Source organism: Hyperoodon ampullatus (assembly GCF_949752795.1).
Source record: "Hyperoodon ampullatus genome assembly, chromosome: X".
Classification (NCBI taxonomy): Eukaryota; Metazoa; Chordata; class Mammalia; order Artiodactyla; family Ziphiidae; genus Hyperoodon; species Hyperoodon ampullatus.
In genome coordinates, this window is record NC_136913.1 from 54,781,213 (window position 1) to 54,925,391 (window position 144,179).

Here is a 144,179-nt window from a genome sequence, read left to right on the forward strand (position 1 = left end):
TTAGGTTTCACCCAATTGAATGTGGAAGGCGCTATAACTAGGAGTTTAAAGTACTATGAAGTCAGAGGGGAATGAAGAATTAAATCCCCAAAGCATCATGAAAGCCTTTGAGGTGAAGGTGGAGATATTTGAAATGGACTTTGAAGACTTGATAGATCTTCTATAGGAAGAATTGGGGGCAAATGCAGGGTTTCTTCAAGCTCAAGTTCAGGGTGAAGCAGGACCACTTTTACATGGATGGATGACTTCCTTTTCAGCACTTCTAGCCTTGACTAATATGCTAGATTTTAGCCTCAAGATGTGAGAAGCTGTTTTGCCATAAGACAAGATTTGACCTATGGCACACCAAAAGCTACATAATTGCACACCATGTAATAACATTTCTACTGTATTAAGCATAAGTTTACTTTCCCTAAGCACATATCATCTGGAGGGTTTCAAGATATCTGTACACATATTGGTAAGTAGAAACAAATAAGTTATCATTAAAAGTTCATTAACAAATAGGGAAATTTATAGAGTCAGAAAATAGATTCAGTTGTTGCCTAGGACTGGGAGATGAGGGAGGGGATAAGGAGTGACTGCTAATGGGTACAAGTTTTCTTTGGGGAGTTATGAAAATATTCTAAAATTGATTATGGTCATGATTACACTACTCTAAGAATATACTACAAGAATTAAATTGTATACATTGAATAAGTAAACTTTATAGTCTGCAAATTACATTTCAATAAAGCTGTAAAAATGTTCATTATAGTTTTGGAGGAATTTTTAAAGGTCTAGGAAAAAAATTATAATATAATGTTAAGCAGTGAAACATAATATGAAACTGTACATTAATCATGATCTCAATTAGATTAAAAATATGTTGTACTTGCCTATAGTGCTTAAGATAACTTTTAAGTTTTTGAATTTTCCCAATGATCATATATTTTCTTTAAAATTTTCTTTTTATAATTATATATGTGGAAATTAAGCATCAAATATTAATACTTGTTTTTATTAGTGGGCTTAAAATAAGTTTTCTTTTTTACTTGTTACTTTTCATCATTTTCTACAATTAAAATGCATTATTTTAATAAACAGATGAAACTAAAGCATTTGAAAATATCATACAATATGCATTGTGTAACATCTGCCAATAAATAAAAATGATTTATATGAACCAATGAAAAAATTAGCAACCATTAGAGGACAACTTGCACAAGAAGTAATACATTTGGCTAGTTAACACATGGAAATATGCTAAAGCTCACCAGTAATAGACAAAAGATGAAAACAGTGGATATTGTCCATTGTTGGTGGAGGCATGGGCAAAGACGACTCTCCTATGGGGATGGCTAGAGTGTAGACTTGTGCCACCATTTTGGAAGGCAATTTGACAATATCTATAAGGATTTAAAAAAAAACATATTTACTGAGCTATTGAAGTTTTTAATTAATTTATTTTTTAATTAAAAATATTTAAACTATTTTATATTGGAGTATAACTGATTAACAATGTTGTAATAGTTTCAAGTGCACAACAAAGGGACTCAGCTATACATATACATGTATGAATTCTCCCTTAATCTCCCCTCCTATACAGGCTACTACATAACATTGAGCAGAGTTCCCCGTGCTATATGGTAGGTCCTTGTTGGTTATCCGTTTTAAATATAGTTTTTAAAAATAATTTTTAAGATATTCTACAGAGACACTTAGACACGTGTACAATGAAATACAAACAAGGATGTTTATTGCATCATTGATTATAATAGGGAAAATTAGAAGCAACCTAAATACCCATCGATATGGAAGTGAATATGTCCACTGATATGAACTATAATTTAGAATTATTTAAATAATTTAATATAATTTAAATAAATTATAGTTTATCAATATAATAAAGAATATATGAGGCTATATATATATATATATATAGAGAGAGAGAGAGAGAGAGAAAGATCTGCATAGCAGAGCGTTTAATGTTTAATAATGGACACAATGCTTATTGGCTTGTATTTACACTACAAAAGCAAATATCTGGGGATCTAAATGTCAAATAACAGAAATCCAATAAAGCCCAATAACTAAAAAATAAAAATAAATGTAAAAAGGAAAGGTGTAAATCTATATGTACAGATACAGAAATATGCCTATAATATATTCTGAATTGAATAAAGCAAATTTTAAAAGAGAACATACAAGTCCTTTTAAATATATATATATATGTGTGTGTGTGTGTGTGTGTGTGTGTGTGTGTGTGCGTGTGTGTAGGGCAAATGATAAATTGTAATCTATGGGGTGGATTTACAGGGAACTTTCACTTTGTACTAAGGAGAAGGATTGAACTTTAATCCTAGATCTGCTACTTACGGAGGCCTGGAACCTTATGTAAATTACTCCCCCTCTCTAAGCTCTGTTTTCTCATATGTAACAGAGAGCTAAAATTTGCACATATTTCATAAGGCTGTCTTGAAGATAAAATGGAAAATGCATGCAACTTCTCAATAAATATCAGTTATCCTGCTTTGTATTGTTCTGATTTTTAATAATTTCATGCATTATTTCTGAAATAAGAAAATAATTTAAAGAAAAAATAGAAGATCCACAGTCATATAATGGTTTGATGGCTTTGTCACAGTAGCAAGCAAGGTCAGCAGAAACTGTCAAAAACCTCTCTATGGGGAAGAGAATATCCAGTAACCTACAAAGGTGTTTGCTGGATGGAAAAGCCTTAGATCTCTGGTCTTAAAGATTATTGGAAACTGAAGTATTTTTACAAGCATTATCCCAACTCTGTCTGTTGTTATTATCACTCTGTATATGATACAGAGGCTCTGAAGTTAAGTAACTTGGTCAGGGTCAAACGTAGTGGAACCAGGAATCTAACCGTGTTCTGTGTGCCTCCAAGTGTGTGCTTTTTCATATTGTACGACACTGTCCAGATTATTTCAAGTGGAGAGCGAGTAAACTTTCCCTGGTGCATCCCCTTAGTCTCTTGCACAGCCATCACCTTTCACATACCCAGATTGTTGCTTTGCTTTAGGGATGAAAAAGTGGAAGTAGAACTCCCTATGTTCTGTTCTGGGACATTTCCGGACTGAGCCAAGAGAAGTTATGTGTCCTTCTAGGTCATGGGCTTTCACTGACCACAGAGGTTGAGAACCCTTGGGCAAACCAAATTCTCCTGTCTCACTGGTTTGAAAGCAAAGCAGAAGTGGCAAAAGCTGACAAAGCCCAGCTGGAGAAGGGATGTTGAAATGGACACAAATAACATGCCCTCATGAACATGACTAATAGAAATGTTTTAAATTTAATTCTGTTCCTATGTTTATACTTTCTCCTATCTTATCCCTAATCTTAGAGGTAGTAGGTATTCTTCTTTTTCCTTTCCTCCCCTCTTTCAGGTGCCTCATTGTGCTGCTCTCAACTTTTTATACTTATAGTCAAATTTCTTATTAAGGTTCTGTGTAGCTCACTGCTGGACTCTTAACAGCTTCTCTTCATGGACCTAGCTATCTCAAATTTATCCTTAAATTTATACCAAACACTTTTTTACCATATTTTCTCAGTCCTTAAAGCTCTTCACCAACTCCTCCTCCTCATCTGGCTTTTATTATCCATGTCCTTAAACCTAGACTTAAATATCCCAGGTATTCTAGCAAAAGGCAGGTAGAAGTGGGGAACACAAGTATAACTTTCTTCTAATTTTTATTGTCTGCTAGAATGTGAGCTCCCTGAGCGGAGGATTTTGTGTATTATGTTTACTGACGTCACAAGTTCCTAGAACAGTGCTTGGAAACTACTGGGGGCTCAATATATATTTGTTGAGTGAATAAATGAGTGAGCATTCTAAGATCTTGTTCATTCTCTTCCTTTCTAGTGCTCAAATACAAGTCAAACCTGTCCCTAAACCTTAGAGGTTATATATTCTAAGGAATAAGACTGCATTTTTTTCTCAAACACTACTCACTGCTGGAGTTTGTTCTTTTGTCCATGTACTCATTCATTCAGTTGTTGAGTGCCTACTATGTGCCTGAATCTGAGCTGGTGCCAGAAGCACAAAAGTGATTACAAAATATTCCTGCTTTCAGGACACCCAAAACCCAGAGTGGGACATAAACATAAAACATCTAACTAGTCTTCTAGGCTGTGTATAATTAGTGCCATGTTATATATACACTAACTAGTCCAGGAGAGGAAGGGGGAGCGATCACTTTTAATTCTGTCATTTAATATCACCTTTAAATCCAGTACAGGATATCTTTCCTGTGGCAGCTTAAACCCACTAAAGTATTAGCAGAAAATAGTTAGGTGTCATTTAACATAGGTTTCCCACTTCCCTTAATACTCCTCCCAGCCTTTTATTCTCTATAATATATAATCCCAGTTCTTTTAACCATCCTTCACTGGTCATGGTCTCATGACCCTGAGCACTTTCTGAAGGTCCTTATTAGTTTTTCTTCCTAAGGACTATTCCAGTAAGCTATGATAGTCAACCTCATGACTGAGAAGTTGGGAAATTAAAGCACTCTCATTTGTGTTGATTGAGATGGAGAAATGCCCTTGATGACCTAATAGTGAAATCAGCCCTCCACTCCCATAGATCAGATCATGGAGCAACTAGGATGATGTAGCAATAGGGTGAAGTTGAGGGACAGAGAGAGCAAGTGAAATAAACAAACAAGATGGACTTAGAGTCGCCGGAATGCACAGAGTTGAATAGGTCACTAACGCTTGCACTTCCTTGATTGGCTTCTTCATTATCATCTAGAGGAAAAATGGTGATATTAAATGTATTACTATGCTACTTTGAAAAGCTCTTCCTGGCTGGTACTACTGACGATAAGTTACAAACAGGTAGATCTAAAGACCCAGCTACCTGTGACAAAACTGGATCAATGGAACTATACCAGTGCTGTGTCATGTGAGGGAGTACTGTCCAACAGTAGATGCTGTTTTCTTCAATATACATTGACCACATAACAACTCAAACACAGCTGTTGCCCATCTTGACTTTGCAGTTAATGATACTTCCATTTGCCTGTTTCTCTTTAATTGTCATAATCTCTCAAAGTGAGAGTTATACATAACTAAGAAGTGAAAAAGACATTTTCAATAGCAATTTATTTTTCCAAAGGCTTGATAAATATTTTATATCTTCCAGGTATACATCTTCCAGGTATTAGGAAGAAGTGTGTACTACTTATACTATTTTGGGGCACATAGCCATGCTGTTGCTGGTTGAAGGGACTTCAAGGGTTGAATTTTTTCTAATTACTTCAGGGTAAATTCCCAACTTTATGGATTCAGAAATTTATTATTATCGACGTTGATGAATGATGTCAAATTAATCAGATATATAAAGCAGTGTTTCTCAGTGTTGATTATACTTTGGAATTATCTGGAGGAATTTTAAAAGTCCCAGTGCCCAGATATTACCTCAGACAAATTAAATTGGAATATTTTTGACATGGGTTCCAGACATCAGTATTCTGTAAATCTTCCCAGCTGATTCCATGTGCAACCAAGTTTGAGAACCATTGCATGAAAGTAACCATTGTGTAAATCCAAATGTAATTTGAGTTACTCTGATGACAGTAAGATATGATTAGCAAGAATTCCAGGGATTACCATTTCTTCTTTCTTCCCCCTTTTTGGTATGGATATGCATAGTAAATACTATCCTGGGAAATCAAACTAAGTACTACCCTTTGTGAGCATGTGATCAAAGTGTAGAGTCAGGGTCTCATTAGTCATGGGAGGAATTCTTATAATTTGGGAAAGTGCATAAATAAAATAAAGGGTAAGGAGAGATCCTGGAATTAGATAACAGATACCAAATACCCTTCCATCCCAGCAAGCCTTAGTATTACTATTACATAATACTATCCTGTATGTAAAGGGATACAATCATATCAACTAACCTTTGGTATGTTTCCTACTCTATGACTTCCTACTGTGATTTATTTCTTTAATGGAAACCAATGTTACTTAAAATTTTAAGAAATTCATTTCCTATTCAATTTGTTGGAATACACATGCCATAAAACCAGCAATAATTATACTTATCATGTTAAGATAAAAGTAATTAGAATAGTTACCTTCTTGAAGTGTTTATATTGAGCCCTCACAGCATTGTGGAAGAAATACAAATTTTTTTAATAAATGAGTATTGGATGATAGAAAAAGGAAAGGACATAAAATGGTTAATAACATTTCAATCACAAAACCAAAGGCATAATTTCTTGCTCAGTATGTTGATATCTTCCACAATGAAATAGAATATGTTTGGGATCTCCAAAAGAGGTGAAATGACCTCTTGTCCTACTTCAAGAACTTTCCCTAGGCATATTTCTTGATTCTAAGTAGAATAATACAGACTGAGCATCCAAGTCCATTGGATGTAGAGGCAATTCTTTTCCCAAGACCTTGTAGTTCTGTCCAGGTACTATGAGATGACTCTCTCTGCTCAACAGAGAGCTCTTTCAATGCTTTATACATTTAGGCACCAAAAAACACATATTGAGAGGTTGCTATGTTCTAGGTACTGGGGATAGATGGGAAAACAAGATAAAGTCCCTGCTCTTGGAGTTTACAATCTAGTTAGGAGGAATGAACAAGAAACATGTAAACAAATAAAATGGGTGTCCTTTTAAGTCTCATCAAAGTAAGTATAGAGGGAACATATCTCAAAATAATTAAAGCCATTTATGACAAACCCACAGCTAACATCATACTCAATGGTGAAAAGCTGAAAGTTTTTCCTCTAAAATCAGGAACAAGGTAAGAATGCCCACTCTTGCCACTTCTATGTAACATAGTATTGCTAGTCCAGTCATAGTAATAAGACAAGAAAAGGAAGTAAAATGTATTCAAATTGGAAGGGAAGAAGTTAAACTCTCACTATTTGCAGACGACATGATACTATATATAGAAAACCCTGAAGTCTCCACCAAAAATTTTTGGAAATAATAAATGAATTCAGTAAAGTTGCAGGTTACAACATTAATATACAGAAATCTATTGCTTTTCTATACACTAATAATGAACCATCAGAGAAATCAAAATAAAACCTGTTTAAAATTGCATCAAAAAGAATAAAATATCTAGGAATAAACTAAGTGAAAGAAAACTATAAAAAATAAAATATTGAAGAAGGAAACCAAAGATGATACAAAGAAATGGAAAGATATCATGTGTTCTTGGATTGGAAGATTTAATATTGTTAAAAAGCTCATACTACCCAAAGCAATCTACAGGTAGACCATAATATCTATGTAAATACCCATGATATTTTTCATGGAACTAGAACAAATAATCCTAAAATTAATATGGAATCACACAAAAAATCCAATATGCCAAAGCAATCAAGCAAAAATAAAGAACAAAGCTAAAGGTATCATGCTCCCAGAATTCAGACTACACTATAAACGTACAGTAATCAAAACAGCATGGTACAGGCACAAAAACACATACATAGATCAATGGAACAGATTAGAGAGCCCAGAAATAAACCCACACACCTATGATAGATTAATCTACGACAAAGGAGGCAAGAATATACAATAGAGAAAAAGACAGTCTCTTCAATAAGTGGCACTGGGAAAACTGGACAGCTACATGAAAAGAATGAAATTAGAACTTTCTCTAATGCCATATACAAAAATAAACTAAAAATGGATTAAACACCTAAATGTAAGTCCAGAAACCATAAAAGTCCTAGTAGAGATCATAGGCAGAACAGTCTTTTACATAAGTCAAAGAAATATTATTTTTGGATCTTTCTCCTAAGGCAAAGGAATAAAAGCAAAAACTTTTTTTTTCACATCTTTATTGGAGTATAATCGCTTCACAATGTTGTGTTAGTTTCTGCTGTACAACAAAGTGAATCAGCAATATGTATACATATATCCTCATATCCCCTCTCTCTTGAGCCTGCAACCTACCCCACCATCCCACCCATCTAGGTCTTCACAAAGCTTCGACTGGATCTCCCTGTGCTATGCAGCAGCTTTCCCACTAACCATCCATTTTATATTTGGTAGTGTATATATATCAAAGCTACTCTCTCACTTTGTCCCAGCTATCCCTGTGTCCTCAGGTCCGTTCGCTACATCTGCATCTTTATTCCTACTCTGTCACTGGATTCATCAGTACCGTTTTTGTAGATTCCATATATATGCTTTAGCATACAGTATTTGCTTTTCTCTTTCTGACTTACTTCACTCTGCATGACAGACTCTAGGTCCATCCACCTCACTACAAATGACTTAATTTTGTTCCTTTTTATGCCTGAGTAATATCCTATTGTATATATGTGCCACATCTTCTTTATTCATTCATCTGTTGATGAACATTTAGGTTGCTTCCATGTCCTGGCTATTGTAAATAATGCTGCAATGAACATTGTGGTACATGTCTCTTTTTGAGTTATGGTTTTCTCAGGGTATATGCTGAGTAGTGGGATTGCTGGGTCATGTGGTAGTTCTACTTTTAGTTTTCTAAGGAAATTCCATACTGTTCTCCATAGTGGCTGTATCAATTTACATTCCCACCAACAGAGCAAGAGGGTTCCCTTTACTCCACACCCTCTCCAGCATTTTTTGTTTGTAGGTTTTTTGATGATGGCTTTTCTGACCGGTGTGAGGTGATACCTCATTGTGGTTTTGATTTGCATTTCTCTAATGATTAGTGATGTTGAACATGTTTTCATGCGTTTGTTGGCTATATGTATGTCTCCCTTGGAGAAATGTCTATTTAGGTCTTCCATTCATTTCTCAGTTGGGTTGTTTGATTTTTTCATATAGAGCTGCATGAGCTGCTTGTATATGTTGGAGATTAATCCTTTGCCTGTTGCTTTGTTTACAAATATTTTCTCCCATTCTGAGCATTGTCTTTTCATCTTGTTTATGGTTTCCTTTGCTGTGTAAAAGCTGTTAAGTTTCAATAGGTTCCATTTGTTTATTATTGTTTTTATTTCCATTACTCTAGGAGGTGGGTCAAAAAGTATCTGGCTGTGATTTATGTCAAAGAGTGTTCTGCCTATGTTTTCCTCTAAGAGTTTTATAGTGTCTGGCCTTACATTTAGGTCTTTAATCCATTTTCAGTTTATTTTTGTGTATGGTGTTAGGAAGTGTTCTAATTTCATTCTTTTACATGTAGCTGTCCAGTATTCACAGCACCTCTTATTGAAGAGGCTGTCTTTTCTCCATTGTATGTCCTTGCCTCCTTTGTCATAGATTAGTTGACCATAGATGCGTGGGTTTATCTTTGGGATTTCTAACCTGTTCCATTGATCTGTATTTCTGTTTTTGTGCCAGTACTATACTGTCTTGATTACTGTAGCTTTGTAATATAGTCTGAAGACAGGGAGCCTGATTCCTCCAGCTCCATTTTTCATTCTCCAGATTGCTTTGATTATTTGTGGTCTTTTGTGTTTCCATACAAATTGTAAAATTTCTTGTTTGGTTCTGTGAAAAATGCCATTGGTAATTTGATAGGGATTGCACTGAACCTGTAGATCACTTTGGGTAGTTTAGTCATTTTCAAAATATTGATTCTTCCAATCCAAGAACATGTTATATCTCTCCATCTGTTTATATCCTCTTTGATTTCTTTCATCAGTATTTTATAGTTTTCTGAGTACAGGTTTTTTGCCTCCTAAGGTAGATTTATTCCTAGGTATTTTATTCTGTATTTTGAATGGTAAATTGGATTGTTTCTTTAATCTCTGTGTCTGATCTTTCATTGTTATGTATATGAATGCAAGAGATTTCTGTGCATTAATATTGTATCCTGCTACTTTACCAAATTCATTGACTAGATCTAGTAGTTTTCTGGTGGAATCTTTAGGATTATCTATGTATAACATCACATCATCTACAAACAGTGACAATTTTACGCCTTCTTTTCTGATTTAGATTCCTTTTATTTCTTTTTTTTCTCTGATTTCCGTGGCTAGGACTTCCATAACTATGTTGAATAATAGTGGTAGAGTGTGCACTCTTGCCTTATTCCTGATTTAGAGGAAATGCTTCCAGGTTTTCACCAAAGAGAATGATGCTGGCTGTGAGTTTGTCATATATGGCTTTTATTATGTTGAGGTAGGTTCCATCTTTGCCCACTTTCTGGAGAGTTTTTATCATAAATATGTGTTGACTTTTGTCAAAAGCTTTTTCTGCATCTATTGAGATTATCATGTGGATTTTATCCTTCAGTTTCTTCATATGGTGTATCACATTGACTTATTTGCATATATTGAAGAATCTTTGCATTCCTGGGATAAACCCCACTTGCTCATGGTATATGATCCCTTTAATGTGCTGTTGAATTCTGTTTGCTATTATTTTGTTGAGGAGATTTACATCTATATTCATCAGTGATATTGGCCTCTGTTTTTTGTTGTTGTTGTTGTTGTTGTTACATCTTTGTCTGGTTTTGGTATCAGGGTGATGGTGTCCTCACAGAATAAGTTTGGGAATGTTCCTCCCCCTGCTATATTTTGGAAGAGTTTGAGAAGGATAGGTGTTAACTCTTCTCTAAATGTTTGATAGAATTCGCTTGTGAAGCCATCTGGCCCTGGACTTTTGTTTGTTGGAAGATATTTAAACACAGTTTCAATTTCAATGCTTATGATTGGTCTGTTCATATTTTCTATATCTTCCTTGTTCAGACTTGGAAGGTTGCACTTTTCTAAGAATTCGTCCATTTCTTCCCCGTTGTCCATTTCATTGGCATATAGTTGCTTGTAGTAGTCTCTTATGATTCTTTGTATTTCTGTGGTGTCAGTTGTTTCTTCTCCTTCTTCATTTTTAATTCTGTTGATTTGAGTCTTTTTCCTTTTTTTCCTGATGTGTTTGGCTAATGGTTTGTCAACTGTTTTTATCTTCACAAAGAACCATCTTTTAGTTTTATTGATATTTGCTATTGTTTCCTTCATTTCTTTTTCATTTCTTTCTGATCTGATCTTTATGATTTCTTTCCTTCTGTTAATTTTGTTGTTGTTGTTCATTCTCTAATTGCTTTAGATGTAAGGTTAGGTTGTTTAGTTGAGATTTTTTTTTGTTTCTTGTGGTAGGATATTATTGCTATAAACTTCTCTTAGAACCTATTTTGCTGCATCCCAAGGTTTTCTGTGATCGTTTTTTCATTGGTATTTTTTTCTAGGTATTTTTTGATTTCCTCTTTGATTTCTTCAGTGATCTCTTGGTTGTTTAGTAGCATACTGTGTAGCATCCATGTGTTTGTATTCTTTACTTTTTTTCTTGTAATCGATATCTAAACTCATAGCCTTGTCGTCAGAAACAATGCTTGATATGATTTCAATTTTCTTAAATATATCAAGGCTTGATTTGTGACCCAAGATATGATCTATCCTGCAGACTCTTCCATGTGGACTTGAGAAGAAAGTGTATTCTGTTGATTTTGGATGGAATGTCCTGTAAATATCAGTTAAGTCCATCTGGTCTAATGCATCATTTAAAGGTTGTGCTTCCTTATGTATTTTCTCTTTGGTTGATCTGTCCATTGGTGTAAGTGGGGTGTTAAAGTCCCCTACTATTATTGTGTTACTGTCAATTTCCCCTTTTAGGGCTGTTAGCACTTGCCTTATGTATTGAGGTGCTCATATGTTGGGATCATAGATATTTACAATTCTTATATCTTGTTCTTGGTTTGATCCCTTGATCATTATATAGTGTCCCTCCTTGTCTCTTGTAATAGTCTTTATTTTAAAGTCTATTTTTTCTGATATGACTATTGCTACTCTAGCTTTCTTTTGATTTCCATTTGCATGGAATATCTTTTTCCATCTCCTCACTTTCAGTCTGTGTGCCCCTAGGTCTGAAGTGAGTCTCTTGTAGACAGCGTATGTACGGGTCTTGTTCTTGTATCCATTTAGCCAGTCTATGTCTTTTGGTGCGAGCATTTAATCCATCTACATTTAAGGTAATTATCAATATGTATGTTCCTATTACCATTTTCTTAATTGTTTTAGGGGTTTTTTTTGTAGGTATTTTCCTTCTCTAGTATTTCCTGCCTAGAGAAGTTCCTTTAGCATTTGTTGTAAAACTGGTTTGGTGGTGCAGAATTCTCTTAACTTTTTCTTGTTTGTAAAGTTTTTGATTTTTCCATCGAACCCGAATGAGGTCCTTGCTGGTAGAGGAATCTTGATTGTAGGGTTTTCCTTTTCATCACTTTAAATATATCCTGTCATTCCCTCCAGGCCTGCAGAGCTGCTGCTGAAAGATCAGCTGTTAACCTTATGGGGATTCCCTTGTATGTTATTTGTTGCTTTTCCCTTGCTGCTTTTAGCATTTTTTATTTGTCTTTAACAGTTTTAGTTTGATTAATATGTGTCTGGTGTGTTTCTTCTTGGATTTATCCTGTATGGGTGTCTCTGAACTTTCTGAACTTAGCTGACCATTTCCTTTCCCACATTGGGGAAGTTTTCTACTATGATCTGTTCAAATATTTTGTCAGACCCTTTATTTTTTCTTCTTCTACTGGGATGCCTATACTTTGAATGTTAGCATGCTTAATTTTGTCCCAGAAGTCTCTGAGACTTACTCCATTCTTTTCATTCTTTTTTCTTTATTCTGCTCCATGGAGTTATTTCCACCATTCTATCTTCCAGCTCACTTATCCGTTCTTCTGCATCATTTATTTTGCTATTGATTCCTTCCAGAGTATTTTTAATTTCAGTGATTGTGTTGTTCATTACTGTTTGTTTGCTCTTTAGTTCTTATAGGTCCTTGTTAAACGTTTCTTGTATTTTCTCTATTCTATTTCTGAGATTTTGGATCATCTTTACTATCTTTACTCTGAATTCTCTTCCAGTTAGTTTGCCTATTTACTCTTCATTTATTTGGTCTAGTAGGTTTTTATCTTGCTTCTTTGTCTGCAAGACATTTTTCTGTCTTCTCATTATGTCTACTTTCTAATACCTGGGTCTCTTTTCCCTAGGCTGCAGGGTTGTAGTTCCTCTTGCTTCCATTCTCTGCCCATGGTGGTGAGTTTGGTCCAGTGGCTTGTGTAGGCTTCCTGATCGAAGGACTGGTGCCAGGTTCTGGTGTGTGGATCTGAGTGCTTTCCCTCTGAAGAGCAGGGCCGTGTCAGGTGGTGTGTTTTGGGATGTCTGTGAGCTTAGTATGACGTTCTGTAGTCTGTGTGCTGATGGGTGTGTTTATGTTCCTGTTTTGTTGTTTAGTGTGAGGCATCCAGCACTGGGAGCTGCAGGCAGTTGGGTGGAGCTGGGTCTTGAATTCAGATAGAGACCTCCATGAGAGCTCTCAGTGATTAATCTACCCTGGTGCCGGGAATTCTCTTGTTGTTCAGTGTCCTGGACTCAGTGCTTTAACCCCAGAGCCTCAGGTCTGACTTCCGGTCGAGGAACAAAGACCCTGCAAGTCACTCATCCCAGCAGTAAGGGAAAATTTCAAAATTATAAAAAGAAAAAGCTGAACAAAACCCCAGACAAATGGTAAAAAGTAATATCAAGCAAACAAAAACAGGAACAAGGAAATATGCACACACACAAAAGAAACAAAAACAGAACCAAATAAAACATGAAGCAAGAGAACAACCAGACAAACAAAAGAATCCAAAAATGAAATCAATCAATTAGAATAAAAGCTAACAAAAATAGCGCACTGCAATGAAGAGTAGCTCCCACTCACCATAATTAGAGAAAGCCCATGTGCAGCAAAGAAGACACAACGCAGCCAAAAAAGAAAAATAATAAATAAATAAATACATTTATTAAAAGAAACTAACAAAAATACAAAACCTAAAAACAAAGCAGTGTGCCAACTGAAGAATGAAGCAAAGAAACAAAACAAACTAACAAAAATGATTTAAAAAAAGAAAGAGAGAAAGTAGAAGGAAGACAGAACAATAGAAAAGCAACGTAGAAATAGAAATATATATAAAAAATAAAAACATATATTGAAGAAAGAAGAAAAAAGCAGACAAACAAAACCCCAGAAAAATGGTAAAAACAAAATCAAACAAACAAACAGAGAAACAAGGAAACACACACACACAAGATAATCAACAACAGAACCAAATAAAATAAAAAGCAAGAGAACCACCAGACAAACAGAACACCAAAATGAAATCAAACAATTAGAATCCAAACTAAGAAAAACACAAAACCTAAAAACAAAACCAAAGCAGTGTGCCAGCTGAAGAACAGAGTAAGGAAACAGAACAAACATAAACATGATTTTAAAAAGTAATAGAATAAAACAAAATAAAATGGGAAAAAATGCAGAACAACAGAAAAGCAAAGTAAAAATAGAAATATTTAAAAAATGAAAATAAAAAAATATGATATAAAACTCGAAGATCCCCAAAGCCAAAAAAGCCCCTAAAATAACAACAAATGAAAACAAACAAACAAAAAGCCAGAACCAACAACATAATGGATCAAAACATAATAAAATTAATAGTAATAATTATGTTTCCCTGGGGTCTCAGCTCTAGGTGTCCTTGCACACACTATGAGCCACAGCCCACCTCCACCTCCCCGAGAGGCCCTCCTCTGCCTCTGGGCTGGTCTCTGGACCTACTGAGGGCCCTGTGGGGACCACTCAGACTCTGAGCTGGCCCATTTCCTGTGTGTGCATTCCCCCAAAGTCCTCAGCTCTCAGAGCTAGACCATTTTCTTTTGTGGGAACAGTCATTGTCTACTCAGATATTCTGTAGATGCAGTGTCTACCTAGCTGATCACAGTGATTTTATCTGCAGCTTGTACAGCTGATGGAAGTATTTTTCATCTTCTTTCTTAGTCGACCCATCCCTGGGGTGGTTCAGTTTTGGTTTAATCCCCACCTCTCCCTGTAGTCCACTCACAGGAGTCTGGTCCTTAGGTTGTCTTGGAGTTCTTGGGTCTGCCTCAATGAAGACAGGGCACAGAGGTGGTATGACTGCTTGGATCACGGGAGCCCCAGTGGTGCCAAATGCACAGGGAAGCCAGCAGCCATGGGCCCAAGAGATATGGCCCTAGTGAGGGCTTTTTCTGGTACCCAGCATAAGGCATGTGAAGACCAGCTCTGACTGGGCCTTTTCCGGTGCCCAGAAACAGGCACGTAAGGTCCAGCCCTGAGTGGACTTCTTTTGTTGGTTGTCGGCAGGTGCTGGCATGTGGGGAGAGAGAGGCTACAATAGTGGCTCCTGCCCCTGCATGTGACTCAGCAGTAGCAACCTGCTCCCATGGCAGTCCGGCCTTCCTCTGTAGGCATTCCTTGCTGCAGATTTCCTCCCTCCTATCCCCTCAGTCCTTATCCCCACATCCAACAGCAGTTCTTACTCCAGGCCTGTTCTCCAATGTCCACGCTCGAGCTCCCAGTCCCCTTGCACACCTGTGAACACATGTCCAAGTCCAGGGCACATAAGGCCTCAGTATAGACCATCTGTGTATTTCTCACTCTATCCTGTCTGCCACAGATCAGCTGCTTCACTCTCTTCTGACAGCCTCAAATCCTTCCCTTCTGTCCTGATCAATCTCCCCATTGTAGAGGGTTTTTTTTCTGTCATAGAGGGGGTTTCCCTGAACTTGGGAATCTCTCTTCTGCTTCAGCTCCCCTGCCCCGGGGTGCAGGTCCCGTCCTGCTTCCTCTACTTCTCCTTCTCCCTTCTTTTATTCATCCTATCCAGTTATGCAGTGATCTTTATAGTCTTTTCCGGTGTCCAAGGTCTTCTGCTAGTGTTCAGCTGGTGTTCTTTGAGAACTGTTGCATCTATAGATGTATTCATGATGTGTCCATGGAGAGAGATGAACTCCATGTCCTCCTACTCCTCTGTCATTTTAACTCTCAGTCTAAAAGCAAAGTTAAACAAATGGGACCTAATTAAACTTAAAAGCTTTTGCACAGCAAAGGAAACTATTGACAAAACAAAAAGGCAACCTACTGAATGGGAGAAAACTTTTGCAAAAGATATGACCAATAAGGGGTCAATATCCAAAATATATAAACAGCTTATACAGCACAATTTCAAACAAACAAACAACCCAATTGAAAAATGGGCAAAAGACCTAAATAGACATTTTTCCAAAGAAGATATGCAGTTGACTAACAGGCACATGAAAAGATGCTCAACATCACTAATCATTAGAGAAATGCAAATCAAAACCAGAATAAGATATCACCTTATACCTGTAGGAATGGCTATGATCAAAAAGTCTACAAATAACAAATTTGGCAAGGATGTGGAGCAAAAGAAGTCCTTGTACACTGTTAGTGTCAATGTAAATTGGTGCATCTACTTTGGAAAACAGTATGTAAGTTCTTCAAAAAAAAAGCTGAAAATAGAACTACCATATGACCCAGCAATTCCACTCCTGAGTATATATCAGAAAAAAACCAAAAACACTAATTCAGAAAGATACATATGCCCCAATGTTCATAGCAGCATTATTTACAATAACCAAGATATGGAAGCAATGTAACTGTCCATCAAGAGATGAATGGATAAAGAAGATATATTTAAATATTATCCAGCCATATGTGTGATTAGTGACTCCCCTAATAGACTAGGCTCCAAGAGGGCTGGGGTCCTGTCTTGCTCATCACTATATCTCCAGTTCTTGTCATAGAGTAAGCATTCAATAAAAATTTGTTAAATGAAAGGACTCATAGCAATAGAAAAGAAGGTGGTTGATTATAAGCTTTTTAATTAGTGAGTTTTACTACTTTGGTCATTCTACTCTGTTTTTGTCATATCCCCATCTTTTAATATTAGCAAAAAAAAAATCTTGCTTTACAAAAACAGCTCTAATTGTCCCTAGGAAACACTGGAATGATATAACGCATTTGCTATAAGTAGAATCAAGCCACATGGATTTGCTGATTATTTAGAAAACTGCCATGCTTTGTGGTATTTAACAAACATTTCTGTTCTAGACATTAATAAGATGTTGGAAGAATGCTGGGAACCTAAAAAGTAACCTTTTTATTCTACTCCTCTCCAACTTTGATGTATTCCCTATATTTTCCGTGTGGTCTGAATTTCATCCTAGATATTAAATCTTGCTAAAGTACCAGGAGATATCAATTTTAACTGCATTTTAAAATTACAGAATTTAAGAGATGAAGGGAAATACATTAGGAAGCCAAAGATAATGGGATCCCTGTCTATTTTCCAGCATACTTTCTAAGAAAGAATTTCTTTGGATGTCATGTGAAAAATCCAAACTAATTATAGTGCATCTCTTTGGTAATATTTTTTTCATGATTTTGTTGTAAGATCAGAAATATCATAATATATTTTCTTTTAAGCTTATATAGTAGTTTTCAGTGCTCTTTCATATAGATTTTATCATTTGATATTCACAAGAACTTATGAAGCAAGAAAAGTGGTTATTATCTTTAGTTTACACAAGAGTAAACTCAGATTCAAAGAAGTTAAATAATTTCCCCAGAGTCATCTAAACAATCCTAAGACTAGGACATAAGTCTTCTAATCCCTCTACAAGTATGCTTTCATATTTTTTTTCAACTGGCTCCAAGTGGACTTATCCCTCCTTAATTTTTCATTAAACTTGAACTCTAGATAGAGAACGCACTGGCATCTTAAGCAACCAGTCATTAGAGATGAAGTTAAATACTATGAGTAAAAATCCTATCTCTTAAGAGATTAACAAAACTGAGGGAAGGATATTTTCATTTTCTTTATTTTCTAAAGATTATAGTTTTCTTCACTAACTGTTCTTTAGACAGGAGGGAGAAAATCAACTGATGGTTCAACAAGAGCCAACTGTATGAGGTAGGCCCAGTTGCCATTTAGCTTGAACTAATACTGACCCATATTTTTCTGCCGAGACAGAAATGAATACAGTAAATGTTGAATTTGAACCTGAATGATAAGACTCATCAAACATACCTAGTCTGTCTGGCAGAAAGATGACTTCTTTCAAGTCATCTTGGCTAAATAATATAGCAAGAAATGATGAATATCAAGGTTTAGTTTCATTACTTATTGGCCAATGACTAAAAAATAGTTGCATCTAGAGATATTCCCTAGCTGAAAAAAAAACACAATTATGGGAAAGAAGAAGGGATTTTTTTGCCTAAAAATAGCAACAAAAATAATGAGATCTTATTAAGCTAAGAGAAAGAAACCTGTAAGAACAATATTAAAGACAATTATCTGCCAGGAATTAAGTTTCCTTGTTATTCCCAGGAAGTTGAGGAACAGCTTAATAAAAGCAATTTAAAAAGAAAGATGCCTTACTCTTTTTGATCCTCCTACAATTTCCAGTCATAATTATGGCCATTTATTGCCTAACTCTGCCTGGTTGAAACGTATTTCTTTGTATAGCTTAAATTTGATTACCTATCCAATATTTGTACAGTAATGCATTTAACATTTAGATACTTAACCATGTCACAGTCTAATATGCACAGATTTCCCCTTTATCAAATGTTCTCATTAAAATACCACACACTTATGCTATAAAAGATGAAGTATGTAGCCTAGGATATGAAGTAATGTTAAAAAAATAAAGCAGATTAGTTATGTGTTAATGCTAGTAATTAAGCTGTATATGTATACACATATATACATATATGTGTGTGTGTGTGTGTGTACACACACACACACATATTATCTTTTTCTGACTGAGAAAATACTTTTTAAATTGTTTCCTGAATTATGCTCCACAATCTCCTTAGTTACAAGTGGCAAGTACTCAAGTAAGTTCTGCTATTCGACATGGTCATTAGAATAAAAGCCCACTGAATTAGACTTATGTTCAATCTTTGATCATATAGACAGAGGTAGAATAAAATTACTCTTTGTATAATTCATAAAGAAAGCAACTAAGAAAATTAGCAGTTTACTTAAGAGAAAAAAATTGTCAATTATTTTGATCAGTAGCCATTTGCAAACGTGTGAACAGAGAATTTCTACTTCACTACTTATGTCTCATGTATCTTGCATGTACACCAAAGTATTGAAAAAGTTCACTAATTTAGAATGGGCTTTTTGTAATTAGTCAATTTTAAGGCAGAGGAGAAAAAGCATGTGTAAGGAAGTGGGAGGATATAGATGGCATGCTTTAAGCCATCTTGTTTCATGCACTTTGTTAAAAAGTTTTCTTGCTAATAACCGAATATCATGGTGATCTTCATCAGTATGGGTACAATTCAGGTCCTTACAGCTGGGTGGTATATAAAAATCAATATAAAAGAATAGAGAAAAAGAATATTTTTAAACATCTTTATTGGAGTATAATTGCTTTAAGATGGTGTGTTAGTTTCTTCTGTATAACAGAGTGAATCAGCTATACATATACATATATCCCCATATTTCCTCCCTCTTGCATCTCTCTCTCACCCTCCCTATCTCACCCCTCTAGGTGGACACAAAGCACTGAGCTGATCTCCCTGTGCTATGTGACTGCTTCCTGCTAGCTATCTATTTTACAGTTGGTAGTAGTGTATATATGTCCATGCCACTCTCTCACTTCATCCCAGCTTACACTTCCCCCTCCCCATGTCCTCAAGGCCTACAGCTATTTCTGCCATGACATCCATATTGAAAAGTTTCAGTTTCACTTATCATCAAAGTGGGAAGTTCAGAACTGACTGGCTGAAAAAAAAATAATTATAAACAAGATTTTCTAAATACAGTAACTTAAGTTCTAAACCTTTAGTTATGGTGAAAAACTATTTTACACAATAGTGAAGAATAATGTGACAAGAAGAGGAACTTTGCATACATGAAAAACTATTATTAAAGCATCACAATTCTGCACAATGGTTACCTTCATATTGACTATTTTAAAGTTATTAAAGCAAGTAAAAGCACCACATAATAACAAATTAATTTTGATATTAGTGTGGGGAAGAGAGGCTATAATAGCATCTTCATTTTCCCATTCAGAAAACCAAGACATGAAAACCGTATACAATAAATCATTGAAAAATCCAAGATAAGAATTCAAATATTCTTGTATGTCAGGCCTAATATTATCCTCAGTGTCAATTGTCATAGTTCATTCTCTATTTTTGTTGAATAACCTACATAATGCAATAAAATCTTAAAAACGAATTGATAGGCTTACCTCATTGATATGATTAGGGTCATAATTAATTTCTTCCTGATAACAATGACTTTTGCTTCACCATTTTAGCTTCAATACATTACATGTGTATCTCATCCCTTAAATGACAAATGGAGGAGTGAGGAGTCAATAAGCTCTGCTGCCAAGAAGAATGGAAAAAATAGTAATCTAACTGCAAGGAGACACACAACCCTGAGACTAATACCAGAGTCAATCTTTGAGAAAATACGGCAAATGTAATATATTTTACAGATTGTTTCAAGTCCTCAACCAAGAAACCACAAACCATATAGCATTTTACGGTTACAGATATTTTACTTCCTGACAATAAACCCATAAAATTTCAGTACATAATTCATTGGTTATAATTCAGGCAGAGTAGCCCTCTTTCAAGTAACAAACCAGAGTTTGTAACCTGAAGAGTACCAGAAAAGAAGGATTACAGTAAAAAACCCCACATCAATCTGGATTAGATCCTAGGAATCCCGAATATGACCTACTCTTCAACCCAGGGAAGCTCTCAGCCCAAAGGATGCCTTTTTGCTCATGTGGTGCCAGGTAAGACAATAAATCACTCCACTGTCCCATATCAGAACAAAATGAGGTACAAGATACTGCAACATTGTAGCTGGCTAATCCAAATGACGTCTAGGGTCTTCCTGTCCATGAGGTTATATACACATGCAACTTGGGCTTTAAAATGACTGTATTACTCACAGTGAACAGCATTCAGTCTGAATCTCAGCAGTAGATGAGAGCCTCAGACTTAGGGGGAAGAGGACATATATCAGGTGTCAGTGAGCAAGAAAGTTGCATATTTTGACTTTACCCTATGGCACAGCTACTGACTTTATTTTATGGTTCCATTCATTAGGAAAATCAGGTGCTCTAAAAGCCATATATGGTACTGCTGACAACTACTACTATTGATCCTTATTTCAAGAGGTCCAGATGCCAGTAGATTCTTATAGCCCACTAACAAAGGAAGTCTTTGGTGTTCCCCATGGTATTTTCAATCTAGGAGAACTGGAACTCAGCTTTGGTGGCCAACTCTGGCTTTTAGTGTTAAAGCTATCCAGGATAATCATTAACTGACAGTTGCTATGACCAGTTAAGGTTCTGAGGAGCACCAGTTTCCTGAAGTATAAAGATTGTTTCATTGTCTATATTAGTTCCTTTTGATACAGATCCAAGGGCATGGTCTGCAGTGAAGTTTGGGATCAAGCTTAGAAAGCTCACGGGGCTCCTTTTTGGGTGTGTTTCTCAGGAAGCTGTTTATGTGAAAAGATCTATCAAGACGCAAATCTGACCTTTTCCTCCTTGGGGGTGGGCAGTAAAAGAGGGTCAGTAGCAGGGAATAGTATAAATATAAAATGATAAAGCATGTAAACCGACAAATGTAAGCACTGCTGATGAAGGTGAAAGTTAGGCAAAGTTCCTTCCTCCACATGACACACAGGGTTTTTATGGGTACAGATTTGCTGACGATAGTGCCTTTGTGGCTCCAATTTAGTAGTATTTCTGCTGAAGCACACATAACCTCCTAGGTTCAGGAAATGAAAACATCTTTTAATTTTTTTTCCTGCAGTTCTGTGCCAAGCAGGTTTCACCCTACTTAAAGAGCTAATTTCAGATACAAGATGGATGGTAAACTACACTATTGATTTATTTGACTCTCATTTGCAGAAGACCACAGAGGGAGAAAAAAGCAAAGAGTGCGTCTGTGGTATATGAGAAACAGTGACAATGTTTGGGAGTGAAGATGTAAGAAAAATATTTCCTTAATCATGTTTTTCTCTCCTCACCACAATATTAACCTTTGGGCTAACAGGTAATTTTCTAATCCCAGAGGAATGTGCCTGAAAATCAACATCCAGATCTCCTCAGAAACACAAGCCATACATCAGAGCTAATTCCTGGTTTAAGATGTTAACCAAAATTTAGTATTTTCTCTAAAAAGTCTATTTGGGAAAGGTTTCAAAGTGAGTGTAGATTCAATATTGAACATAGCAACCATAGTATAGCATAAAATTATGCTACCTTTCAGCTAGATTTGGAGGCCACTAGCTATAGACTTGGGTTTCCAAGATCCCATCACTATTCTAAGTAATGTTCCTGTGCTTCTCAGAAACGAAAGGGAAAGAGCAGTAGAGGGACCGCTCAGATACTCTGTAAGCTACTCTTGATATATATATATATATATATATATATATATATACATTTCCTCTATCCAAAGTAATTTCAAAACTATGAAAAAAATTTAAAAATACACATCTTTCCCCAAAACAAGTGAAGAATGCCCTAGGTTAGAGAAAGAAGAGATTATATGCCTGTCCATTACAGTGTTACACTGAGTGTCTGATTTGTCCTCAAGATTGGATCATTATCCTGAGAATGAGATGACACTAACTCCAAAGAAATGTATTTAGTTTCCTGTCTAAGGATTTCTTGGTCATTAGTTCTTAGAAATCTGGTATGACCGAATCCTAACCAACGGCCAGTGAATCTTCTCTCATAAGTACTTCTTGAATTGATATTTCAGGGTCTCTTCTGAGAAATAATTGACACACGAAAATATTAATTCAGCATGTTTCCAAGAGGTCAAATTATATGGGCTGTTGCATAACTACCAGTCACATAAGATCAGAAGATTTACAATATTTAGGTCAAATAACCTATGATATGCCAACAACCTCTTCCTTCATTTTATTTGCATATTGCATAATACAATGTCCAAAGATTCTGTCCATTTCATCACCTTAATCTAATGAAAAATGTAAAGACATTACACCCCAAATGGCTGTAATAAAAAAGACAGATGGACCCTGGGAAGATGGCAGAAGAGTAAGACGCAGAGATCACCTTCCTCCCCACAGATACATCAGAAATTCATCTACACGTGGAACAACTCCTACAGAACACCTACTGAATGCTGACAGAAGACCTCAGACCCCCCAAAAGGCAAGAAACTCCCCACATACCTGGGTAGGGCAAAAGAAAAAAGAATAAACAGAGACAAAAGGATAGGGACGGGACCTGCACCAGTGGGAGGGAGCCGTGAAGGAGGAAAGGTTTCCACACACTACAAGCCCCTTCGCGGGTGGAGACTGCAGGTGGCGGAGGGGGAGAGCTTCGGAGTAGTGGAGGAGAGCACAGCAACAGGGGTGTGGAGGGCAAAGTGGAGAGATTCCGGCACAGAGGATCGGTGCCCTCAGGCACACACCAGCACGAGAGGCTTGTCTGCTCGGCCGCCGGGGTGGGCGGGGCTGGGAGCTGAGGCTCGGATATCGGCTTTCAGTCAGAGCACAGGGAGAGGACTGGGGCTGGCGGCAGGAAGAGAGCCTGAAGGGGTTACTGCACCACGGCTAGCCCGGAGGGAGTCCGGGGAAAGGGTCTGGAGCTGCCGAAGAGGCAAGAGGCTTTTTCTTCCCTTTTGTTTCCTGGTGCGCGAGGAGAGGGCATTAAGAGGGCTGCTTTGGGAAGCGCCAGAGACGGGCGCAGACCCCAGAGACGGGCGCGGGACGCTGGGGCTGCTGCTGCTGTGGCTGCCGCGGGGCCTGTGTGCGAGCGCGGGTCACTGTCTGCCCCGCCTTCCGGGGGGCCTGTGCACCCCGCCACTGCCGGGTTCCCGGAACCCGGGGAGGGCTTTCCCGGGAAAGCGCACGGAGCGCCTCGGTCTGGTGCAACGTCACGTCGACCTCTGCCGCCGCAGGCCCACCCAACACTGCGCGCCCCTCCACCCCGTCTGCCTGAGTGAGCCAGAGCCCCCGCATCAGCGGCTCCTTTAAACCCGTCCTGTCTGAGCGAAGAACGGATGCCCTCCGGCGACCTATGCGCAGAGGCGGGGACAGGTCCAAGGCTGACACCCGGGAGCTGTGAGAGCAGAGAAGAGACAGGGAAATCTCTCTGTGCAGCCTCGGAGGCAGCGGATTAAAGCTCCACGGTCCATTTGATGTGCCCTGCGTCTGTGGAGTGCATGAATGGACAGCGAACCATCCCAAATTGAGGAAGTAGACTTTGAGGACAAGATTTAAGACTTTCCCGACTTTTCCTCTTTTTACAACGAATTATCCCAAATTAAGGAGGTGGACTTAGCAAGATTTCAGACTTCTCGCCCTTTTCCTCTTTTTACAATGAAGTATCCCAAATTGAGGAGGTGGACTTGGAGAGCAAGATTTTTGATTTTTCCCCCTGCTCTCTTTTTGTGAATGTGTATGTGTATTCTTCTGTGTAAGATTCTCTCTGTATAGCTTTGCTTCCACCATATGTCCCAGGGTTCTATCTGTCCGTTTTTTTTTCAATAATTACTTTTTAATTTTAATAACACTACTATATTTCATACTTTATTCTATTTTACTTTACCTGCTCTTTCTTTTTTTCCTACCTTCCCTCCCTCCCTCCCTCCCTCCGCCCCTCCTTTCCTTCTTTCGCTCTTTCTTTCCTTCCTCCCTCCCTCCCTCCCTTCTTCCTTTCACTCTTTCTTTTTCTTTTCTTCCTCCCTCCCTCCCTCCCTCCTGTCTTTTTTTCCTTCCTCCCTCCCTCCCACCCCTCTTCCTTTCACTTTCTTTTTCTTTCCTTCCTCCCTCCCTCCCTCCTGTCTTTCTTTCTTTCTTTCTTTCTTTCTTTCTTTCCTTCCTCCCTCCCTCCCTTCTTCCATTCACTCCTCCTTTTTCTTTCATTCCTCCCTCCCTCCTTTCTTTCTTTCTTTCCATCCTTCATCCCTCCCTCCCTCCTTTCTTTATTTCTTCCTTCCTTCCTTCCTTCCTTTCTTTCCTTCTTCCTTTCTTTCTCTCTCTCTTTCTTTCTTCTACTAATTCTTTCTTTCTACTTTTTCTCCCTTTTATTCTGAGCCGGGTAGATGAAAGGCTCTTGGTGCTGCAGCCAGGAGTCAGTGCTGTGCCTCTGAAGTGGGAGAGCCAACTTCAGGACACGGGTCCACAAGAGACATCCCAGCTACACATAATATCAAGCAGCGAAAATCTCCCAGAGATCTCCATCTCAACACCAGCACCCAGCTTCAGTCAACGACCAGCAAACTGCAGTGCTGGTCACCCTATGCCAAGCAACTAGCAAGGCAGGAACACAACCCCACCCATTAACAGAGAGGTTGCCTAAAAACATAATAAGGCCACAGGCACCCCAAAACACACCACCAGACGTGGACCTGTCCACCAGAAAGACAAGATCGAGCCTCAACCACCAGAACACAGGCTCTAGTCCCCCTCACCAGGAAGCCTACACAACCTACTGAAACAACCTTAGCCACTGGGGACAGACACCAAAAACAACAGGAACTACGAATCTGCAGCCTGCAAAAAGGAGACCCCAAACACAGTAACATAAGCAAAATGAGAAGACAGAAAAACACACAGCAGGTGAAGGAGCAAGATAAAAACCTACCAGACCTAACAAATGAAGAGGTAATACGCAGTCTACCTGAAAAAGAATTCAGAATAATGATAGTAAAGATGATCCAAGATTCTATTTCCAAGATCCAAAATCTTGGAAATAGAATAGACAAAATGCAAGAAACAGTTAACAAGGACCTAGAAGAACTAAAGAGGAATCAAGCATCGATTAAAAACACAATAAATGGGCTTCCCTGGTGGCGCAGTGGTTGAGAGTCCGCCTGCCGATGCAGGGGACACGGGTTCGTGCCCCGGTCTGGGAGGATCCCACATGCCGTGGAATGGCTGGGCCCGTCAGCCATGGCCGCAGAGCCTGCACGTCCGGAGCCTGTGCTCCACAACGGGAGAGGCAACAACAGTGAGAGGCCAACGTACCGCAAAAAAAAAAAAAAAAACAAAAACTCAATAAATGAAATGAAAAATACTCTAGATGGGGTCAATCGCAGAATAACTGAGGCAGAAGAACGGATAAGTGAGGTGGAAGATAAAATAGTGGAAACAACTGATGCAGAGCAAAATAAAGAAAAAAGAATGAAAAGAACAGAGGACAGTCTCAGAGACTTCTGGGACAACATTAAATGCACCAACATTCGAATTATAGGTGTTGCAGAAGAAGAGAAAAAGAAAGGGACTGAGAAAATATTTGAAGAGATTATAGTTGAAAACTTCCCTAATATGGGAAAGGAAATAGTTAATCAAGTCCAGGAGGCACAGAGAGTCCCATACAGAATAAATCCAAGGAGAAATACGTCAAGACACATATTAATCAAACTGTCAAAAATTAAACAAAAAGAAATCATATTAAAAGCAGCAAGGGAAAAAACAACAAATAACACACAAGGGAATCCCCATCAGGTTAACAGCTGATCTCTCAGCAGAAACGCTTCAAGCCAGAAGGGAGTGGCAGGACATAATTCAAGTGATGAAGGAGAGAAACCTGCAACCAAGATTACTCTACCCAGCAAGGATCTCATTCAGATTTGATGGAGAAATTAAAACCTATACAGACAAGCAAAAGCTGAGACAGTTCAGCACCACCAAACCAGCTTTACAACAAATGCTAAAGGAACTTCTCTAGGCAAGAAACACAACACAAGGAATATACCTACAATAACGAACCCAAAGCAATTAAGGAAATGGGAATAGGAACATATATATCAATAATTACCTTAAATGTAAACGGACTAAATGCTCCCACCAAAAGACACAGATTGGCTGAATGCATACAAAAACAAGACCCATGTATATGCTGTCTACAAGAGACCCACTTCAGACCTAGAGACACATACAGATTGAAAGTAAGGGGATGGAAAAAGATATTCCATGCAAATGGAAATCAAAAGAAAGCTGGAGTAGCCATTCTTATATCAGACAAAATAGACTTTAAAATAAAGACGATTAGAAGAGCCAAAGAAGGACACTACATAATGATAAAGGGATCGATCCAAGAAGAAGATATAACAATTGAAAATATTTATGCACCCAACATAGGAGCACCTCAATACATAAGGCAAATACTCACAGCCATAAAAGGGGAAATCGACAGTAACACACTCATAGTAGTGGAGTTTAACACCCCACTTTCACCAATGGATAGATCATCTAAAATGAAAATAAATAAGGAAACACAAGCTTTAAATGGTACATTAAACAAGATGGACTTAATTGATATTTATAGGACATTCCACCCACAAACAACAGAATACACATTTTTCTCAAGTGCTCATGGAACATTCTCCAGGATAGATCATATCTTGGGTCACAAATCAAGCCTTGGTAAATTTAAGAAAATTGAAATTGTATCAAGTATCTTTTCCGACCACAATGCTATGAGACTAAACATCAATTACAGGAAAAGATCTGTAAAAAATACAAACACATGGAGGCTAAACAATACACTACTCAATAACGAAGTGATCACTGAAGAAATCAAAGAGGAAATAAAAAAAATACCTAGCAACAAATGACAATGGAGACACGACGACCCAAAACCTATGGGACGCAGCAAAAGCAGTTCTAAGGGGGAAGTTTATAGCAATACAATCCCACCTTAAGGAACAGGAAACATTTCGAGTAAACAACCTGACCCTGCACCTAAAGCAATTAGAGAAAGAAGAAAAAAAAACCCCAAAGTTAGCAGAAGGAAAGAAATCATAAAGATCAGAACAGAAAGAAATGAAAAAGAAATGAAGGAAACGATAGCAAAGATCAACCAAACTAAAAGCTGGTTCTTTGAGAAGATAAACAAAATTGACAAACCATTAGCCAGACTCATCAAGAAAAGAAGGGAGAAGACTCAAATCAATAGAATTAGAAATGAAAAAGGAGAAGTAACAACTGACACTGCAGAAATACAAAAGATCGTGAGAGATTACTACAAGCAACTCTATGACAATAAAATGGACAACCTGGAAGAAATGGACAAATTCTTAGAAATGCACAACCTGCCAAGACTGAATCAGGAAGAACTAGAAAATATGAATAGACCAATCACAAGCACTGAAATTGAAACTGTGATTAAAAATCTTCCAACAAACAAAAGCCCAGGATCAGATGGCTTCACAGGCGAATTCTATCAAACATTTAGAGAAGAGCTAACACTCATCCTTCTCAAACTCTTCGAAACTATTTCAGAGGAAGGAACACTCCCAAACTCATTCTACGAGGCCACCATCACCTTGATACCAAAACCAGGCAAGGATGTCACAAAGAAAGAAAACTACAGGCCAATATCACTGATGAACATAGATGCAAAAAGCCTCAACAAAATACTAGCAAACAGAATGCAACAGCACATTAAAACGATCATACACCATGATCAAGTGGGGTTTATTCCAGGAATGCAAGGATTCTTCAATATAAGCAAATCAATCAATGTGATACACCATATTAACAAGTTGAAGAAGAAAAACCATATGATCATCTCAATAGATGCAGAGAAAGCTTTCGACAAAATTCAACACCCATTTATGATAAAAACCCTGCAGAAAGTAGGCATAGAGGGAACTTTCCTCAACATAATAAAGGCCATATATGACAAACCCACAGCCAACATTGTCCTCAATGGTGAAAAACTGAAACCATTTCCACTAAGATCAGGAACAAGACAAGGCTGCCCACTCTCACCACTCTTATTCTACCTAGTTTTAGAAGTTTTAGCCACAGCAATCAGAGAAGAAAAGGAAATAAAAAAGGAATCTAAATTGGAAAAGAAGAAGTAAAGCTGTCACTGTTTGCAGATGACATGATACTATACATAGAGAACCCTAAAGATGCTACCAGAAATCTACTAGAGCTAATCAAGGAATTTGGTAAAGTAGCAGGATACAAAATTAATGCACAGAAATCTCTGGCATTCCTGTACACTAATGATGAAAAATCTGAAAATGAAATCAAGAAAACACTCCCATTTACCATTGCAACAAAAAGAATAAAATATCTAGGGATAAACCTACCTAAGGAGACAAAAGACCTGTATGCAGAAAATTATAAGACACTGATGAAAGAAATTAAAGATGATACAAATAGATGGAGAGATATACCATGCTCCTGGATTGGAAGAATCAATATTGTGAAAATGACTCTACTACCCAAAGCAATCTACAGATTCAATGCAATCCCTATCAAACTACCACTGGCATTTTTCACAGAACTAGAACAAAAAATTTCAAAATTTGTTTGGAAAAACAAAAGACCCCGAATAGCCAAAGCAATGTTGAGAATGAAAAACGGAGCTGGAGGAATCAGGCTCCCTGACTTCAGACTATACTACAAAGCTACAGTAATCAAGGCAGTGTGGTACTGGCACAAAAACAGAAAGATAGATCAATGGAACAGGATAGAAAGCCCAGAGATAAACCCACGCACATATGGTCAACTTATCTTTGATAAAGGAGGCAGGAATGTACAGTGGAGAAAGGACAGCCTCTTCAATAACTGGTGCTGGCATAACTGGACAGGGACATGTAAAAGTTTGAGATTAGATCATTCCCTAACACCATACACAAAAATAAGCTCAAAATGGATTAAAGACCTAAATGTAAGGCCAGAAACTGTCAAACTCTTAGAGGAAAACATAGGCAGAACACTCTATGACATAAATCACAGCAAGATCCTTTTGGACCCACCTCCTAGAGAAATGGAAATAAAAACAAAGATAAACAAATGGGACCTAATGAAACTTCAAAGCTTTTGCACAGCAAAGGAAACCATAAACAAGACCTAAAGAGAACCCTCAGAATGGGAGAAAATATTTGCAAATGAAGCAACAGACAAAGGATTAATCTCCAAAATTTATAAACAGCTCATGCAGCTCAATAGCAAAAAAACAAACAACCCAATCCAAAAATGGGCAGAAGACTTAAATAGGCATTTCTCCAAAGAAGATATACAGACTGCCAACAAACACATGAAAGAATGCTCAACATCATTAATCATTAGAGAAATGCAAATCAAAACTACAATGTGATATCATCTCACACCAGTCAGAATGGCCATCATCAAGAAATCTAGAAACAATAAATGCTGGAGAGGGTGTGGAGAAAAGGGAACACTCTTGCACTGCTGGTGGGAATGTGAATTGGTACAGCCACTATGGAGAACAGTATGGAGGTTCCTTAAAAAACTAAAAATAGAACTACCATATGACTCAGCAATCCCACTACTAGGCATATACCCTGAGAAAACCATAATTCGAAAAGAGACATGTACCAAAATGTCCGTTGCAGCTCTATTCACAATAGCCCGGAGATGGAAACAACCTAAGTGTCCATCATCGGATGAATGGATAAAGAAGATATGGCACATATATACAATGGAATATTACTCAGCCATAAAAAGAATGAAACTGAGCTATTTGTAATGAGGTGGATAGACCTAGAGTTGTCATACAGAGTGAAGTAAGTCAGAAAGAGAAAGACAAATACCATATGCTAACACATATATATGGAATTAAAAAAAATGTCATGAAGAACCTAGGGGTAAAACGGGAATAAAGACACAGACCTACTTGAGAATGGACTTGAGGATATGGGGAGGGGTAAGGGTAAGCTGTGACAAAGCGAAAGAGAGGCATGGACATATATACACTACCAAACGTAAGGTAGATAGATAGTGGGAAGCAGCCGCCGAGCTCAGGGGGATCAGCTCGGTGCTTTGTGACCGCCTGGAGGGGTGGGATGGGGAGGGTGGGAGGGAGGGAGATGCATGAGGGAAGGGATGTGGGAACAGATGTATATGTATGACTGATTCACTTTGTTATAAAGCAGAAACTAATAAAAAAAAGAAAAAAAAATAATAATATAATAAAAATATAAATTTATATTAAAAAAAAGACAGACAATAACAAATGTGGACAACAGATGTGGAAAGTGGGAACCTTCACTTATTTCTGGTAGAAATAAATGTGAAATGGTATATATAGCTGCTTTGAAAAACAATTTGGCAGTTTCTAAATGTTAAGTGTAATTTACCATATGACATAGCAATTCCATTCTTAGGTATTTACCCAAGGGGAATGAAAATATATTTCCACACAAAGATTTGAATGTGAATGTTCTTAGAAGCATTATTCATAACAGCAAAAAATTGGAAAACAGCTCCTGTTTATCAACTGATGAATGGGTAAATAAAAAGTGGTATATCCATACAATGCAGTATTATTTGAGAATAAAAATAATAGAAGTACTGATCCATACATGATATAATATGGATGAACTTATTTTGTAATTCCATTTATATGAAATGTCCAGAATAATCAAATCTACAGAGACAGAAAATAGATTAGCTAATGGTCATGGGACATCTTATTGGGGTGATGAAAATGTTCCAATGTGGGATTATGGTGATGGTTGCACAACTCAGGAGATTCACTACAATCATTGAATTATATATTTAAAATGGTTAAATTTTATGCTAAATAAAACTATATCTCAATAAAATTGCTTATATATACTTATGTAAATCTTAGTTGTATATAAATATTATGTGTATATATATTTAGCTATCACATGTATACGTGTATATAAAGAGATATACTTATTATGTATATATAGCTATATATATATATAGATGTATACGTATTTATACAGACATAATTTATAGAGGCTATATTGAATGTAGTAAACAACACAGCAATGTAATGGCACCTCCAGCATCAGCACTCGTGACCTAATTTCCCATTCTGTAGTGTAGGCCCTCAACCCTGTTATTACAATTTTGAGTGGGAAAAATAGAATGGGACAAATATATATATTTTTTTCTTATAAAGGAAGAAGTCTAAAGAGAAGATATGTGATTCCTGGACTGTTCTTTCTTATTGCTTACAAATTCACGTATGCTTATCTCAGGGCTCTACAAAGAAGGATGTAAAAACTAAAGTTTACAGTTTACACTAAGCTAAAATACAGATGCAGCTGAGTTTAGTTTTCCCTTAGAATTAAATATTCAGTTTCAACAGGGTAATTAAGTTCAATAAATAAGTACATATTTACATATTTTTTCTGACTTGATATTTAAGAAGATTGCCAAATATTTGTGAATGTGCAGCTTTCCTGAGAGTTTAATTTAGCTTTTAAAGTTCAGTGTGCATATGTTTTACTTTTAAAATATGATTTATTAGAATTATAACATTCTAGATGCATAAAGTCTAAGATCTATTAATGCCTTTTTCTCTGATATCATTAGGAAAGTTTTTCTTATTTTTCCTTCCAGCTTTGTTAAGGTAAAATTGACATAAAACACTGTATAAGTTGAAGGTGTACAGTAAAATGATTTGACTTATTTACATCATGAAATCATTCTCAAAATAAGTTTAGTGAACATCCATCATCTTATATAGATACAACATTAAAGAAATAGAAAAAAATTTCCTTGTGATGAGAACTGTTAAGATTTACTCTCTTAACAACTTTCATATATAACATACAACAGTGTTATATTTATTATGTTGTACAGTACATCCTTAGTGCTTATTTATTTTATAACTGGAAGTTTGTACCTATTAACTGTCATCATCTGATTCCCCCTCCTCCCACCACTTACATCTGGTAATGACAAATATGATTTACTTTACTATGAGTTTGTTTGTTTTGTTTTTGAAATACAATTGACCTATAACACTATGCTTGTTCCTGTTACACAACATAGTGATTCAATATTTCTGCACATTTCAAAATGATCACTATGATAAGTCATTACAATATGTCACCATACAAAGATATTACATAGATATTGACTATATTCACCACACTGTACATTTCATAACCATGACTCATTTATTTTGCAGCTGGAAGTTTGTGCCTCATAATCTCCCTCACCTATTTCTTTCCTACCCCCACACTTCTGGCAACCATCTCTTTGTTCTCTGTATCTATAACTCTGTTTCTTTTTTATGTTTGTTCATTTGTTTTGATTTTATATTCCAAATATAAGTAAAATCATACAGTATTTTTCTTTCTCTGTCTGATTTATTTCACTTAACATAATGCCCTCTGGGTCCATCCATGTCACAAATGGCAAGTATTCATTATTTTGTGTAGCTGAATAATAATCTCACATCTTCTTTATTCATTCATCTATTGATAAATACTTAGGTTGCTTTTATATCTTGGCTATTGTAAATAATGATGCAATGAACATATATCTTTTCTAATAAGTGTTTTCATTTTCTTCTATAGAATATCCAGGAGTGGAATTGCTGGATGATGTTATAGCTCTATTTTTAATTTTTTGAGGAATCTCCATACTGTTTTCCATAGTGGCTATACCAATTTATTGATATATTCACACGAACAGTGTAGGAGGATTCTCTTTCCTTCACATCCTTTCCAATCCTTGTTATTTGTTGTCTTTTTGATTATAGCCACTCTGACAGGTGTGAGGTGATAGCTCATTATGGTTTTGACCTGCATTTCCCAGATGGTTAGTGACGTTGAGCGTCTTTTCATGTGAACTGTTGGCCATACGTATGTGTTCTTTTGGAAAAATGTCTATTCAGATCTTCTGTGCATTTTTTAACTGAGTTGTTCAATTTTTTGATACTGAGTTGTGTGAGCTATTTGTATATTTGTATATGTTATAGTTTGGGGTATTAACTCCTTATCAGGTATATTGTATGCAAATATTTTCTCCCATTCATTAGGTGGCCTTTTAGTTTTGTTGATAGTTGTTTTGCTGTGCAAAAGCTTTTTAGTTTGAAGTAGTCCCCTTTGTTTATTTTTGCTTTTTTTTCTCTTGCCTTGAAACCAAACAGGACCCATGAGCCTTTCTCAGTGACAGGCACTCTGTGTCCCCTGCCACTTATTTGTAGAAAAGCTTTAGCCTCCTCAGCCTTCCCTGAGTTCCAAACAGCAAATTTAGTCAGAAAAGTGAGAAAATGAAGAAACAAAGGACAGCAGTCAAGCAAGACAAAATAATAATACTTTAGCTATAAAAAAAGTCAAGGACATTTAGTTCCTCCTCAAGGGCTATAGACAATATACTGAGTCATATCCTTGAGTTGTTTTGCACACATTAAAACCCCCACCAGTTGGAAGGAGTTAACTGAATGCTGACCACAAGCCTCTAGAGCCCAGAACAATTGGAACCAGAAGGCTGATGATTGAGATTCCTGATACATCACGGTGTTACCTCACTGCCAACCAATGAGATGAAGTTCCATGAACTGGTCATACACCCTTCAAAACCCACTCCTAATGTTGCTTTAAAAACCCTTCTGTATAAGCCATGGAGAAGTTAGGACCTTTTGAACGTTAGCTACCTATACTCCTTGCTTGGTGCCTTGCAATAAACTGTACTTTTCTTCACCACAACATGGGGTCAGTAGATTGACTTTGAGTGCATCAGGTGAATAGACCCAAGTTTGGTTTGGTAGCAGGCTGAGGAGATATCCCAAAATATACTGATAAATCTGATGTCAAAAAACATATGCCTGTTTTCTTCTAGAGGTTTTATCGATTCAGGTCTTACTATTAAGTCTTTAATCCATTTTTAATATATATTGGTGCATGGTGTGAGTGTATAGGATAGTTTGATTCTTTTGCATATTACTGTCTAGTTTTCCTAACACCACTTATTAAAAAAAGCCATCTTTTTCCCATTGTATATTCTTGCCTCCTTTGATATAGACTAATTTCTCATACAAGTGTGGGCTTATCTGTGAGTTATTTATTCTGTTCTATTTATCTATGTGTTTGTTTTTGTGTCAATACCATATTGTTTTTTGTTTTTTTTTCAGTTATTTCAAGAAAGATTCTATTTTACTTTTTTATTGAGATATAAATGATGCACAATATTATATAAGTTTCAGGTGTATAATATAGTGATGAACAATTTTAAAGGTTATATTCTATTTATAGTTATTATAAAATATTGACTATATTCCCTGTGTTGTACAATATATTCTTGTAGCTTATTTATTTTATACATAATATTATGTACCTCTTAATCCTTTACTCCTGTCTTGCCCCTACTCCCTCCCCTCTCCCCATTGTTAAAAACTAGTTTGTTCTCTATACCTGTAAGTCTGTTTTGTTTTTGTTGTATGCATGCCTTTCCTTAATTGTTTTTGTTTCCACATATAAGTGACATCATAAAGTATTTCTTTTTCTCTGTCTGACTTTTTTACTTAGCATAATAACCTCCAAGTTTATCCATGTTTTTGCAAACGGCAAAATTTCATTCAATTTTATGGCTGTGTATTGTTCCCTTGTGTGTATGTATGTATGTGTGTGTGCATATATAATATATATATATAATATATATATATAATATATATATTTTATATAATCTTTATCCATTCATCTGTTACTGGACACATAGGCTTTTTCCACATGTTGACAGTTGTAAACAGAGCTGCAATGGACATTGAGGTGCTAGTATTTTTTAGAACTAGTATTTTTGTTCCTTTCAAATATATACCTAAGAGTGGAATTACTGGGTCATAAGACAGTTCTGTTTTTAGTTTTATAGGAACCTCCATACTGTTTTCCACAGTGGCTACATGATTTACATTCCCAACAACAATATACAAAGGTTTCCTTTTCTCCACATTCTTGCCAACATTAGTTATTTTTGTTCTTTATATAACAGCCTTTTTGACAGCTGTGAAGTGATATATTGCTGTGGTTTGGATTTGCGTTTCTCTATGACAGTGATCTTGAATATCTTTTCATGTGCCTGTTAGCCATCTATATGTCTTCTTTGGAAAAATATCAATTCAGGTCTTCTGACTATTTTTATAATCTGGCTATTTGGTTTTTTGAAGTTGAGTTGTATGAAATGTTTACATATTTTGGATATTAACCTCTTAACAGTCATATCTTTTGCAAATATTTATCACCATTCAGGAGGTTGTCTTGGTTTTCTTGATGGTTCCTTTTGCTGTGCAAAAGCTTTTAGGTTTAATTAGGTTCCATTTGTTTATTTTTGCTTTTATTTCCTACACTTTAGGAGAGAGATCCAAAAATATATTGTTATGATATATGTTAAAGTGGGTTTTGACCTTGCTTCTCATAGGAGTTTTATGGTTTCTGGTCTTACATTTAGGTCCTTAATCCATTTTGAGTTTACTTTTGTATATGGTGTTAGAGACTGTTGTAATTTCATTCTCTTACATGCAGCTGTCCAGTATTCCCAGAACCACTTATTGAAGAGACTGTCTGTTTTCCATTGTATATTCTTGCATTCTTTCTTGTAGTCTAATTGAACATAAGATCCTGGGTATATTTCTGGGCTCTTTACTCTGTTCCACTGACCTATGTATCTATTTTTGTACGAGTACCACAGTATCTTTTTTGTTTGTTTGTTTGTTTTTGGTTTTTTGTTTGTTTGTTGGATTTATTTCTGCAGACAGATATAGATTCCTACTAAACAGAAGGCATGCATTTTTTTACATCTTTATTGGAGTATAATTGCTTTACAGTGCTGTGTTAGTTTCTGCTTTATAACAAAGTGAATCAGTTATACATACACATACATCACGATATCTCTTCCCTCTTGTGTCTCCCTCCCTCCCACCTTCCCTGTCCCACCCCAAAAGTGGTCACAAAGCACCGAGCTGATCTCCCTGTGCTATGTGGCTGCTTCCCACTAGCTATCCATTTTATGTTTGGTAGAATATATATGTCCATGCCACTCTCTCGCTTTGTCACAGCTTACCCTTCCCCCTCCCCATATCCTCAAGTCCATTCTCTAGTAGGTCTGTGTCTTTATTCCTGTCTTACCCCTAGGTTTTGCATGACATTGTTTTTTACTTAAATTCCATATATATGTGTTAGCATACGGTATTTGTCTTTCTCTTTCTGACTTGCTTCACTCTGTATGACAGACCTTAGGTCTATCCACCTCATTACAAACAGCTCAATTTAGTTTCTTTTTATTGCTGAGTAATATTCCACTGTATATATGTGCCACATCTTCTTTATCCATTCATCCAATGATGGGCACTTAGGATGTTTCCATCTCCTGGCTACTGTAAAAAGAGCTGCAATGAACATTTTGGTACATGACTCTTTTTGAATTATGGTTTTCTCAGGGTATATGCCGAGTAGTGGGATTGCTGGATCATATGGTAGTTCTATTTGTAGTTTTTTTAAGGAACCTCCGTAATGTTCTTCATAGTGGTTGTAACAATTCACATTCCCACCAGCAGTGCAAGAGTGTTCCCTTTTCTGCACACCCTCTCCAGCATTTATTGTTTCTAGATTTTTTGATCATTGCCACTCTGAATGGTGGGAGATGACATCTCATTGTAGTTTTGATTTGCCTTTCTCTAATGATTAATGATGTTGAGCATTATTTCATGTGTTTGTTGGCATCTGCATATCTTCATTGGACAAATATCTATTTAGGTCTTTAGCGCATTTTTGGATTGCGTAGTTTGTTTTTTTGTTATTGAGCTGCATGAGCTGCTTGTAAATTTTGGAAATTAATCCTTTGTCAGTTGCTTAATTTGCAAATATTTTCTCCCATTCTGAGGGTTCTCTTTTGGTCTTGTTTATGGTTTCCTTTGCTGGGCAAAAGCTTTGAAGTTTCATTAGGTCCCATTTGTTTATTTTTGTTTTTATTTCCATTTCTCTAGGAGGTGGGCCAAAAAGGATCTTGCTGTGATTTATGTCATAGGGTGTTCTGCCTATGTCTTCCTCTAAGAGTTTGATAGTTTCTGGCCTAACATTTAGGTCTTTAATCCATTTTGAGCTTATTTTTGTGTATGGTGTTAGGGAATGATCTAATCTCATACTTTTACATGTACCTGTCCAGTTTTCACAGCACCACTTATTGAAGAGGCTGTCCTTTCTCCACTGTACATTCCTGCTTCCTTTATCAAAGATAAGGTGACCATATGTGCGTGGGTTTATCTCCGGGCTTTCTATCCTGTTCCACAGATCTGTATTTTTGTTTTTGTGCCAGTAACATACTGTCTTGATTACTGTAGATTTGTAGTATAATCTAAAGTCAAGGAGCCTGATTCCTCCAGCTGAGTTTTTCGTTCTCAAGATTGCTTTGGCTATTCAGGGTCTTTTTATTTCCATAAAAATTTTGAAATTTTTTGTTCTAGTTCTGTGAAAAATGACAGTGGTAGTTTGACAGGGATTGCATTGAATCTGTAGATTGCTTTGGGTAGTAGAGTCATTTTCACAATGTTGATTCTTCCAATCCAAGAACAAGGTATATCTCTCCATCTATTTGTACCATCTTTAATTTCTGTCATCATTGTCTTATAATTTTCTTCATAAAGGTCTTTTTTCTCCTTAGGTAGGTTTATCCCTAGATATTTTATTCTTTTTGTTGCAATGGTAAATGGGAGTTTTTTCTTGATTTCATTTTCAGATTTTTCATCATTAGTGTGTAGGAATGCCAGAGATTTCTGTGCATTAATTTTGTATCCCGCTACATTACCACATTCATTGATTAGCTCTAGTAGTTTTCTGGTAGCATCTTTAGCATTCTCTATGTATAGTATCATGTCATCTTCAAACAGTGACAGCTTTACTTCTTCTTTTCTGATTTGGATTCCTCTTATTTCCTTTTCTTCTCTGATTGCTGTGGCTAAAACTTCCAAAGCTAAGTTGATTAAAAGTGGTGAGAGTGGGCAAACTTGTGTTGTTCCTGATCTTAGTGGAAATGCTTTCAATTTTTCACCATTGAGGACGATGTTGGCTGTGGGTTTGTCATATGTGGCCTTTATTATGTTGAGAAAAGTCCCCTCTATGCCTACTTTCTGCAGGGTTTTTATCATAAATGGGTGTTCAATTTTTTCAAAAGCTTTCTCTGCATCTATTTAGATGATCATATGGTTTTTCTCCTTTAATTTGTTAATATGGTGTATCACATTGATTGATTTGCGTATATTGAAGAATCCTTGCATTCCTGGAATAAACCCCACTTGATCATGGTGTATTATCCTTCTAATGGGCTGTTGGATTCTGTTTGCTATTATTTTGTTGAGGATTTTTGCATCTATATTCATCACTGATATTGGCCTGTAATTTTCTTTCTTTCTGACATCCTTGTCTGGTTTGGGTATCAAGGTGATGGTGGCCTCGTAGAATGAGTTTGGGCATGTTCCTCCCTCTGCTATATTTTGGAAGAGTTTGAGAAAGATAGGTGTTAGCTCTTCTCTAAATGTTTGATAGAATATGCCGGTGAATTCATCTTGACCTCGGCTTTTGTTAGTTGCAAGATTTTTAATCACAGTTTCAATTTCAGTGCTTGTGATTGGTCTGTTCATATTTTCTATTTCTTCCTGATTCAGTCTTGGTAGGTTGTGCATTTCTAAGAGTTTGTCCATTTCTTCAAGGTTCTACATTTTATTGGCATAGAAGTGCTTGTAGCAATCTCTCATGATCTTTTGTATTTCTGCAGTGTCAGTTGTTACTTCTCCTTTTTAATTTCTAATTTTATTGATTTGAATCTTCTCCATTTTTTTCTTGATGAGCCTGGCTAATGATTTATCAATTTTGTTTATCTTCTCAAAGAAACAGATTTTAGTTTTATTGATCTTTGCTATCGTTTCCTTCATTTCTGTTTAATTTATTTCTGACCTGATTTTTTATGATTTCTTTCCTTCTGCTAATGTTGGGGATTTTTTGTTCTTCTTTATCTAATTTCTTTAGGTGTAAGTTTAGGTTGTTTATTCGACATGTTTACTGTTTCTTATGTAGGATTTTATTGCTGTGAACTTCCCTCTTAAATCTGCTTTTGCTGCATCCCATAGGTTGTGGGTCGTCGTGTCTCCATTTTCTTTTGTTTCTCGGTATTTTCTGATTGCCTCTTTGATTTCTTCAGTGATCACTTCTTATTAAGCAGTGTATTGTTTAGCCTCCATGTGTTTGTATATTTTACAGATCTTTTCCTGTAATTGATATCTAGTCTCATAGCATTGTGGTCGGAAAAGATACCTGTTACAATTTCAATTTTCTTAAAGGGACCAAGGCTTGGTTTGTGACCCAAGATATGATCTATGCTGGAGAATGTTCCAGGAGCACTTGAGAAAACTGTGCATTCTGTTGTTTTTGGATGGAATGTCCTGTATATGTCAATTAAGTCCATCTTGTTTAATGTATCATTTAAAGCTTGTGTTTTCTTATTTATTTTCATTTTGGATGATCTGTCCATCGGTGAAAGTGGGGTGTTAAAATTCCTTATTATTAATGTGTTATTGTCAATTTCCCCTTTTATGGCTGTTAGTATTTGTCTTATGTATTGAGGTGCTCCTATATTGAGTGCATACATATTTAAAATTGTTATATGTTCTTCTTGGATCGATCCCTTGATCATTATGTAGTGTACTTCTTTGTCTCTTCTAATAGTGTTTATTTTAAAGTCTATTTTGTCTGATACGGGATTTGCTACCCCATCTTTATTTTGGTTTCCATTTGCATGGAATATCTTTTCCCATCCCCTTTCTTTCAGTCTCTATGTGTCTCTACGTCTGAAGTGGGTCTCTTGTAGACAGCATATTTATGGGTCTTCTTTTGTATCCATTCAGCCAATCTGTGTCTTTTGGTGGGAGCATTTAGTCCATTTACATTTAAGGTAATTATCAATATGTATATTCTTATTCCCATTTTCTTAATTATTTTGGGTTCGTTATTGTAGGTCTTTTCCGTCTCTTGTGTTTCTTGCCTAGAGAAGTTCCTTTATCATTTGTTGTACAGCTGGTTTGGTGGTGCTGAACTCTCTCAGCTTTTGCTTGTCTGTAAAGATTTTAATTTCTCAATCAAATCTGAATGAATTCCTTGTTGGGAAGAGTAATCTTGGTTTCAGTTTTGTATCCTTCATCTCTTTAAATATGTCCTGCCAGTCCCTTCTAGCTTGTAGAGTGTCTGCTGAAAGATCAGCTGTTAACCTCATGGGGATTCCCTTGTGTGGTATTTGTTACTTTTCCCTTGCTGCTTTTAATATGTTTTCTTTGTATTTAATTTTTGACAGTTTGATTAATATGTGTCTTGTCATATTTCTCCTTGGATTTATCATGTATGAGACTCTCTGTGCTTCCTGGATTTGATTAACTATTTCCTTTCTCATGTTTGGGAAGTTTTCAACTATAATCTCTTCAAATAATTTCTCTTTTGCTTTCTTTTTCTCTTCTTCTTCTGGAACCCCTATAATTTGAATGTTTGCCCATTTAGGTTTTCACTGAAGTCTCTGAAACTGTCCTCAATTCTTTTCATTCTTTTTCTTTTTTTATGCTCTGCAGTAGCTACTTCCACTACTTTATCTTCCAGGTCACTTATCCATTCTTCTACCTCAGTTATTCTACTATTGATTCCTTCTAGAGTATTTTTAATTTCATTTATTGTGTTGCCCATCATTGCTTGTTTCATCTTTAGTTCTTCTAGGTCCTTGTTAAGTGTTTCTTGCATTTTGTCTATACTATTTCCAAGATATTGGATCATCTTTACTATCATTATTCTGAATTCGTTTTCATGTAGACTGCCTCTTTCCTCTTCATTTGTTAGGTCTGATGCGTTTTTATCTTGCTCCTTCATCTGCTGTGTGTTTCTCTGTCTTCTCATTTTGCTTATCTTACTGTGTTTGGCATCTCCTTTTTGCAGGCTGCAGGTTCTTCACTCCCGTCGTTTTTGGTGTCTGTCCCCAGTATCTAAATTTGGTTCAGTGAGTGTGTAGGCTTCCTGATGGAGGGGACTAGTGACTGTGTTCAGGTGGATGAGTCTGGATCTTGTCTTTCTGGTGGGCAAGTCCACGTCTGGTTGTGTGTTTTTGGGTGTCTGTGGACTTATTATGATTTTAGGCAGCCCCTCTGCTAATGGTGGGGTTGTGTTCCTGTCTTGCTAGTTGTTTGGCATAGGGTGTCCAGCACGGTAGCTTACTGGTCGTTGAGTGAAACTGGGTGCTGGTGTTGAGATGGAGATCTCTGGGAGATTTTCGCCATTTGATATTATGTGGAGCTGGGAGATCTCTTGTGGACCAGTGTCCTGAAGTTGGCACTTCCCCCTCAGAGGCACAGTACTGACTCCTGGCTGCATCACCAAGAGCCTTTCATCCACACGACTCAGAATAAAAGGTAGAAAAAGTAGAAAGAAAGAAGAAAGAAATTAAGAAAGAAAGAAAGAAAGAAAGGCATAAGGAGGGAGGGAGGGAGGGAGGAAGGAAAGGGTGAAGGAAGGAGGGAAGGAAGGAAAGAAAGAAAGAAAGAAGATAAAATAAAATAAAGTAAGATAAAATAAAATAAAGTTATTAAAATAAAAAATATTATTAAGAAAACAAACAAACAAACAAACAAAAATGGACAGATAGAACCGTAGGGCAAATGGTGGAAGAAAAGCTATACAGACAAAATCTCACACAGAAGCATACCCATACACACTCACAAAAAGAGGAAAAGAGAAAAGATCTTAACTCTAGCTCTCAAAGTCCACCTCCTCAATTTGGGATGATTCCTTGTGTATTTATGTATTCCACAGATGCAGGGTACATCAAGTTAATTGTGGAGCTCTAATCTGCTGCTTCTGAGGCTGCTGGGAGGGATTTCCCTTTCTCTTATTTGTTCTCACAGCTCCCGGTCTCAGCTTTGGATTTGGCTCCGCTTCTGTGTGTAGGTCTCTGGAGCACGTCTGTTTTTCGCTCAGACAGGATGGGTTTAAAGTTGCAGCGTCTTCGGGGACTCTGGCTCACTCAGGCTGGGGTGATGGAGGGGTATGGAGTGCGAGTCGAGCCTGCAGCAGCAGATTCCAGTGGGAGATTGCACCAGCCTGAGGCACGCCGTGCATTCTCCCAGGGAATATGTCCCTGGATCCTGGGACCCTGGCAGTGGTGGACTGCGCAGCCTCCCCCGAAGGGGTGTGTGGATAGTGAACTGTGTTCGCACACAAGCTTCTTGGTGGTGGGAGTAGCAACCTTAGCGTCTCATGCCCTTCTCTGTGGTCCACACTTTTAGCTGCAGCTCACGCCCATCTCTCGAGCCCCTTTAAGCAGCACTCTTAATCAACTCTCCCCATGAACCAAGAAACAAGGAGGGAAGAAAAAGTCACTTGCCTCTTTGGCAGGTCCAGACTATTCTCCGGACTCCCTCCTGGCTAACTGTGGTGCACTAATCCCCTGCAGGCTGTGTTCATGCCACCAAGAGCAGTCCTATCCCTGCGCTCCAACGGAGGCCGGAGCCTCAGTTCCCAGTCCCGCCCACCCTGGCATGTGAGAGGACAAGCCTCTCGGACTGGTGAGTGCCAGTCGGCACCGTTCCTCTGTGCAGGAATCTCTCTACTTTGCCCTCCACAACCCTGTTGCTGTGCTGTCCTCCACGTCTCCCAAGATTTCCCCCTCCGCCACCTGCAGTCTCCACCTGTAAAGGGGCTTCCTAGTGTGTGGAAACCTTTCATCCTTCACAGCTCCCACCCACTGGTGCAGATCCCGTCTCTATCCTTTTGTTTCTGTTTATTGTTTTTGCTTTTGCCATACTTAGGTACGTGGGGACTTTCTTGACTCTTGGGAGGTCTGAGTTCTTCTGACAGCATTCAGTAGGTGTTCTGTAGGAGTTGTTCCACGTGTAGATGTATTTCTGGTGTATCTGTGGGGAGGAAGGTGATCTCTGCATCTGACTCTTCTGCCATCTTCCCCTCGTCCCCTACCACAGTCTTTTGAATACTTTCTGCTTGTAGTATAGTTTGAAGTCAGGGAGCATAATTCCTCCAGCTCTGTTTTTCTTTCTCTAGACTGTTTTGGATATTCAGGTGTCTCTTTTTTTATATAAATTTATTTATTTTTTATTTTTTTATTTTTGGCTGCATTAGGTCTTCATTGCAGTGTGCAGGCTTCTCATTGCGGTGGCTTCTCTTGTTGTGGAGCACAGGCTCTAGGTGTGTAGGCTTCAGTAGTTGTGGCTCGCAGGCTTCAGTAGTTGTGGCTCATGGGCTATAGAGCGCAGGCTCAGTAGTTGTGGCCCACGGGCTTAGATGCTCCGTGGCATGTGGGATCTTCCCGGACCAGATCTCGAACCCATGTCCCCTGCATTGGCAGGTGGATTCTTAACCACTGCACCACCAGGGAAGCCCCCAGGTGTCTCTTTTTCCCATACATATTTTAAAATTATATTTTCCAATTCTGTAAACAATGCCCTTGTTAATTTCACACGATTACTTTGAATCTGTAGATTACCTTGAGTAATATAGTCATGTTAACAATATTAATTCTTCTGAATAATGAAAATGGTATATCCTTCCATCTGTGTCTTCTTCAATTTCTTTCTGTTCTGTCTTATAGATTTCTGAGTACAGGTTTTACCTCTTATGTATGTTTATTTCTAGGTGTTTTATTCTTTTTGATGCAATTGTAAATGGAATTGTTTTCTTAATTTCTCTTACTGATAGTTTGTTTTTAGTGTATAGAAAACCCAGAGATAAACCCATTCACATATGGTCACCTTATTATTGATAAAGGAGGCAAAAATATACAATGGAGAAAAGACAGCCTCTTTAATAAGTGGTGATGGGAAAACTGGACAGCTACATGTATAATAATGAAATAAGAACACTCCCTAACACCATACACAAAAATAAACTCAAAATGGATTAAAGACCTAAATGTAGAGGACAGAGGAAGATGGCGGAAGAGTAAGATGCAGAGATCACCTTCCTCCCCACAGATACATCAGAAATTCATCTACACGTGGAACAACTCCTACAGAACACCTACTGAATGCTGACAGAAGACCTCAGACCCCCCAAAAGGCAAGAAACTCCCCACTTACCTGGGCAGGGCAAAAGAAAAAAGAATAAACAGAGACAAAAGGATAGGGATGGGACCTGCACCAGTGGGAGGGAGCCGTGAAGGAGGAAAGGTTTCCACACACTACAAGCCCCTTCACGGGCGGAGACTGCGGGTGGCGGAGGGGGAAGCTTCGGAGTAGCGGAGGAGAGCTCAGCAACAAGGGTGTGGAGGGCAAAGTGGAGAGATTCCGGCACAGAGGATCGGTGCCCTCAGGCACACACCAGCCCGAGAGGCTTGTCTGCTTGGCCGCCGGGGCGGGCGGGGCTGGGAGCTGAGGCTCGGGTATCGGCTTTCAGTCGGAGCACAGGGAGAGGACTGGGGCTGGCGGCAGGAAGAGAGCCTGAAGGGGTTAGTGCACCACGGCTAGCCTGGAGGGAGTCCGGGGAAAACGTCTGGACCTGCCGAAGAGGCAAGAGACTTTTTCTTCCCTTTTGTTTCCTGGTGCGCGAGGAGAGGGCATTAAGAGCGCTGCTTAAAGAAGCTCCGGAGATGGGAGCAAGCCGCGGCTAAAGGCACAGACCCCGGAGACGGGCGTGGGATGCTGGGGCTGCTGCTGCAGCCGCCACAAGGCCTGTGTGTGAGCGCAGGTCCCTGTCCACACCCCCTTCCAGGGAGCCTGTGCAGCCCGCCACTGCCGGGGTCCCGGCACCCAGGGAAGGCTCCCCCGGGAAAGTGCACGGAGCGCCTCGGGTTGGTGCAACGTCACCCTGGTCTCTGCGGCCACAGGCCTGCCCCGTACTACGTGCCCCTCCCTCCCCTTGGCCTGAGTGAGCCAGAGCCCCCGCATCAGCGGCTCCTTTAAACCCGTCCTGTCTGAGCAAACAACAGACACCCTCCGGCGACCTACGCACAGAGGTGGGGCCCGGTCCAAGGCTGAGACCCGGGAGCTGTGAGAGCAGAGAAGAGACAGGGAAATCTCTCTGTGCAGCCTCAGAGGCAGCGGATTAAAGCTCCATGGTCCGGTTGATGTGCCCTGGGTCTGTGGAGTGCATGAATGGACAGCGAATCATCTCAAATAGAGGAGGTGGACTCTGAGGACAACATTTAAGATTTTTTCCCCTTTTCCTCTTTTTACAACGAATTATCCCAAATTAAGGAGGTGGACTTTCAGAGCAAGATTTCGGACTTCTTCCCCTTTTCCTCTTTTTTTTTTTTTTTTTTTTTTTTTTTTGCGGTATGCGGGCCTCTCACTGCTGTGGACTCTCCCATTGCGGAGCACAGGCTCCGGACGCGCAGGCTCAGCGGCCATGGCTCACGGGCCCAGCCACTCCGCGGCATGTGGGATCTTCCCAGACCGGGGCACGAACCCGCATCCCCTGCATCGGCAGGCGGACTCTCAACCACTGCGCCACCAGGGAGGCCCCCCCTTTTCCTCTTTTTACAACGAATTATCCCAAATTGAGGAGGTGAACTTTGAGAGCAAGATTTTTGATTTTTTCCCCATGCTCTCTTTTTGTGAATGTGTATGTGTATTCTTTTGTGTGAGATTTTCTCTGTATAGCTTTGCTTGCACCATATATCCCAGGGTTCTATCTGGCTGTTTTTTTTTCAATAATTACATTTATATTTTAATAACATTACTATATTTTATTCTATTTTACTTTATCTGCTCTCCTTCTTTTTTTCCTACTTTCCCTACCTCCCTCCCTCCCTCCGGCCCTCCTGTCTTCCTTGCTCTCTTTCTTTCTCTCCTCCCTCCCTCCCTCCCTCCCTCCTGTCTTTCTTTCTTTCTTTCTTTCCTTTTTTCTTTCTTTCTTTCTTTCTCTCCTTCCTCCCTCTCCCCCTCCCTTCTTCCTTTCACTCTTTCTTTTTCTTTCCTTCCTCACTCCCTCACTCCTTTCTTTCTTTCTTCCTTCCTTCCTTCCTTTCCTTCTTCCTTTCTTTCTCTCTCTCTTTCTTTCTTCTACTAATTCTTTCTGTCTACTTTTTCTCCCTTTTATTCTGAGCCGGGTAGATGAAAGGCTCTTGGTGCTGCAGACAGGTGTCAGTGCTGTGCCTCTGATGTGGGAGAACCAACTTCAGGACACGGGTCCACAAAAGACATCCCAGCTGCACATAATATCAAGTGGCGAAAATCTGCCAGAGATCTCCATCTCAACACCAGCACCCAGCTTCAGTCAACAACCAGCAAGCTACAGTGCTGGTCACCCTATGCCAAGCAACTAGCAAGACAGGAACACAACCCCACCCATTAGCAGAGGGGGTGCCTAAAAATATAATAAGGCCACAGGCACCCCAAAACACACCACCAGACGTGGACCTGTACACCAGAAAGAAAAGATCGAGCCTCAACCACCAGAACAGAGGCACTAGTCCACCCCACCAGGAAGCCTACACAACCTACTGAAACAATCTTAGCCACTGGGGACAGACACCAAAAACAACGGGAACTACAAATCTGCAGCCTGCAAGAAGGAGACCCAAAACACAGTAAGATAAGCAAAATGAGAAGACAGAAAAACATACAGCAGGTGAAAGAGCAAGATAAAAACCTACCAGACCTAACAAATGAAGAGGTAGTCTACCTGAAAAAAAATTCAGAATAATGATAGTAAAGATGATCGAAGATTCTATTTCCAAGATCCAAAATCTTGGAAATAGAATAGACAAAATGCAAGAAACAGTTAACAGGGACCTAGAAGAACTAAAGATGAATCAAACATCGATTAAAAACACAATAAGTGAAATGAAAAATACTCTAGATGGGATCAATAGCAGAATAACTGAGGCAGAAGAACGGATAAGTGAGGTGGAAGATAAAATAGTGGAAATAACTGATGCAGAGCAAAATAAAGAAAAAGGAATAAAAAGAACCGAGGACAGTCTCAGAGACCACAGGGAAAACATAAAATGCACCAACATTCGAATTATAGGGGTTCCAGAAGAAGAAGAGAAAAAGAAAGGGACTGAGAAAATATTTGAAGAGATTATAGTTGAATACTTCCCTAATATGGGAAAGGAAATAGTTAATCAAGTCCAGGAGGCACAGAGAGTCCCATACAGAATAAATCCAAGGAGAAATACGCCAAGACACATATTAATCAAACTGTCAAAAATTAAACACAAAGAAATCATATTAAAAGCAGCAAGGCAAAAACAACAAATAACATACAAGGGAATCCCCATTAGGTTAACAGCTGATCTCTCAGCAGAAACTCTACAAGCCAGAAGGGAGTGGCAGGACATAATTAAAGTGATGAAGGAGAGCAACCTGCAACCAAGATTACTCTACCCAGCAAGGATCTCATTCAGATTTGATGGAGAAATGAAAAGCTTTACAGACAAACAAAAGCTGACAGACTTCAGCATCACCAAACCAGCTTTACAACAAATGCTAAAGGAACTTCTCTAGGCAAGAAACACAACAGAACGAAAAGACCTACAGTAACGAACCCAAAACAATTAAGGAAATGGGTATAGGGACATACATATAAATAATTACCTTAAATGTAAATGGACTAAATGCTCCCACCAAAAGACACAGATTGGCTGAATGCATACAAAAACAAGACCCATATATATGCTGTCTACAAGAGACCAACTTCAGACCTAGAGACACATACAGATTGAAAGTAAGGGGATGGAAAAAGATATTCCATGCAAATGGAAATCAAAAGAAAGCTGGAGTAGCCATTCTTATATCAGACAACATAGACATTAAAATAAAGACTATTAGAAGAGACAAAGAAGGACACTACATAATGATAAAGGGATCGATCCAAGAAGAAGATATAACAATTGTAAATATTTATGCACCCAACATAGAAGCACCTCAATACATAAGGCAAATACTAACAGCCATAAAAGGGTAAATCGACAGTAACACACTCATAGTAGGGGACTTTAACACCCCACTTTCACCAATGGACAGATCATCTAAAATGAAAATAAATAAGGAAACACAAGCTTTAAATGGTACATTAAACAAGATGGACTTAATTGATATTTATAGGACATTCCACCCACAAACAACAGAATACACATTTTTCTCAAGTGCTCATGGAACATTCTCCAGGATAGATCATATCTTGGGTCACAAATCAAGCCTTGGTAAATTTAAGAAAATTGAAATTGTATCAAGTATCTTTTCCGACCACAATGCTATGAGACTAGACATCAATTACAGGAAAAGATCTGTAAAAAATACAAACACATGGAGGCTAAACAATACACTACTCAAAAACGAAGTGATCACTGAAGAAATCAAAGAGGAAATAAAAAAAAATACCTAGAAACAAATGACAATGGAGACACGACGACCCAAAACCTATGGGACGCAGCAAAAGCAGTTCTAAGGGGGAAGTTTATAGCAATACAATCCCTCCTTAAGAAACAGGAAACATCTCGAGTAAACAACCTGACCTTGGACCTAAAGCAATTAGAGAAAGAAGAACAAAAAATCCCCAAAGTTAGCAGAAGGAATGAAATCATAAAGATCAGATCAGAAATAAATGAAAAAGAAATGAAGGAAACGATAGCAAAGATCAATAAAACTAAAAGCTGGTTCTTTGAGAAAATAAACAAAATTGATAAACCATTAGCCAGACTCATCAAGAAAAAAAGGGAGAAAACTCAAATCAATAAAATTAGAAATGAAAAAAGAGAAGTAACAACTGACACTGCACAAATACAAAAGATCGTGAGAGATTACTACAAGAAACTCTATGCCAATAAAATGGACAACATGGAAGAAATGGACAAATTCGTAGAAATGCACAACTTGCCAAGTCTGAATCAGGAAGAACTAGAAAATATGAATAGACCAATCACAAACACTGAAATTGAAACTGTGATTAAAAATCTTACAACAAACAAAAGCCCAGGACCAGATGGCTTCACAGGCGAATTCTATCAAACATTTAGAGAAGAGCTATCACCTCTCCTTCTCAAACTCTTCCAAAATATAGCAGAGGGAGGAGCACTCCCAAACTCCTTCTAAAAGACCAACATCATCTTGATACCAAAACCAGGCAAGGATGTCACAAAGAAAGAAAACTACGGCCAATATCACTGATGACCATAGATGCAAAAAGCCTCAACAAAATACTAGCAAACAGAATCCAACAGAACATTAAAAGGATCATACACCATGATCAAGTGGGGTTTATTCCACGAGTGCAAGGATTTATTCAATATACACAAATCAATCAAAGTGATACACCATATTAACAAATTGAAGAAGAAAAACCATATGATCATCTCAATAGATGCAGAGAAAGCTTTCGACAAAATTCAACACCCATTTATGATAAAAACCCTGCAGAAAGTAGGCATAGAGGGAACTTTCCTCAACTTAATAAAGGCCATATATGACAAACCCACAGCCAACATCGTCCTCAATGGTGAAAAACTGAAACCATTTCCACTAAGATCAGGAACAAGACAAGGCTGCCCACTCTCACCACCCTTATTCAACTTAGTTTTGGAAGTTTTAGCCCCAGCAATCAGAGAAGAAAAGGAAATAAAAGGAATCCAAATAGGAAAAGAAGACGTAAAGCTGTCACTGTTTGCAGATGACATGACACTATACATAGAGAATCCTAAAGATGCTACCAGAAAACTACTAGAGCTAATCAATGAATTTGGTAAAGTAGCAGGATACAAAATTAATGCACAGAAATCTCTGGCATTCCTGTACACTAATGATGAAAAATCTGAAAATGAAATCAAGAAAACACTTCCATTTACCATTGCAACAAAAAGAATAAAATATCTAGGGATAAACCTACCTAAGGAGACAAAAGACCTGTATGTAGAAAATTATAAGACAGTGATGAAAGAAATTAAAGATGATTCAAATAGATGGAGAGATATACCATGCTTCTGGATTGGAAGAATCAATATTGTGAAAATGACTCTACTACCCAAAGCAATCTACAGATTCAATGCAATCCCTATCAAACTACCACTGGCATTTTTCACAGAACTAGAACAAAAAATTTCAAATTTGGTTGGAAAAAAAAAAAGACCTCGAATAGCCAAAGCAATCTTGAGAACGAAAAACGGAGCTGGAGGAATCAGACTCCCTGACTTCAGACTATACTACAAAGCTACAGTAATCAAGACAGTATGGTACTGGCACAAAAACAGAAAGATAGATCAATGGAACAGTATAGAAAGCCCAGAGATAAAGCCACGCACATATCGTCAACTTGTCTTCGATAAAGGAGGCAGGAATGTACAGTGGAGACAGGACAGCCTCTTCAATAAGTGGTGCTGGGGAAACTGGACAGGGACATGTAAAATTATGAGATTAGATCATTCCCTAACACCATACACGAAAATAAGCTCAAAATGGATTAAAGACCTAAACGTAAGGCCAGAAACTATCAAACTCATAGAGGAAAACATAGGCAGAACACTCTATGACATAAATCACAGCAAGATCCTTTTGGACCCACCTCCTAGAGAAATGGAAATAAAAACAAAAATAAACAAATGGGACCTAATGAAACTTCAAAGCTTTTGCACAGCAAAGGAACATAATCAAGACCAAAAGAGAACCCTCAGAATGGGAGAAAATATTTGCAAATGAAGCAACGGACAAAGGATTAATCTCCAAAATTTATAAGCAGCTCATGCAGCTCAATGGCAAAAAAAACAAACAACCCAATCCAAAAATGGGCAGAAGACTTAAATAGGCATTTCTCCAAAGAAGATATACAGACTGCCAACAAACACATGAAAGAATGCTCAACATCATTAATCATTAGAGAAATGCAAATCAAAACTACAATGAGATATCATCTCACACCAGTCAGAATGGCCACCATCAAGAAATCTAGAAACAATAAATGCTGGAGAGGGTGTGGAGAAAAGGGAACACTCTTGCACTGCTGGTGGGAATGTGAATTGGTACAGCCACTATGGAGAACAGTATGGAGGTTCCTTAGAAAACTAAAAATAGAACTACTATATGACCCAGCAATCCCACTACTAGGCACATACCCTGAGAAAACCATAATTCAAAAAGAGACATTACCAAAATGTTCATTGCAGCTCTATTCACAATAGCCCGGAGATGGAAACAACCTAAGTGTCCATCATCGGATGAATGGATAAAGAAGATGTGGCACATATACACAATGGAATATTGCTCAGCCATAAAAGGAAACGAAACTGAGCTATTTGTAATGAGGTGGATAGACCTAGAGTCTGTCATACAGAGTGAAGTAAGTCAGAAATAGAAAGACAAATACCGTATGCTAACACATATATATGGAATTAAAAAAATGTCATGAAGAACCTAGGGGTAAAACGGGAATAAAGACACAGACCTACTTGAGATTGGACTTGAGGATATGGGGAGGGTGAAGGGTAAGCTGTGAGAAAGCGAAAGAGAGGCATGGATATATATACAGTACCAAACGTAAGGTAGACAGATAGTGAAAAGCAGCCGCATAGCACAGGGAGAGCAGCTCGGTGCTTTGTGACCGCCTGGAGGCTTGGGATAGTGAGGGTTGGAGGGAAGGAGACGGAAGATGGAAGGGATGTGGGAACAGATGTATATGTATGTCTGATTCACTTTGTTATAATGCAGAAACTAATTTTAAAAAAAAGACCTAAATGTAAGGCCAGACACTATCAAACTCTTAGAGGAAAACATAGGCAGTACACTCTATGACATAAATCACAGCAAGATCCTTTTTGGCCCACCTCCTAGAGAAATGGAAATTTAAAAAAAAATTTAAAAATGGAACCTAATGAAACTTAAAAACTTTTGCACAGCCAAGGAAACCATAAACAAGATGAAAAGACAACCCTGAGAATGGGACAAAATATGTGCAAATGAAGCAACTGACACAGGATTAATCTCCGAAATTTACAAGCAGCTCATGCAGCTATGTAGTAAAGAACAAACAACCCAATCCAAAAATGGTCAGAAGACATAAATAGACATTTCTGCAAAGAAGATATACAGATTGCCAACAAACACATGAAAGGATGCTCAACATCACTAATCATTAGAGAAATGCAAATCAAAACTACAATGAGGTATTACCTCACACCAGTCAGAATGGCCATCATCAAAAAATCTACAAACCATAAATGATGAAGAGGGTGTGGAGAATAGGGAACACTCTTGCACTGTTGGTGGGACTATAAATTGATACAGCCACTACGGAGAACAGAATGGAGGTTCCTTAGAAAACTAAAAATAGAACTACCATACGAGCCAGCAATCCCACTACTGGTCATATACCCTGAGAAAACCATAATTCAAAAAGTGTCATGTACCAAAATGTTCTTTGCAGCTGTATTTACAATAGCCAGAACATGGAAGCAACCTAAGTGTCCATAGACAGATGAATGGATAAAAACATGTGGCACTTATATACAATGGAATATTACTCCGCCATAAAAAGAAACGGAACTGAGTTATTTGTAGTGAGGTGCATGGACCTAGAGTCTCTCATACAGATTGAAGTAAGTCAGGAAGAGAAAAACAAATACTGTATGCTAACACATATATATGTAGTTGAAAAAAGAAAAAGAAAAAAAATGGTTCTGAAGAACTTAGGGACAGGACAGGAATAAAGACGCCGACATAGAGAATGGACTTGAGGACACGGGGAGTGGGAAGGGTAAGTTGGGATGAAGTGAGAGAGTGGCATAGACATATATACAGTACCAAATGTAAAATAGATAGCTAGTGGGAATCAACTGCATAGCACAGGGAGGTCAACTTGGTGCTTTGTGACCACCTAGAGGGGTGGGATAGGGAGGGTGGGAGGGAGATGCAAGAGGGAGGAGATATGTGGGTATATGTGTATGTATAGCTGATTCAGTTTGTTAAAAAGCAGAAACTATTACACCATTGTAAAACAATTATATTCCAATAAAGATGTTAAAAAGAAAGAAATGCAACATATTTCTGTATATTAATTTTGTATACTGCAACATCACGAAATTCATTGATGAGCTTTAGTAATTTTTTGGTGGTGACTTTAGGATTCTATTTGATCTTTTATTTCTTTCTTTTAATCTGGTTGGTTAGGAGTTCCAATCCTATGTTGAATAAATATGGTGAGAGAGGATATACTTGTCTTTTTACTGATCTTAGAAGAAATACATTCAGCTTTTTATCTTTGAGTATGATGTTTGTTGTGGGCTTGCCATATATTGCCTTTATTGTGCTGAGGTGTATTCCCTAAACATATAAGGGTATATAGGTGTATTTCCTTTATATTCCCTTTGTGGAGAGTTTTTATCATAAATAGATGTTGAATTTTGCCAGAAGATTTTTCTGCATCGATTGAGATTATTATATGATTTTTATTATTCAATTTGTTCATGTGGTATATCAAGTTGATTGATTTGCAGGTATTGAACTATTTTTGAATTCCTGGGATACATCACTCGATCACGGTGTATGATACTTTTAATGTATGATTCAATTCAGTTTGTTGTTATTTTGTTGAGAATTTTTGCATCTATGTTCATCAGTGATATTGGCCTGTTATTTTCTTTTTTTTATTATATCTTTGTCTGTTTTTGGTTTCAGGGTGATAATGGCATCATGGAATCAGTTCTGAATGCTCCTTCCTCAGCAATATTTTGGAATTGTTTAAGAAGTATACATGTTAACTCTTCTCTAAACGTTGGGTAGAATTCATTTTGAATCCATCTGGTCCTGGACTGTTGTTGTTGTGAGATTTTAAAATTACTGTTTCAATTTCAACACTGGTAATTGATCTATTGATATTTTCTACTTCCTAATTTAGTCTTGGGAGATTGTTTATTTCTATGAACTTCTCTATTTCTTCGAGGTAGTCTTTATTGTCATATAGCTGTTCATAATAGTCTCTTCTAATCCTTTTATTTCTATGGTATCTGTTGGAAGATCTGATTTTTCATTTCTGATTATATTAGTTTTGCCTCTCTCTGTTATTTTCTTGATGAATCTGGCTAATGGTCTATCTACTTTATCTTTTCAAAGAACCAGGTTTAATTTCATTGGTGTTTCCTATATTTTTATTTTCTTAATTTTCTAGTTCCTATTTCAATTATATTTTGCTCTGATCTTTGTGATTAGCTGCCTTCCATTAACTTTCCGTTTTATTTGTTCTTCTTTTTTTAGTTCCTTAAGGTGTAAGTTTACTTTGTAAATTTGAGAATGTTTTGTTTGTTTCCCGAGGTAGGTGTGTACTAATATAATTTTCCCTCTTAGAATTGCTTTGCTGTGTACTGTAGACTTTGGAACACTGAGTTTTCATTTTCATTTGTGTTGAGGTATTTTTAAATTTCCTTTTTGATTTCTTCAGTCATCCATTGGTTGATTACAGCATATTGCTTAGCCTCAACATGTTTGTGGCTTTTTTAAAACACCTTCATGGGAGTATAATTGCTTTGCAGTGTTGTGTTAGTTTCTGCTTTATAACAAAGTGAATCAGCTATATGTATACATATATCCCCATATACACTCCCTCTTGCACCTCCCTTCCACCCTCCCTATCCCACCCCTCTAGGTGGTCACAAAGCACCGAGCTGATCTCCCTGTGCTATGTGGCTGCTTCCCACTAGCTATTATTTTACATTTGGTAGTGTATATATGTCAATGCTACTCTCTCAGTTCATCCCAGCTTACACTACACCCTCCCCTTTTCCTCAAGTCCATGCTCTATGTCTTCGTCTCTATTCCTGTCCTGCCACTAGATTCTTCAGAACCTTTTTTTCCCTTAGATTTCATATAAATGATTTAGCATATAGTATTTATTTTTCTCTTTCTGGCTCACTTCACTCTCTCTGAGAGACTCTAGGTCCATTCACCTCACTACAAATAACTCAATTTCATTTCATTTTATGGCCGAGTAATATTCCATTGTATATATGTGCCACATCTTTCTTTTTCCATTCATGTGTCAATGGACACTTACATTGCTTCCATGGCCTGATAACTGTAAATAGTGCTGCAGTGAATATTGTGGTACATGTCTATTTTTGAATTATGGTTTTCTCAGGGTATATGCCCAGTAGAGGGATTGCTGCATCATGTGGTAGTTCTTTTTAGTTTTTTAAGGAAGCTATGTACAGTTCTCTATAGTGGCTGTATCAATTTACATTCCCACCAACAGGGTCCCATTTGCTCCACACCCTCTCCAGCATTTATTGTTTGTAGATTTTTTGATGATGGCCATTCTGAACAGTGTGATGTACTACCTCATTATGGTTTTGATTTGCATTTCTCTAATAATTAGTGATGTTTAGTATCCTTTCATGTGTTTGATGGCTGTCTGTATATCTTCTTTGGAGAAATGTCTATTTAGGTCTTCCACCCATTTTTTTTTCTTTTTTGTGGTATGCAGGCCTCTCACCACTGTGGCCTCTCCCACTGAAGAAAACAGGCTCCGGACACGCAGGCTCAGTGGCCATGGCTCACGGGCCCAGGCATTCCTTGGCACATGGGATCCTCCTGGACCGGGGCATGAACCCACGCACCCTGCATTGGCAGGCAGACTATCAGCCACTGCACCACCAGGGAAGCCCCTTCCACCCATTTTTGAATAGGTTGTTGTTATTGTAATATTGAGCTGCATGAGCTGCTTGTATATTTTGGGGATTAATCCTCTGTCAGTTGCTTCATTTGCAAATATTGTCTCCCTTTCTGAGGGTTGTATTTTTGTCTTGTTTATGGTTTCCTTTGCAGTGTAAAATCCTTTAAGTTTCATGTGGCCTCATTTGTTTATATTTGTTTTATTTCCATTCCTCTAGAAGGTGGGTCAAAAAGGATCTTGCTCTGATTTATATCATAGAGTGTTCCACCTATATTTTCCTATAAGAGATTTATAGTGTCTGGCCTTACATTTAGGTCTTTAGTCCATTTTGAGTTTATTTTTGGGTATGGTGTTAGGGACTGTTCTAATTTCATTCTTTAACACATAGGTGTCCAGTTTTCCCAGCACCACTTATTGAAGAGGCTGTCCTTTCTCCATTGTATATTCTTGCCTCCTTTGTCAAAGATAAGGTGACCATACGTGCATGGGTTTATCTCTGGGCTTTCTATCCTGTTCCATTGAGCTATAATTCTGTTTATTTTACCAGTACCATACTGTCTTGATTACTGTAGCTTTGTAGTATAACCTGAAGTCAGGGAGCCTGATTCCTCCAGCTCCGTTTTTCTTTCTCAAGATTGCTTTGGCTATTTGGGGTATTTTGTGTTTCCATATAAATTGTGAAATTTTTTGTTCTAGTTCTGTGAAAACTGCCAGTGGTAGTTTGATAGTGATTGTATTCAATCTGTGGATACCTTTTATTAGTATAGTCATTTTCACAATGTTCATTCTTCCAATCCTAGGAAATGGTATATCTCTCCATCTTTTTGTATCATCTTTATTTTCTTTCATCAGTGTCTTATAGTTTTCTGCATACAGGTCTTTTGTCTCCTTAGGAAGGTTTATTCCTAGGTATTTTATTCTTTTGTTGCTATGGTAAGTGGGAGTGCTTCCTTAATTCCTCTTTCAGATTTTTCATCATTAATGTATAGAAATACAAGAGATTTCTGCACATTAATTTTGTATCCTGCTACTTTACTAAATTAATTGATTAGCTCTTGTGGTTTTCTGGTGGCATCTTTAGGATATTCTATGTATAGAATCATGTCATCTACAAACAGTGATAGTTTTACTTCTCTTCTAATTTGGATTCATTTTATTTCTTTTTCTTCTCTGAGTGAAGTGGCTAAAACTTCCAAATCTATGTTTGTTAATAGTAGTGAGAGTGGGCAACCTTGTCTTGTTCCTGATCTTAGTGTAAATGATTCCATGTTTTCACCATTGAGAACAATGTTCGCTGTGGATTAGTCATATAGGACCTTTATTGTGTTGAGGTAGATTCCCTCTATGCTCACTTTTTTGAGAGTTTTCATCATAAATGGGTTTTGAATTTTGTCAAATGTTTTTCTTCATATATTGAGATTACCATGTGTTTTATCCTTCAGTTCGTTCATATGGTGTATCACATAGATTGATTTGCGTATATTGAATAATCCTCGCATTCCTGGGATAAACCCCACTAGATCATGGTGTATGATCCTTTTAAGGTGCTGTTGGATTCTGTTCATTAGTATTTTGTTGAGAATGTTTGCTTCCATATTCATCTGTGATACTGGCCTGTAATTTTCTTCTTTTGTTACATCTTTGTCTGGTTTTGATATCAGGGTGATGCTGGCCTCATCAAATGGGTGTGGTAGTGTTTCTCCCTCTGTTTATTTTGGAAGAGTTTGAGAAAAATGGGTCTTACCTCTTCTCTCAATGTTTGATAGAATTCCCCTGTGTAGCCCTCTGTCCCTGAGCTTTTGTTTGTTGGAAGATTTTTAATCACAGTTTCAATTTCAGTGCTTGTCATTGGTCTGACCATATTTTCTATTTCTTCCTGGTTCAGTCTTGGAAGATTGTACTTTTCTAAGGATTTGTTCATTTCTTCCAGGTTGTCCATTTTATTGACATATAGTTGCTTATATTAGTCTCTCATTATCATTTGTATTTCTGCAGTGTCAGTTGTTACTTCTCATTTTACATTTCTAATTCTGTTGATTTGAGTCTTCTCCCATTTTTTTCTTTTTTTATTGATGAGTCTGGCTAATGGTTTATCAATTTTGTTTATCTTCTCAAAGAACCAGCTTTTATTTTATTTATTTATTTATTTATTTAAATTTATTTATTTTTTCCTGTGTTGGGTCTTCGTTGCTGCATGCAGGCTTTCTCTAGTTGTGGCGAGCGGTGGGCTACTCTTTATTGTGGTGCACTGGCTTCTCATTGCAGTGTCTTCTCTTGTTGTGGAGCACAGGCTCTAGGTGCACGGGAGTCAGTAGTTGTGGCACGTGGGCTCAGTAGTTGTGGCTCACAGTCTCTAGAGTTCAGTCTCAGTACTTGTGGTGCACGGGCTTAGTTGCTCTGTGGCATGTGGGATCTTCCCAGACCAGAGCTCAAAACCATGTCCCCTGCATTGGCAGGCAGATTCTTAACCATTGTGCCACCAGGAAAGCCCTGTTTTTATTGATCTTAGCTACTGTTTCCTTCTTTTTCATTTATTTCTGATATGATATTTATGATTTCTTTCCTTCTGCTAACTTTGGTGGTTTTTCTGTTCTTCTTGCTGTAATTTCTTTAGGTGTAAGGGTATGTTGTTTATTTGAGATTTTTCTGGTTCCTTGAGGTAGGATTGTATTTCTGTAAAATTCCCTCTTAGAACTGCTTTTGCTGAATCCCATAGGTTTTTTCATTGTCATTTGTTTCTAGGTATTTTTTGATTTCCTCTTTGATTTACTCAGTTATCTCTTGGTTATTTTGTCGTGTATTGTTTAGCCTCCATATGTTTGTATATTTTACGTTTTTTTCCCGTGATTCATACTTAGTCTCATAGCGTTGTTGTCGGAAATGATACTTGTTATGATTTCCCTTTTCTTAATTTTACCGAGGCTTAATTTTTTGATCCAAGATATGATCTGTCCTGGAGAATGTTCCAGGAACACTTGAGTAGAAAGTGTAGTCTGTTGTTTTTGGATGGAATGTCTTATATATATCAATTAAGTCGATCTGGCCTAATGTGTCTTTTAAAGCTTGTGTTTCGTTATTTATTTTCATTTTGGATGATCTGTCCATTGGTGAAAGTGGGGTGTTAAAGTCCCCTACTATTATTGTGTTACTGTTGATTTCCACTTTATATCTGTTAGCATTTGCCTTATGTATTGTGGTGCTCCTATGTTGTATGCATAAATATTTATAATTGTTATGTCTTCTTCTTGGATTGATCCCTTGATCATTATGTCATTTCCTTCTTTGTCTCTTGTAATATTCTTTATTTTAAAGTCTATTTTGTCTGGTATGAGTATTGCTACATGAGCTTTCTTTTGATTTCCATTTGCTTGGAATATCTTTTTTCCATCCCCTCACTTTCAGCCTGTATGTGTCCATAGGTCTGACGTGGGTCTCTTGTAGACAGCATATAAATGTGTCCTTTTTTTTTTTTTTTTGTACCCATTCAGCCAGTCTGTGTCTTTTGGTCAGAGTATTTATTCCATTTTTATTTAAGGTAATTATCAATATGTATCTTCCTATTACCATTGTCTTAATTGTTTTGGGTTTGTTATGGTAGGTCTTTTCCTTCTCTTGTGTTTCCTGCCTAGAGAAGTTCCTTTAGCATTTGTTATAAAGCTCGTTTTGTGGTGCTGAATTCTCTTATCCTTTGCTTGTCTGTAAGGGTTTTAATTTCTCTGTCGAATCTGAATGAGATCCTTGCTGGGTATAGTAATCTTGGTTGTAGTTTTTTCTCTTTCAACACTTTAAATATTTCCAGCTACTGCCTTCTGGCTTGCAGAGTTTCGCTGAAAGATCAGCTGTAAACCTTATGGGGATTCACTTGTATATTGCTTGTTGTTTTCTCTTGCTTGTTTTAATATTTTTTCTTTGTTTTTAATTTTTGATAGCTTGATTAATATATGTTGGCTTGTTTGTCCTTGTATTTATCTTATATGGGACTCTCTGTGCTTCCTTGACTTGATTGACTATTCCCTTTACCATGATAAGGAATTTTTCAACTATAATCTCTTCAAATATTTTCTCAGACCCTTCCTTTTTCTCTTCTTCTTCTGGGATACCTATACTTAGAAATTTTTTGCATTTAATGTTGTCCCAGTCTCTGAAACTGTCCTCAATTCTTTTCATTCTTTTTTCTTTATTCTGCTCTGTGGTAGTTGTTTCCACTCTTTTATCTTCCAGGTCACTTATCCGTTTATCTTCCTTAGTTATTCTGCTCTTGATTCCTTCTAGAGTACTTTTAATTTCATTTATTGTGTTCTACAGTTTTTTTATTTTTTTCTATTTAATTCCTCTAGGTTTTTGTTAAACGTTTGTTATAGTTTCTCCATTTTATTTCCGAGATTTTATATCATCTTTACTATCATTACTCTGAATTCTTTTTCGGGTAATTTATGTATTTCCTCTTCAAATTTTTGGTCTAGTATGTTTTTACCTTGCTTCTTCATTGGCTGCATATATCTCTGTCTTCTCATTTTGTTTAACTTACTGTTTGGGGTTTCCTTTTTGCAGGCTGCCAATTTGTAGCTCCCATTATTTTTATGTCTGTCCCTCGTGAGCGAGGTTGTTTCGTTGGTTGTTTAGGCTTCCTTTTAGAGGGGACTGATGCCTGTTCTCTGGTAGGGGGATGGATCTTGTACTTCTGGTGGGCAGGGCCATGTCCGCTCGTGTGTTTTGGGGTGTCTGTGAATGTAGTATGATTGTAGGCAGAGTCTCTGCTAATGGGTAAGGTTTTATTCCTGTCTTGCTAGTTGTTTGGCATTGGGCGTCCAGCACTGGATCTTCCTGGCCGTTAGGTGGAGTTGGGTCTTAGTGTTCAGATGAAGATCTCTGGGAAACCTCTCACCAAGTGATATTATGTAGGACTGGGAGGTCTCTGGTGGTCCAGTGTTTTGGACCTGCTCTTCTACCTCGGATGCTCAGGTCCAACACCCGGCTGGAGCACAACAACCCTGCCAGCCACATGATTCAGAAGAAACGAAGGGAAAAAAAACAAGAAGAAGAAGAAGAAGAAAAAGAATAGATATAACCCCAAACCAAATGGTAAAAGCAAAAGTAAACAGACAAAATCACACAAAGAAACACACACACTCATAAAAAGAAAAACAAAGAAAACAAACAAACAAACAAAATGAACAGACAGAACAAGAGGACAAATGGTAAAAGCAAACCAAAACAGACAAAATCACACAAAGTAACATAAACATACAAACTCATAAAAAGAGAAAAAAGGAAAATAATAAAAATATAAAAATTTTAAAACTAAAAAAACAATTAAAAGGATGTGGGCAACCAAACCAATAAACAAATCCAACAATGATAACAAGCACTAAAATCTAAACTAAGATAAACTTAAAAGCAGAAATATATCAGATGCAGAAAGAATATCCCAAGTCTACTGTTGCTCCCAAAGTCCACTTCCTCAATTTTTGGAACATTCGTTGTGTATTCAGGAATTCCACTGATGCAGGGCACATCAAGTTGATTGTGGGGATTTAATCTGCTGCTTCTGATGCTTCACAGAGAAATTTCCCTTTCCTTTCTTTGTTTGCACTGTTCCTGGGGCTCAGCTTTGGTTTTAGCACTGCCTCTGCGTGTAGGCCCCCCTCAGGTGTCTGTTCACTGCTCACACAGGAGGGAGTTAAAGCAGTGGATGACTAAGGCCCTCTTGCTCACTGAGGCTGGGGAAAGGGAGTGGTTCGGTAGTCATAATTGGAATGCAGGGTGATCCTGTGGTGGCAGCGGCCAGCGTGATATTGCAACAGCCTGAGGCCCACAATGTGTTTTCCTGGGGAAGTTGTTCCCGGATCACTGGACCCTGGCAGTGGTGTGTTGCACAGGCTCCTAGGTGTGTGTGTGTAGTGACCTGCGCTTGCAGACAGGATCCCTGGTGGCAGCAGTGGCAGTGTTAATGGTTCATGTCCGTCCCTGGGGACCAAGCCAATAGCCATGGCTCACGCCCATCTCTGGAGCTCACTTAGGTGGTTCTCTGCCTTTTGTGGCACACGTACAGGAATCCCTTCTCCTTGCATAACCTGAAACAATGGTCTCTTGCCTCTCTGGCAGGTACAGACATTTTCTCAGACTCCCTCCTGGATAGCTGTGGTGCCCTAGCCCCCTTCAGGCTGTCTTCATGCAGCCATCCCCAGTCCTCTCACTGGGGTCTGACCTCTGAAGCCTGAGCCTCAGCTCCCAGCCCACATCCACGCTGGTGGATGAGCAGACAAGCGTCTCAGGTTGGTGAGTGCTGGTCGACTATGATCCTTTGTGTGGGAATCTCTGCATTTTGCCCTCTGTACCCATGCTACTGCTCTCTTCTCCATGGTGCCGGAGCTTCCCCCCTGCTAGTGTGTGGAAACATTTTCTTCTTAACAACTCCCTCTCCAAGGTGCAAGTCCTCCCTATCCTTTTTTTTTTCTTTTGCCCTACACAGGTATGTGCGGAGTTTCTTGCCTTTTGGGAAGTCTGAGGTCTTCTTCCAGACTTCAGTAGTTGTTCTGTAGAAGTTGTTCTACATGTAGATGTATTTTTGACATATTTGTGAGGAGGAAGATAATCTCCACATCTTGTTTCTTTGCCATCTTGAAGGTCTCTCCCATGTTTGTGTTTTTTACAGTTTTTTCTTGTAGTTGATTTTAGTCTCATAGCTTTGTGGTTGGTAAAGATGCTTGATATAATTTCAATTTTCATAAATTTTTTGAGACTTGTTTTGTTGCCTAGCATGTGATATATACTGAAGAATCTTCTCTTTGCACATGGAAGAAATATGTATTCTGCTGCTTTGGATGGAATGTTCTATTTATAGCTCTCAAGTACATTTGCTCTCATGTGACGTTTAATTCCAGGGTTTTCTTATTTATTTTCTGTCTGGATGGTCTGTCCATTGAAGTAAGTGAGCTGTTAAAGTCCCCTACTATTACTGTGTCACTCTCAATATATACATTTATGTTTCTTAATATTTGGTTTATTTATTTAGGTACTCCTATATTGGGTGCATATATATTTACTGTTGTTATGTCTTCTTCTTGGATTGATGCCTTGGTCATTATGAAATGTCCTTCTTTGTTTCTTCTTACAGCCTTTGTTTTAAAATATATTTTTTTCTGATATAAGAATTTCTACCCTTTATTTTCCTTTTCATGTAGATGAAGTACCTTTTTTCATCTCTTAACTACAATCTGTGTGAATGGAGTCTCTTGTAGGTAGTATATTTATGTGTCTTGTTTTTATATCCATTTACACACTCTGTATCTTTGATTGGAGAATGTACTGTATTTACATTTTAAGTAATTATTGAGAGCTATGTACTTGGTACCATTCATTTTTCTGTTGCTTTTGTAGTTCTCTTTGGTTCCTTTGTTTTCTTTTGCTCTCTTCCCTTGTGGTTTGATGACTCTTTAGTGTTATGTTTGAATTCCTTTTCCTTTTTTGCATATGTATCTACTCTATATTTTTGGTCTGCAGTTACAATGAGTCTTTTATATAGCAAACTATGTATCCTATCTATCCATCTATCTATCTATCTATCATCTATCAATTTATCTATCATCTATCTATAGCTTCATTTATATATATATATACATATATAATGTAGTTAAGTTGTTGATTTCATTTTTTTATTTTTTTTTAATTTTTTTATTAGTTTCTGCTTTATAACAAAGTGAATCAGTCATACATATACATCTGTTCCCACATCCCTTCCCTCATGCATCTCCCTCCCTCCCACCCTCCCCATCCCACCCCTCCAGGCGGTCACAAAGCACCGAGCTGATCTCCCCGTGCTCTGCAGCTGCTTCCCACTATCTATCTACCTCACGTTTGGTAGTGTATACATGTCCATGGCTCTCTTTCGCTTTGTCACAGCTTACACTTCCCCCTCCCCATATCCTCAAGTCCATTCTCAAGTAGGTCTGTGTCTTTATTCCCGTTTTACCCCTAGGTTCTTCATGACATTTTTTTTTTAATTCCATATATATGGGTTAGCATACGGTATTTGTCTTTCTCTTTCTGACTTATTTCACTCTGTATGACAGACTCTAGGACAATCCACCTCATTACAAATAGCTCAGTTTCATTTCTTTTTATGGCTGAGTAATATTCCATTGTATATATGTGCCACATCTTCTTTATCCATTCATCCGATGATGGACATTTAGGTTGTTTCCAGCTCCGGGCTATTGTGAAAAGAGTTGCAATGAACATTTTGGTACATGTCTCTTTTTGAAATATGGTTTTCTCAGGGTATATGCCTAGTAGTGGGATTGCTGGGTCATATGGTAGTTCTAATTTTAGTTTTTTAAGGAACCTCCATACTGTTCTCCATAGTGGCTGTACCAATTCACATTCCCATCAGCAGTGCAAGAGTGTTCCCTTTTCTCCACACCCACTGAGCACTTATTGTTTCTAGATTTCTTGATGATGGCCATTCTGACTGGTGTGAGATGATATCTCATTGTAGTTTTGATTTGCATTTCTCTAATGATTAATGATGTTGAGCATTCTTTCATGTGTTTGTTGGCAGTCTGTATATCTTCTTTGGAGAAATGCCTATTTAAGTCTTCTGCCCATTTTTGGATTGGGTTGTTTGTTTTTTTGCTATTGAGCTGCATGAGCTGCTTATAAATTTTGGAGATTAATCCTTTGCCAGTTGCTTCATTTGCAAATATTTTCTCCCATTCTGAGGGTTGTCTTTTGGTCCTGTTTATGGTTTCCTTTGCTGTGCAAAAGCTTTGAAGTTTCATTAGGTCCCATTTGTTTATCTTTGTTTTTATTTCCATTTCTCTAGGAGGTGGGTCCAAAAGGATCTTGCTGTGATTTATGTCATAGAGTATTCTGCCTATGTTTTCCTAGAACAGTTTGATAGTTTCTGGCCTTACATTTAGGTCTTTAATCCATTTTGAGCTTATTTTTGTGTATGGTGTTAGGGAATGGTCTAATCTCATATTTTACATGTCCCTGTCCAGTTTTCCCAGCACCACTTACTGAAGAGGCTATCCTTTCTCCACTGTACATTCCTGCCTCCTTTATCAAAGATAAGTTGACCATATGTGCGTGGGTTTATCTCTGGGCTTTCTATCCTGTTCCATTGATCTATCTTTCTGTTTTTTTGCAAGTACCATACTGTCTTGATTACTGTAGCTTTGTAGTATAATCTGAAGCCAGAGAGTCTGATTCCTCCAGCTCCATTTTTCGTTCTCAAGATTGCTTTGGCTGTTCGGGGTCTTTTGTTTTTCCAAACAAATTTTGAAATTTTTTGTTCTAGTTCTGTGAAAAATGCCAGTGGTAGTTTGATAGGGATTGCATTGAATCTGTAGATTGCTTTGGGTAGTAGAGTCATTTTCAAAATATTGATTCTTCCAATCCAGGAGCATGGTATATCTCTCCATCTATTTGTATCATCTTTAATTTCTTTCATCAGTGTCTTATAATTTTCTGCATACAGGTCTTTTGTCTCCTTAGGTAGGTTTATTCCTAGATATTTTATTCTTTTTGTTGCCATGGTAAATGGGAGTGTTTTCTTGATTTCATTTTCAGATTTTTCATCATTAGTGTACAGGAATGCCAGAGATTTCTGTGCATTAATTTTGTATCCTGCAACTTGACCAAATTCATTGATTAGCTCTAGTAGTTTTCTGGTAGCATCTTTAGGATTCTCTATGTATCGTATCATGTCATCTGCAAACAGTGACAGCTATACTTCTTCTTTTCCAATTTGGATTCCTTTTATTTCCTTTTATTCTCTGATTGCTGGGGCTAAAACTTCCAAAACTAGGTTGAATAAGAGTGGTGAGAGTGGGCAACCTTGTCTTGTTCCTGATCTTAGTGGAAATGGTTTCCGTTTTTCACCATTGAGCACAATATTGGCTGTGGGTTTGTCATATATGGCTTTTATTATGTTGAGGAAAGTTCCCTCTATGCCTACTTTCTGCAGGCTTTCTATCATAAATGGGTGTTGAATTTTGTCGAAAGCTTTCTCTGCATCTATTGAGATGATCATATGGTTTTTCTCCTTCAACTTGTTAATATGGTGTATCACATTGATTGATTTGCGTATATTGAAGAATCCTTGCATTCCTGGAATAAACCCCACGTGATCATGGTGTATGATCTTTTTAATGTGCTGTTGGATTCTGTTTGCTAGTATTTTGCTGAGGATTTTTGCATCTATGTTCATCAGTGATATTGGCCTGTAGTTTTCTTTCTTTGTGACATCCTTGCCTGGTTTTGGTATCAAGGTGATGGTGGCCTCATAGAATTAGTTCGGGAGTATTCCTTCCTCTGATATTGTTTGGAAGAGTTTGAGAAGGATGGGTGTTAGCTCTTCTCTAAATGTTTGATAGAATTCGCCTGTGAAGCCATCTGGTCCTGGGCTTTTGTTTGTTGGAAGATTTTTAATCACAGTTTCAATTTCAGTGCTTGTGATTGGTCTATTCATATTTTCTATTTCTTCCTGATTCAGTCTTGGCAGGTTGTGCATTTCTAAGAATTTGTCCATTTCTTCCAGGTTGTTCATTTTATTGGCAGAGAGTTTCTTGTAGTAATCTCTCATGACCTTTTGTATTTCTTCAGTGTCAGTTTTTACTTCTCCTTTTTCATTTCTAATTCTATTGATTTGAGTCTTCTCCCTTCTTTTCTTGATGAGTCTGGCTAATGGTTTGTCAATTTTGCTTATCTTCTCAAAGAACCAGCTGTTAGATTTATTGATCTTTGCTATTGTTTCCTTCATTTCTTTTTCATTTATTTCTGTTCTGATCTTTATGATTTCTTTCCTTCTGCTAACTTTGGGGGTTTTTTGTTCTTCTTTCTCTAATTGCTTTAGGTGCAGGGTCAGGTTGTTTACTCGAGATGTTTCCTGTTTCTTAAGGAGGGATTGTATTGCTATAAACTTCCCCCTTAGAACTGCTTTTGCTGCGTCCCATAGGTTTTGGGTCGTCGTGTCTCCATTGTCATTTGTTTCTAGGTATTTTTTTTTATTTCCTCTTTGATTTCTTCAGTGATCACTTCGTTATTGAGTAGTGTATTGTTTAGCCTCCATGTGTTTGTATTTTTTACAGATCTTTTCCTGTAATTGATGTCTAGTCTCATAGCATTGTAGTCGGAAAAGATACTTGATACAATTTCAATTTTCTTAAATTTACCAAGGCTTGATTTGTGACCCAAGATATGATCTATCCTGGAGAATGTTCCATGAGCACTTGAGAAAAATGTGTATTCTGTTGTTTGTGGATGGAATGTCCTATAAATATCAACTAAGTCCATCTTGTTTATTGTATCATTTAAAGCTTGTGTTTCCTTATTTATTTTCATTTTTGATGATCTGTCCATTGGTGAAAGTGGGGTGTTAAAGTCCCCTACTATGATTGTGTTACTGTCGATTTCCCCTTTTATGGCTGTTAGTATTTGCCTTATGTATTGAGGTGCTCCTATGTTGGGTGCATAAATATTTACAATTGTTATATCTTCTTCTTGGATCGATCCCTTTATCATTATGTAGTGTCCTTCTTTGTCTCTTCTAATAGTCTTTATTTTAAAGTCTATTTGTCTGATATAAGAATGGCTACTCCAGCTTTCTTTTGATTTCCATTTGCATGGAATATCTTTTTCCATCCCCTTACTTTCAATCTGTATGTGTCTCTAGGTCTGAAGTGGGTCTCTTGTAGACAGCATATATATGGGTCTTGTTTTTGTATCCATTCAGCCACTCTGTGTCTTTTGGTGGGAGCATTTAGTCCGTTTACATTTAAGGTAATTATTGATATATATGTTCCTATTCCCATTTCCTTAACTGCTTTGGGTTCGTTATTGTAGGTATATTCCTTCTGCTGTGTTTCTTGCCTAGAGAAGTTCCTTTAGCATTTGTTGTAAAGCTGGTTTGGTGGTGCTGAACTCTCTCAGCTTTTGCTTGTCTGTATAGGTTTCAATTTCTCCATCAAATCTGAATGAGATCCTTGCTGGGTAGAGTAATCTTGGTTGCAGATTTCTCTCCTTCATCACTTTAATTATGTCCTGCCACTCCCTTCTGGCTTGTAGAGTTTCTGCTGAGAGATCAGCTGTTAACCTGATGGGGATTCCCTTGTGTGTTATTTGTTGTTTTTCCCTTGCTGCTTTTAATATGATTTCTTTGTGTTTAATTTTTGACAGTTTGATTAATATGTGTCTTGGCGTATTTCTCCTTGGATTTATTCTGTATGGGACTCTCTGTGCCTCCTGGACTTGATTAACTATTTTCTTTCCCATATTAAGGAAGTTTTCATCTATAATCTCTTCAAATATTTTCTCACTCCCTTTCTTTTTCTCTTCTTCTTCTGGAACCCCTATAATTCGAATGTTGGTGCATTTAATGTTGTCCCAGAGGTGTCTGAGACTGTCCTCTGTTCTTTTCATTCTTTTTTCTTTATTTTGCTCTGCATCATTTATTTCCACTATTTTATCTTCCACCTCACTTATCCGTTCTTCTGCCTCTGTTATCCTGCTATTGATCCTATCTAGAGTATTTTTCATTTCATTTATTGTGTTTTTAATCGATGCTGGATTCATCTTTAGTTCTTCTAGGTCCTTGTTAACTGTTTCTTGCTTATTGTCTATTCTATTTCCAAGATTTTGGATCTTGGAAATAGAATCTTGGATCAGCTTTACTATCATTATTCTGAATTGTTTTTCAGGTAGACTGCCTATTACCTCTTCATTTGTTAGGTCTGGTAGGTTTTTATCTTGCTCCTTCACCTGCTGTGTGTTTTTCTGCCTTCTCATTTTGCTTATGTTACTGTGTTTGGGGTCTCCTTTTTGCAGCCTGCAGATTCATAGTTCCCGTTGTTTTGGGTGTCTGTCCCCCGTGGCTAAGGTTGTTTCAGTAGGTTGTGTAGGCTTCCTGGTGGGGGGGACTAATGCCTGTGTTTTTGTGGTTGAGGCTCGATCTTGTCTTTCTGGTGTACAGGTCCACGTCTGGTGGTGTGTTTTGGGGTGCCTGTGGCCTTATTATGTTTTTAGGTAGCCTCTCTGCTAATGGGTGGGGTTGTGTTCCTGCCTTGCTAGTTGCTTGGCATAGGGTGACCTGCACTGTAGCATGCTGGTCGTTGACTGAAGCTGGGTGCTGGTGTTGAGATGGAGATCTCTGGGAGATTTTCGCTGCTTGATATTATGTGGAGCTGGGAGGTCTCTTGTGGACCCGTGTCCTCAAGTTGGCTCTCCCACTTCAGAGGCACAGCACTGACTCCTGGCTGCAGCACCAAGAGCCTTTCATCCACGTGGCTCCGAATAACAGGGAGAAAAAGTAGAAAGAAAGAATTAGTAGAAGAAATAAAGAGAGAGGGAAAGAAAGGAAGAAGGGAAGAAAGGAAGGAAGGAAGGAAGAAAGAAAGAAAGCAGGGAGGGAGGAAGAATGGAAAGATAGAAAGAAAGAAAGGAGGGAGGGAGGGAGGAATGAAAGCAAAAGGAAGAGTGAATGGAAGAAGGGAGGTAGGGAGGAAGGAAAGAAAGAAAGAAAGACAGGAGGGTGGGACGGAGGAAGGAAAGAAAAAGAAAGTGGAAAGAAGAAGGGTGGGAGGGGGGGAGGGAGGAAAGAAAAAGAAAGAAGGAAAGGAGGAGTGGAGGGAGCGAGGGAGGAAGGGAAGGTAGGAAAAAAAGAAAGAGCAGGTAAAGTAAAATAGAATAAAGTATGAAATATAGTAGCATTATTAAAATTAAAAGTAGTTATTGAAAAAAAACGGACAGATAGAACCCTGGGACATATGGTGGAAACAAAGCTATACAGAGAGAATCTTACACAGAAGATTACACATACACATTCAGAAAAAGAGAGCAGGGGGAAAAATCAAAAATCTTGCTCTCCAAGTCCACCTCCTTAATTTGGGATAATTCATTGTAAAAAGAGGAAAAGGGGGGAAAGTCTTAAATCTTGTCCTCAAAGTCCACTTCCTCAATTTGGGACGATTCGCTGTCCATTTATGCACTCCACAGACGCAGGGCACATCAAATGGGCCGTGGAGCTTTAATCCGCTGCCTCCGAGGCTGCACAGAGAGATTTCCCTGTCTCTTCTCTGCTCTCACAGCTCCCGGGTCTCAGCCTTGGACCTGGACCCGCCTCTGCACGTAGGTCGCTGGAGGGCGTCAGTTCTTCGCTCAGACAGGACGGATTTAAAGGAGCCGCTCCACAGACGGGCGCGAGTCGCGACTGAAAGCGTGGAGCCCAGTGACGGGCGTGGGACGCTGGGGCTGCTGCTGCCGCCGCCAAGAAGCCCGTGTGCGAGCGCAGGTCACTGTCCACACAGCCCTTCCGGGAGCCTGAGCAGCCCGCCACTGCCGGGGTCCCGGGATCCAGGGGCGGCTTCCCTGGGAGAACGCACGGCGCGCCTCGGGCTGGTGCAACGTCACGCCGACCTCTGCCGCTGCAGGCTCGCCCCGCACTCCGTGCCCCTCCCTCCCGCCCGGCCTGAGTGAGCCAGAGTTCCCGAAGAGGCTGCTCCTTTAACCCTTTCCTGTCTGAGCGAAGAACAGACGCCCTCCGGCGACCTACACGCAGAGGCGGGGCCAAATCCAAAGCTGAGACCCGGGAGCTGTGAGAACAAAGAAGAGAAAGGGAAACCTCTCCCAGCAGCCTCAGAAGCAGCGGATTAAAGCTCCACAATCAACTTGATGTACCCTGCATCTGTGGAATACATGAATAGACAACAAATCATCCCAAATTGAGGAGCCAGGAGTCAGTACTGTGCCTCTGAGGTGGGAGAGCCAACTTCAGGACACTGGTCCACAAGAGACCTCCCAGCTCCACATAATATCAAACGGCGAAAATCTTCCAGAGATCTCCATCTCAACACCAGCACCCAGCTTCACTCAACGACCAGCAAGCTACAGTGCTGGACACCCTATGCCAAACAACTAGCAAGACAGGAACACAACGCCACCCATTAGCAGAGAGGTGGCCTAAAATCATAAAAAGTCTGCAGACACCCCAAAACACACCACCAGACGTGGACCTGCCCACCAGAAAGACAAGATCCAGCCTCATCCACCAGAACACAGGCACTAGTCCCCTCGACCAGGAAACCTACACAACCCACTAAACCAACCTTAGCCACTGGGGACAGACACCAAAAACAACAGGAACTACGAACCTGCAGCCGGCAAAAAGGAGAACCCAAACACAGTAACATAAGCAAAATGAGAAGACAGAAAAACACACAGCAGGAGAAGGAGCAAGATAAAAACCCACCAGACCTAACAAATGAAGAGGTAATAGGCAGTCTATCTGAAAAAGAATTCAGAATAATGATAGTAAAGATGATCCAAAATCTTGGAAATAGAATAGACAAAATGCAAGAAACAGTTAACAAGGACCTAGTAGAACTAAAGATGAATCAAGCATCGATTAAAAACACAATAAATGAAATGAAAAATACTCTAGATGGGATCAATAGCAGAATAACTGAGGCAGAAGAACGGATAAGTGAGGTGGAAGATAAAATAGTGGAAATAACTAATGCAGAGCAAAATAAAGAGAAAAGAATGAAAAGAACAGAGGACAGTCTCAGAGACCTCTGGGACAACATTAAACGCACCAACATTCGAATTATAGGGGTTCCAGAAGAAGAAGAGAAAAAGAAAGGGACTGAGAAAATATTTGAAGAGATTATAGTTGAAAACTTCCCTAATATGGGAAAGGAAATAGTTAATCAAGTCCAAGAAGCACAGAGAGTCCCATACAGAATAAATCCAAGGAGAAATACGCCAAGACACATATTAATCAAACTGTCAAAAATTAAACACAAAGAAATCATATTAAAAGCAGCAAGGCAAAAACAACAAATAACACACAAGGGAATCCCCATCAGGATAACAGCTGATCTCTCAGCAGAAACTCTACAAGCCAGAAGGGAGTGGCAGGACATAATTAAAGTGATGAAGGAGAGAAACCTGCAACCAAGATTACTCTACCCAGCAAGGATCTCATTCAGATTTGATGGAGAAATTAAAACGTTTACAGACAAGCAAAAGCTGAGAGAGTTCAGCACCACCAAACCAGCTTTACAACAAATGCTAAAGGAACTTCTCTAGGCAAGAAACACAACAGAAGGAAAAGACCTACAATAACGAACCCAAAACAATTAAGAAAATGGGAATAGGAACATACATATCGATAATTACCTTAAATGTAAATGGACTAAACGCTCCCACCAAAAGACACAGATTGGCTGAATGGATACAAAAACAAGACCCATATATATGCTGTCTACAAGAGACCCACTTCAGACCTAGAGACACATACAGACTGAAAGTAAGGGGATGGAAAAAGATATTCCATGCAAATGGAAACCAAAAGAAAGCTGGAGTAGCAATTCTCATATCAGACAAAATAGACTTTAAAATAAAGACTACTAGAAGAGACAAAGAAGGACACTACATAATGATCAAGGGATCGATCCAAGAAGAAGATATAACAATTGTAAATATTTATGCACCCAACATAGGAGCACCTCAATACATAAGGCAAACACTAACAGCCATAAAAGGAGAAATCGACAGTAACACAATCATAGTAGGGGACTTTAACACCCCACTTTCACCAATGGACAGATCATCCAAAATGAAAATAAATAAGGAAACACAAGCTTTAAATGATACATTAAACAAGATGGACTTAATTGATATTTATAGGACATTCCATCCAAAAACAACAGAATACACATTTTTCTCAAGTGCTCATGGAACATTCTCCAGGATAGATCATATCTTGGGTCACAAATCAAGCCTTGGTAAATTTAAGAAAATTGAAATTGTATCAAGTATCTTTTCCGACCACAATGCTATGAGACTAGATATCAATTACAGGAAAAGAGCTATAAAAAATACAAACACATGGAGGCTAAACAATACATTACTTAATAACGAAGTGATCACTGAAGAAATCAAAGAGGAAATAAAAAAATACCTAGAAACAAATGACAATGGAGACACGACGACCCAAAACCTATGGGATGCAGCAAAAGCAGTTCTAAGAGGGAAGTTTATAGCAATACAATCCCACCTTAAGAAACAGGAAATATCTCGACTAAACAACCTAACCTTGCACCTAAAGCAATTAGAGAAAGAAGAACAAAAACATCCCAAAGTTAGCAGAAGGAAAGAAATCATAAAAATCAGATCAGAAATAAATGAAAAAGAAATGAAGGAAACAATAGCAAAGATCAATAAAACTAAAAGCTGGTTCTTTGAGAAGATAAACAAAATTGATAAACCATTAGCCAGACTCATCAAGAAAAAAAGGGAGAAGACTCAAATCAATAGAATTAGAAATGAAAAAGGAGAAGTAACAACTGACACTGCAGAAATACAAAAGATCGTGAGAGATTACTATAAGCAACTCTATGCCAATAAAATGGACAACCTGGAAGAAATGGACAAATTCTTAGAAATGCACAACCTGCCAAGACTGAATCAGGAAGAAATAGAACATATGAACAGACCAATCACAAGCACTGAAATTGAAACTGTGATAAAAAATCTTCCAACAAACAAAAGCCCAGGACCAGATGGCTTCACAGGCGAATTCTATCAAGCATTTAGAGAAGAGCTAACGCCTATCCTTCTCAAACTCTTCCAAAATATAGCAGAGGGAGGAACACTCCCAAACTCATTCTACGAGGCCACCATCACCTTGATACCAAAACCAGACAAGGATGTCACAAAGAAAGAAAACTACAGGCCAATATCACTGATGAACATAGATGCAAAAATCCTCAACAAAATACTAGCAAACAGAATCCAACAGCACATTAAAAGGATCATACACCATGATCAAGTGGGGTTTATCCCAGGAATGCAAGGATTCTTCAATATACGCAAATCAATCAACGTGATACACCATATTAACAAATTGAAGGAGAAAAACCATATGATCATCTCAATAGATGCAGAGAAAGCTTTCGACAAAATTCAACACCCATTCATGATAAAAACCCTGCAGAAAGTAGGCATAGAGGGAACTTTCCTCAACATAATAAAGGCCATATATGACAAACCCACAGCCAGCATCGTCCTCAATGGTGAAAAACTGAAACCATTTCCACTAAGATCAGGAACAAGACAAGGTTGCCCACTCTCACCACTCTTATTCAACATAGTTTTGGAAGTTTTAACCACAGCAATCAGAGAAGAAAAGCAAATAAAAGGAATCCAAATTGGAAAAGAAGAAGTAAAGCTGTCACTGTTTGCAGATGACATGATACTATACATAGAGAATCCTAAAGATGCTACCAGAAAACTACTAGAGCTAATCAATGAATTTGGTCAAGTTGCAGGATACAAAATTAATGCACAGAAATCTCTGGCATTCCTATATACTAATGATGAAAAATCTGAAAGTGAAATCAAGGAAACACTCCCATTTACCATTGCAACAAAAAGAATAAAATATCTAGGAATAAACCTACCTAAGGAGACAAAAGACCTGTATGCAGAAAATTATAAGACACTGATGAAAGAAATTAAAGATGATACAAATAGATGGAGAGATGTACCATGTTCTTGGATTGGAAGAATCAACATTGTGAAAATGACTCTACTACCCAAAGCAATCTACAGATTCAATGCAATCCCTATCAAAATACCACTGGCATTTTTCACAGAACTAGAACAAAAAATTTCACAATTTGTATGGAAACACAAAAGACCCCGAATAGCCAAAGCAATCTTGAGAACGAAAAATGGAGCTGGAGGAATCAGGCTCCCTGACTTCAGACTATACTACAAAGCTGCAGTAATCAAGACAGTATGGTACTGGCACAGAAACAGAAAGATAGATCAATGGAACAGGATAGAAAGCCCAGAGATAAACCCACGGACATATGGTCACCTTATCTTTGATAAAGGAGGCAGGAATGTACAGTGGAGAAAGGACAGTCTCTTCAATAAGTGGTGTTGGGAAAACTGGACAGGGACATGTAAAAGTATGAGATTCGATCACTCCCTAACACCATACACAAAAATAAGCTCAAAATGGATTAAAGACCTAAATGTAAGGCCAGACACTATCAAACTCTTAGAGGAAAACATAGGCAGAACACTCTATGACATAAATCACAGCAAGATCCTTTTTGACCCACCTCCTAGAGAAATGGAAATAAAGACAAAAATAAACACATGGGACCTAATGAAACTTAAAAGCTTTTGCACAGCAAAGGAAACCATAAACAAGACCAAAAGACAACCCTCAGAATGGGAGAAAATATTTGCAAATGAAGCAACTGACAAAGGATTAATCTCCAAAATTTATAAGCAGCTCATGCAGCTCAATAACAAAAAAACAAACAACCCAATCCAAAAATGGGCAGAAGACCTAAATAGACATTTCTCCACAGAAGATATACAGACTGCCAACAAACACATGAAAGGATGCTCAACATCTTTACTAATTAGAGAAATGCAAATCAAAACTACAATGAGATATCATCTCACACCAGTCAGAATGGCCATCATCAAAAAATCTAGAAACAATAAATGCTGGAGAGGGTGTGGAAAAAAGGGAACACTCTTGCACTGCTGGTGGGAATGTGAATTGGTACAGCCACTATGGAGAACGGTATGGAGGTTCCTTAAAAAACTACAAATAGAACTACCATATGACCCTGCAATCCCACTACTGGGCATATACCCTGAGAAAACCATAATTCAAAAAGAGACATGTACCAAAATGTTCATAGCAGCCCTATTTACAATAGCCCGGAGATGGAAACAACCTAAGTGTCCATCATCGGATGAATGGGTAAAGAAGATGTGGCACATACATACAATGGAATATTACTCAGCCATAAAAAGAAATGAAATTGAACTATTTGTAATGAGGTGGATGGACCTAGAGTCTGTCATACAGAGTGAAGTAAGTCAGAAAGAGAAAGACAAATACTGTATGCTGACACATATATATGGAATTTAAGAAAAAAAAAGGTCATGAAGAACATAGGGGTAAGACAGGAATAAAGACACAGACCTACTAGAGAATGGACTTGAGGATATGGGGAGGGGGAAGGGTAAGCTGTGACAAAGTGAAAGAGCGGCATGGACATATATACACTACCAAACGTAAGGTAGATAGCTAGTGGGAAGCAGCCGCATAGCACAGGGAGATCAGCTCGGTGCTTTGTGACCGCCTGGAGGGGTGGGATAGGGAGGGTGGGAGGGAGATGCAAAAGGGAGGGGATATGGGAACATATGTATACATATAACTGATTAAATTTGTGATAAAGCAAAAAATAAAAATAAAAAAAAGATTAAAAAAAATAAATAAATAAAGGAGCCGCTGATTCGGGGGCTCTGGCTCACTCAGGCAGAGGGGAGGGAGGAGCGCGCAGTGTGGGGCGGGCTTGCGGCGGCAGAGGCCAGCGTGACGTTGCAGCAGCCCGAGGCGCTCCTTGCGCTTTCCCGGGAAAGCCGTCCCCGGGTCCCGGGACCCCGGCAGTGGCGGGGTGCACAGGCCTCCCGGAAGGCGGGGCGGACAGTGACCCGCGCTCGCACACAGGCCCCGCGGCGGCGGCGGCAGCAGCAGCCCCAGCGTCCCACGCCCGTCTCCGAGGTCCGCGCCTGTCTCCGGTGCTTCCACAAGCAGCCCTCTTAATGCCCTCTCCTCGCGCACCAGGAAACAAAAGGGAAAAAAGTCTCTTGCCTCTTCGGCAGCTCCAGACCCTTTCCCCGGACTCCCTCCGGGCTAGCCGTGGTGCACTAACCCCTTCAGGCTCTCTTCCCGCCGCCAGCCCCAGTCCTCTCCCTGCGCTCCGACTGAAAGCCGATACCCGAGCCTCAGCTCCCAGCCCCGCCCGCCCCGGCGTCCAAGCAGACAAGCCTCTCGGGCTGGTGTGTGCCTGAGGGCACCGATCCTCTGTGCCGGAATCTTTCCGCTTTGCCCTCCACACCCCTGTTGCTGTGCTCTCCTCCGCTACTCTGAAGCTTTCCCCCTCCGCCACCTGCAGTCTCCACCCGCGAAGGGGCTTGTAGTGTGTGGAAACCTTTCCTCCTTCACGGCTCCCTCCCACTGGTGCAGGTCCCGTCCCTATCCTATTGTCTCTGTTTATTCTTTTTTTCTTTTGCCCTATCCAGGTATGCTGGGAGTTTCTTGCCTTTTGGGGTGTCTGAGGTCTTCTGTCAGCGTTCAGTAGGTGTTCTGTAGGAGTTGTTCCACGTGTAGATGAATTTCTGTTGTATCTGTGGGGAGGAAGGTGATCTCCGCGTCTTACTCTTCCGCCATCTTCCTCTGGGGCCTGATTTCTTAATTTGAAATGAATTTAATAAACTTGCGTTTTTACTGCTGCCATCCATGTTTAATGTTTTTGAAACAAATTGTGCATTTTTTTGTCTTTTGCATAGCTTAACACCTTATTTTGGATGTAGATGATTTTATTCCTTTTGTCTTTTAACTTGCATACTACTTTTATGCATGGTTGTTTTAGTAACTTTATTGTATATTTGTCCTTGTGAATGAGATTTTTCTTTTTGTAATTTTCATATTTCTAGTTGTGGCCTTTTCTTTTCTGATAAGAGAAGTCCATTTAGCATTTCTTGTAAAGCTGGTTTGGTAGTGCTGAACTCTTCTAGCTTTTGCTTGTTTGTAAAACTTTGACCTCTCCATCAAATCTGAGTAAAAGTTTTGCTGCATAGAGTATTCCTCTTTGTAGGATTTTTTTTACTTTTGTTGCTTTAAATATACCATGCCACTCCTTTCTGGCTTGGAGAGTATCTGCAGAGAAGTCGGTTTATAGCCTTATGGGAGTTCCCTTGAAAATAAATTGTTTATTTATTTATGATTTCTTTGTAGAAATTTCTATTTAAATCTTCCACTCATTTTTTGATTGGGTTGTTTGTTTTTTTTTTCATATTGAGCTTCATGAGCTGTTTGTATATTTTAGAGATTAATCACAGGTCAGTCTCTTCGTTTTCAAATATTTCCCCCATTCTGTAGGATGTCCTTTCATTTTATTTGTGGTTTCCTTTGTTATGCTGAAGCTTTTAAGTTTAATTAGATCCCCTTTGTTTACTTTTGTTTTTACTGCCATTGCTCTAGGAGGTGGATCAAAAAAGGCATTGCTGCCATTTATGTCAGAGAGAGTTCTGCCTATATTTCCTTCTAAGAGTTTTATAGTGTCTGGCCTTACATTTAAGTTTTGAATTCATTTTGAGTTTATTTTTGTGTATGGTGTTTGGAGTATTCTAATTTTATTCTTTTACATGTAGCTGCCCAGTTGTCCCAGCACCACTTATTGAAGAAACTATCTTTTCTCCATTACATCTTCTTGCCTCCTTTGTCATAGATTTGGTAACAATAAGTGCAGGTGTTTATCTCTGGGCTTTCTATTCTGTTCCATTGATCAATATTTGTGTTTTTCTGCCAGTACCATACTCTCTTGATTACTGTAGCTTTGTAGTATAGTCTAAAGCCAGAGAGCCTGACTCCTTCAACTCGGTTTTTCTTTCTCAAGATTGCTTTGGTTATTCGGGATAACCATGTTATCATACAAATTGTAATTTTTTGTTCTAATTCTGTGAAAAATTCCATTGTTACTTGGATATGGATTGCATTGAATCTGTAGATTGCTTTGTGTAGTAGTTATGTTGACAATATTGATACTTCCAATCCAAAAACGTGGTATATCTCTCCATCTCTTTGTGTGTTTTTTTTTATTTCTTTCATCAGTATCTTACATTTTTCTGAGTATAAGGCTTATGCCTCCTTAGGTAGGTTTATTTTTAGTATTTTATTCTTTTTGATGCATTAGTAAATGGGATTGTTTCCTTAATTTCTCTTTTTGATATTTTTTGTTAGTGTATAGGAAAGCAAGAGATTTATATGTATTAATTTTGTATCCTGCAACTTTACTAAATTCATTGATGAGCTCTAGTAGTTTTCTGGTAGAATCTTTAGAATTTTCTGTGTATAATATCATGTCATCTGAAAAGGGTCACCATTTTACCTCTTCTTTTCCAATTTGGATTCCTTTTATTTCTTTTTCTTATCTGATTGCCATGGCTAAGACTTCCAAAACTATTTTGAATAAAAGTGGTGAGAGTGGATATCCTTGTCTTGGTCCTGAAGCTAGAGGAAATGCTTTAAGTTTTTCACAATTGAAGATGATGCTTGTGGAGCCTGAACCAGGATGGCGGAGTAGAAGGACGTGCTCTCACTCACTCTTGCGAGAACACCACAATCACAACTAACTGCTGAACAATCATCAACAGGAAGACACTGGAACTCACCAAAAAAGACAACCCACATCCAAAGACAAAGGAGAAGCCACAATGAGATGGTAGGAGGGGAGCAATCACAATAAAATCAAATCCCATAACTGCTGGGTCGGTGACTCACAAACTGGAGAACACTCATACCACAGAAGTCCACCCACTGGAGTAAAGGTTCTGAGCCCCCCGTCAGGCTTCTGAACCTGGGAGTCTGGCAATGGAAGGAAGAATTCCTAGAGAATCAGACTTTGAAGGTTACTGGGATTTGATTGCAGGACTCTGACAAGACTTGGGGAAACAGAGACTCCACACTTGGCAGGCACAAAGTAGCATGCACATCGGTCCCAGGGGAAGGAGCAGCGACCTCAAGGCTGACTGAACCAGACTTACCTGCTAGTGTGGGAGGGTCTCCTGCAGAGGCACAGGGTGGCTGTGTCTCACCATGAGGACAAGGACCCTGGCAGGAGAAGCTCTGGGAAGTAGTCCTTGGTGTGAACCCTACCAGAGTCTGCCAATAGCCCCATCAAAGAGCCTGGGTACACTCCAGTGTTGGGTTTCCTAATGCCAAACAACCAACAGAGAGGGAACCAAGGGCCACCCATCAGCAATCAAGCGGAGTAAACTTTTACTGAGCTCGGCTCAGCAGAGCAACACCTGGCTCTATCCACCAACAGTCCCTCCCATCAGGAAACTTACACAAGACTCTTAGATAGCCTCATCCACCAGAGGGCAGACAGAAGAAGCAAGAAGAAGTACAGTCCTGCAGCCTGTAGAACAAAAACCACATTCACAGAAAGATAGGATGAAAAGAAAGAGGGTTACATACCAGACAAAGGAAGTAGATAAAACCCCAGATAAACAACTAAATGAAGTGGAGATAGGTAACATTCCAGAAAAAGAATTCAGAATAATGATAGTGAAGATGACCCAGGACCTCAAAAAAATAATGGAGGCAAAGATCGAGAAGATGCAAGAACTGTTTAACAAAGACCTAGAAGAATTAAAGAACAAACAAAAAGAGATGAACAATAAAATAACTGAAATGAAAACTACATTAAATGGAGTCAATAGCAGAATAACTGAGGCAGAAGAATGGATAAGTGACCTGGAAGATGGAATGTTGGAATTCACTGCTGTGGAACAGAGTAAAGAAAATGAATGCAAAGAAATGAAGAGAGCCTAAGACACGTCTGGGACAATATTAAATGCAACAACATTTGCATTATACGGGTCCCAGAAGGAGAAGAGAGAGAGAAAGGACCCAAGATAATATTTGAAGGGATTATAGTCAAAAACATCCTTAACATGGGAAAGGAAATAGCCACTCAAGTCCAGGAAGCACAGAGAATCCAATACAGGATACACCCAAGGAGATACATGCTGAGACATATAATAATCAAATTGCCAAAAATGAAAGACAAACAAAAATTATTGAAAGCAGCAAGGGAAAAACAACAAATAACATACAAGGGAACTCCCATAAGGTTAAAAGCTTATTTCTCAGCAGAAACTCAACAAGCCAGAAGGGAGAGGCATGATACACTTAAAGTGATGAAAGGGAAGAACCTACAACCAAGATTACTCTACTTGGCAAGGATCTCATTCGTATTCGATGAAGAAATCAAAAGCGTTACAGACAAACTAAAGTTAGGAGAATGCAGCACCACCAAACCAGCTCTACAACAAATGCTAAAGGAAAAGTAGGAAACAAAAGAGAAGAAAAAGACCTACAATAACAAACACAAAGCAATTAAGAAAATGGTTATGGAATATGCATATCAATAATTACCTTAAACGTGTATGGATTAAATGCTCCAACCAAAAGACACAGGCTTGTGAAATGGGTACAAAAACAAGACCCATATATATGCTGTCAACAAGAGGCCAACTTCAGACCTATGGAAACATACAGACTGAAAATGAGGGGGTGGAAAAAGGTATTCCATGAAAATGGAAATCAAAATAAAGCTGGAGTAGCAATACTCATATAAGACATAATAGATTGTAAAACAAAGACCCTAAAAGAAACAAAGAAGGACACTACATAATGTTCAAGGGATCAATCCAAGAAGAAGTTATAGTAATTATAAATATATATGCACCCAACATAGGAGCACCTCAATACATAAGGCAACTGTTAACAGCTATGAAAGAGGAAATCGACAGTAACACAAAAATAGTGGGGGACTTTAACACCCCACTTTCACCAATGGAAAGGTCATCCAAAATGAAAGTAAATAAGGAAACAGAAGCTTTAAATAACACAAAAGACCAGATAGATGTAATTGTTATTTATGGGATATTCCATCCAAAAACAGTAGATTACACTTTCTTCTCAAGTGCACATGGAACATTCTCCAGGATAGATCAAATCTTGGGTCACAAATCAAGCCTCAGTAAATTTAAGAAAATTGAAATCATATCAAGCGTCTTTTCTGACCACAACGCTATGGGACTACAAATTAATTACAGGGAAAAAATTGTAAAAAACCGAAACACATGGAGGCCAAAAAATACGTTACTAAATAAGCAAGAGATCACTCAAGAAATCAAAGAGGAAATCAAAAAATACTTAGAGACAAATGACAATGAAAACACGATGATCCAAAACCTTTGGGATGCAGCAAAAGCAATTCTATGAGGGAAGTTTATAGCTATACAAACCTAACTCAAGAAACAAGAAAAATCTCAAATAAACAATGTAACCTTACACCTAAAGGAACTAGAGAAAGAAGAACAAACAAAATCCAGAGTTAGCAGTAGGAAAGAAATCATAAATATCAGAGCAGAAATAAATGAAATAGAAACAAAGAAAACAATAGCAAAGATCAATAAAACTAAAACCTGGTTCTTTGAGAAGATAAACAAAATTGATAAAACGTTAGCCAGACCCATCAAGAAAAAGAGGGAGAGGACTCAAATCCATATAATTAAAAATGAAAAAGGAGAAGTTACAACAGGCACGGCAGAAATACAAAACAGCCTAAAAGACTACTACAAGCAACTCTATGCCAATAAAATGGACAAACTGTGAGTAATGGACCAATCCTTAGAAAAGTATAACCTTACAAGACTGACCCAGGAAGAAATAGAAAATATAAACAGATGAATCACAAGTAATGAAATTGAAACTATAATTAAAAATTTTCCAAAAAACAAAACTCTGGGACCAGATGGCTTCACAGCTGAATTCTACTAAACATTTAAAGAAGAGCTAACACCCATTGTTCTTAACATCTTCCAAAAAACTGTGGAGGAAGGAACACTCCCAAACACATACCATGAGGCCATCATCACCCTGATACCAAAACCAGAAAAAGATATTACAGAAAAGAAAATCACAGACCAATATCACTGATGAATATATATGCGAAAATCCTCAACAAAATACTAGCTAACAAAATCCAACAACACATTAAAAGGATCATAGACCATGATCAAGTGGGATTTATGCAAGGGGTGCAAGGATTCTTCAATATATGCAAATCAATCAATTTGATACACCATATTAACAAATTGAAAAATAAAAACCATATGATCATCACAATAGATGCAGAAAAAAGCTTTTGACAAAATTCAACACCAATTTATGACAAAAACTCTCCAGAAAGTGGCCATAGAGGGAACCTACCTCAATATAATAAAGGCCATATACAACAAAGCCACAGCCAACACCCTTCTCAATGGTGAAAAACTGAAAGCATTTCCTCTAAGATCAGGAACAAGATAACGATATGCACTCTCGCCACTATTAATCAACGTAGTTTTGGAAGTCCTAGCCATGGCAATCAGAGAAGAAAAAGAAATAAAAGGAGTACAAATTGGAAAAGAAGAAGTAAACCTGTCACTGTTTTCAGATGACATGATACTATACATAGAGAATCCTAAAGATGCTACCAGGAAACTACTAGAGCTAATCAATGAATTTGGTAAAGTAGCAGGATATATAATTAATGCACAGAAATCTCTGGCATTCCTATACACTAATGATGAAAAATCTGAAAATGAAATCAAGAAAACACTCACATTTACCTTTGCAACAAAAAGAATAAAATATCTAGGAATAAACCTACCTAAGGAGACAAAAGACCTGTATGCAGAAATTATATAACACTGATAAAATAAATTAAAAATGATACATATAGATGGAGAGATATACCATGTTCTTGGATTGGAAGAATCAACATTGTGAAAATGACTCTAATACCGAAAGCAATCTACAGATTCAATGCAATCCCTATCAAACTTCGACTGGCATTTTTCACAGAACTAGGACAAAAAATTTCACAATTTGTATGGAAACACAAAAGACCCCGAATAGCCAAGGCAATGTTGAGAACGAAAAACGGAGCTGGAGGAATCAGGCTCCCTAACTTCAGACTATACTACAAAGCTACAGTAATCAATACGGTATGGTACTGGCACAAAAACAGAAATATAGGTCAATGGAACCGGATACAAAGGCCAGAGATAAACCCACGCACATACGGTCACCTTATCTTTGATAAAGGAGGCAGGAATGTACAGTGGAGAAAGGGCAGTCTCTTCAATAGGTCGTGCTGGGAAAACTGGATAGGTACATGTAAAAGTATGAGATTAGATCACTCCCTAGCACCATACACAAAAATAGTCTCAAAATGGATTAAAGACCCATATGTAAGGCCAGACAGTATCAAACTCTTAGAGAAATACATAGGCAGAGCACTCTATGACATAAGTCACAGCAAGATCCTTTTTGACTCACCTCCTAGAGAAATGGAAATAAAAACAAAAATAAACAAATGGGATCTAATGAAACTTCAAAGCTTTTGCTCAGCAAAGGAAGCCATAAACAAGACCAAAAGACAACCCTCAGAATGGGAGAAAATATTTGCAAATGAAGCAACTGACAAAGGATTAATCTCCAAAATTTATAAGTAGCTCATGCAGCTCAATAACCAAAAAAAAAAAAAAAAAAAAACCAATCCAAAAATGGGCACAAGACCTAAATAGACATTTCTCCAAAGAAGATATACAGAGTGCGAACAAACACATGAAAGAATGCTCAACATCATTAATCATTAGAGAAATGCAAATCAAAACTACAATGACATATCATCTCACACCAGTCAGATTGGCCATCATCAAAAAATCTAGAAACAATAAATGCTGGAGAGGGTGTGGAGAAAAGGGAACACTCTTGCACTGCTGGTGGGAATGTGAATTGGTACAGCCACTATGGTGAACAGTATGGAGGTTCCTTAAAAAAACTACAAATAGGACTACCATATGACCCAGCAATCCCACTACTGGGCATATACCCTGAGAAAACCATAATTCAAAAAGAGTCATGTACCAAAATGTTCATTGCAGCTCTATTTAAAATAGCCTGGAGATGGAAACAACCTAAGTGTCCATCATCGGATGAATGGATAAAGAAGATGTGGCACATATATACAATGGAATATTACTCAGCCATAAAAGAATCTAAATTGAAGCTATTTGTAATGAGGTGGGTGGACCTAGAGTCTGTCATACAGAGTGAAGTAAGTCAGAAAGAGAAATACAAATACTGTATGCTAACACATATATATGGAATTTAAGGAAAAAAATGTCATGAAGAACCTAGGGTTATGACAGGAATAAAGACACAGCCCTACTAGAGAATGGACTTGAGGATATGGGGAGGGGGAATGGTAAGCTGGGACAAAGTGAGAGAGTGGCATGGACATATATACACTACCAAACATAAGGTAGATAGATAGTGGGAAGCAGCCGCATAGCACAGGGAGATCAGCTCGGTGCTTTGTGACCGCCTGGAGGGGTGGGATGGGGAGGGTGGGAGGGAGGGAGATGCATGAGGGAAGGGATGTGGGAACAGATATATATGTATGACTGATTCACTTTGTTATAAAGCAGAAACTAATAAAAAAAAAGATGGAAGAAAAAAAAAAGAACTCCATTAGAAAAAAATTGGACAAAGGTTTGAATAGGTAATTTTTAAAATTAGACAATTAATGTTTGAAAAAACAGTACAAAATGCAAATTAAAATAGCAATGAAATACAATGCTTTGACTGTGAAATTGGCACAGATTTATTTAAAAATGTTAATATCTAGTATTGACAAGTTGGCAAGAGTTCAATTAAACAGGCAACCATATATCATTAGTGGAAATTAAAATTGTCTTAACATTTGTAATGATATGTATTTAAAGACCTAAAATATTCAGTCTTTGACTTAGAAATTTCAATTATAGGATGTACAGAAAATAATTATGGATATGTGTAAAGATTTAGTTACAATCTATTACTTAAATAGTTGAACATAATATTCAAAAATTGGAAACAACATAAATGCACATGAATGCAAATGAATGTTTTACATTCGTCAAAAATGAAGCTGTAGAAGAATATTTAATTAAATTGAAAGATCCATGATATTTATCTAAGTGAAAAAAGCAAATTTCTGAACAGTAGAAAATAAAATACATTATTTTATAAAAAGTATACCCACATACACAAAGTAATATACTGTAAATTTTATCAGTAGTTAACACTGGTTGGTGGTATAAGAGTTTTAATTTTTTGTGCTTATTTTTTATCTTTTAAAATTTCTACAAATATATATTACTTGGATTTTTTAAAGCTTTTTAAAAAGGTGATAAAATATATATACATACACATATATATTGCTTTTTTCTTAAATTATAAATTTAATAGTTTTAATGAAATTATAACAAAATAAAGTCAGTACTATTTTTCTTAAATTTCATCATCCACTTGGATTAAAATTTAGAAAAAAAAACTGCTATCAGTTATTTTCTCAGAATACCTAACACTATTAATGAAGTACTGTGTGTATGTGTGTGTGTGTGTGTGTGCGCTTGGAGGAGGAGTTGCCTTTAATTGACTTTGCCTTTCAAGAGCCCTTGGGACTATTTATGAAACAAATTAAATTATTGTGGGACCTGAATCCCCAGAATCCAGCTCAGTTCATGCTTTTTCAAAAATTGACTAGCTTTCATAAATAATAAAGAATACCAGGAAAAATATGCATAATGTCAGATTAATCTATCATTTCCCATGAGTAACCTTCCATGAAGATACAAATTATGACTTAATTAAAAGTAATCAGGAAGTGAGAAAGGCCCTAGAGACAATTATCTGTTAACTGGATTCATGGTATCTGATTAATTAATGGTTTGAAATAATGTATAAAAAAGTAAAAGAAAAATATGACAATATACAGTTCCAGCTTAATCACTTTATCTATTTTGGTCATCCTTCATTTTGTAAAATTAAACAGTGCATATTGAAAAAGAAATTAATCAAACACACGAATTAGAAATAAAGTGATTATACATATCACAAAAAGCATGACAGCATAGTGTAACTTTAAGAGTACATTTTTCTTCATTTGTTTATAACATTATTTGACAAAACCCAGATGTTCAAACCTAAGTGTCCATCATCGGATGAATGGATAAAGAAGATGTGGCACATATATACAATGGAATATTACTCAGCCATAAAAAGAAACGAAACTGAGCTATTTGTAATGAGGTGGATAGACCTGGAGTCTGTCATACAGAGTGAAGTAAGTCAGAAAGAGAAAGACAAATACCGTATGCTAACACATATATATGGAATTAAAAAAAAATGTCATGAAGAACCTAGGGGTAAAACGGGAATAAAGACACAGACCTACTTGAGAATGGACTTGAGGATATGGGGAGGGGGAAGGGTAAGCTGTGACAAAGCAAAAGAGAGGCATGGACATATATACACTACCAAACGTAGGGTAGATAGATAGTGGGAAGCAGCTGCATAGCACAGGGAGATCAGCTCGGTGCTTTGTGACCGCCTGGAGGGGTGGGATGGGGAGGGTGGGAGGGAGGGAGATGCATGAGGGAAGGGATGTGGGAACAGATGTATATGTATGACTGATTCACTTTGTTATAAAGCAGAAACTAATAAAAAAAAAACCCCAGATGTTCAAAAAGTTTGTCACCTATGTTCTATCCACATAATAGAATATTATATAAACATTAAAAATGCCCTTAAAAAATAATGTCATGGGAAAATGCTTACAAAACAATACTGTCTCAAAAGATGCAAAATTTTATGCATTATATAATCCCTTAAGTGTTTTCTTCTCTAAAAGAAAATTGGATTTATTATGATTGGAAAAATGACACATTTTCAGTGTACACTAATTAAATAATATAAAAATATATATACTGAAATATATAAGTAAAAACAAACAGAAAAAATATTTTACTTAAATAAGATCAAGCTAATTATATTGTTCTGCAAGTCTTATTTCTATGCAAAAGTATGAAAAGTATAAAAAGAACAAAAATATCACCCGCAATGCCATCTCCCAGAATAACCATTAACATTTTGTATATTTACTTAAAGTTTGAACTTTATAAATTTCAATAATAAGCATACATTTAGAATTTTAAAACATTTAAAAATATTTCTTAATATTACACACACACAAACAAACACACACACACACACATGCTCCTTTTCAGAAACTCAACGACAGCAAAAAAAATTGTTACCTGTATGATTATATCTGTTTCCAGCAAAAAAAAAAAAACTTAAAAAAGGCCTTATTACCTTACGTTATTTCTTTTTAACATTTTTATTGGAGTATAATTGTTTTACAATGTTGTGTTAGTTACTGCTGTATAACAAAGTGAATCAGTTCTATATATACATATATCCCCATATCTCCTCCCTCTTGCATCTGCCTCCCACCCTCCTTATCCCACCCACCTAGGGGGACACAAAGCACCGAGCTGATCTCCCTGTGCTTTGTGGTTGCATCTCACTACCTACCTATTTTGCATTTGATAGTGTATATAGGTCCCTGCCACTCTCTCACTTTCTCGCAGCTTACACTTCCTCCTCCCTGTGTCCTCAAATCCATTCTCTACATCTGTGTCTTTACTCCTGTCCTGCCCATATGTTCTTCAGAAACATTTTTTTAGATTCCATATATATGTGTTAGCATATGGTATTTGTTTTCCTCTTTTCGATTTATTTCACTCAGAATGACAGACTCTAGATCCATACCCCTCACTACAAATAACAATTTCATTTCATTTTACACCTGAGTAATATTCCATTGTATATATGTGCCACATCTTCTTTATCCATTCATCTGTCAATGGACACTTAGGTTGCTTCCATGTCCTGGCTATTGTAAATATAGTCACAATGAACATTATGGTACATGGTATTTTTGAATTATGGTTGTATCAGGGAATATGCCCAGTAGTGGGATTGCTGGGACGTATGATACTTCTATTTTTAGTTTTTTAAGGAACATCCAAACTGTTCTCCATAGTGGCTGCATCAATTTATATTCCCACCAACAGTTCAAGAGGGTTCCCTTTTCTCCACAGCCTCTCCAGCATTTATTGTTTGTAGATTTTTTGATGATGGTCATGCTGACTGGTGTGAGGTGATACCTCATTGTAGTTTTCATTTCCATTTCTCTAATGATTAGTGATGTTGAGCATTCTTTCATTTGTTTGTTGTCTATCAGCATACCCTTGGAGAAATGTCTACTTAGGTGTTCTGCCTATTTTTGGATTGGGTTGTTTTTTTGCTCTTGAGCTGCATGAGCTCCTTGTAAATTTTGGACATTAATCCTTTGTCAGTTGCTTCATTTGAAAATATTTTCTCCCATTCTGAGGGTTGTTTTTTCATCTTGTTTATGGTCTCCTTTGCTGTGCAAAAGCTTTTAAGTTTCATTAGGTCCCATTTATTTATTTTTGTTTTTATTTCCATTTCTCCATGAGGTGAGTCAAAAAGGATCTTGCTGTGATTTATGTCATAGACTGTTCTGCCTATGATTTCCTCTAAGAGTTTGATAGTTTCTGGCCTTACATTTAGGTCTTTAATCCATTTTGAGCTTATTTTCGTGTATGGTTTTAGGAAGTGTTCTAATTTCATTCCTTAACATGTAGCTGTCCAGTTTTCCTAGCACCTCTTATTGAAGAGGCTATTTTTCTCCATTGTGTATTCTTGCCAGATTTATCAAAAGTAAGATGACCATATGTGTGTGGGTTTATCTCTGGGCTTTCTATCTTGTTCCATTGCTGTATATTTCTGTTTTTGTGCCAGTACCATACTGTCTTGATTACTGTAGATTTGTAGTATACTCTGAAATCCAGGAGCCTGATTCCCCCAGCTCAGTTTTTCTCTTGCATTATTGCTTTGGCTATTCAGGGCCTTTTGTGTTTCCATACAAATTGTGAAATTTTTTGCTCTAGTTCTGTGAAAAATGCCAGTCGTAGTTTGATAGGTATTGCATTGAATCTGTAGATTGCTTTGGGTAGTATAGTCACTTTCACAATGTTGATTCTTTGAGTCCAAGAACATGGTATATCTCTCCATCTGTTTGTATGATCTTTCATTTCTTTCATCAGTGTCTTACAGTTTTGTGCATACAGGTCTTTTGCCATCTAAGGTAGGTTTATTCCTAGGCATTTTTTTTCTTTTTGTTGGAATAGTAAATGAGAGTGTTTCCTTACTTTTATTTTATATGTTTTGTCTTTGGTGTATAGTAATGCAAGAGATTTCTGTGTATTAATTGTGTATCCTGCTACTTTACCAAAATCATTGATTAGCTCTAGTAGATTTCTGGTAGCCTCATGAGGATTCTCTTTGTATAGCATCATATATTCCACAAACAGTGACAGTTTTACTTCTTCTTTTCGGATTTGGGTTCCTTTTATTTCTTTTTCGTCTCTGATTGCTATGGCTAAAACTTCCAAAACTATGTTCAAAAATAGTGGTGAGAGTGGGTAAGCTTGTCTTGTTCCTGATATTAGTGGAAATGGTTTCTGTTTTTCACCATTGAGAACGATATTGGTTGTGTGTTTGTTATATATGGCCTTTATTATGTTGAGGAAATTTCCCTCTATGCCTACTTTCTGGAGGGTTTTTATCATAAATGGGTGTTGAATTTTGTCAAAAGCTTTTTCTGCATCAATTGTGATTATCATATGGTTTTTATCCTTCAGTTTGTTAATATGGTGTATCACATTGATTGATTCGTCTACATTGAAGAATCCTTGCATTCCTGTGATAAACCCCACTTGATCATGGTGTATGATCCCTTTAATATGCTATAGATTCTCTTTGTTAGTATTTTGTTGAGGATTTTTGCATCTATGTTTATCAGTGATATTGGCCTATGGTTTTCTTTTTTTGTGACATCTTTGTCTTGTTTTGGTATCAGGGTGATGTTGGCAGCATAGAATGTTTTTAGCAGTATTCCTCCCTCTGCTGTATTTTGGAAGTGTTTGAGATAGGTTTTACCTCTTCTCTAAGTGTTTGATAGAATTCGCCTGGGAAGCCATCTGGTCCTGGGCTTTTCTTTGTTGCAAGATTTTTAATCACACTCTCAATTTCAGTGCTGTGATTGGTCTGTTTATATTTTCTATTTCTTTCTGGTTCAGTTTGACAAGGTTGTGCTTTTCTAAGAATTTGTCTGCTTCTTCCAGGTTGTCCAGTTTATTGGCATATATTTGCTTGCAGTGATCTCTCATGATCCTTTGTATTTCTGCAGTGTCAGTTGTTACTCCTTATTTTTCATTTCTAATTCTATTTTATTTTCTTCTGCCTTTTTTTGTTGATGAGTCTGGCTAATGGTTTATCAATTTTGTTTATCTTCTCAAGGATCCAGCTTTTAGTTTTATTGATCTTAGCTACTGTTTCCTTCTTTTTCATTTATTTGTGATTGGATCTTTATGATTTCTTTCCTTCTGCTAACTTTGGGGGGCGGTTTGTTCTTCTTTCTCTAATTGCTTTAGGTGTAAGCTTAGGTTGTTCATTTGAGATGTTTGTTGTTTCTTGAGGTAGGATTGTATTGCTATAAACTTACATCTTAAAACTGCTTTTGCTGCATTCCATAGGTTTTGGGTCATCGTGTTTTCATTGTCCTTTTTTTCTGGGAATTTTTAAATTTCCTCTTTGATTTCTTCAGTTGTCTCTTGGTTATTTAGTAGTGTATTGTTTGGACTCCGTGTATTTTTTACATGTTTGTATTTTTTACAGATTTTTTCTTGTATTTGATAACAAGTCTCATAGCATTGTGGTCAGAAAACATACTTAATATGATTTTGATTTTCTTAAATTTATCAAGGCTTGATTTGTGACCCAAGATATGATCTATCCTGGAGAATGTTCCATGAGTGCTTGAGAAGAATGTGTATTCTGTTGTTTTTGCATGGAATGTCCTATAAATATCAAGTAAGTCCATATTGTTTAATGTATCATTTAAAGGTTGTGTTTCCTTATTTATTTTCATTTTGGATGATCTGTCCACTGGTGAAAGTGGGGTGTTAAAGTTCCCTACCATTATTAGGTTACTGTTGATTTCCCCTTTTATTGCTGTTAGCATTTGCGTTATATATTGATGTGCTCCTATTTTGGGTGCATAAATATTTACAGTAGTTACATTTTCTTCTTGGATTTATCTCTTGATCATTATGTAGTGTCCTTATTGGTTACTTGTAACAGTGTTTGTTTTAAAGTCTGTATTGTGTGATATGAGATCTGATACTCCAGCTTTCTTTTGACTTCCATTTGCATGGAGTATCTTTTTCCATCCCCTCACTTTCAGTCTGTATGTGTCCCTAGGTCTGAAGTGGGTCTCTTTTAGACAGCATATATATGGGTGTTGTTGTGTTATCCATTAAGCCAGTCTATGTCTTAAGTTGGAGCATTTAATACATTTACCTTTAAGGTAATTATCGATAAGTATGTTCTTATTACCATTTTCTTAATTGTTTTTAGTTTGTTATTGTAGGTCTTTTCTTTCTCTTGTGTTTTTTGCTTAGAGAAATTCCTTTAGCCTTTGTTGTAAATCTGTTTTTTTGATGCTGAATTCTCTTAGCTTTTGCTTGTCTGTAACAGTTTTAACTTCTCTGTCGAATCTGAATGAGATCCTTGCAGGGTAGAATAATCTTGGTTGTAGGTTTCTCCCTTTCATCACTTTAAATGTGTCCTGCCACTCCCTTCTGGCTTGCAGAGTTTCTGCTGAAAGATCAGTTGTTAACATTATGGTGATTCCCTTGTATGTAATATGTTCTTTTTCCTTAGCTGCTTTTAATATTTTTTCTTTGTACTTAATTTTTGTTAGTTCCATTAATATGTGTCTTGGTGTGTTTCTCCTTCGAGTTATCCTGTATGGGACTCTCTGCGTTTCTTGGATTTGATTGACTATTTCCTTTCCCATATTAGGGAAGTTTTCAACTATAATCTCTTCAAATATTTTCTCAGTCCTTTTCTTTTTCTCTTCTTCTTCTGAGATCCCTATAATTCAAATGTTGGTGATTTTAATGTTGTCCCAGAGGTCCCTGAGACTGTCCTCCATTCTTTTATTTATTTTTCCTCTATTCTGCCCTACGGTGGTTATTTCCACTATTTTATCTCCCAGGTCACTTATCCTTTCTTCTATCTCGTTTATTCTGCTGTTGATTCCTTCTAGAGCATTTTAAATTTCATTTATTGTGTTGTTCATCATTGTTTGTTAGCTCTTTACTTCTTCTACGTCCTTGTTAAACATTTCTTGTATTTTCTCAATTTTATTTCCAAGATTTTTGATCATCTTTACTATCATTACTCTGAATTCTTTTTCAGGTAGAGTGCCTATTTACTCTTCATTTGTTTGGTCTGGCTGGTTTTTACCTTGTGCCTTCATCTGCTGTGTGTTTCTTTGTCTTCTCATTTTCCTTAAGTTACTGTGTTTAGGGTCTCCTTTTTGAAGCCTTCATGTTTGTAGTTCTCGTTGTTTTTGGTGTCTTCTCCCAGTGGGTAAACTTGGTTTAATGAGCTTTGTAGGCTTCCTGGTGAAGGGGAGTGGTGTCTGTGTTCTGGTGAATGAGGCTGGATCTTGCCTTTCTGGTCAGCAGGACCACCTCTGGTTGTGTGTTTTGGGGTGTCATTGAATTTATTATTATTTTATACAGCCTCTATACTAATGGGTGGGTTTGTGTTCCTATCTTGCTAGTTGTTGGCATAGGGTGTCCAGCACTGTAGCTTGCTGGTCATTGAGTGGAGCTGGGTCTTAGCGTTGAGATGGAGATCTCTGGGATAGATTTCACTGTTTGTTTGATATTACATGGGGCTGGGAGGTCCCTGGTGGACCAATGTCCTGAACTCGGCTCTCCCACCTCAGAGTCTCAGGCCTGATACCTGGCCTGAGCACCAATACCCTGTCAGCCACACGGCTCAGAAGGAAAGGTATAAAAGAAAGAAAGAAAGAAAAGGAAGAAAGGAAGGAAAGAAAGAAACAAACTGAAATAAAATATTATAAACAAAGTTATTAAATTTAAAAAATTAATAAAAATTAAAAAATAATTTAAAAGAGAGAGAAAGGAAGTTGAGAGCAATGCAGAAAACAAATCCACCAATGATAACAAATGCTAAAGTCTATACAAAGAAACCAAAAAATCTAGACAAACTGTATCCTAAGATAAATGGTAAAAGCAAAGCATACAGGCAAATTCACATGAAAAAGCATACAGGTAGACACTAACAAAACGAGAAAAAGGAAAAACAAATTAAAAAAGGAAGAGCACAACCAAATCAGTAAACAAATCTACCAATGATAATAAGTTCTAAATACTAAGCTAAGGTAAATCTAAAACCAAAAAAAAAAAAGACGCAGAAAAGCAACCCCAAGTCTACAGTTGCTCCCAAAGTCCACCACCTACATTTTGGGATGATTCATTGTCTATTCAGGTATTCCACAGAGGCAGGGTTAATCAACTTGATTGTGGAGGTTTAATCTGCTGCTCCTGAGGCTGCTGGGAGTAATTTCCCTTTCTCTTCTTTGTTCTGCTTTGGATTTGGCCTTGCCTCTGTGTGTAGGTCACCTGAGGGCATCTCTTCCCTGCCCAGACTGGGTGGGGTTAATGAAGCAGCTGATTAGGGAGCTCTGGCTTACTCAGGTTCTGGCGAGGGAGGGGTATGGAATGCGGCATGAGCCTGTGGCAGCAGAGGTAAATTTGGCATTGCAGCAGCCTGAGGCATGCCATGTGTTCACCTGCAGAAGCTGTCCCTTGATCATGGGACCCTGGCAATGGCAGGCTGCAGAGGCTCCCAGGAGGGCAGGTGTGGACAGTGACCTGTGTTTTCACACAGAGTTCTTGGTGACTCCAGCAGCAGCATTAGCGTTTCATGCCTGTCTCTCATGTCCGCGCTGATAGCCATGGCTCACACCCATCTCTGGAGCTCCTTTAGGCGGTTCTCTGAATCCCCTCTCCCCATGCACCCCAAAACAATGGTCTCTTGCCTCTTTGGCTGGTCCATACATTTTCCTGGAATCCCTCCAGGCTAGCTGTGGCACACTAGCCCCCTTCAGGCTGTGTTCATGAAGCCCACCCCAGTCCTCTCCCTGAGATCTGACCTCCAAAGCCAGAGCCTCAGCTCTCATCCCCCACCCACCCCGGCGGGTGAATAGACAAGCCTCTCAGGCTGGTGAGTACTGGTCAGCACTGATCCTCTGTGTGGGAATCTCTCTGCTTTGCCCTCTGCACCCCTGTTATTGTGCTCTCCTCCTTGTCTCCGCAGCTTCCCCCTACCACCCCCATCTCCACCAGTAAAGAGGCTTCCTATTGTGTGGAAACTTTTCCTTCTTCACATCTCCCTCCCAGAGGTGAGGGTCCCATCCTATTCTTTAGTGTCTTGTTTTCCTTTTGCCGTACCCAGGTATGTGGGGGAGTTTCTTGCCTTTTGGGAAATCTGAGGTCTTCTGACAGCCTTCAGTAGGTGTTCTTAGGAATAGTTCCACATGTAGATGTAGTTTTGATGTAATTTTGGGAAGGAAGGTGATCTCCATGCCTTACTCCTCTGTCATCTTGAAGGTCCCCTACATTACTTTTTGTAAACTACATCTTCCCATTTCAGCCCCAGTTAATAGTCAAAATACTGCTGACAGTGTCGCAAACAGAAAGTTGCCTTCTAATTGGTCCTAACTTAGCTTGGGAAGAATGCATTTTAGCAGGGTAGGCAGATATATTGTCCTAAGAGAAACTCGTTTTTTTAGTAAAAGAGTGCCATTTCTATATCACTACTGGTCATTATGTAAATCAGTAAAATTCTTCTGGAAAGTAAGTTTGTAATAGTAATTGTTTTTAAAATGCTTAAATCCTTTGACTTAGTAAATCACATTTTAGGAATTTATTACATAGAAGAAGAAACTATAATACATATTTCTATACAAATGGATCCATCATGCTATCATGGAATTATTATTAATAGCAGAAAATATAAAACCATCTAAATCCTTAAAATAGACTGGTTAAGTAAATTATGGTATATCCAAATGGATTGTTATAAGGCCATTAAAGTAATATATTTGAACTTTTAATACCATGGGGAAATGCTTACAGTACTCATGAAATAAGTCACAATATTTCATAGTGTGATCTCAATTTACTAAATAAATATATATTCATAAATATATAATTGTACCCATATATCCATAATGCACAGACAAAATATAAATATATGTATAGATAAGTATGTGTATGTATAAATACATAGATCAACATGGAGGAAATTATACAAAATTTGGGTTATCTTTGAACAGTATTATTAAAGGTGTTATTTATTTTCTCTTTCTGTATTTTTATTTTCCAAATTTGTGAATACAGACACACGTGTAGTTGTTCAAACTTCAGTACTCTCAATCATGGTATCTGAAAAATAAATAAGTTTTAAGGTGATATGGGTTTTGTGAACACACTCGAAGAGTAACAGTTTTAAACTATCATAATAACTTGCTTACTAGGAAAATCCAGATTCAAAAGCAATAGTTAGTATCTGAGAAATGCAATAAATGGCACTTTCTCATCCCACACTAGCAACACCACCTTCTAAAAATGTTTCCACTTCAAGTGTAGCAAGAGAACTAACCATATATATCCAAATTCAATTATTCAGATGCAGAGACTGCTTATAACACACTGGAATAACAATAGATTTTAGTTTTTCATGGGGCTAAGACTAGGTTCAAAGTACCTTGAATGGTAATAAAAATAGAGAGTATTATGACATCCACAAGCATTATGCCAGAAATCAATAGTCCCTCCTCACCCATGGGATATCCAAGTCCAAAAAAGAAAAAAAAAGAAAAAAAAAGAAAAAAAAAGAACTAAAAGCATGAAGTAATATGTAAAGAAAAAATCTAGTAAACTCACCTAATAGCTTGATTTAGAGGCACAATAAAACTTGTCTGGGTTTACCTTATAGATAAACTAAAAAAAAAAAAAAAAAAAAAAAGGTTGAAGTCCCAAGCTAAGGGTATGTGTGTGATGGAGTAAAGTGGGTTCAAAAGTTAATTTATTCCTTCCAACATCTTTTAGTGTTATAGGAGATGTAAGAACAATTCACAGTACATGGGTGGATAAAATTAGTGAGGTACAGAAAAAAAAAAGAATTTATTAAGGAAAGAAGAAATCTATTATATAATTTGGGAAATCACACTTTCCCTACTGAGGTGGTGGGCTTTGAGGAAGTTTGAAGTTGGTTAATATTTCAACAAGGAAAGTCTAGATATATTCAGAGAACAGAAAGTAATCTGACTTGTCTAGAATATAAAACACATGTAGGAAAGTGAAGAAAATAAGATGACACAATAATGCAGAAGACTTTGAGTGTTAGGGTGAGAAATTTCAAGTAGATAAAAACAGAAGAGAAATTACAGAATGTTACAACTGGTAGTTAAAGAGATAATCAAATCAAACACCTTTTTTACATATGGGAAAACTGAGGTTCAGACGAGGGCAGTGACTTGCCCAAGGTCACATAACTCAGTGTAAGAACTAGGTCTTCTACTCCTGATTCAATGTTCTCTCTGCTACAATGTTGATGATCAAAATAAGACTAAAGGAAAGAGATTCATTTATATAGTTGAATCCCAATAGAATTAAGCTAAACAATGCCATCAAAGGTGATCAGGGCAACTAGGACCCAGTTCTCATTTAAAAAAAATAAAAAAGAAATACATAAGAAGTTACATGCATAAACATGTGGATGAAATTCAAGTGTTTGCTTCTCAAGGAGCTTACAAGTCTGATAAAGGAAAATGGGCAACAATCAAAAAATGATACAAGATGATGTCAAGGAAGTACATAATCTGCTTCTACTCTCTCTCTCTCTCTCTCTCTCTCTCTCTCTCTCTCTATATATATATATATATATATATATATATATGCTGAGAGCAATGTCTGGTACAAAGCAAATGCCCAATAAATGATAACTATTAATAGCATTAGTCAGGAAGTGAAGCAACTAGTGTTGGTTTAAAATCCTGTATATGATCGCTATACTGGGGCCTATCAAATTCATGGGTCTGACATTTGTAACCTAGACAAATTCCTATTGGATTCCTTTTAATGAAATATAGAACTTATCATTTGGTTTTAAAACCAGCTTTTACACAACAGGATTTCAAGAATGGAAACTAGGTATTAGATTGGAATTCTTTCCTTTTTCCACCACCAAATTTGCCAACTTACTTGCATCTGTACTCATACTTTTTCTTACCTCTTTACTAAAAATATGGTTACTCCAGCTCCTATTTAAAACCAAACTTTCCACCTATTATCAGAACTTCATTCATTTTCTTCTCAATAACTTCCCCCTTGCAATATATTTATTTTTTCCTTCCAATACATCTCTTTCTGTCTCTGTCTCTCTCCCCTGGATCACTATCATCATCACACATGCATACTCTAGTTTCTACCATCTCAAAAATCATCTCCCTCTCACCGTGTGTGTGTGTGTGTGTGTGTATAAAATATCTCTGGAAGGACTCACAAAGAAATGATAACATGCTATCACTTTAATCTAAGCCACTTTCATATGTTCCCAGACTATGGCAACAGCTTACTAATTAAAGTTATTTGCTTCCACTCATGTCTGTCCCTCACCTTTCTCTACAAATCATTCAGAGTGATCTTTTAGAAACATAAAACATCTTTAGTTGACACCCTTTAATGGCTTCTGTTTCATATAGAATATTCCTCTTTGACAAAACACAATGTAAACCTTTTCTCAAATAGTTCTCAGGAAAATGAGCACTTCAAAATAATTTTAAGAATCACAAAACTTACAAAGAAACATCAGAAGCAGAAAACAAAGACTTCAAATATTAGAATTATCAAGGGATATAAATGAAATTTGTTAAAATGTTTAAAGACATTAAAGAAAATCCTCAAATCATGAACCAGAAATAAAACTCTTAAAAGATCCATGCATGTTGAAAAGAACAAAATTAGAACATCTAGAATTGAAAACTTAACATTAATTCTAGTAATTAGACTGAATGCATAAAACATAAGATTAGACATAGCTGAAGAAAGAATATATGAACTTAAAATAAATCTGAAGAAATTATTCAGAATGAAGTGCAGAAACAAAGTGATGGAAAATTGAAGAGATAGGTCAAGAGATATGGAAGACAGAGGAAGGGTTTAATACACATAACCATACTTCCAAGAGGCAATAATAGACAGGATGAAGAAGAGTTAACTAAAGAGATAATAACACTTCAAATCTGACATAGTATATGTTTTACTTATTTATTTTTCTCTCTCCATATCCCTCCAGTAGAAAGTAACCACCACAAGAGACAGGAAGATTTATTGGAGAAAGAACTGGCAAAGAAAACTACAAGCACAAAAGTGATCAGGCAGAAACATGCCTGATATTTTCAAGGGATATCAATATGGTCAACGTAGCTGAAGTGAAAGATGCAAGGGGACAATGATTAAAAGTGATATTATAGAGGAAATTGTGTGTGTGTGTGTGTGTGTGTGTGTGTGTGTGTGTGTGTGTGTGTTGGAGGGGAAAGATTACATAGATTATAAGATTGTAAGACATGGATTTTAAGTATTTAAACTTTTACTTTTTTAAGGTTTTCTCTTGTTCATATATGCATATATTTAATTTTATTTAGTTATTTTTTTGTCCACATATGCATGGAATGCGGTATCCTACTTCCCTGACCAGGGACCAAACCCGTGCCCCGGAAGTGGAAGCATGGAGTCCTAACCACTGGACAGCCAGGGAAATCCCTAACCTTTTACTCTTATTGATATGAAAAGCCCTGGAACTTTGGGGCAAAAGGGTGACATGAACTGGTTAATATTTTAACAGGATCACTTTGGATATTAGCTGTAATAGACTGTGATGGAACATGAACAGAAGCCCAGAGAAGAGATAAGAGGTTATTGCAGTGATTCATATGAGAGATTATTTTGGCTTAGTTCATATATTTTGAAAATATAACTGAACAGAGTTTCCTGAACTTCCTGAGAATGGAGGCAGGTTGTTAAAAAAAAAAAAAAAAAAAGAAAGAGTAACTCCAAGGATTGGGTCTAAGGTATTGGAAATATGGAGTTAATCTTACATAATCTTAACTAAACTGAAGATGACTGTGGGATAAGCAAGTTTGGGGGGAAAGATCAGGATTAGTTTTGAGGACTTTTACTCTAAAGAGAAGGAAAATGTGTTGGTAGATGAAGGGAAAGGAGTAGTCAACAGAAAAAATTAAGGTGAGAAATAACAGCATGTTAGTATATTGATGGGGGAATATATAATAGAGAAGGAAAAATTAATGATATAGGAGAAGAGAGAAAACTTTCTGGAAATGTGTCCTTGAGAAGGAGAAACAGTGAGATTGAGTGTACATGTGGATGGGTTGTGCTTATCTAGAGAATAGCAAGTCATCAATAGTAATAGGAGGTAAGGCCTAGTAAATGGGTACTGATAATAAATGGGTAGATAAAATGTGGGAGATTATAAAAGTTCTCTTTGTGCATTTATTTTCTCAGTAAAATAGCAGCCAAAGAAATCAGATAAGACTAAAGGCTGGGGGTGAAGGTGCTGGAGACTACAGAAAGAAAAGCTATGCAAGCACAGTTTATGAAATTTAGCAAATGAACTAATGGAAAATGTATTATGATTGCCAAGCAGAATTAACAGCCCACGTGTTGATGTAAGTCATCATAATTTTGAAGTGAAATCAGTTCCCATGACTGTATATTTTAATTCAGTCACATTCAGCAGTGTAGGGAAAGGCATAGAGTATACAAAAAGCTGGAATTGGCTAGGGTTAAGACTATATAGTGAATATGAAAAGAAAAAGAACCAAGTGAGGTTAGCCACAGCAATCAGACAATAAAAAGAAATAAAAGGCATCCAAATTTGAAGTGAACAATAAAACTATCACTATTTGCAGATGACATGATATTTTATATAGAAAACACTAAAGTATCAAAATAAACTCTTAGAACTAATAATTCAGTAAAGTTGTAGAATACAAGATTAATATACAGAAATCTCTTGCTTGTCTATACATTAATAATAAATTATCAGAAAGAGAAAGCTAAAAAAATCCAGTTTAAAATCATATCAAAAAGAATAAAATATCTAGGAATAAACTTAACCAAGGAGGTGAAAGACCTATACTCTGAAAACTATAAATCACTGATGGAGGAAACTGAAGATGATACAAAAAAAAAATGGAAATATACCCCACATTCTTGTATAGGAAGAATTAATATTGTTAAAATATCCATACTTCTCAAAGCAATCTACAGATTTAATGCAAACTTTACCAAAATACCCAGGGCATTTTCCCCAGAATTAGAACAAATAATCCTAAATGTATATGCAAGCACCAAAGACCCTGAATTACAAAAGCAGTCTTGAGAAAAATAAACAAAGTTAGAGGTATCAGACTCCCTGACTTCAGACTATACTACAAAGCTACAGTATTCAAAACACCATGGTACTGGCACAAAACAGAAACATATGGAACAGAATAGAGAGCCCAGAAGTAAACAAATGTACTTACAGTCAATTAATCTAAGACAAAAGAGGCAAGACTATACAGTGGAGAATAGACAGCCTCTTCAATAACTGGGAAAACTGGACATCTACATGTAAAAGAATGAAATTAGAACATTTTTTCACACTCACATACAAAAAGAAACTCGAAGTTAATCAAATACCTAAATGTAAGACCAGAAACCATAAAACTCATTGAAGAAAACATAGGCAGAATACTCCTTGACATAATCATAGCACTATTTTTTTGGATCTGTCTCCAAAAGCAAAGGAAACAAAAGCAAAAAGAAACAAACAGGACCTGTTTTGTAAATAAGTTCCTTTGTATGATTTTTTAAGATTCCACATATAAGATATATCATATAATAGTTATCTTTCTTTGTCTGACTAACTTCACTTATTATGATAATCTTTAGGTCCATCCATGTTGCTGCAAATGGCATTATTTCATTCTTTTTAATGACTGAGTAATATTCCATTGTATATATATGTACCACATCTTCTTTATCCATTATTTGTTGATGGACATTTAGGTTACTTCCATGTCTTCGTTACTGTATACAGTGCTGCAATGAGCACTGAGGTGCATGTACCACTTCAAACCATGTTTTTTCCAGATACACGCTCAGGAGTGGGATTGCTGGATCATATGGTAGCTCTTTTTTTTAAGTTTCTTAAGGAACATCCATATTGTTGTCCATCGTGGCTGTACCAATTTACATTCCCATCAACATTGTAGGATGGTTCCCTTTATTCCACAGCCTCTCCAGCATTTATTGTTTGTAGATTTTTGATGTCAGCCATTCTGACAGGTGTGAGTTAATATCTCAAAATAGTTTTGGTTTACATTCCTCTAATAATTAACAATGTTGAGCATCTTTTCATATGCCTCTTGGTTACCTGTATGTCTTCTTTGGAGAAATGTCTATTTAGGTCATCTGCCCATTTTTTGATTGACTTGTTTGTATTTTTGATATTGAGCTGCATGTGTTGTTTGTAAATTTTGGAGATTAACCCTTTATCGGTAGCATTATTTGCAAATATTTCCTCCCATTCTGTTGGTTGTCTTTTTGTTTCATTTATGGCTTCCGTTGCTGTGCAAAATCTTTTGAGTTTTGTTAGGTTCCATTAGTTTATTTATTTATTTATTTAAAATTTCCATTACTCTAGGAGATGGATCAAAAAAGATATTTCTGTGATTTATGTCAAAGAGTATTCTGCCTGTGTTTTTTCTCCAAGAGTATTAGAGTAGCCTGTCTTACATTTAGATTGTTATTCCATTTTGAGTTTATTTTTGTGTATGGTGTTAACTAATGTTATAATTTCATTCTTTTTCATGTTGCTGTCCAGTTTTCCTAGCACTATTCATTGAAAAGACTGCATTTCTTCCATTGTATAATCTTGACTCCTTTCTTATGGAATAATGGACATAGGTGCATGGGTTTATTTCTGGGCTTTTTATCCTGTTCAACTGATGTATATTTCTGTTTTAGAAATAGACTCACAGACATAGAGAATGAACTCATGGTTACCAGGGAGGAAGAGTGGGGGTGAGGGATGGATTGGGAGTTTGGGATTGACATGTACACACTGCTATACTTAAAAGAGATAACCATTCTCAAGATTGCTTTGGCTATTCGGGGTCATTAGTGTTTCCATACAAATTATAATTGTTTTTGTTCTAATTCTGTGAAAAATGCCATTGGTAATTTGATAGGGATTGCATTGAATCTGTAGATTGCTTTGTGTAATATAGTCATTTTAACAATATTGATTCTTCCAATCCAAAAACATAGTATATCTCTCCAGCTGTTTCTGTCATTTATGATTTCTTTCATCAGTACCTTATTGTTTTCTGAGTACATGTCTTTTGACTCCTTAGGTAGATTTATTCCTAGATATATAATTATTTTTGATGTGATGGCAAAGAGGATAGTTTCCTTAATTTAGCTTTCTGATATTTTGTTGTTAGTGTATAAGAATGTAAGAGATTTCTGTGTATTAATTTTGTATCCTGAAATTTTATGAAATTCATTGAGGAGCTCTAGTAGTTGTCTGGTAGCACCTTTAGGATTTTCTGTGTATAGTATCATGGCATCTGCAAACAGTGTTGGTTTTACTACTTGTTTACCAATTTGGTTTATTTTATTTCTTTTTCTTCTCTGATTGCCATGGCTTGGACTTCCAAAGCTATGTTGAATAAAAGTTGTAAGAGTGGATATCCTTGCCTTGTTCCTGATCATAGAGGAAATGCCTTCAGTTTTTCACCATTGAGAATAATGTTTGCTGTAGGCTTGTCATATATGGCCTTTATTATGTTGAGGTAGGTTCTTTCTATGCCCAATTTCAGGAGGAATCAGGCTCCCTGACTTCAAACTATAGTACAAAGCTACAGTGATCAAAACAGTATGGTACTGGCACAGAATCAGAAATATAGCTCAATGGAACAGATAGAAAGTCCAGAGATAAACCCATGCAAATCCAGTTGCGTAATCTATGACAAAGGTGGCAAGGATATACTATGGGGAAAAGAAAGCCTCTTCAATAAGTGATGCTAGGAAAACTGGGCAGGTACATGTAGAAGAATGAAATTAGAACACTCCCTAACACCATATACAAAGAAATAAACTAAAAATGTATTAAAGACCTAAATGTAAGGCCAGATACTATAAAACTCTCAGAGAAAAACATAAGGAGAACACTCTCTGACATCAATTGCAGGAAGATCTTTTTTGATACACCTCTGAGAATAATGAAAATAAAAACAAAAATAAACAAATGCAACCTGATTAAACTTAAAAGTTTTTGCACAGTAAAGGAAACCATGAACAAAACAAAAAGACAATCCTCAGAATGGGAGAAAATATTTGCTAATGAAACAACTGACAAGGGATTAATCTCCAAACTATACAAACAGCACATGCAGCTCAATATCAAAACCACAAAAAACCCAGTCAAAAAATCGGTGGAAGATCTAAATAGACATTTCTCCAGAGAAGACATACAGATGACCAAAAAGCAAATGAAAAGATGCACAACATCACTAATTATTAGAGAAATGCAAATCAAAACCACAATAAGGTATCCATGGCATTCCACTTGTTAGGAATCTGTGCTTTCACTGCCAAGAGCCCAGGTTCAATCTTTGGTTGGGGAAGTAGGATCCCACAAGCCATGCAGTGTGGCCAAAAAATTGTTTTTTTAAACAAATAACAAAACGATCATAAGAATCTCTGTCAAACACCTTCCTGAAATCTAGATATACCATGTCTGCACCACATGCACACACATGCAAGGGGAAATGACATGATTTGCTCTGTGAGAGCCTACAGTGGCTACTAATAACCATCACAGTGGCTTCTGAAAGCTCATGCTCTTCAAGATTCTAGTCTAGTATTTTGTAAAGATGTGATACCAGGCTCCCTGATTTGTGGTTTTGACAATCCAATTTCCACTCCTTATTAAAAGTGAGAGTAAAAATTTTTGAAAAAAAGAAAAAGAAGCAAATGGGACCTAATTAAACTTAAAAGCTTTTGCACAGCAAAGGAAACCATAAGGGAAACAAAAAGACTACTAAATGGGGGAAAATATTTGCAAGTAATGTGACCAATAAGGGTTAATGTCAAATATATATAAACAGCTCAATAACAAAAATACAAACAACTCAATTAAAAATTGGTCAGAAGTCATATATATATATATATATATATATATATATATATATATATATGTCTAGAGGGTATTATATTTAGTAAAATAAATCAGACAGAGAAAGAGACAGAGGGACAGCAAGACAGCAGAGTAGAAAAATGTGAGCTCATTCCTTTTCACAAAAACGCCAGAATCACAACCAACTACCGAACAACCATCTGCAAAAACTTGGAAATTACCAAAAATGGTACCCTACATCCAAAGACAAAGAAGAAGCCACAGTGAGATGGTTGGAGGAGCACAATCACAATAAAATCAAATCCTATACCCACTAGATGGGCAACCCATAAACTGGAAGATAATTATACCACAGAAATTCTCTCATAGGAATGAAAGTCCTGAGCCCCACATCAGGTTTCCCACCCTGGGGGTCTGGAAAATGGAGGAAGAGCTCCCAGAGATTCTGGCTTTGAAGGCCAGTGAGGTTTGAACACAGGAATACCACAGGACTGGACGAAACAAAAACTCCACTCTTGGAGGGTGCACACAAGATCTGTGTTCACCAGGACCCAGTGAAAATAGCAGTGACCTCATAAAAGACTGGGCCAGACCTGCCTGCTAATATTGGAGGGTCTCTTGCAGAGGCAGAGGGTGGCTGTGCCTCACTGTGGGGACAAACACAGGCAGTGGCATTTCTGGTGAGTAATCATTTGCATGAGTTACTCTGGAGGCTGCCATTTTCTACCCAAGACCTAGCGCCACCCAACAGCCTGTAGGCTCCACTGCTGGGATATCTCAGGCCAAACAACCAACAAGGCAGGAACACAGCCCCACCCATTAGCAGAAAGTTGCTTAAAATCTTCATGTGCATGGCCCTGCCCACCAGAGGGACAGGACTCAGCTCCACCCACCAGTGGGCAGAAGCCAGACCCTCCCACTGGGAAGCCTGCACAAGCCTCTTAGACAGCCTCATCCACTAGAGAGCAGACAGCAGAAGCGAGAAGAACTACAGTCCTGTAGCCTGTGAAACAGAAAGCACAATCACAGAAAGTTAGAAAAAATGAGACAGCAGAATAATATATCCTAGTTGAAGGAACAAGATAAAAATCCCAGAGGAACAACTTAGTGAAGTGGAGATAGGCAATATACAGGAAAAAAGAATTCAGAGTAATGATAGTGAAGATGGTCCAAGATCTCAGAAAAAAATAATGGAGGCACAGATCAAGAAGATGCAGAAATGCTTAACAAAGACCTAGAAGAATTAAAGAAAAACCAAACTGAGCTGAACAATACAATAACTGAAATGAAAAAACACTAGAAGGAATCAATAGCACAGCAACTGAGACAGAAGAATGAATAAGTGAGCTGGAAAACAGAATGGTGGAAATCATTGCTGTGAAACAGAATAAAGAAACAAGAAAGAAAAGAAATGAGCACAGTCTCAGAGACCTCTGGGACAACATTAAACACACCAACCTTTGCATTATGGGGTCCCAGAAGGAGAAAAGGGAGAGAAGGGACCTGAGAAAATATTTGAAGTGATAATAGCTGAAAACTTCCCTAACATGGGAAAGGAATCTCTCACTCAAGTCCAGGAAGGGCAGAGAGTCACAAGCAGGACAAACCCAAGAAGGAACTCGCCGAGACACATAGTAATCAAATTGACAACATTAAAGACAAAGAAAAAATATTAAAAGCAACAAGGGAAAAGAAGTATAATGTACAAGGGAATTCCCATAATGTTATCAGCTGATTTCTCAGCAGAAACTCTGCAAGCCAGAAGGGGGTGGCATGATATATTTAAAGTGATGAAAGGGAAGAACCTACAGCCAAGAATACTCTACTCTCTTTCATATTCAATGGAGAATCAAAAGATTTACAGACAAGCAAAAGCTATGAGAATTAAGTACCAGCAGATCAGCTTTGCAACAAATGTTAAAGGAATTTCAGTAAGTGGAAAAGTCCACAACTAGAAACAAAAAAATTGCTAATGGAAAAACTCACCATTAAAGGCAAACATACAGTAAATGTAGGAAGTCATCTGCACACAAATATGATATCAAAACCAGCAATTATGAGAAGAGGAGAGCACAAATACAGGATATTGGAAACACATTTGAAATGAAAAGAACAGCAACTTAAAACAATCTCATTTATATATAGACTGCTACATTGAAACCTCATGGTAACCACAAACTGATGATGTACAATAGATACACACACAAAAAAGAAAAAGGAATCCAAACAGAACACTAAAGTTAATCATCAAATCACAAAAGAAGAGAACAAAATAGGAAGGGAAGAAAAAAGGCCTACACAAACAAACCCAAAACAATTAAGAACATGACAATAGGAACATATATCGATAATTACCTTAAACGTAAATGGAATATAGGATCCAATCAAGCGACATTGACTGAATGGATACAAAAACAAGACCCATATACATGCTCCTACTAGAGACCCAATTCAGATCTAGGGACACATACAGACTGAAAGTGTAGGGAATGGAAAAAGTATTCCATGCAAATGGAAATCAAAAGAAAGCTGCAGTATCGATATTCATACCAGACAAAATTGACTTTAAAATAAAGACTGTTACAAGAGACAAAGAAGGACACTACATAATGATCAAGGGATCAATGCAAGAAGAAGATATAACAATTATAAATATATACACACCAAACATGAGAGCACTCCAGTTTGTAAGGCAAATACTAACAGGCATAAATGGAGAAATCAACAGTAACATAATAATAGTGGGAGACTTTACATCCCACTTTCACCAATGGACAGATCATCCAGACAGAAGATCAATAAGGAAACACAGAGTTTAAATGGCACATTAGACCAGATGGACTTAATTGATATTTATATAGCATTCCATCCAAAAGCAGCAGAATACACAATCTTTTCAAGTGCACATGGAACATTCTCCAGGACTGATCACATGCTGGGCCAAAAAGTGAGCCACAGTAAATTTAAGAAAACTGAAATCATACCAAGCATCTTTTCTGACCAAAACGCTATGAGATTAGAAATCAACTACAAGAAAAAAAGAACTAACAAGTTGAGGATAAACGATACCCTACTAAACAACCAATGGATGACTGAAGAAATCAAAGAGGAAATCAAAAAATCTCTAGAGACAAATGAAAATGAAAGCATGGTGATCCAAAACATATGGGCCATTTAAAAAAAATTAACCTTTTAATCTAAGATCATAGAATCACGTGAAGTTATAAGAAATAATACAGAGAGATCTTTTTTTTTAAACTCAGTTCCCCCAATGGTAACATCTTTCAGACTTACAGTATAATATCAGAACCAGGTTATTGACATTGATTAGTCAAGAAAAAGTTTCATTATCTCAAGGATCCCTTTTGTTTTTTCTTGTATAGTCACATCCACCTTTACTGCCTTCTTCCTTGCATATTCACTGTTACGGTATAATTTTTGGGTTAAACTTCCTCTCCAAATTTTATTGAGATATTATTGACATGCAGAACTGTATAAGTTTAAGGTGTCTAACATAATGCCTTACATATATTAAAATAATTACCACAAAATGTTAGTTAACATCCATCATGTTATACAGCTACAAAAATATTTTTTTCTTATGATGAGAACTCCTGAGGTTTACTCTCTCAACAACTTTCAAATATAGCATACAGCAGTGTTAACCATAGTTATCATGTTGTCATTATGTCCCGAGAACTTATTTGTCTTATAACTGGAAGTTTTTACTTTGTGACCACATTCATCCAACTGCCAACCCCCTATACCCTGCGTCTGGTAACCACAAAATTTGATCTCTTTTTCTATGAGAATTTTATTAATGTTGTTGTTGTTTAAATTCTACATATAAGTGAGATCATACAGTATACGCTTTCTCTGGCTGACATTTCACTTAGCATAATGTTCCCAAGGTCCATCCATGTTATTGAAAATGACAGATTTCCTCATTTTTATGGCTGAATAATGTTCCATTGTCTCTATATACCACAACTTCATTATCCATTCATCTATTGGTGAACACTTAGGTTATTTCCATATTTTGGCTGTTATATATAATGCTGGACAAACATTGGGATACAGATATCTCTTCAACATACTGTTTTCATTTCCTTCTTATGTATACCCAGAAGAATTGTTGGATCACATGATAGTTCTATTCTTAAGTTTTTGAGGAATGTTCATACTATTTTACATAGTGACTGTATTAATTTACTATCCCAGAAACTGTGTACAGGGGTTCCCTTTCCTCTAAATCCTTGTCAGCATTTGTTATTTCTTGTCTTTTCATTATAACCATTTTAACAGGTGATATCTCATTATGGTTTGAGTATGCATTTCCTTAATGACTAGAGATGTTGAGTACCTTTTCATATCCTTGTTGGCCTTTTATATATCTTTTGGGAAAGATGTCTACTCAGGTCATTGGACCATTTTTCAATTGGATTATTACTTGACTTTGCTATTCAGTTGTATGTATTCTTTATATAATTTGGATATTATTCTCTGATCAGACAGATTGTTTGCAAATGTTTTCTCTCATTTCGTAGGTTTTCTTTTCATTTTGTTCATGGTTTCCTTTGTTGTTCAGAAGCTTTCAACTTTGGTATAGTCCCACTTGTTTATTTTTGATTTTTCTGCCTGTGTTTTAGGTGTAATGTGCAAAATATCATTGTCAAGACCAATGTCAAGGAGGTATTTTCCTGTGTTTTCTTCCAGGAGATTTATAATATTGGGTCTTATATTAATTTGGGTTTTTAATCCATTTTGAGTTTATTTTTGTATATGGTGTGAGGAAATGTTCTATTTTTATTCTTTTATATGTAGATGTTCAGTTTTCCCAGCACCACTTATTGAAGAGACTCTCTTTTCTCTTTTGTATATTCTTGCCTCTTTTGCCTTAGGTTAGTTGCCCATAAGTGCTTGGGTTTATTTCTGAACTCTCTATTCTGTTCCATTGTTCTATGTGTCTGTTTCTGTGTCAATACCATGCTGTTTTCATTTTTGTAGCTTTGTAGTATATTCTGAAGTTAGGGAGTGTGATAACTCCAGTTCTATTCCTCTTTCACAAGATTGCTTTGGCTATTCAGGATCATTTGTGTTTCCATACATATTTTAAAATTATTTCTTCTGGTTCTGTGAAAAATGCCCTGTGTATTTTGATATGGATTCCATTGGCTCTGTAGATTGCATTGGATAGTACAGTCATTTTAGCAATATTAATTATTTCAATCAATGAACACAGCATATCTTTTCATCTGTCTGTGTCTTCTTCAACTTTATTCATCCGTGTCCTATAGTTTCCAAGTACAGGTGTTTTACCTCCTTAGGTTAGTTTATTCCTAGGTATTTTATTCTTGTTGAGGTGATTGTAAGTGGGATTGATTTTTTAATTTTTAATTCTGATAGTTTGTTGTTAGTGTATAGAAATACAACAGATTTATGTATATTAATTTTGTATCCTGAAATATAACCAAATTCATGATGAGTTCTAGGAGGTTTTTGGTGGGATCTTTAGGACTTTCTTTCTATAGTATCCTATCATTTGCAAAGAGTGACAGCTTTAATTCTTCCTTTCCAATTTGAATTATTTTTATTTCTTTTTTTATTGTCTGATTGTTTGGCTAGGATTTCCAATACTATGTTGAATAAAAGTGGAGAGAGAGTAGGCATCCTTGTCTTGCTTCTGATCTTAGAGGAAATGCTTTCAGCTTTTCACAATTGAATATGACGTTAGATTTGTGCTTATAACATATGGCTTTTATTATGTTGACGTTTGTTCCCTCTATACCCACTTTCCAGATAATTTTTATTATAAAAGTGTGTTGAATTTTGTCAAAGGCATTTTATGAATCTATTGAGAATATTATATGATTTTTATTCTTCATCTTGTAAATTTGGTGTATCACATTGATTGATTGGTGGATATTGAACCATCATTGCATGCCTGGAATAAATCAGATTTGATCATGATACATCAACTTTACTGCATTGTTTATTTCTATTTTGCTAATAATGTTTGCATATATGTTCATTGGTGATATTGGCCTTTTACAAAATGATGTAAAATATGATGTCAAAAACAATAACAGTGGGGGATGAGGAGAAAAATGCAGGGTTCTTAAATGCATTTAAAATTAAGAGATCAGGAACTTAAAATAATCATACATATATATTGAGTATATATAAACTACATATATATAGAGAGACATATATATATATATATAATCTTTATCACCAATAAAAAGTCTATAATAGATACACACACAAAACCAGAAAGAAATCCAAACAAAACAGTAAACATAGTCATCAAATCACAAGGGAAAAGAGAGAAAAAGAAGAAAGGAACAAAAAGAAACTGCAAAAACAACCCCCAAACAATTTTTTAAAATATCAGAATTACATACCTATCTATAATTACTTTAAAAAATTAAATAAGCATTCCAATTAAAAGACACAAAGTGGCTAAAAGGATATAAAAACAAGATCCATATATATGCTGCCTACAAAAGATACACTTCAGATTTAAAGACACACATAGACTGAAAGTGAGAGAATGGAGAATGGTATTCCATGCGAATGGAAATCAAAGATATCCAGGGTTGAAATACTTATATCAGACAAAATATACTTTAAAACGGGAGTGTAACAAGTGCCAAAAAGACAAGGATCATTCCAAAAAGATATAAAAGTTATAAATATACATGCACCAACATGGGAGAACCTAAATACACAAAGTAAACACTAACAGACATAAAGGGAGAAATTAACAGTAACAAAATAATAGTAGGGGAGTTTAACACCCCACTTCCATCAATAGATAGATTATCCAGAATGAAAATCAATAAGGAAACCGTGTCCATAAATGACATATTAGACCAAATGAACTTAATATATGAATATAGAACATTCCATCAAAAAGCAGCAGAATATACATTTGTTTCAAGTGCACTTGGAACATTCTCCAGGGTAGATCATGTACAAGGCCACAAACAAGTCTCAGTAACTTTAAGAAAACTGAAATTAAATCAAGGATTTTCTTCTGATCACAATGCTATGAGACTAGCAATCAACCAGAAGAAAAAAACTGCAAAATCCACAAACACATGGAGGCTAAACAATATGCTACTAAATAACCAATGAATCACTGAAGAAATCAAAGAGGAAATCAAATACCTGGAAACAGATGAAACAAAACAATGATCCAAAATTCATGGGATGCAGCAAAAGCAGTTCTATGAGTGAAGTTTAGTGATACAAGCCTATGATAGGAAACAAGAAAAATTTCAAACAGTCAGTGTATCCTTACACCTAAAGGAACAAAAAGCAAGAACAATCAAAATCCAACATTAGTAGAAGGAAAGAAATCATAAAGATCAGAGCACAACTACATAAAATAGAGATTAAAGTAATACTAGAAAAGATCAATGAAACTAAGAGCTCATTCTTGAAAAGATAAAAATATTGGTTATATAGCCAGTATTTTATAATAATTATAAATGGATTATAAGCTATAAAAATTTTGAATCACTGAGTTTTGCACCTGTATATAATATAATATTGTAAATCAACCTCAATACAAAAATAAAAATAAACCATAATGTGATGTCAACCTCACACCTGTCAAAATGGCTATCATAAAAAAGGCAACAAATAAAAATGGTTGGTGAAGATGTGGAGAAAAATGTACCCTCGTGCACTGTTGGTGGGAATGTAAATTAGTGCAGCCACTATGGAAAACACTATGGAGATTCCTCAAAAAATTAAAAATAGGAGTACCATATGACCCAGCAATTCCATCTGGGTGTTTATCCAAAGAACATGAAAACACTAATTAGAAAAGATACATGCTCACTATGTTCATTACAACATTATTTTCAATAGCCAATATATGGAATCAACTTAAGTGACCATCAACAGATGAATGGATAAAGAAGATGTGATATATATGGAACATTACTGAGCCCTAAAAAGAATGAAATATTGTCTTTTGCAACAACATGGATGATCCTAGAGTGTATTATGTTAAGTGAAATAAGTTAAAGATAAATACTGTTTGATTTCACTTATATTTGGAGTCAAACAAAACAAAACAAATGAACAAACATAACAAACATAAATAGATTTATAGATATAGAGAAGAAACAAATGGTTGCCAGAGGGGAGGAGTGTGTGAGAGAAAATAAATAGGTAAGGGAGATTAAGAGGTAACAACTTTCAGTTACAAAATAAATGATTTAAGGGGATGAAATGTACAGTGTGTGTAATATAGTCAATAACTATGTAACATTTTTGTATGGTGACATATAATGACTATATTTATTGTGGTGATAATTTTGAAATCTAGAGAAATATTAAATCAATATATTGTGTCACAGGAACTAACAGTGTTGTAGGTCAATTATACTTCAAAAATTATAAAACAAACTTAGAGAAAAGAGATCAGATATGTGGTTATCAGAGGTGGGGGGGTTGTGGGAGGTGGAACTGGATGAAGGTAGTGAAAAGGTACAAACTTACAGTTATAAAATGAACAAGTACTCTGGATATAATGTTCCACATTATAGATATAATTAACACTGCTGTATGTTATATATGAAAGTTGTTAAGGATTAAATCCCAAGAGTTCTCATCACAAGGAAAGTTTTTTCTATTTCTTTGATGTTGTATGTATATGAGATGATTGATGTTCATTAAACTTTTGTGATATTCTTTTAATGATGTATGTAAGTCAAATCATTATGCTGTATACCTTAAACTTATACAGTGCTGTATGTCAGTTATATCTCAATAAAACTGGAAGAACAAAAAAGAAAAGAGGAAATGTCTCTAGTTAATAATCTAAGTTCCTACCTCATAACACTAGAAGAAGTGCAAAATAAACCCAACAGAAGTAGAAGGAAGGAAACCATAAAGGTAAGGGCCAAATAAATGCAATTTAAATAAAAATAATAGAGAAAAACAGTTAAGCAAAGAGCTGGTTGTTCAAAATATTAATGAAATTTTATACCTTTAGCAAGACTGACAAAAATTTAAAAAGAGAAGAAATAAGCAGCCTAAAGCATGAAACGGGATATTCTACAGACCCTACAGACGTAAATATGATAATAAGGGAATATTAAAAACAACTCTACATGTGTAAATTTGACCACTTAGATTAAATGGACGAATTTATTGATAAATACAAACTACTAAAACTCAAGATGAAATAGAGCCACTGAATAGTCTTGTAATCATTAAGAAAGCTGAATTTCTAATAAAAGTCTCCTGGAATCAAAGCTCCCCATCCAGATTATTTCACTGGAGAATTCTTACAAATACTTAAAAAATAATTAGCACAAATGATGCAAAATCTATTCCAGAAAATTGAAAATAGGGACATTTCCCAACTCGTTTTATGATCCTAGTATTACCTTGATACTTAGCCAGAAGAAAACAGTACAGAAAGAGAGAACGAAAGAATAGAAGAATGGAAGGAAGGGAGGGAGGAAAGAAGGAAGGAAGAAAGGAAGGAAAAAAAGAAAACTACAGAGCAATTTCTCATGTTCTTATACTCAAAATATTAGCAAATTGAGTCCAGCAATATATAAGAAAAAAATTACAGCATGATCACGTGGGATCCATTTCAGGTATTCAAAGCTGATTTAACATTAGAAAATCAATCAGTGTAATCCACCATAACAATAGATTAAATATAAAAATTATATGATCAACTCAATTGACATTGTAAAGTCATTCAAGAAAATCGAATCTCCATTTCTGATAAAACCTCTGAGCAAATTAGGAATAGTTTCAGAGCATGTTCTCAACTTGATAAAGTGTATCTACAAAAAGGCTACAGCTAGCATCATATTTAACAGTGAAAGACTGATTGTGAGAGTGATGTGATCAAGATGACAACATAATTCCTTATTTCATGCACCCTCACAAGAAGAACAACTGACAACTATTCATGGGCAAGAAACTATTGAGAAAATCCTAGAACACAGGGATGAAGCTGAAACATCCCTGTTTCACAACAGAGACTGAGACAGATCACATTAGAAGGGTAAGAGGAAGAACTACATGCTAACTGCATTGCCCCTCCCTCAGACCACTGCAGCATCACACTAAAAGGTCTCCTCTGAGACTACTCTTCCTCCAGTGGAAAAAGAGAACCTAGTGGAACAACCAGCACCCTCCAGCATTTTGGTCACTTTGTGAGAGTGATCTTGCCACATCAGGATTTCAGGGGAATCTGAGAAATCTGTGTTGGATAAAGGAATAGAGGCTTGAAACAACCAAAAACATGGATCTTGGCAGACTGCGTCATACCTGAAGTGCCCAAGTAGTAATCCTAATCAGTGGCTTTACTTATTTGCTGAACACAGTTTGTGGTACAATATGACCAGATAACTTAGCAGGGTGCAGATTGCCTTGATTCAGAACCTCAAATGAGGAAGTTTTGACTGCCCTAGAGTCTAGTTTCCCCATGTCCAGGCAGGAGCTGAGTCACAGCGCCAATCACCGTGGAGAGTGTCTCCCAGCCACCTCTGACCAGAGAGGCTAGCAAGAATAGCTGGAAGTTGTGTAGTCCAGCAACATTTGAGCCAAGAGTTGGGTGGGCACAGCAGATTGCCCCCAGAGCAAAACCAATGCCAGATGTGAAGAGTTCTCCTGCTGCAAATAGACAGGGGAATTAAATTATAGTCAAGACTGAGGTTAGCTCCCACCCAACCAGGAAGATTTTTTTGGGAAATGGAGAGTACCCTGGAGTGACCTCTTCCATTCCTGCCCAGGAAAGGGTGCTGAGACATAGCCCCACTGGCTATGTTTCCCACCCCCGTCTGATCAGGAGTGCTTGGGAAAAACACCTAGAAGCTGTATGTCCTAGCAGTGCTCCAGCCAGAGCAAAGCCAATACTAGGCATAGTGGGTCCCTGTGCTACAGACAGGCAAAGGGATTAATTCATACCAAAGGCTGAAGATGTTTTCCAGCACCTCCCAACCAGAGAGACAGTTTGGAAAATTAAGAGACACCTGGAATGGTCCCACCCCTCCCTGCTCATGTTAAAGGGTTGAAACATAGCCCCCACCCACTTGTGGCTCCAACCTCATCTGACCAGAAGGGCTGATGACACATGGAAGCTGTGCCATCAAATGGTGCTTGAGGCAAGAGAAGGGTAGAGAGAGCTAATAGTTTGCAGAGCAAAACCAGTGGATCTCTTTAGCCAGGGAACTTGGGGCACAGGTTGGCTTGAGTTGAGACAACAAATAGTTGGTGTTAGAGCTGCTTTTTCCATTGCACCCAGGCAGGAAAACTAATCTGAGCCTGTTCATTGCTGAATATAACCTTCAGCTTGCCTGACTAGGGAACCTAAACAGAGCACACTGGATGCAGCTTAGTTCATCCAACAGCACAACCTATAATGATGCTTGAACAGAGAGAGCAGTGCTTGGCTATCCCCATCTGGAGAGTAAAATGTGTGGCCTCACGTGACCAGAAATTTCAGTGCACATTCTTACCTTATTCAGCTCCCCAAACAATTAGTCTTTCAAGGCCTGGGTCCCACCCTGCTGCCCTGCCAAGGCAGAGAATCTAATTCAGCTCCATCTACTACTAAATATAGTACCAAGTCCCAACCATTTAGTAAGCTTGACCAGGTAATCTAGCCATAAAAAAATAAAAAAATAAAATTAAATTAAAATTTTAAATAAAAAAATAAAAGAATGATATTCTCCTCTTTGCAGCAATGTGGGTGGACCTAGAAAATATTATGCTTAGTGAAATAAGTCAGACAAAGACAAATACTGTATATCACTTGCGGAATCTAAAAAAAAAATAATACCAATGAGTGTATATGCAAAACAGAAAGAGACTGACAGATATAGAAAAAAAAATAGTGGTACCAGAGAGGAAAGGGAAGGGGGAGGGGCAAATTAGGGGTATGGGATTAAGAGATGCAAACTATTATCTATAAAATGATAAGCAACAAGGATTAATTGTATAGAACAGGGAATTGTAGCCATTATCTTGTAATAGCTTTTAATGGAGTATAATCTGTAAAAATACTGAATCATTATTTTGTTCATCTGAACATCTGAAACTAATATGATATTATAAGCCAGCTATATTTCAATTTAAAAAAGAAGAAAACCTGAGGGAATTCTTACCACTAGACCTGCTTTTTGAGAAATGCTAAAAGGAGTTGTTTGAATAGAAGTAAATCGACACTAATTAACATAACAAAACCGTTAAAAAGGTATTATAAATGATTTTCTTTTTTGTGTGTGATATCTTTGTCTGGTTTGGGTATCAAGGTGATGTTAGCCTCATAGAATGACTTCATAAATGTTCCTTCCTAGGCAAGTTTTTGGAATAGTTTGAGAATGAAAGGTGTTTACTCTAAAAATTTGGTAGAATTCACCTCTAAAGCCAGATGGTCCTGGACTTTTGTTTGTTGGGAATAATTTTTTATTATTACGGATTCAATTTTATTACTGATAGTTGGCCTGTCCATGTTTTCTATTTCTTCTGGTTCACTTTTGGGAGATTAGACATTTGCTAGGAATTTGTCCATTTCTTCTACATTATCCACCTTATTGGTTTATAGTCATTTGTAGGGATCTCTTCTGACCCATCATATTTCTGTGGTTTCTGTTACAAATTCTCCGTTTTCTTTTTTCTTTCTTTCTTTTTTTTTTTTTTTGTGGTACACGGGCCTCTCACTGTTGTGGCCTCTCCTGTTGCGGAGCACAGGCTCCGGATGCACAGGCTCAGCTGCCATGGCTCAAGGTCCCAGCCACTCCGCGGCATGTGGGATCTTCGCGGACCGGAGCACTAACCCGTGTCCCCTGCATCAGTAGGCAGACTCTCAACCACTGCGCCACCAGGGAAGCCCTCCATTTTCATTTTTGATTTTATTTATTTGGCCCCTCTCTCTTTTTTTTTTTTTTCTTGAGGAGTCTAGCTAAAGGTTTATCAGTAGGATATGATTGCCTTGGGTAGTATGGTAATTTTAACAATATTAATCCTTCCAATCTAAGAACATGGTATATCTTTCCATCTGTTTGTGTCCCCTTCAGTTTCTTTCATCAATGTCTTACATTTTTCTGAGTAGAGGTCTTTTAGCTTCTTAGGTAGATCTATTACTAGATATTTTATTCTTTTGGATGTGATAGTAAATGAGATTGTTTCATTAATTTCTCTTTCCGATAGTTTGTTGTTAGTGTATAGAAATGCAGCAGATTTCTGTATATTAATTTTGTATACTGCAGCTTTACCAAATTTACGATGAGTGGGTATAGCTCAGTGGAAGAGCAGGTGCTCTGATGTTTATGATTACATTCTTTCTACTAAGTTTGAGTTTTGTCTGTCCTTCTTCTCATTCTGTTAGGTGTAAGGTTAGCTTGTTTATTTGTGATTTTTCTTGTTGCCTGAGGTGAGCTTATATCTCTTTTTTTTAAAATAATTAATTTATTTATTTTTGGCTGTGTTGGGTCGCTGTGCACGGGCTTTCTCTAGTTGTGGTGAGTGGGAGCTACTCTTTGTTGTGGTGTGCAGGTTTCTCATCGTTGTGGCTTCTCTTGTTGCAGAGCACGGGCTCTAGGCACGCAGGCTTCAGTAGTTGTGGCACATGGGCTTAGTTGCTCCACCGCATGTGAGATCTTCCTGGGCCTGGGCTAGAACGCTTGTCCCTTGCATTGGCAGGCAGATTCTTAACTACTGTGCCACCAGGGAAGCCCAGTGAGCTTATATCTTGATAAACTTCCCTCTTAGAACTGCTTTGGCTGCATCCCATAGGTTTTGGATTGTCATGTTTTTGTTTTCATTTATCTATAGGTTTTTTTGATTCCCTCTTTGATTTCTTCAGTGATTCATTGTTTGGTCAGTATTATATTGTTTAGTGTCCCTGTGTTTGTGGCATTTGCAGTTTTATTTTCTTGTGATTGATTTCTAGTGTCACAGCTTTGTGGTTGGAAAAGGTGCTTGGTATGATTTCAATTTGCATAAATTTTCTCAGACTTGTTTTGTGGCCTAGCATGTGATCTATACTGGAGAATGTTCCATGTGCACTTGAAAAGAACATGTATTCTGCCTCTTTTGGATGGAATGTTATATTTATATCCATTAAGACCTGGATATCTCTTTTCTTTCCCAGGTTAGGGACGTTTTCATCTATTACATCTTCAAAATGTTCTCTGCCCCTTTCTATGTGTCTTCACCTTCTAGGACCCCATAATGTAGAATGTTAGCATGCTTGATGCTGTCCCAGTGATCTCGTCAACTGTCCTCAAATCTTTTTATTTATTTATTTATTTATTTATTTATTTTTTCTGTTCAACTTCAGTGACTTTCACTATTCTATCTTCCATTTCACTGATTCATTCCCCTGTATCATCTACCCTACTGTTGACTTCTTCTGGTATATTTTTTATTTCCTTTATTGTATTCTTCCACTCTGTTTGTTTCTCCTTTATATTTTCCAACTTTATTAAAAAAACTTCTAACTTCTCACTCTGTTCATCCAATCTTCTTTGAATTCTTTGAGTATCTTTATAGTTATTACTTTGAACTCTTTATTGGGTAGATTACCTCCTCGTTATTTAGTTCTTCTTCTGAGGTTTTATCTTGTTCTTTCTCTTGGAACATATTTCTCTGTCATCTAATTTTGCGTACTTTATTGTTTTAATTTCTATGTATTTTGTAACCTGTTTATCTTTCTTGACCTTGGAGAAGTGACTTTTTGTGGGAAATGTCCTATGAATCTCAGGGTGTGGTCCCATTTGGTCATCAGAGCTATGTGTTTTAGGGGTGCCCTTATATGGTCTGCATGTTTTTTTCTGTTGTGGTGGGTTGACTACCATGGGTGGTCTGGTAGGTGTGGCTGCTCCCTAGACTGGTTGGTTGCCAGGCCCTACCTTGTGCACAGGTTGCTGGCCATTGGTGGGTGAGGCCTCATCAGAAGGCAGTTGACTTCAAAGCCCCAGGAGTCCCAGGGCTATTGTTGGCCCAGTGGTGGTTGGAACTTGATTCTGGGATGTGTGGTTGTGGGGCTGATGGTTCCAAGTCTAGTGTTGACCTACTGGTGGGTGGTGCCATATCCTGACACAGCTCACTTTGTTGTCTGGGGTGTCCTGAAGCTCATGTCGGCTCACTGGTAGGTGTGTCCAAATCCCAGGGCAGCTGACTGAAGGGCCCATGTAGTCCCAGAGTTGGTGTTGCTCTGCTAGTGGGTGGGGCTGGGGTCCAGTGTTTTCCTGGGCTGTTGCAGACATGATAGTAGGTGAGTTGGTTGTTGAAACAGCAGGATGAGTAGCTGTGGTGGACCTGGGTTGGGTGCCTCCCCACTGGTGGGCGAGGCCAAGTCCTGGTGCTAGTGCAGGCTCACTGGTAGGTGGACCTGCATCTCAGGGTCTCTGGCTGCAGGGCCCTGGATGTCAAAGAGTTTGTGTGTTGGCCTACTGCTAAGCAGGGCCAGGGACAGGTGGTCCTAGGTCTGGTGTCTGCCCACTGGTGAGTGAAGCTGGTCCCACAGCCAGGGCTGGCCTATTGTTGTGCAGAGCCACATCCTGGGGTCTCTGGCTGCAGGTCCCTTGGGGTCCTCAAGGTATTGCTAACACACTGGTATGTGGGGCTGGATCCTGGGCCCTCTGGTGGACAGTCATGTCATAGGGAGGTTGTGGGCCCAGGGTTCTTAAGGAAGCTGGTCTGCTGGTGGGTGAAGCTGTGGCCTCACCCACCTAGTTGCTTGGCATGGCCTGAGGAGTCCCAGTTCTGGTGCCTACACACTGGTGTTTGGGGCTGTGTTCTGGTACTGATAACCTAGAGGGAGGATTCTGAAATGGTGCTTGTCAGCACCAGTATCTTCATGGTAGAAGATGCTCCCTGCCACTGGCTCTATGTCCCCAGGGTGGACTCTTGCTTCCTGCCTCTCTGGAAGGTTCTCCAAGATCAGTAGGTGGGTCTGACCCAAGCTCCCTTGAAATTACTGTTTCTTCCCTGGGTCCCAGAGCATGTGAAATTTTGTGTGTGCATTTTGAGTGGAGTCTATTTCCCAGAGCCCCCTGGCTCTCCCAAAAGTAAGCCCCACAAGTCTTCAAAGAAAAATGTTCTGGGGTTTTGTCTTCCCAGTACAGAACACCTGGGCTATGAAGCCTGATGTGGGGCTCAGACCTTTCTATCCTTGGGGAAAACCTCTGCAATTGTAATTATCATCCCATTTGTGGGTCACCAATCTGGGCGTATGGGTCTTGACTATACTGTGTCCCTGCCCCTCCTACCCATCTCACTGTGGTTCCCTCTTTATATTTTCATTATAGAAGAACATTTCTGCTAGTTTTCCAGTGTTTCTCATTAATAGTCACTCTGTAAATAGTTGTAATTTTAGTGTGCCCATGGGAGGAGGTGAGCCCAGGGTCTTCCTCCTCTGCCATCTTGACCACACTCCTAACCTTTCCTCTTTTCTAATGTTAGCATTATTGCTATACATTTATCTCTATCACTCCCTTAGCTATATTCCACATGTTTTGATATGGTGATTTTTACTTTCATTTTGCTCAAGGCATTTTTTAAAATTTAAATAATAGCTTTATTGAGATATAATTTAAATACCATATAATTCACCTATTTAAAGTGTACAATTTAATGTTTCTTAATATATTATAGAATATGTGAATATCAACACAATCAATTTTAGAACATTTTCATTACCATAAAAATAAACCCTGTACCCATTAACAGTCACTCTGTGCTTATCCCCAACCCACAAGGCCTAAGAAACTACTAATCTACTTGCTATTTTATGAATTTCCTTTTCTGAACATTTCACATAAATGGAATCATACAATATGTGATATTTTGACTTTTGTTTCTTTCACTTTGAGTAATGCTTTTAAAGTTCATCCATGTGGTAACATGTACCAGTACTTCATTATAGCTGACTAATATTTCATTTTGTGTATATACCACATTTGTTTTTTACTCATTCATCAGTTGATATATATTTAGGTTATTTCTGTTTTTTACTATTAATAATAATAATAATGCTACTATAAACATTTATGTACAACTTTTCGTGTGGACATATGTTTTATTTTCTCTTGGATATATACCTAGGAATGGAATTTCGGGGTTATTGGTAACTCAGTCTAAACATTTGGTAACTCCCAAACTGTTTTCCACAATGGCTGCACCATTAGTATTCAAATTTCTCCACCTCCTTGACAATGCTTATGTGATTTTTAAAATTTATAGTCATTCTAGAAGGTGTGAAGTAGTATCTCAATGTACTGAGGTATTAAATTTCATTTCCCTGATGATTAACAATGCTGAGAGTTTTTCATGTGCTTATTGTCCATTTGTATATCTTCTTTGGATAAAGGTCTATCCGTATTTCTTGCCCATATTTTATTGCATTGTCTTTTTGTATCTTTATGATTGACTTGTATTAGTTCTTTGTATATTCTAGATAAAAATTCTTTATCAGATATATAAGTTGCAAAATATTTTCTTTCATTCTATAGGTTATCTTTTCACTTTCTTGATGATGTCCTTTGAAAAACACAAAATGGTTTTATTTCAATGAAGACAAATTTATCTTTTCTTTTTTCTTTTGGCTCTTGTGCTTTTGGTGTCATATGTAAGAAATTATTGACTAATCCAAGATTTCAGCCCATATTTTCTCCCAAGAGTTTAATGATGTTAGCTGTTACATTTAGGTCTTTGATTCATTTTGGGTAAATTTTTGTATGTGGTGCAAGGTAGGGGTCCAGTTTATTATTTTGAATTTTAATATCCATTTGTTTCTGCTTTTATTATAAAAAATAATTCTTTCCTCATTGAATCTTCTTGGCACCCAGCTGAAAATCAACTGGCCATAGGTATGTGGGACTCTTAATTCTATTTTATTGATCTATATGTTTATCCTTAGACCAGTACCTCTTGATTATTGTAGTTTTGTAGTAAATTTTGAAACGTGAAGTATAAGTTTATCAACGTTGTTCTTTTCTTTCAAGATTGTTTTGTTTTTTTCTGGGTCCCTTCAATTTCCATATAAGTTTTATAATCAGCTTTCAGTCACTGCAGAGAAGCAAGCTCAGCTTTTAAAAGGGATTGTGTTGAACCTATAGGTCTATTTGGGACAAGTATTGCCATCTTATAATATTAAATATTGTGATCAATGAGTATGAGGTGTCTTTCTATTTATTTCAGTCTTTTAATTTTTTTCAATAAATTTTGTTTCAGAATATAAGTTTTGCTTTTTTTAAAAAAAATTCATTCCTGGGTATTTTTCTTTTTGATTATATTATAAATGGAATTATTTTAAATTTTCATTTTCTACTTGTTTATTACCACCCAATCTTCCTCCACCTCATTCTGCCTCCTTGGTGCTATGTGGCAGTGGAGATTCAGCTCTTCATGGAGCTTCACTGACATCAGATTAGGAAGAAAAAGGAGTGCTTACTAGCCCTAGTTTGTACACTTTGTTCTGCCTTGTTGACATTGAGTGGGTGCGGACACTCAGCTCTCCACCTCTGGGGTGGGGTTGAAGGTAAAGGCTAATGATGACCTCTTTAATCCTTATTGCTGCTGGGTAGAGGTGGAGGTTTACTTCACGTCTGCATGCTTCCACTTAGCTGACTCAGTTTCTGGATGGACCCATTGACAGTATCCTTGTGGAGGAGTCGGAGCACTGCCTGCTTAATTTCTTCAGGCAGAGGTGGAAGTTAAGTTTCCTGCTGGGTCCCACTGGCACCACCAAGTGAGAGAATCTCATCCCCTCTACCTCTGCCTGGTGAGAAATGAAAGATTAGCTTTCTGCTTAGAGGATGGAAGATTAGCTCCCTGTTTGGCCCTGCTGACTTCACCCAGTGCAAGATAGTTTCACTTGCTTTTTTGGGATGGAGGTGGAGGGAATGAGGTGGGTTTGAATATAAGCTGGGTGTATGGCTGTGTTTTCTTTCCATTGTTGTTTAGCTAGAGTAAGGTTAGTCCACCCGTCTCCATGTCCTTTGGCTACGAGAAACAGACTTTTCATAGAGGGTTGCTTTTTTTTTTTCCTATTGTTGCTGGTTCTAGGTAGAAGAATTCTGGAGAGTCTTGTGTAGGATATATGGGGGGGCAATCAGCAAACTCAAGGAACACACTATCATGTCTGGTGGTGTTCCTCAAGTCTCATGGTCCTTAGGAAGCCTGCTTTCTTTACACTTCCCAGACTCTTCTTGTGCTTATAGTTGTTATGTTCAGGAATTTTTGTTGTAAGTGGGAGAAACTACGGGAATGAAATGACTCCATATTGGTGGAACAGGAAGTTATCTTTTCCATTTTCTAGGAAAAAACACTTAATTACAACTTTACTATTGGTAGGCATCAGGACCAGAAAGGGGGAAAATATATTTTTTTACTAAAATGCCTCATCTGACTGTTAACTCATAGAACTCCAGGACTGAAGGGGTTCTTAGATAATCTAGCCTCATTTCACAGTGTGAAAACCAAGGCTCAGAAAGTTGATAGGAATGGCTCTAAATCACACAGAAAATCAGAAATTGTACCAGAACTATTGAAACTAGAACTATTGTACCAAAACAATAAAAACTAGGCATCTAAAGCCTTTTCATTAAGCCACATTGCCACTCTCATCTAAGTTCCTTATTATCCTTGAATGTCAATAAAAAACCCTCATTTGTGTTGTTTGTCTTAGATTGTAAGTGATCAGAGGGCGCTTATACTTGAATCAGGCTTGACATGGCACCAGGAAGAAGAATGTGCATAATCATTGCTATTTTGATGATGATGAAAGAGACACATTCAGGGGAAAGGAAGAAAGAAGTACAAAGGCTTATTTCCTTTCCAATATCAGTTTAAGAAAACCATTTGCTAATCATCAGGCGATTCATCAAAACCAAAGTCATCAGGGAGAATTCCAGCATTCTAGCCTTGTGTATGTTCAGCTCAGAGTTCACTACTGTCCACATTTCAGAATCCTTTCATTTAGTCTTTATGATGGTGAGCTTTATTTTTTTAGGTGAGGATCCTAGACCCTTTCTAAGATGAGATCAGAGACGAGACCCTTTCTTAGAGATCATAAGAATCTTGAACTCTTACATAAAAGTCTTTATGCTTTCCCATAATATTTTCATATTCATTACCTCACTTGATCTTGAGAGACTGGATATGAGTCTGGTGGCGAGGGACTTTTATTCTTCATATATAAGATAGGGATTGTAAGGTTATTTCTATTAAGTGAAAGTTCTGAGGTTATAAAGAGAAGAAAAATGTTAGTGTCAAAGCTGGAACTAAATTTTAGCCACCTGACTTTTCACTGCAGTTTGATGTCACATAAAAGGAAAGTGGGGCTTCCCTGGTGGTGCAGTGGTTGAGAGTCTGCCTGCCAATGCAGGGGATACGGGTTCGTGCCCCGGTGCAGGAAGATCCCACATGCCACGGAGCAGCTAGGCCCGTGAGCCATGGCCGCTGAGCCTGCGCGTCTGGAGCCTGTGCTCTGCAACAGGAGAGGCCACAACAGTGAGAGTCTCACGTACCACAAAAAAAAAAAAAAAAAAGAAAGAAAGAAAAAAGAAAGTGAAGCAGACATGCCCAGAATCTTAAATTCTTAGTGTTTACCTAATCTTCTGAAATAGTCTTTCTGAATGACTTGGTTCAGCCTGGGCAATTATTTCCTGTCTTGTTGTTGTGACAGCTAGAGCAAATCCATTTGAAGTGTCATCAACATTGCAAATAACTAGTTAATATTTTAACAAAGATACCCTTTAAAATTACTATAAATAACAGCAAGTCACTCTTTGAGGGTATAGATTGCCATGAAACTCTACCAACTGATGAAAAGTTCACATTAAAAATTTTAGATTAGAGTTCCTAGTAACTAGTAATCTAGGACTTGAGGGATTTGAGCTCAGTTGGGGTGTATTAAAGAAAAAGTCAGCAAAAGATAAAGAGAGACAGAGACTGAGAGACCAACAGAGATATAGAGAAACAAAGGCAGAGACACATACAGAAGCTAGGGACAGAAAAAGGAGAGAGTTGTGAAATATGTCAAAGAAAAGAGTAATTAAGACAGCAAACAATGCTGAAGAACAGAGAGAAAATAGGAATGAGTGAAGAGGAAGAAAAAGTGATGGTGAGAAAAAATGTTGGTAGAAAGGGGTGCAAGGAAGTGGAACTAACGGGGAAAAGGAGTAAGTAAGAAACAGGAAAGATGGAGAAGGAGGAGGAAAATATTTTTAAAAGTAAGAGATCTATTAGACATAAGAAGAAAGATCATCTTGCTCTTTTTTATTTTCATTTTTAAATGCATTTCAGACTTAAAGCTGTGCAATCAGGCACTGAATTGTAGTCATAATCATGGCATATAGGTGACTGGGAATGGTGAACAGTGGAGGAATACTAACAAAATTCCCTTGTTTATTTATCACTTTATCACTTTAAAATTTACAAAGCCCCTCAAACACATATCTCATAGAAATGACTCACTTAGGGTACCCAGAATTTATAACCCTTTCCCTTTTTCTTTTCCAGCTGAGACTCTGAAAATAAAAAGTGAACTTACAGGGTTCTTGTAAGGAAACTGGTTTTAAAATGCAATTCATAGTTACATGTTTTTAAATACTACATCACTGTTTTTCTCTTAAGTCTCCTAATGGAATATAGTGTTTTGTTTAGTACTAAATCATTTCTGTGATTGATGGGAATTTGGATTTTGTATTATACACTGATAACTCTTCCTATTTCTGATCACAGGACAGGTGTTTATTTCCATATTTTTTTTTGTTATTCAAAACTATCACATAACAGGGGCTCAGCCTTAGTTCCAGAAACTTCCCTCTATTGATAAAAAAAAACTTTCTCTTTTTGTTTTACAGACTGTTTTAAAACTTTATTAATGAATAGTTGACAAATATAATTGTATATATTTAAAGTGTATAAAGTTTACAATGTATATGATTTGATATACATATACATTGTAGAATTACAACTTTACCAAGATCGAGATAATTATCACTCCATTCATCACCTCACATAGTTAACATCATTAACTCTTTTTTTTTTCTCTGCTGGTAACAATGCTTAAGATCTACTCTCAACAGCTTTCAAGTATACAATACTGTATTATTAACTATAGTCAACGTGCTGTACAGTAGATAATCAGAACTTATTCTTTTAACTGAAAATATTTGACCTACATAATCTCATTTCCCTCTTCCCTCAGTTCCTGGTAACAACCACCATTCTAGTTCTCTGTTTCTATAAAATTTACCTTTTCTTCTTTTTCATATTCTGCATATAAGTAATCCCATACAATATTTTTCTTTCTCTGTCTGGCTTATTTCACTTAGCAGAAGGAAAGAAATAGTAAAGATTAGAGCAGGAATAAATGAATTAGAGACTAGAAAGACAATAGAAAAGACTGACAAAACTAAGTGTTGGTTTTATGACAAGATGAACAAAACTGGTAAACTTTAGCTAGACTAAGGAAAAAAAAGGACTCAAATTAATAAAATTATAAATGAAAGAGGAGACATTACTACTGATACCATAGAAATACAAAGAATCATAAAAGACGACTGTAAATAACGATATGCCAAAAAATTAGATAGTTTAGATAAAATGAAGAAATTCCTGGAAAAACACAACTTACCAAGACTGAATCTTGAAGTAATAGAAAATCTGAACAGACTAACAATGAGCGAGGAGATTGAATCAGTAGTCAAAAATCTTCTAACAAAAAAGGCCAGGACCAGATTGCTTCACAGGTTAATTCTACCAAAAAAACTTTGCTTTCCTGATAAAGATTTATCCTGTAGAAAGTTTTTGGAGTGAGCTTCAAGATGATAGATGAGTAAGACGTGGGGATCACCTTCCCTCCCACAAATACATCAAAAATACCTTTGCATGTGGAACAACTCCTACATTACACCTACTGAACGCTGGCAGGAGACCTCAGAATTCCGAAAAAGCAAGAAATTCTCCACATAACTGGGTAGGGCAAAAGAAAAAAGAAAAAAAAAAAGAGACAAAGGAATCGAGATAGGACTCCTGACTCTGGGAAGGAGATGTGAAGGTGGAAATTTTTCTGCATGCTAGGAAGTCCCCTCACTGGCAGGGATGGGAGGGAGCTTCAGAGCCTCAGAGGAGAGGGCAGCAACAGGGGTGTGGAGGGAAAGCAGACAGAATCCCTCATAGAGGATCAGTGCCAACAAGCACTCCACAGCCTGAGATGATTGGCTCTCCCACTGGGGTGGGTGAGGGCTGAGTGCCGATGCTTGGGCTTCAGAGGTCAGACCCCAGGGAGAGGACTGGTGTTGGCTGCATGAAGACAGCCTGAGGTGGCTAGGATGCCAAAGCTAGCCAGGAGGGAGTCTGGGAAAATGCCTGGGCCTGCTGGAGAGGCAAGAGACCACTGCTGCGGGCTGCTCAAGGAGAGGAGCTGGGCTGTCATAGGAGCTTCTGGCTCCATTCCGTCACAGATGCAGGGCAATGCCTACATCAGCTGCAGAGGCAAGAGTGAGCCGCAACTGGTATCTTGGACACCAGAGGTGGGCGATGGCTTCTGCTGCTGCCACCAAGGGTCCTGTGTGCAAGCACAGGTCACTTGCCACACCTTCCCAGGAGCCTGTGCATCCCGCCACTGCCAAGGTTCCCACAATTGAGGGTCAACATCTCCAGGAGGACTCATGATGCACCTCAGGCTGTAGCAAATTCCTGCTGGCCCCTGCCACTGCAGGAACTCCCTACCATCCAAACTGTGACTGCTAGAGTCATCTCTCTCCCCAGCCTGAGAGACCATGTGAGCCTTAATCAGATGCTATTTTCACCACCACTTACCTGAGTGGGGACCTGACGCCTGAGGGTGGTCAACAGACAGAGGCAGGGCCAAAACCAAAGTTGAAATCCAGGGGTGGTACGACCAAAGAAGGAGGAGGGAAATCTCTCCATGCAGCCACAGGGGCTGTGGATTAAACCCCTGCAATTGGATTGGTAAACCCTGCATCTGTGAAATATATGAATAGATGAGTGTTCCAAAAATGAGGCTATGGACTTTGGGGACAAGTAAATGCGGGAGTAAGACAAGACCAGAGTTTGGGCTGGCCCCACAGCGCCCACAGCAGGTCCAGAGACACACCCAGAAGTATTAGAGGACTTCCTGGGAAGGCAGGGAAATGCAATGACTCACTGTGGGGGAAAGGACACTGACAGCAGAGGCCACAGGAATATACTACTATTATTACTACAATATATATCTTTCTTTTTTTTTACATTTTGTTTAATTGTTGTCCTTTTCTAATTATTCTTTAAATTTTTATTTTATATGCTTTTTCTTTTCTTTTCTTTTTTATGCCTTTATTGTTAATATATTTTTATCTTATTTTTTCTTATTTCTACTGTATTTTTTCATTATATTGTGTTTTTCCTTGTTTTTGGTATTTCTTTGTTTTAGTCTTATTTTTAACTACATTTTCTATTTTTCTATTTTTACTTTACTTCTTTTTTTTTGCATTTTTTCCATGTGTTTTCATCATTCATTTGTTTTTACATTTTCTGATCATTTTTGAGTGTTTCTTTCATACTTTCTTTGCCTTTTTTTTTTTTGTGGTAGGCGGGCCTCTCACTGTTGTGGCCTCTCCCCTTGCGGAGCACAGGCTCCGGAGCACAGGCTCAGTGGCCATGGCTCACGGGCCTAGCCGCTCTGAGGCATGTGGGATCTTCCCAGACCGGGGCACGAACCCGTGTCCCCTGCATCGGCAGGCGGACTCTCAACCACTGCGCCACCAGGGAAGCCCCCATGCCTTTTTTAACATCTTTATAATATGGTATATATAATATATATATAATATATTAATATTATATATATATAATATGGTATAATATGGTCTATCTTCTAACTTTTTTTTACACCTTTATTGGAGTATAATTGCATTACAATGGTGTGTTAGTTTCTGCTTTATAACAAAGTGAATCAGTTATACATATACATATGTTCAAATATCTCTTCCCTCTTGCATCTCCCTCCCTCACACACCCTCTATCCCACCCCTCTAGGTGGTCACAAAGCACTGAAGTGATCACCCTGAGCTATGGGGCTTCTTCCCACTAGCGATCTATTTTACGTTCGGTAGTGTATATATGTCCATGCCACTCTCTCACTTTATCACAGCTTACCCTTCCACACCCCATAACCTCAAGTCCATTCACTAGTAGGTCTGTGTCTTTATTCCCGTCTAACCCCTAGGTTCTTCATGACCTTTTTTTTTCTTAGATTCCACATATATGTGTTAGCATATGGTATTTGTTTTTCTCTAACTTCACTCTGTATGACAGACTCTACATCCCTCCACCTCACCACAATTAACTAAATTTATTTCGTTTTATGGCTGAGTAATATTCCATTGTATATATGAGCCACATCTTCTTTATCCATTCATCCGATGATGGACACTTCGGTTGCTTCCATGTCCTGGCTATTGTAAATAGAGCTGTAATGAATATTTTGGTACATGAATCTTTTTAAATTACGGTTTTCTCAGGGTATATGTCCAGTAGTGGGGTTGCTGGGTCCTATGGGAGTTCTATTTTTAGTTTTTCAGGAACCTCCATACTATTCTCCATAGTGGCTGGATCAATTGATATTCCCACCAACAGTGCAGGAGGGTTCTCATTTCTCCACACCGCCTCCAGCATTTATTGTTTGCAGATTTTCTAATGATGACCATTCTGCCCAGTGTGAGGTGATACTTCAATGTAGTTTTCATTGCATTTCTCTAATGATTAGTGATGTTGAGCATTCTTTCATGTGTTTTTGTCAATCATTATATATTCTTTGGAGAAATGTCTATGTAGATCTCGTGCTCATTTTTGGATTGGGTTCTTTGTTTTTTTGTTATTGAGCTGCATAAGCTGCTTGTATATTTTGGAGAGTAACCCTTTTTCATTTGCTGCATTTGCAAATATGCTCTCCCATTCTGAGGGTTGTCTTTTGGTCTTGTTTATGGTTTCCTTTACTGTGAAAAAGCTTTTATGTTTCATTAGGTCCCATTTGTTCATTTTTATTTTTATTTCCATTTCTCTATGAGGTGGGTCAAAAAAGATCTTGCTGTGATTTATGTCATAGAGTGTTTTGCCTATGTTTTCCTCTAAGAATTTGATAGTGTATGGCCTTACATTTAGGTCTTTAATCAACTTTGATTTTATTTTTGTGTATGCTGTTAGGTAGTTTTCTAATTTCATACTTTTACATGTACCTGTCCAATTTTCCCAGCACCATTTATTGAAAAGGCTGTCTTTCCTCCACTGTATACTCTTGCCTCCTTTATCAAAGATAAGGTGACCATATGTGTGCGGGTTTATCTCTGGGTTTTCTATCCTGTTCCATTGATCTATATTTCTGGTTTTGTGCCAGTACCATACTGTCTTGATTACTGTAGCTTTGTAGTATAGTCTGAAGTCAGGGAGCCTGATTACTCCAGCTCTGTTTTTCGTTCTCAAGATTGCTTTGGCTATTTGGGGTCTTTTGTTTTTCCATACAAATTGTGAATTTTTTTGTTCTAGTTCTGTGAAAAATGCCAGTGGTAACTTGATAGGGATTGCATTGAATCTGTAGATTGCTTTGGGTAGTATAGTCATTTTCACAATGTTGATTCCTCCAATCCAAGAACATGGTATATCTCTCCATCTCTTTGTATCATCCTTAATTTGTTTCAGTAGTGTGTTATAATTTTCTGCATACAGGTCTTTTGTCTCCTTAGGTAGGTTTATTCCTAGATATTTTATTCTTTTTCTTGCAAAGGTGAATGGGAGTGTTTTCTTAATTTCACTTTCAGATTTTTCATCATTAATGTATAGGAATGCCAGGGATTTCTGTGCATTAATTTTGTATCCTGCTACTTTACCAAATTAATTGATTAGCTCTAGTAGTTTTCTGGTAGCATGTTTAGGATTCTCTATGTAGAGTATCATGTTATCTGCAAACAGTGACAGCTTTACTTCTTCCCGATTTTGATTCCTTATATTTCTTTTTTTTCTCTGATTGCTGTGGCTAAAACTTCCAAAACTATGTTGAATAATAGAGGTGAGAGTGGCAACTTTGTGGTGTTCCTGAACTTAGTGGAAATGGTTTCAGTTTTTCATCATTGAGCACGATGTTGGCTGTGGGTTTGTCATATATGGCCTTTATTATGTTGAGGAAAGTTCCCTCTCTGCCTACTTTCTGCAGGGTTTTTATCATAAATGGTTGTCAATTTTTTTCAAAAGCTTTCTCTGCTTCTATTGAGATGATCATGTCATTTTTCTCCTTCACTTTGTTAATATGGTGTATCACGTTGATTGATTTGTGTATATTGAAGAATCCTTGCATTCGTGGAATAAACCCCACTTGATCATGGTGTATGATCCCTTTAATGTGCTGTTGCATTCTTTTTGCTAGTACTTTGTTGAGGATTTTTGCATCAATGTTCATCAGTGATACTGGCCTGTAGTTTTCTTTGTTTGTGACATCTTTGTCTGGTTCTGGTATCAGGGTGATGGTGGCCTCATAGAATGAGTTTGGGAGTGTTCTTCCTTCTGCTATATTTTGGCAGAGTTTTGGAAGGAGAGTTGTCAGCTCTTCTCTAAATGTTTGATAGAATTCGCCAGTGAATCCATCTGGTCCTGGGCTTTCATTTGTTGGAAGATTTTTAATCCCAGTTTCAACTTCAGTGCTTGTGATTGGTCTGTTCATATTGTCTATTTCTTCCTGGTTCAGTGTTGGCAAGTTGTGCATTTCTAAGAATTTGTCCATTTCTTCCAGGTTGTCCATTTTATTGGTATAGAGTTGCTTGTAGTAATCTCTCATGATCCTTTCTATTTCTGCAGTCTCAGTTGTTACTTTTCCTTTTTCATTTCTAATTCTATTGATTTGAGTCTTCTCCCTTTTTTTCTTGATCATTCTGGCTAGTGGTTTCTCTCTTTTCTTTATCTTTTCAAAGAACCAGCTTTTAATTTTATTGATTTTTGCTATCGTTCCTTCACTTCGTTTTCATTTATTTCTGATCTGCTCTTTATGATTTCTTTCCTTCCGCTAACTTTGGGTCTTTTTTTTTTTTCTTCCCCCCCCCCCTTCTCTAATTGCTTTAGGTGCAATGTTCGGTTGTTTATTTCAGATGTTTCCTGTTTCTTAAGGTAGGATTGTATTGCTATAAACTTCCCCTTAAAATTGCTTTTGCTACATCCCATAGGTTTCGGGTCGCTGTGTCTCCGTTGTCATTTTTCTGTAGTTATTTTTTGATTTCCTCTTTGATTTTTTCAGTGATCACTTCATTATTAAGTAGTGTACTGTTTAGCCTGCATATGTTTGTATTTTCTACAGATCATTTCCTGTAACTGGTATCTAGTCTCATTGCATTGTGGTCGGAAAAGATACTTGATACAATTTCATCATTTCATTATGTTGTCTTCTTCTTTATCTCTTGTAATAGTCTTTATTTTAAAGTCTATTGCTGGATATGAGAACTGCTACTCCAGATTTCTTTTGATTTCCATTTGCATGGAATATCTTTTTCCATCCCCTGACTTTCAGTCTGTATGTGTCCCTAAGTCAGATGTGTGTCTCTTGTTGTCAGGATATATATGGGACCTGTTTTTCTATCCATTCATCCAGTCTGTGTCTTTTGGTGGGAGCATTTAATCCATTTACATTTAAAGTAATTATCAATATGTATGTTCCTATTCCCATTTTCTTAATTGTTTTGGGTTTGTTATTGTAGGTCTTTTCCTTCTCTTGTGTGTCTTGCCTAGAGAACTTCCTTTAGCATTTGTTGTAAAGCTGGTTTGGTGGTGCTGAACTCTCTCAGCTTTTGCTTGTCTGTGAAGATTTTAATTTCTCTCTCAAAACTGAATAGGATCCTTGCTGGGTAGAGTAATCTCAGTTGTAGGTTTTGCTTCCTCCTCACTGTAAATATGTCCTGCCACTCCCTTCTGGCTTACAGAGTTTCTGCTGAATGATCAGCTGTTAACCTTATGGGGATTCCCTTGTGTGTTATTTGTTGTTTTTCCCTTGCTGCTGTTAATATGTTTTCTTTCTATTTAATTTTTGATAGTTTGATTAATATGTGTCTTTGCATGTTTCTCCTTGGATTTATCCTGTATAGGACTCTCTGTGCTTCCTGGACTTGATTAACTATTTTTTTTCCCATATTAGGGAAGTTTTCAACTAAAATCTCTTCAAATATTTTCTCAGTCCCTTTCTTTTTCTCTTCTTCAGGAACCCCTATAATTCGAATGTTGGTGCGTTTAATGTTGTCCCAGTGGTCTCTGAGACTGTCCTCAGTTCTTTTCATTCTTTTTTCTTTATTCTGCTCTGCAGCAGTTACTTCAACTATTTTATCTTCCAGGTCACTTATCCGTTCTTCTGCCTCAGTTATTCTGCTATTGATGCATTCTAGGGTATTTTTAATTTCATTTATTCTGTTGTTCATCATTGTTTGATTCCTCTTTAGTTCTACTAGTTCCTTGTTAAATGTTTCTTTCATTTTCTCTATTCTATTTCCAAGATTTTAGTTCATCTTTACTATCATTATTATGAATTCTTTTTCAGGTAGACTGACAATTTCCTCTTCATTTGTTAGGTCTGGTGGGTTTTTATCTTGCTCCTTCATCTGCTGTGTGTTTTTCTGTCTTCTCATTTTGCTTACCTTACTGTGTTTGGGGTCTCCTTTTTGCAGGCTGCAGGTTCGTAGTTCCCGTTGTTTTTGGTGTCTGTCCCCACTGGCTAAAATTGGTCCAGTGGGTTGTGTAGTCTTCCTGGTGGAGGGGATTAGTGCCTGTGTTCTTGTGGATGAGGCTGGATCTTGTCTTTCTGGTGAGCAGGTCCACGTCTGGTGTGTGTTTTGTGGTGTCTGTGGCCTTATTATGATATTAGGCCGCCTCTCTGATAATGAATGTGGCAGTGTCCCTGTCTTGCTTGTTGTTTGGCATAGGGTGTGGAGCACTGTAGCTTGCTAGTCATTGAGTGTAGCTGGGTCTTGGTGTTGAGATGGAAGTCTCTGGGTGATTTTCACCATTTGATATTACATGGATCTGGGAGGTGTCTTGTGGACCAGTGTCCTGAATTTGGCTCTCCCACCTCAGAGGCACAACACTGACTCCTGGCTTGAGCACCAAGAGCCTTTCATCCACACGTTTCAGAATAAAATGGAGATAACATAGAAAGAAAGAAAGAAAGAAAGAAAGAAAGAAAGAAAGAAAGAAGGAAAGAAAGAGGATAAATAAAATAAAATTAAGTAACACAATATAAAGCAAAGTTATTAAAATAAAAAATAATTATTAAGAAAAAAATTTCAAAACTAAACAAATAAACAAACAAAAAAACGGACGGACAGAACTCTAGGACAAGTGGTGAGAGCAAAGCTATACAGACAATATCTCACACAGAAGCATATACATACAGTCTCACAAAAAGAGGAAAAGCGGAAAAATTATATATCTTGCTCCCAAAGTCCACCTCCTTAATTTCAGGTGATTCTTTGTCTACTCAGGTATTCCTCAGATGCAGGGTACATCAAGTTGATTGTGGAGATTTAATCTGCTGCTCCTGAGGCTTCTGGGAGGGATTTCCCTTTCTCTTGTTTGTTCACACAACTCCCGGGGTTCAGCTTTGGATTTGACCCTGCCTCTGCCTGTAGGTCGCCTGAGGGCATCTGTTGTTGGGAGGAATTGATCTCCGTGTCTTACTCTTCCACCATCTTCCTCAACTCTCTTTGCCCTTTTTTATTTTATTTTATTTTATTTATTTATTTATTTATTTTTGCAGTACGCGGGCCTCTCACTGTTGTGGCCTCTCCCGTTGCAGAGCACAGGCTCTGGACACACAGGCTCAGCAGCCATGGCTCACGGGCCCAGCCGCTCCGTGCCATGTGGGATCCTCCCGGACCGGGGCATGAACCCGCATCCCCTGCATCGGCAGGCGGACCCCCAACCACTGCGCCACCAAGGAAGCCCCTCTTTGCCCTTTTTTAGTTTGCTTTCTGTGTTTGATCCATTTTTGATATTTTGTTTTTGTCAGTTTACTTTTTAGTGTTTCTTTTCATTTTTGGGTGTGTTTATTTGTTTGCTTGCTCTCTTTTGTTTTCTCTTTTTTTTCTTTTTTTTTTTGTGTGCACGTTTCTTTGCCTGTTTTTGTCTGTTCAGTTTTGCTTTTACCGTTTTTCTCAGTGATTTGTTTGTCTATTTGTTTTCTTTTTTTTCCCTTTTCTTCCATTCCATGTGGCTTCTGGGGTCCTGGTGTTCCAACCAGAGATTGGGCCTAAGCCTCCAAGGTGGGAGAGCTAAATCCAGGGCATTGGCCCACCAGAGAACTCTTTGTCCCATGGAATATTAATCAGTGAGAGTTCTCCCAGAAGTCTCCATCTCAACACTAAGACCTGACTCCACCCAAAGGCCTGCAAGCTCTACTGCTGGACGCCTCATGTCAAACAACTAACAAGAAAGGAACACAACCCCACACATTTGTAGACAGGCTGCCTAAAGTCATAGTAATCTCACAGAAACCCCAAAACACACAACCAGATGTGTCCTTGCCCATCAGAGGGATAAGATCCAGCTCCACCCACCAGAACACAGGTAGCAGTCTACCCACCAGGAAGTCTACACAAGCTACTGTACCAACCTCACCCACTGGGGACAGACACCAGAAGTAAGAAGAACTAAGATACCGCAGTCTGTGGAAAGGAGAACCCAAAGGCAGTAAGTCAACAAAATGAGAAGGCAGAGAAATATGCAGCAGATGAAGTAGCAAGGTAAAAACCCACAAGACCAAACAAATGAAGAGAAAATAGGAAGTCTACCTGAAAAATAATTCAGAGTAATGATAGTAAAAATGATCTAAAAACTCATAAATAGAGGGGAGAGAATACAAGAAACATTTAACAAGGACCTAGAAAAATTAAAGAGCAAACAGTGATGAACAAAACAATAAGTGAAATTAAAAATACTCTAGAAGGAATAGATACCAGAATAACTGAGGCAGAAGAACTGATAAGTGAGCCAGAATATAGAATTCTGGAAATAACTGCTGTGGAGCAGAATAAAGAAACAAGAATGAAAGAATTTGAGGACAGTCTCAGAGATTTCTGGGACAACATTAAATGCACCAACATTCAAAATATTGGGTCCCAGAAGAAGAAGAGAAAGAGAAAGGTTCTGAGAAAGTATTTGAAGACACAATAGGTGAAAACTTCCCTAAAATGGGAAAGGAAATATCTAATCAAGTCCAGGAAGCCCAGAGAGTCCCACACAGGATAAACCCAAGGTGGAATATGCTGAGACACAATTAATCAAACTAACAAAAATTAAACACAAAGAAAAATATTAAAAAGCAACAAGGGAAAAGCAACAAATAACACACAAGGGAATCCCCATAAGGATATCAGATTATTTTTCAGCAGAAACTCTGGAGGCCAGAAGGGAGTGGCAGGATATATTTAAAGTGATGAAAGGGAAAAACCTACAACCAAGATTACTCTGCCCAGCAAGGATCTAATTCACATTCAACAGAAATATCAAAAGCTTACAGACAAGCAAAAGTTAAGAGAATTCAGCAGCACCAAACCAGCTCTACAACAAGTGCTAAAGGAACTTTTCTAACTTGGAAACACAGGAGAAGTACAGGAACTACAAATACAAACCCAAACAATTAAGAAAATGGTAATAGGAATATTCATATTGATAATTACCTTAAATGTGAATGCATTAAATGCACCAACTAAAACACACAGACTGGCTGAATGCATACAAAAACAAGATCCGTATATATGTTGTCTACAAGAGACCCATTTCAGACCTAGGGACATATACAGACTGAAAGTGAGGGGATGGAAAAAGATATTCCATTCAAATGGAAATCAAAAGAAAGCTGGAGTAGAAATACACATATCAGACAAAATAGACTTTAAAATAAAGTTTGTTACAAGAGATAAGGAAGGGCACTACAAAATGATCAGGTGGTAAATCTGAGAAGAAGGTATAATAATTATAAATATGTATGCACCAAAAACATAAGAGCACCTCAGTACATAAGGCAATTGCTAACAACTATAAAAGTGGAAATCAACAGTAACAGAATAATAGTGGGGGACTTCAACACCTCACTTAAACCAATGGACAGAAAATTAATAAGGAAACACAACCTTTAAATCTGGGGTCCCCAACACCCAGGCTGTGGACAAGTACCAGTCCCTGGCCTGTTAGGAACCAGGCCACACAGCAGGAGGTGAGCAGTGGGAGAGCAAGCGAAGCTTCTTCTACCATTCCTCATCACTCCCCATCACTTGCATTACCGGATGAACCTTCCCCCCTGCATCCGTGGAAAAATTGTCTTCCACGAAACTGGTCCCTGGTGCCAAAAATGTTGGGGATGGCTGCTTTAAATGACACAATAGACTAGAGAGATTTAATCGATATTTATAGGACATTCCATCCGAAACCAGCAGATTACACTTTCTTCTGAAGTGCAAACAGAACATTCTGCAGGATAGATTATAACTTTGGTCACAATTCAAGCCTCAGTAAATTTAAGAAAATTGAAACCATATCAAACCTCTTTTCCGAGTACAATGCTATGAGATTACAAATCAATTACAGGAAAAAAAAAACTTAAAAAACACAAACACACAGGGGATAAAAAATACACTACTAAATAACCAAAGAACACTGAAGAAATCAAAGAGGAAATCAAAAAGTACCTAGAGACAAATGGCAACAAAAACACGAGAACCCAAAACCTATGGGATGCAGCAAAAGCAATTCTGAGAGAGAAGTTTATAGCAAAAATATCCTACCTCAAGAAACAAGTAAAATCTCAAATGAACAATCAAAGCTTACACCTAAATAAACAAGAGAAAGAAGAACAAAGAAAACCCAAAGTTAATAGAATGAAAGAAATCATAAGAATCAGACAAGAAATAAATGAAATAGAAACAAAGAAAACAATAGCAAAGATCAATAAAACTAAAGCTGGTTCTCTGAGAAGATAAACAAAATTGATAATTTTTAACCAGACTCATCGAGAAAATGAGGGAGAAGACTTAAATCAATAAAATTAGAAATGGGAAAGGAAAAGTTACAATGGACACCACAGAAATACAAAACATGATAGGAGACTACTACAAGCAACTCCATGCCAATGAAATGGACAACCTCGAAGAAATGGACAAATTCTTAGAAAGGTATAACCTTCCATGGCTGAACCAGGAAGAAATAGAAAATATGAACAGACAAATCACAAGTAATGAAATTGAAATTGTGATTAAATATTTTCCAACATATAAAGTCCAGGACCAGATGGCTTCACAAGTGAATTTTATTATATATTAAGAGAAGAGATAACACCCATCTTCCTCAAACTCTTCCAAAAATTTGTAGAGGAAGGAACACTCCCAAACTCATCCTAGAAGGCCACCATCACCCTGATACCAATACCAAACAAAGATATTACAAAAAAAAAGAAAATTATAGACCAAAATCACTGATGAATATAGATGCAAAAATCCTCAACAAAATACTAGCAAACAGAATCCAACAACACAATAAAAGGATTGTACACCATGATCAATTGGGATTTATCCCAGGGATTCAAGGATTCTTTAATATATGCAAATCAATCAGTGTGATACACCATATTAAAAAATTGAAGAATAAAAACCATATGGTAATCTCAATAGATGCAGAAAAATATTTTGACAAAATTCAACACCCATTTATGATAAAAAAAAAAAACTCCAGAAAGTTGGCATAGAGGGAACCTTCCTCAACATAATAAAGGCTATATATGACAAACCCACAGCAAACATCATTGTCAATGGTGAAAAACTGAAAACATTTCCTGTAAGATCAGGAACTTGCCATTATTATTCAACATAGTTTTGGGAGTCCTAGCCACAGTAATTAGAGAAGAAAAAGAAATAAAAGTAATTCAAACTGGAAAAGAGGAATTAAAACTGTCACTCTTTGCAGATGACATGATACTATATATAGAAAATCCTAAGGATGCCACCAGAAAACTACTAGAGTTAATCAGTGAATTTGGTAAAGTTGCAAGATACAAAATTAATGCACAGGGCTTCCCTGGTGGCGCAGTGGTTGAGAGTCCGCCTGCCGATGCAGGGGGCGTGGGTTCGTGCCCCGGTCTGGGAGGATCCCGTGTGCCACGGAGCGGCTGGGCCCGTGGGCCATGGCCGCTGAGCCTGCACGTCCGGAGCCTGTGCTCCACAACGGGAGAGGCCACAACAGTGAGAGGCCCGCATACCGCAAAATAATAATAATAATAATAATAATAATGCACAGAAATTTCTTGCATTCCTATACACTAACAACAAAAGATCAGAAAGAGAAATTAAGGAAACCATCCCATGTACCATTGCAACAAAAAGAATAAAATACCTAGGAATAAACCTATCTAGGGAGACAAAAGACCTGTATGCAGAAAACTATAAGACAGTGATGAAAAAAATCAAAGACGACACAAACAGATGTAGAGATATACCATGTTCTTCAATTGGAAGAATCAATATTGTGAAAATGACTGTGCTACCCAAAGCAATCTACAGATCAATGCAATCCCTATCAAATTGCCAGTGGCATTTTTCACAGAACTAGAACAAAAAAAATCAGAATTTGTATGGAAACACAAAAGACCCCCAATAGCTAAAGCAATCTTGAGAAAGACAAATGGAGCTGGAGGAATCAGGCTCTCTATCTTTAGACTATACTACAAAGCTACAGTAATCAATACAGTATGGTACTGGCACAAAAACAGAAATACTGATCAATGGAACAGGATAGAAAGCCCAGAGATAAACCCAAGCACCTGTGGTCAACTAATCTATGACAAACTAGGCAAGGATATACAAGGGAGAAAAGACAGTCTCTTCAGTAAGTGGTTCTGGGAAAATTGGACAGCTACATGTAAAAGAATAAAATTAGAACACTCCCTAACACCATACACAAAAATAAACTCAAAATGGATTAAAGACCTAAATGTAAGACCAGAGGACACTTAAAACTCTTAGAGGAAAACAAAGGAAGAAGACTCATGGACATAAATCACAACAAGAACTTTTTGATGCACCTACTAGTGTAATGGAAATAAAAACAAAATAAATGGGACTTAATGAAACTGAAAAGCTTTTGCCCAGGAAAGGAAAACATAAACAAGAGGAAAAAACAACCCTCAGAATGGGAGAAAATATTTGCAAGTGAATCAATGGTCAAAGCATTAATCTCCAAAATATACAAACTGCTCATGCAGCTCAATATCAAAAAAATAAACAGTCCAATTCAAAAAATGGGTGGAAGACCTAAATAGACATCTCTCCAAAGAAAACATACAGATATCCAAGCAGCACATGAAAAGATTCTCAATGTCACTAATTATTGGAGAAATGCAAATCAAAACTACAATGAGGTATCACCTCACACAGTTAGAATGGGCATCATCAGAAAATCTACAAATAATAAATTCTGGAGAGGGTGTTGAGAAAAGGGAACCTTCTTGCACTATTGGGAATGTAAATTGATACAGCCACTATGGAGAACAGTATGTAGGTTCCTTATAAAACTAAAAATAGAACTATCATATGACCCAGCAATCCCACTATTGGGCATGTACCCAGAGAAACCATAATTCAAAAAGACACATGCACTCCAATGTTCATTGCCACACTATTTACAATAGCCAGGTCATGGAAGGAACTTAAATGTCCATCAACAGACGAATAAAGATGTGGTACTTTACACAATGGAATATTATTCAGCCATATAAAGGAACAAAACTGGGTCATTTGTAGAGACCTGGATGGACTTAGAGACTGTCATACAGAGTGAAGTAAGTCAGAAAGAGAAAAACAAATATCGTACATTAATGCATATTTGTGGAATCTAGAAAAATGGTACAGATGAGCTGGTTTGCAAGGCAGAAATAGAGACACAGATGTAGAGAACAAACGTATGGACACCAAGGGGGGATAGGCAGGGTGAGATGAATTGGGAGATTGGGATTAACATATACACACTAATCTGTATAAAATAGATAACTCATGAGAGCCTGCTCTATAGCACAGGGAATTCCACTTCGCTGTATAGTAGAAACTAACACAACATTGTAAAACAACTATACCCCAATTAAAAAAAGTTTTTGCTTTTAAAAATATTGAAGGAATGCATTTGCCTTCCCCAAAACCATACTTTTTGCCAGAATAACAATTTTAATCTAAGTATTCATTAGCTCATTAGATTTTGGTGAATCTACTTTGTACTTTGTTAATATGTGCCAGCATTGTATTCCTTTATGCATCCATCCAACAGATATTATGTGCAGAACATTATGCCTGACTCTAAGAGATCCAAGTAATGAGCCCAGTAAACCTGCTTTTAAACAATGCTCACACAGTTTCCTTCACATTGGGCTTGGCAGTCAGACTACTATGTGTCTGCAATGCCCATTGTATTTCTTTCATCACCAGGAGTGTACTAAGGAAGAAAAGGTAACCATGTGAGTCATGTGAATCAGTCCTGGTGATTAGGGAGATGATAGATATCTTGCCCTCTTTATAAGACAAAACTCCAACACTGAGGTACTAGAACGTGATATGAGACATTATTGAACTAAAAACAATGTTACTTGGTACCAACTAAAACTGCTCTAGAATTTTGGAAGTGAAAGCAATTCATGAAGACTGGAGTCAGAGAAGAATTTCTGGAGAAGATAGGATTTAAACTCATCCTTCAAGGACAGGAAGGATTTGGATCAGTGAAAGCAAGAACATTTCAAGTAAGGTGTGTGTGTGGAGGGGGAGATGAAACATGTTTACACTCCAAAATTAGGCTCTGGTTATAAACTGATATTTCCTTTTGGCATCTATAAATTTTTTGCCTCACACTATTTTTATATCTAAACATCACCTCAGAAAGTAAAGTCTCCTTATATTTCTTATAAAATTTAAATGAATCAGAGAAGCAGAAATTATGTATTCCTTTGACTAAAACATAGCAGTCAAAGCTATTAATAAAATTTATGAAGATATCATGAGTAATACTAATATTTATTGAGTATCTTGTATGTGCTAGGAGCTATTTATATACTTACCATGTATTTATTCATGTAATCGTCAAAACAATCTTGTGACATATTACTATCTCCATGTTATAGATGAGAGAACTGAAGCACAATGAGGTTTAAGAAACTTGCCTAAATTTCACAATAAAGAAGTGGCAGAGAATTAAAGTGGAATTAAAAGATTCAGTTCCAGGTGGATTGTCAGCTGATAAGCAACCATAATTACATCTGCAACCTTAATTCCTCTTGTTCATGTAACATATTCAGAGGTTCTGGGGATTAGGATATGAACATCTTTGGGAGAGGCATTATTTTGCCTACCTCACTCCCTACTACACTGCAGAAGAGTAACAGGTAGCCAAAGGAATAGATCAAATTGTTTGGAAAATAAGGCTGAGAAGGGACCCGTCTACAATAACCTGGGTTATATCCTGAGATTAGATTGTGTTCACATTTCCTGGAAGAGATGCTGGATTGTGAGAATGTCTGCATTTTATGGATGTGAATAGAGATTCAGGGTTTGAAACTGCACATAAGTCATTTCCCCAAATGGTGAACTTCCCATAAATTCACTCAGGCAAACATAGAGGGCGTATAAATAATATTCAGACATCTGCATAAGCTTTCTGGATGTTGGTGGGCTCTAATTCAAAAGACTGAATCATGGAAGTATAGGATGTGAGAACTGGAAGGGACCTCAAAGACCAGCTAATACAAGGCTCTCCTTGTACAAGTGACAAGACTAAGACCAAAGAAGGAAAATAGGCCACCCCAGGTAACACATGAGATTGTGGCATAGAGAGGACTAGAATATATTTCTCACTACTAGGTCCAATTACTCCAAACAAAGATGTCATGTTTGGAGGCAGTGTAGGTGCTTTTGAGTCCCTTAAATGATATCATGAAGATGACCACTTCCTCTAGTCAGTGGTTAAGCCAGCCACCAATATGCCATTCTCTCTCTCTCTCTTTTTTTTTTTTGTATTTCAAATTTGAATAAATAATAATCGCTAAAAGAAAAAAATATTGGAAATTAATTATTAATACAATACTGCTACAATCAATACATTCAGAAGCTACTATATACATATATATATATTAACAGTTTTATTGGAGTATA